The sequence below is a fragment of the Mustelus asterias genome, chromosome 1 (assembly GCF_964213995.1).
Source record: "Mustelus asterias chromosome 1, sMusAst1.hap1.1, whole genome shotgun sequence".
In the NCBI taxonomy this organism is placed as follows: domain Eukaryota; kingdom Metazoa; phylum Chordata; class Chondrichthyes; order Carcharhiniformes; family Triakidae; genus Mustelus; species Mustelus asterias.
The window spans coordinates 189,011,260-189,155,438 of record NC_135801.1 but is presented as its reverse complement, the minus strand read 5'-3'; the positions used below and the strand labels follow the sequence as shown (position 1 = coordinate 189,155,438).

Below are 144,179 nucleotides of genomic sequence, written 5' to 3'. Positions count from 1 at the left end.
AGGAAGTGGAGGGATGGGTTGGTAAGTTTGCCGATGACACGAAGGTTGGTGGGGTGGTGTATAGTCTGGAGGGATGTCAGAAGTTACAGAGGGACATAGATAGGATACATGACTGGGTGGAGAAGTGGCAGATGGACTTCAACCCAGATAAATGTGTAGTGGTCCATTTTGGCAGGTCAAATGGGATGAAGGAGTACAATATTAAGGGAAAGACTCTTAGTACTGTAGAAGATCAGAAGGACCTTGGGGTCCGGGTCCATAGGACTCTAAAACCGGCCCCGCAGGTGGAGGAGGTGGTTGAGAAGGCGTATGGTGTGCTGGCCTTTATCAATCGAGGGATTGAGTTCAGGAGTCCGGGGATAATGATGCAGCTATATAAGACCCTCGTCAGACCCCGCTTTCAGTACTGTGCTCAGTTCTGGTCGCCTCATTACAGGAAGGATGTGGAAAAGATTGAAAGGGTGCAGAGGAGATTTACAAGGATGTTGCCTGGATTGAGTGGCATGCCTTATGAGGATAGGCTGAGGGAGCTCGGTCTTTTCTCCTTGGAGAGACTTAGGATGAGAGGAGACCTAATAGAGGTATATAAGATGTTGAGAGGCATAGATCAGGTGGACTCTCAGAGGCTTTTTCCCAGGGTGGAAATGTCTGCTACAAGAGGACACAGGTTTAAGGTGCTGGGGGGTAGGTACAGGGGAGATGTTAGGGGGAAGTTTTTCACACAGAGGGTGGTGGGCGAGTGGAATCGGCTGCCATCAGTGGTGGTGGAGGCAAACTCAATAGGGTCTTTTAAGAGACGCCTGGATGAGTACATGGGACTTAATAGGATGGAGGGTTATAGGTAGTCTTAAAAGGTAGGGATATGTTCCGCACAACTTGTGGGGCTGAAGGGCCTGTTTTGTGCTGTAGTTTTTCTCTGTTTCTATGTTTACTTTAATCACAGAAGGTAGGGCAGCGTGGTGACACAGTGGTGATCACTGCTGCCTCACAACGCCAGGGACCTAGGTTCAATTTCTGGCTTGGGTCACTGTCTGGTGGAGTCTGCACATTCTCCCCGTGTCTGCGTGGGTTTCCTCTTGGTGCTGTGGCTTCCTTGCACAGTCCAAAGCCATGCTGGTTAGGTGCATTGGCCATGCTAAATTCTCCCTCAGTGTACCCGAACAGGCGCCAGAGTGTGGTGACTAGAGGATTTTCACAGTAACTTCATTGCAATGTTAAGCCTAGAAATCATAGAAATACTTGTGACAATAATCAATAAATGTAAACTTAAGTCTGTATGCAAGTGCAGCATGTAATAAAAAATGCAAATAGGATGTTGGCATTTATTGCAAAAGGACTGGAGTATAAAAGTAGAGAAATGTTGTTGCAATGGTATAGGGTGTTGGTGAGACCACATCTGGAGTATTGTGTCCAGTTTTGGTCTCCTTATTTGAGGAAGGATGTTGCGGCATTGGAGGCAGTTCAGAGGAGATTCACCAGATTGATTCCGGGGATGAAGGGGTTGACGGCTGAGGAGAGATCAAACAGTTTGGGCTTGTACTCACTGGAGTTTAGAAGAATGAGAGAGGATCTGATCGAGGTACATAAAATTTTAAAAGGGATTGATAGAGTAAATCTGGACCAAATGGTTCCTCTAATGGGGCAATCTAAAACAAGAGGTCACAGGTATAGGTTGAGCGGCGGTAGATTTAATGCAGAGATGAGGAGGAACTACTTCTCGCAGAGGGTGGTGAATTTGTGGAACTCGCTGCCCCATAGCGCGGTGGGGTCTGAATCATTGAATGCTTTCAAGAAGGAGATAGATATATTTCTGATAAAAAAAGGATAAAGGGATTGGGGAACAGGTGGGGAGGTGGATTTGAGACCAGGGAGCGATCAACCACGATCTGATTGAATGGCGGAGCAGGCTCGGAGGGCTGATTTTGCTCACTTCTGCTCCTAATTCCTGTGTTCCTATGTTCCTACTTGTGACACTAATGAATAAAATAAATTAATTAAAATTAATAACTTATGGAAGAGACTCCTTCTAATTTCTACCACCCTTTGTGTGAAGAAATATTTTCTAATTTTGGCTCATAGAGTCATAGAGGTTTACAGCATGAAAACAGTCCCTTCGTCCCCCCTTGTCCATTCCACTCTTTTTTTTAACCACTAAGCTTGTCCCAATTGTCCAGATTTGGCCCATATCCCTCTATACCATTTTACCCATTGTAACTGTCTAAATGCTTTTTAAAAGACAAAATTATCTCTACTACTGCCTTTGGCAGCTCGTTCCAGACACTCACCACCCTCTGTGTGAAAAAATTGCCCCTCTGGACCTTTTTGTATCTCTCCTCTCTCACCTTAAACCTATGCTCTCTAGTTTTAGACTCCCCTATCTTTGGGAAAAGATATTGACTATCCAGCTGATCTACACCCCTCATTATTTTATAGACCTCTATAAGATCACCCCTTCAGCCTTCTACGCTCCAGAGAAAAAAGTCCCAGCCTCTCCTTATAACCCAAACCATCAAGTCTCGGTAGCATCCTAGTAAATCTTTTCTGCACTCTTTCTAGTTTAATAATGTCCTTTCTATAATAGCCTGATCAGAACTGTACACAGTATTCCAAGTGTGGTCTTACCAATGTCTTGCACAACTTGAACAAGATGTTCCAAAAAAAAAACTGACAGTGTTGAACGAACTCAGTAGGTCTGGCAGCATTAATGAAGGGAGAAAAGATGTTTTGAGTCTAATGTGACTTTTCAGTGCTTTCTCCCCTTTGTCCTCAACTCCTGAATGAGCGGAAATGATTTCTCTCACTCGCTCCAAGTTCCCTTAACAATGTGAAAGATTTGATCAAATCATAATTTTACCATCTAAATTCTAGGAAAGGCAACCCTAGTTTTGTTTAAGTGGGTAGTTTAACTTGTGAAGCCCAGGTTCCACTCTGGAAAAACAAATCTGAAACAGTGCAGATGTGCAGGGAAAAAGACACAAAAGTCTGAGAGCACATAGCAAATGATTCAAGAACAGCTTCTTAAAAGTTAAAGTTTATTTATTAGTCACAAGTAAGCCTTACATTAACACTGCAATGAAGTTACTGTGAAATTCCACCAGTCGCCACACTCCGCACCTGTTCGGGCCAATACACCTAACCTCCCACAGTCCAAAGATGTGCGGGTTAGGTTGATTGGCCAGGTTAAAAAAATTGCCCCTTAGAGTTCTGAGATGCGTAGGTTGGAGGGATTAGCGGGTAAATATGTGGGGGTGGGGCCTGGGTGGGATTGTGGTCGGTGCAGACTCGATGGGCCGAATGGCCTCCTTCTGCACTGTAGGGTTTCTATGATTCTATGATTCTAACCAGCACGTCTTTCAGACTGTGGGAGGAAACCGGAGCACCCGGAGGAAACCCACGCAGACAAGGGGAGAACGTGCAGACTCCGCACAGACAGTGACCCAAGCCGGGAATCGAACCCGGATCCCTGGCGCTGTTAGGTAGCAGTGCGAACCACTGTGCCACCGTGCCGCCCCCTACTTCTTCCCTACTGCCATCAGACGTTTGAATGGACCTATCTTATATTAAGCTGATCTTTCTCTGCACCCTAGCTATGACTGTAACACTATATTCTGCACCCTCTCCTTTCCTTCTCTATGAACGGTGTGTTTTATCAGCATAGCGCGCAAAGAACAATACTTTTCACTCTATGTGAATACATGTGACAATAATAAATCAAATCAAATCAAATCAATGTTTGAAATCTGAAATCAAAATGGAAAGTGCAGGAATATTCAGCCAGGCAACCTCAGGTTGGTGATCCACCATCAGAACTGGGAAACATTAGAAATGTAATTTATTTATTTATAAGTATTACAAGTAGGCTTATATTAACATTGTAATGAAGTTAATGTGAAAAGCCCCTTGTCGCCACACTCTGGCGCCTGTTCGGGTACATTCAGGGGCAATTTAGCCTGGCCAATGCATCTAACCAGCACATCTTTCAGACTGTGGGAGGAAACCAGAGCACTCGGAGGAAACCAATGCAGAGACGGGAAGAATGTGCGAACTCCATACAAACAGGTGGGAACAGAACCCAGGTCCCTGATGCTGTGAGGCAGCAGCGCTAACCACTGTGTCGCCCACATGATTGTCTTAAAGCAAGTGAAAGGTGGACAAAAGTAAAGAAAAAGGTCTGTGAGAGAATGGAAGACAGGAGAGAATAAACAACAAAAGAGTTGGTGCTCCTGTCCACACTGCCATCTAGATACGCGTCATCGTCTAATTTGGATATGAGCTTTCTCAGCCATTAATAGCAGTGAATAACTGAGACCCCAACACAGATCCTGACGGGACACCACCACTCACATCTCGCCAGTTATTATCTCTTCCCTCTGCCTCCTGACACCCAACTAATTTCCTAACCAAGTCCATAGTTCACCTTTAAATCCATCAACTTTAGCTATCAGCCTCTTCTGAGGGACTTTGGCAAATGCTTTCTGGAAGTCCATATAAATAACATTCAAAGACAGCCCGGATCTGGAAAACTTCATCAACTGCACTTGCAGTTTCCATCCCTCCATCACCTTCACCTGGTCCATCTCAGACACTTCCCTTCCCTTCCTTGATCCTTCTGTCTCCATTTCCGGCAATAGACTATCTACCAATATCCATTACAAGCCCACTGACTCCCACAGCTATCTGGACTACAGCTCTTCATATCCCACATCCTGCAAAGACTCCATCTCTTTCTCTCGGCTCCTTCGCCTCCGTCGCATTTGTTCTGACGATGCCACTTTCCAAAGTGGTGCTTCTAATATGTGCTCCTTCTTTCTCAACTATGGTTTCCCACCTACAATTGTCAACAGGACCCTCAACAGCGTGCGGTCCATCTCCCGTGCCACCACCCTCACTCCCTCCCCTCCCTCCCAGAATAAGGATAGAGTCCCCCGTGTTCTCATACTTCACCCCACCAGCCTCCGTATGCAAAGCATAATCCTCCGTCATTTTTGCCAACTCCAGCGTGATGCCACCACCAAACTCATCTTCCTTTCACTCCCTCTGTCAGCATTCCACAGAGACCGTTCCCTCCGGGATAACCTAGTCCACTCCTCCACTATACCCAACACCCCTCCCGTCACTCATGGCACCTTCCCATGCAATCACAGAAGGTGTAACACCTGTCCCTTTACCTCTTCTATGTTCACCATCCAAAGTCCCAAACACTCATTCCAGGTTAAGCAGCGTTTCACTTGCACCTCTTTCAATTTGGTCTATTGCATTCGCTGCTCCCAATGTGGTCTCCTCTATATCGGAGAGACCAAGCGTAGACTGGGTGCTCGCTTTGCTGAGCACCTTCGGTCTGTGCGCAATCAGGACCCTGACCTTCCGGTTGCTTGCCATTTTAACACACGATCCTGCTCCCATGCCCACATGTCTGTCCTTGGCTTGCTGCAATGTTCCAGTGAAGCTCAACGCAAACTGGAGAAACAGCATCTCATCTTCCGGCTCGGCACTTTACAGCCTTCCGGTCTCAACATCGAATTCAACAACTTCAGATGATTTGCTCCGCCCCACCTCCACCCCCTTTGTTTTCATTTTATTTAATTTTTAACTGTTCTCTACCTTTTATTTCTTTGTTGTCTTTCTTTTTTCCTCCCCACTCTTTCCCCCATTTTGTCCCCCCTTTCCTTATCCTTTTTCCACCTTTGCTTCCCCTTTCCCCCTTTTTCTCAGTTTTACTTCCCTCTTCCCACTTCTTCATCTGTCACAGTTTACCCTCTGATTTCAGCTTCTCTGCCGTTTGTCCATTCACAGCCTTTATTCTCTCTGTGGACAGCCATTAGCAGCCTTTTCTCCTGGTTTCTGTGGCTATGGCTCATCTTTCATTCCCTCACCCTGCAGCATAAATATCTCCCACTTTCTATGCCTTTTAGCTTTGACAAAGGGTCATCTGGGCTCGAAACATCAGCTCTTTTCTCTCCTTACAGATGCTGCCAGACCGGCTGAGATTTTTCTGCATTTTCTTTTTTTCTCTTTTGGGTTCAGATTCCGGCATCTGTGGTAATTTGCTTTTATCTATAATTAAGAAAGCCCACCAATGCCAGCACTTTCTCAGAAGACTAGGGAAATTTGTCTGCGACGACTCTCATCAATTTTTACAGATGCACCATAGAAAGCATTCTTTCTGGTTGTATCACAGCTTGGTATGGCTCCTGCTCTGCCCAAGACCACAATATACTACAAAGGTTTGTGAACAAAGTCCAGTCCATCAGTCAAACCATTCTCCCATCCATTGACTCCATCTATAATTCCCGCTGCCTCAGGAAAACAGCCAGCATAATCAAGGACCCCACATGCACCCCGGACATTCTCTGTTCCAACTTCTTCCATCGGGAAAAAGGATACAAAAGTCTGAGATCATGTACCAACCGACTCAAGAACAGCTCCTTGACCAAATTTGTCTGATTTCAAGAAGAAATTAGATATTGCTCTTGGAGCTAAAGGGATCAAGAGATGTGGGGGGAAGTGGTATTAAATTCCATGATCAGCCATGATCAAAATGAATGGCGGAGCAGGCTCGAAAGGCCGAATGGCCTACTCCTACTTCTAGTTTCTATGTTTCTACATTTCTTCCATTGTGCAATCAGACTTTTGAATGGACATACCTTATATTAAGTTGATCTTTCTCTACACCCTAGCTATGACTGTAACACTATATTCTGCACCGTCTCCTTTCCTTCTCCCCTATGTACTCTATGAACGGTATGCTTTGTCTTTTTAGCACACAAGAAACAATACTTTTCACTGTATACCAATACATGTGACTGTAATAAATCAAATCAAATCAAATAATAATAAGTTTTGATTCCTGGCTTTGCCAGATTAACACATTTCCAGAGCAAATTGAAGGTTTTAGTTCTTATTGTGCTGGGAGAAGCTGGTACAAACAACTCTTTTGCAATTCTATTTGCTTGTACAAAGTGTTGCAGGGCAATATCAAGGATCATGCCTTTTATATTTTAATTCATGTGTCCGTTCATATTTTGTTTGATTTCAGTGTGACACATGCAGGGCTACATAGGGCAAGCCCAGAGAGCCAGGCCTCACCAGAAGGAAGGAAAGTGTTAACGCAGACAGCTAGAGGCCTGCTCTGCCAACAGATAACGATTAACGCAAGCTATCAACTTCTAACAATAGTAACGCGCAGGAGATCGTTCCGAGCTATCACAACAATGGGAGAACCAGCATTAAGACAGCCAGGCTCCATACAGTCTAGAGAGGGCATAGTCTTCTGGAAAACATAGCAGAGGGAGGGAGCGATTAACACATCGTTGTAGATTGGTTGGGCAAACACAACGCTTTGCCATTATAATCGGGGAAACGGGAGATGTCTGGAGAAATGATTGGCAATGATGTACTGAATAATGTATTTTGCATGATGAGATTAGAAGAACCATCTTGTATCCAAGTCGAGGAATTAATATGATCATGTAAAACTTTGCGACGAGGAAAAGTATAATAGCCTGTACGGATCTATGATGGACAGAGAGAACTGCAAGCAACCTGGGATTTCAGGCTCAAGTTCACCTCTCTCTCATGCGTGTGGAATAAAAACTTTTCTTGAAATTCGACACGGTCTCCAAACCTCGACTCATTTAATTTCCCACAAAAATATTGAAGACTCTCCACATAGGAACTCCATGATTCACTTCCTTCATTAAAAGGCCCGATGGATCCTAATTCTACACAGAAAGAAAATACTTAGTTTGCACACAGAGATTCAAATTAACACAGAACAAGTTTAATTAAAAGAGATGTTCTCTGCTCTACACAACATACAAACTGAAAGTGCCTCACTAACTTGATTGAGTTTTTTCGTGGAAGTGACGAAGATGACAGATGAGGGAAAGGCAGTGGATGTTGTCTACATGGACTTCAGTAAAGCCTTTGACAAGGTACCTCATGGTAGACTGGCATGAAAGGTGAAGTCACATGGGGGTCAGAGGATTGCTGGCAAGATGGATACAGAACTGGCTTGGCCGTAGAACTGCTCACTCACTGCCCACTCACCTGAAGAAGGGGCTTGGAGCTCCGAAAGCTTGTGTGGCTTTTGCTACCAAATAAACCTGTTGGACTTTAACCTGGTGTTGTTAAACTTCTTACTGTGTTGGCCGTAGAAGACAGAGGGTAGCAGTAGAAGGGTGCTTTTTTGAATGGTAGGCTGTGACTAGTGGTGTTCCATAGGGATCAGTTCTGGAACCTTTGTTGTTTGTGGTATATATAAATGATTCGGAGGAAAATGTAGCTGGTCTGATTAATAAATTCACAGATGACACAAAAATTGATGAAGTTGCGAATAGTGAAAAGGATTGTCAGAGGATATAGACCGGTTGGAGACTTGAGCGGAGAAATGACAGATGAAATTTAATCCGGACAAGTGTGAGAAAATGCATTTTGGAAGATCCAATGCATGTAAGAATTATACAGTAAATGGTAGTACCCTTAGGAGTATTGACAGGCAGAGAGATCTGGACGTACACGTCCACCGATCACTGAAAGTGACAACGCAGGTGGATAAGGAAAGTTTAGAGGAGATGTGCGAGGCAAGTTTTTTATACAGAGGGTGGTGAATGTCTGAAATGCGCAGCCCGGGGAGGGGATGGGGGCAGGTACGATAGCGGCATTTAAGGGGCAACTAGACGAATACATGAATAGGATGGGAATGGAAGGATACGGACTCTGTAAGTGCATACGGTTTTAGTTTAGGCAGGCAGCATGATCAGCGCAGGCTTGGAGGGCCGAAGGGCCTGTTCCTGCGCTGAACTATTCTTTGTAAAACAGCAGCCTGTGTAAACACCCTAATGACATCACCATCAAATCATGTGATCAGCTCTGAAAGCAATCTGCAACCCTTTGAAATATATCACAAATTGTTATATATTTAAAAGAGTTGCAATTGTTATGCCCGGGTGAGGAGGGATGAACCGAGTCATTTTCTTTATTCAACCCTCTCTGCTGTTTGCAACAGGATTGATCTGAAATGGCTTGCCTCCCTTCACAGATACTTTTTCCCAGTCCCAATAGTTATGTTTTTAAAAGGAACTAATTTAACCAAGCTTTTTTGAGTTAAAAATAGAGTGAGTTTATTAGCAATGAAAGACAACACAATGGTTAAATGCATGCATATACATTCATACAGATTACGAGTGAGAATTGAATCCAAATTAAGTAAGTTAAAAGGTATATGGAACGGTCCTTGGTTCATGAAGAGTAGATGATTCCGCATTGCTGCCATTGCAATTCGAGATTCCAGCAGAGTCGACCCCAACAGGCGATGAGTCAGTTTTTAAATTCTAGTGTTCTGCAGTTTGACTGAAGCTTTCCTTTTTGCCTTTCAGATGTGGCCTTTGCTGGTATGGCTTTCTTCAACAATCAGAGAGAAATATAGAAAAACCTGCGTAAGCTTTTGCAGGGGTGCTGCTGCTGGCTGGCTTCTTCCCTGGTGGCACGCACACACATTCTGACACTCCAACACTGGTTCCTGTATACACACATACACAGGGCAGCTTTTTAGCTGGCTTTTATTCCTGCCTTTGTATATTCCTGCAAAGTGGAGTCCTCAAATCCATCTGGACATTGCTCACAGGATATTTCTCGATGAAATGATACTCATCTTCAGTGATGTCCCATTGTCTCCACCAGAGGTGGCAATTAGTTTCAGGGAGCTTTAGAAGTATCTTTGTCTGGAAACAGGGTGTTTTTCCATTTTCTCTCTGAGTATCAACCATCAGCGATTCAGCCAGTGACATCACACCCTCAGCCATGTTTGGCTTGTGCATCCATTGAAGAAAAATGAATAGGTCTGATTCAAAGTTCAATATTTCCGGTTGTAATTCTATATTTTTCCTTCATGGTTCTGACAACTGAAAGACTTCACCAAGATTCCTTCAACAGCACATTCCCAACCCAACGACTGCTACCATCTAGATTGACGTGGAGAAGCCGGCGTTGGACTGGGATAAGCACAGTAAGAAGTCTTACAACACCAGGTTAAAGTCCAACAGGTTTATTTGGTAGCACAAGCCACAAGCTTTCAGAGCGCAGCTCTTTCATCAGGTGAATGGGAGTTGTGTTCATAAACGGGGCATATAAACACACAAACTCAATTTACAAGATAATGGTTGGAATGCGAGTCTTTACAGGTAATCAAGTCTTAAGGGTACAGTCTATACCCAAAGAGAACCAGTTGGGTCTCTTTGGTCAACTCTACTAGTTACATCCTCAAAGAATTCCAATAGATTCGTCAAGCATGATTTCCCTTTTGTAAATCCATGCTGACTTTGTCTGATTATACCACTGCCTTCCAAATGCTGAGTTATGAAATCCATGATAATAGACTCCAGCAACTTTCCCAGTAACGATGTGAGGTTCACTGGTCTATAATTCCCTGTTTTCTCTCTACCTCCCTTTTTGAATTGCGGGCCTACATTAGCTACCCTCCAATCTGTAGGAACTATTCCAGAGTCCAAAGAATTTTGAAAAGTAACCACCAATGGATCTAGTACTTCCAGGGCCACCTCCTTAAGTACCCTGGGATGAAGATTCTCAGGACCTGGAGATTTATCCACCTTCAATCCCATCAATTTCCCCAAAACCATTTCTCTACTAATGCTGATTTCTTTCAGCTCCTCACTAAAACATGTTTCTCTCAGAACTTCTGGCACATTATTCATGTCTTCCACCGTTCAGCTTGCAAGGCACCAGCATGGGCTTCCTGTCACTTGCCACTTTCATTTACCACTTTACTTTGACTCTGACCTTTCTATCCTCGGCTTGTTCCAGTGAAGCAATGGAAGCTTGAGGAACAACACCTCCTCTTTTAACTCCGTGCTCCACAGCCCTGTGTACTCAACATTGAGTTCAAAGCATCAGTACTTCTGCTCCATCTTGTCCTCTGGGTTTTGCTGCCATTCGGCCTTGTTTCATTTAATTTATTATCACTTCCTGTTGTATTCGGATCGCTGTTACGTAGCCATTCATGCCTCATCTGGATGCATTGTTTGTTTCTTCACTATACTCCCTTTGACCTTTGTACCATGAAACCTTTTGCTATTGAATCTCTCCTGCCTTCCACCCTATCTTTCCTTTTGTTGTTCCTGCCCTTCCCCCCCTTCAATGGGTTAATAATCAATTCAGTTTGTCTCTTTCTTCAGTTCATCCGACAAACATACTCCCTTCTCTAGACTTGGTGCAGAAAGCAAGCATGTTCTTAATACAATTAATGTTACCAGAGAGGCAGTGCTGGGTAGACTAATGGGACTGAAGGTGGACAAGTCCCCGGGTCCGGATGGAATGCATCCCAGGGTATTGAAAGAAATGTCAGAGGTAATAGTGGATGCGTTAGTGATTATTTATCAAAACTCGTTGCATTCTGGGGTAGTGCCGGTTGATTGGAAAACGGCTAATGTTACGCCGCTGTTTAAAAAAGGAAGGAGACAAAAGGCGGTTAACTATAGGCCGGTCAGCTTAACGTCTGTAGTAGGGAAAATGCTGGAATCCATTATTAAAGAGGAGATAGCAGGGCATCTGGATAGAAATGGTTCGATCAATCAGACGCAGCATGGATTCATGAGGGGAAAGTCGTGCTTGACGAACATGTTGAATTTTTATGAAGATGCGACTAGGGCGGTTGATGGAGGAGAACCGGTGGATGCGGTGTTTTTGGATTTCCAAAAGGCGTTTGATAAGGTGCCCCATAAAAGGCTGCTGAAGAAGATTAGGGCACACGGAGTTGGGGGTAGTGTGTTAAAGTGGATTGGGGACTGGCTATCCGACAGGAAGCAAAGAGTCGGAATTAATGGGTGTTTTTCCGGTTGGAGGAAGGTAACTAGTGGCGTGCCGCAGGGATCGGTACTCGGGCCGCAACTGTTTACCATTTATATAGATGATCTGGAGGAGGAGACGGAGTGTAGGGTAACGAAGTTTGCAGACGACACAAAGATAAGTGGAAAAGTGAATCGTGTGGAGGACGGAGAAGATCTGCAGAGAGATTTGGACAGGCTGAGTGAGTGGGCGAGGATATGGCAAATGGAGTATAACGTTGATAAATGCGAGGTTATACACTTTGGAGGAAATAATAACAAATGGGATTACTATCTCAATGGAAACAAATTAAAACATGCTACCGTGCAAAGGGACCTGGGGGTCCTTGTGCATGAGACGCAAAAGCCCAGTCTGCAGGTACAACAGGTGATCAAGAAGGCAAATGGGATGTTGGCCTATATCGCGAGGGGGATAGAATATAAAAGCAGGGATGTCTTGATGCACCTGTACAGGGCATTGGTGAGGCCGCAGCTGGAATACTGTGTGCAGTATTGGTCCCCTTATATGAGGAAGGATATATTGGCATTGGAGGGAGTGCAGAGAAGGTTCACCAGGTTGATACTGGAGATGAGGGGTTTGGATTATGAGGAGAGGCTGAGGAGATTGGGTTTGTACTCGTTGGAGTTTAGAAGGATGAGGGGGGATCTTATGGAGACTTATAAGATAATGCGGGGGCTGGATAGGGTGGAGGCAGAGAGATTCTTTCCACTTAGTAAGGAAGTTAAAACCAGAGGACACAGCCTCAAAATAAAGGGGGGTCGGTTTAAGACAGAGTTGAGGAGGAACTTCTTCTCCCAGAGGGTGGTGAATCTCTGGAATTCTCTGCCCACTGAGGTGGTGGAGGCTACCTCGCTGAATATGTTTAAAGCGCGGATGGATGGATTCCTGATCGGTAAGGGAATTAAGGGTTATGGGGATCAGGCGGGTAAGTGGTACTGATCCACGTCAGATCAGCCATGATCTTATTGAATGGCGGGGCAGGCTCGAGGGGCTAGATGGCCTACTCCTGCTCCTATTTCTTATGTTCTTATGTTCACATGGTGCTGGATTTTCAGTTTTTTAATGTCTGCTGTCCCTTGAATGTTGGATCAAATTTCTGAGACCTCCCAGTCCTGGAACTTTCAGCACGTCTCTGGAGAGAGAGAGAGACAGAGACACTGCCTTCTTCCACCAGTTTCTAGCAGAAACAGAAAATGAAACTAACCATGGACCTTTCTCTGAAGCATAGCTATCCCTAACCACATGACATAAACTGTGAATCAATGTCGAATCAAGCTCCACTCTGCAATTCCCAAAGGACCATAAAACCCCAGGACACTGCATTAGTCCAGATTAAAATCAGCATGGTGTCCATTATATTGATCCAGTAACAATTAGAGGACACCGGTTACGGACATTGTGGCACCAGTAAATGGCTAGGAGCTGTTTGGAAAACCAACAAAGAAATGTGATTAAATTATATTTATAAAGGCACAGTATCATCCCAGTGACCAAATTGGAATATCCTCCTCCACATTTCTGTTGGCTGACATGGAACTGCAGTGCCACTGAGCTCCTGCAGGTGGTAGCATTCAGCAAATGCCCTCAATAGCACCACCTGTGCGTCTTGACTGGCACAGCAGGAGAAAGTTGCACAAAATGAAATCGCATTGTCTGATCCTATTTATTTGGCGTTGGGCTCGAGGGAAAACTATTGTCTTCTCCATTCACAATCTTAAAGGACTCTGGAAGAAATGTCAATAGATATCAAAGGAGTGAATCACTGCAGGGCTTAACACAGCCAGTCAGTTAAGATTTTAAAAATTCATTCATGGGACATGGGTGTCGCTGGCTGGCCAGCATTTATTGCCCATCCCTAGTTGCCCGTGTAGGGCAGTTGAGAGTCAACCACATTGCTGTGGCTCTGGAGTCACATGTAGGCCAGACCAGGTAAGAACAGCAGATTTGCTTCCCTAAAGGATATTAGTGAACGAGATGGGTTTTTCCGACAATCGACAATGGTTTCATGGTCATCAGTAGATTCTTAATTCCAGATATTTTTTATTGAATTCAAATCCCACCATCTGCCCTGGTGGGATTCGAACCCGGGTCCCCAGAGCATTAGCTGAGTTTCTGGATTAATAGTCTAGCGATAATACCACTAGGCCATCACCTCCCCATAAAATGGAAAGGATAAAGGATTAAACGGCAATTTTGTTTTATTTCAAAAATATACTTTATCCATTAAAAAAACTCTCAAATAAGACATTGCAAACGACAGATCGAAAAGTTACAAACTGCAAAAAATGAATCATTTTTACCCTACAATACAGTGCTTATTTACAAAACATTACATTCATTACATTTCATTACTTAAAACTATGTACATCATCAGAGTTTATTGTGTGCTGTTATTTTTCAGGTTGGCACACAGTTACGCAGGCCGAGGGTATTCTGCAGTTACCCGGCCCTCGGTCTGCCTCGGTTGAGACGCTTTACACGGTGGCCTTTCCCCATTGTGCCTTTGCGGCGGCTGCCCCAAGCTTGAGCGCGTCCCTGAGCACGTAGTCCTGGACCTTGGAATGTGCCAGTCTGCAACACTCGGTCGAGGACAATTCTTTCAGCTGGAAGATCAGCAAGTTTTGGGCGGACCAAAGCGCGTCCTTCACCGAGTTGATGACCCTCCAGCAGCAGTTGATATTTGTCTCGGTGTGCGTCCCCAGAAACAGCCCGTAGAGCACAGAGTCCTGCGTCACCGAGCTGCTCGGGACGAACCGCGACAAATACCACTGCATCTCACTCCAGACCTTCTTTGCAAAGGCACATTCCACAAGGAGGTGTGCGACCGTCTCATCAGCCCCACAGCCGCTTCGAGGGCAGCGTGCGGTGAGGTTGAGACCTCGGGCGTGCATAAAGGATCTGACGGGGAGTGCCCTTCTCACCACCAGCCAAGCCAGGCCTTGGTGCTTGTTTGTGAGTTCTGGTGATGAGGCATTCTGCCAAATGACACTGACAGTCCGCTCAGGGAACCATCCGACAGGATCCGCCGTCTCCTTTTCTCTCAGGCCTCAAGGACATTACGTGCTGACCACTGCTTGATAGCCGTGTGGTCAAAGGTGTGTTTCCGGAAGAATTTCTCCACGAAGGACAGGTGCTGCGGTACGGTCCAACTACTTGGAGCGTTCCGCGGCAATGTGGCCAGACCCATCCTCCGCAACACTTGGGACAGGTAGAACCTCAAAACATAGTGGCACTTGTTGTTAGTGTACCGAGGATCTACACACTGCTTGATGCAGCCGCACACAAAGGTGGCCATCAGGATGAGGGCGGCGTTGGGAACGTTTTTCCCTCTGTTCTCTGGAGATTTGTGCATCGCCTCCCTCCGGACACGATCCATCTTTGATCTCCAGATAAATTTGAAGATGGCCCGGGTCACTGCTGCTGCGCAGGATTTGGGAAGAGGCCACACCTGCGCCATGTACAACAACACGGACAGGACCTCGCATCGGATCACAAGGTTTTTCCCCGTGATAGAGAGGGAGCGTTGCTCCCACAATCCCAATTTTTGTCTGGCTTTGGCGATGCGCTCCTCCCAGTTTTTGGCGCATGCCCCTGCCGCTCCGAACCATATCCCCAGCACCTTGAGGTAGTCTGCCCTGACGGTGAAGGGGACAAAGGATGTGTCAGGCCAGTTCCCAAAGAACATGGCCTCACTCTTATCCTGGTTGACTTTGGCCCCCGAGGCCAGCTCGAACTGCTCACAGACTCGAAGGAGCCTGCGAACAGACGAGGGGTCCAAGCAGAAAACAGCCACGTCATCCATGTAGAGGGAGGCTTTGACTTGCGTCCCTCCGCTGCCTGGGATTGTAACCCCTTTGATGCCTGGGTCGCTTCTGAGGGCCTCGGCAAAGGGTTCAATGCAACACACAAAAAGGACGGAGGAGAGAGGGCAGCCCTGCCTGACTCCAGACCTGATCTGAAACATATCTGATTCCCACCCATTGATTGAAACTGCGCTACTGATGTCTGTGTAGAGCAGTTGGATCCAATTGCAGATTCCCTCCCCAAAGCCCATTTTGGAGAGCACATCCATCATGTAGCTGTGCGATATTCTGTCAAACGCCTTCTCCTGGTCTAGACTGATGAGGCAGGTGTCCACCTGCCTGTCCTGCACGTAGGCGATCGTATCCCTGAGTAGCGCGAGGCTATCAGAGATCTTCCTGCCGGGTACAGCACAGGTTTGATCAGGATGGATCACTGACCCCAGAGCAGACTTGACCCGGTTGGCGATGACCTTGGCCAGAATTTTATAATCCACGTTCAATAGTGAAATGGGTCTCCAATTTCTAATTTTTTCCCTTTCCCCCTTCTGCTTGTAGATGAGGGTAATGATGCCTTTCCTCATGGATTCTGACATGCTGCCTTCCAGAAGCATACTCTCGTATACTTCCAGGAGGTCCGGGCCCGTCAAGTCCCATAACGCCGAGTAAAACTCAGCCGGTAAGCCGTCGCTACCGGGAGTTTTACCCTTCTGAAGGGACTCAACGGCCTTTGTCAGCTCATCCAGAGCTACCGGTCTGTCCAGGCTCTCCCGCTCGCCCTCGTCCAAGACTTGCGTGATAGACGACAGGAAAGACTGGGAGGCCGTGCTGTCTGTTGTCTTCAGGTCATACAGTCCGGCATAGAAGGATTTGCAAATCCTCAGAATGTCAGACTGCGATGACCTTACAGAACCATCTTCTTCCTTCAGGCTGCTGATCACAGAGGTTTCTCTGTGCACCTTCTGGAAGAAGAAGCGCGAGCACGCTTCGTCCTGCTCCACGGAGCGGACCCTGGACCGGAAGATGACCTTGGAGGCCTCCGAGGCAAAGAGCGAGGCTTGCTGGCTCTTCACCTCCCGGAGATCCTCCTTGACATCAACCCCCATCGACTGCAGTTGGAGTAGCTCCTGCATGCTTTTCTGGAGTCGGGACATTTCCCCCCGTCTCTCCCTGGCCTTCTGAACCCCTTTGCGGATAAAGAACCTCTTGATGTTGCCCTTGATGGTTTCCCACCAGAGCGACGGAGACTCAAAGAAGGGTTTCACGGTTCTCCAACCGTGGTAAACCCTTTTGAGTTCCTCTTGGTTCTCTGGGGTTAACAGTTCTACATTTAGTTTCCAGGACCCCCTGCCCACTTTCTGGTTTTCCTCCAGCTGACAGTCTGCCAGCAGGAGGCAGTGGTCAGAGAAGAACACCGGCTTGACGTCGGTGGACCTGACCGTGAGTGCGCGGGATGCAAACATGAAGTCGATCCTGGAGCGGACAGACCCGTCTGGCCGCGACCACGTGTATCTACGCTGCCCTCCGTCTGCTGGGTTGCTGAAGACGTCGAACAGCTTGGCATCTTTGACTGTTTCCAGCAGGGCTCTGGACGTAGCGTCCAGTTTGCTTTCAGCTATTACAGCCGTGAAATGGGCAGCTGGTGAGCTGGTGGTTGGGAATCAGGGGAGCACAACGCAAGGGTCTCATCCCCAAGGTGAGCCTGGCAGAGGGGGAGAAGCCTGACTGCCCGAACCAGGCCCAAGCAACTCCAATATGCAGAGTAGCGTCCTGGTCTGGTTTGGTGAGGCCGCCTCTTGTCAGCAATGGTCGCCCTGAGGTTGCTGTGATGATGATTCTGCTTGGCAATGCCGATTGAGTGGAACAATAGTATAAAGGCAGCAGAATCAGTCACCCACACGGTATTCAAACTACAACACACACAGATTCAAGATTGTGATGACAACCTTTTCCGATAGCAGTTCAGTGCGGGATTAAGGTCTTGTTCACAAATCTGCTGTTCACGCTCTTTTTATTAATATCCAACTCCTTATCATTCTGCTGTGAATAAACATTCTCACATCAGCCAAAGCCTATTGGTTCCACCCTGTTTAACTTAATCCAGCATTTCTCTTTGGTGGACCACTCCATATGCCTGCATTTTGGTGTGATTTCCCTTCCCTGATAACAGTTGACAAACCTAAGGCCATCCAAGGCCATCTAACAGTGTAGCCGGCCCTTCAGCAAAGTAAAAGTAAAAGTAAAGTTTATTCATTAGTCACAAGTAGGCTTACATTAGCACTGCAATATTACTGCAAAGTTACTGTGAAAATCCCCTAGTCGCCACGCTCCGGCGACTGTTCGGGTGCACTGAGGGAAAATTTAGCATGGCCAATGGATTGTGGGAGGAAGCCGGAGCACCCGGAGGAAACCCATGCAGACACAGGGAGAATGTGCAAAATCTGCACAGGCAGTGACCCAAGCCGGGAATCGAACCCGGGTCCCTGGTGCTGTGAGGCAACAGCGCTAACCGCTGTGCAAAAGGAAGAAAGAGTTACTGCATAAAAATAGAAGGTTGTTTGTGATGGGACAATTTTCAGCAACTGACCAAACTCTGCCTCCCAGCATTCCACTGGACATTGAGAACCTGCCATACACACACACACACTGAGGCGACCTTTCTGATATACTGGTCAAGAGACAAACAAAGCCTTCAGGCCACACAGTGGGCATGAATCTGCAAGCTGTAGTGCTGTAACAAATACTTACAGATTTTGAATTATTGTGTAAGGATGTTATGCTTCAGTTAGTAAGAGTTTTAATAACACCAGGTTAAAGTCCAACAGGTTTATTTGGTAGCAAATGCCATTAGCTTTCGGAGCGCTGTTCCTTCGTCAGATGGAGTGGATATCAGTTTCGTCAGATGGAGTGGATATCCACTCCATCTGACGAAGGAGCAGTGCTCCGAAAGCTAATGGCATTTGCTACCAAATAAACCTATTGGACTTTAACCTGGTGTTATTAAAACTCTTACTATGTTTATCTCAGTCCAACGCCGGCATCTCCACATCATGCTTCAGTTATACAGGACATTGGTGAGACCATAAAACCATAGAACCATAGAACATTACAGCACAGAAACAGGCCTTTTGGCCCTTCTTGGCTGTGCCGAACCATTTTTGTGCCTAGTCCCACTGACCTGCACCTGGACCATATCCCTCCATGCCCCTCTCATCCATGTACCTGTCCAAGTTTTTCTTAAATGTTAAAAGTGAGCCCGCATTCACCACCTCATCTGGCAGCTCATTCCAAACTCCCACCACTTTCTGTGTGAAGAAGCCCCGCTTAATATTCCCTTTAAACTTTCCCCCCCTTACCCTTAATCCATGTCCTCTAGTTATTTTCTCCCCTAGCCTCAGTGGAAAAAGCCTGCTTGCATTCACTCTATCTATACCCATCATAATTTTAAACACCTCTATCAAATCTCCCCTCATTCTTCTACGCTCCAGGGAATAAAGTCCTAACCTATTCAACCTTTCTCTGTAACTCAGTTTCTCAAGTCCCGGCAACATCCTTGTAAACCTTCTCTGCACTCTTTCAACCTTATTAATATCCTTCCTGTAATTAGGTGACCAAAACTGCACACAATACTCTAAATTCGGCCTCACCAATGTCTTATACAACCTCACCATAACATTCCAACTCCTATACTCAATACTTTGATTTATAAAGGCCAGTGTACCAAAAGCACTCTTTACGACCCTATCTACCTGTGACGCCACTTTTAGGGAATTATATATCTGTATTCCCAGATCCCTCTGTTCTACTGCACTCTTCAGCATCCTACCATTTACCTTGTATGTTCTACCTTAGTTTGTCCTTCCCAAGTGCAATACCTCACACTTGTCTGCATTAAACTGCATCTGCCATTTTTCAGTCCATTTTTCTAGCTGGTCCAAATCCCTCGGCAACCTTTGAAAACCTTCCTCACTGTCCACTACACCTCCAATCTTTGTATCATCAGCAAAGTTGCTGATCCAATTTACCTCATTATCTTCCAGATCATTGATGACAAACAGCAATGGACCCAGCACTGATCCCTGTGGCACACCACTAGTCACAGGCCTCCACTCAGAGAAGCAATCCTCCACCACCATTCTCTGGCTTCTTCCATTGATGTGGAGATGCCGGCGTTGGACTGGGGTAAATACAGTAAGAGTTTTAACAACACCAGGTTAAAGTCCAACAGGTTTATTTGGTAGCAAATGCCATTAGCTTTCGGAGCACTGCCCCTTCATCAGATGGAGTGGAAATCTGCTCTCAAACAGGGCGCAGAGACACAAAATCAAGTTACAGAATACTGATTAGAATGCGAATCTCTACAGCCAACCAGGTCTTAATGATACAGACAATGTGAGTGGAGGGAGCATTAAGCACAGGTTAAAGAGATGTGTATTGTCTCCAGACAATGTCCTGGAGACAATACACATCTCTTTAACCTGTGCTTAATGCTCCCTCCACTCACATTATCTGTATCTTTAAGATCTGGTTGGCTGTAGAGATTCGCATTCTAATCAGTATTCTGTAACTTGATTTTGTGTCTCTGTGCCCTGTTTGAGAGCAGATTTTCACTCCATCTGGTGAAGGGGCAGCGCTCCGAAAGCCAGTGGCATTTGCTACCAAATAAACCTGTTGGACTTTAACCTGGTGTTGTTAAAACTCTTATTGTGTTCTTCCATTGAGCCAATGTCTAATCCAATTTACTACCTCTCCATATATACCTCGGGACTGACTAACCTCCCATGCGGGACCTTGTCAAAGGCCTTGCTGAAGTCCATGTAGACAGCATCCACTGCCTTCCCTTCATCCACTTTCCTGGTAACCTCCTCGAAAAACTCTAATAGATTGGTTAAACATGACCTACCACGCACAAAGCCATGTTGACTCTCCCTAATAAGTCCCTCTCTATCCAAATATTTGTAGATCCTATCTCTTAATACTCCTTCCAATAATTTACCTACAACTGACGTCAAACCTACCGGCCTATAATTTCCCGCATTACTTTTTGAGCCTTTTTTAAACAACGGAACACCATGAGCTATCCTCCAATCATCCGGCACCTCACCCGTGGATACCGACATTTTAAATATATCTGCCAGGGCCCCTGCAATTTCAACACTAGTCTCCATCAAGGTCCGAGGGAATACCTGTCCGGTCCTGGGGATTTATCTACTCTGATTTGCCTCAAGACAGCAAGCACCTCCTCCCCTTTAATCTGTATAGGTTCCATGACCTCCCTACTTGTTTGCCTTATTTCATAGAAACATAGAAAAACTACAGCACAAAACAGGCCCTTCGGCCCCACAAGTTGTGCCAAACATATCCCTACCTTTTAGGCCTACCTATAACCCTCCATCCTATTAAGTCCCATATACTCATCCAGGAATCTCTTAAAAGACCCTATTGAGTTTGCCTCCACCACCACTGACGGCAGCCGATTCCACTCGCCCACCACCCTCTGTGTGAAAAACTTCCCCCTAACATTTCCCCTGTACCTACCCCCCAGCACCTTAAACCTGTGTCCTCTCGTAGCAGACATTTCCACCCTGGGAAAAAACCTCTGAGAGTCCACCCAATCTATGCCTCTTAACATCTTATATACCTCTATTAGGTCTCCTCTCATCCTACGTCTCTCCAAGGAGAAAAGACCAAGCTCCCTCAGCCTATCCTCATAAGGCATGCCACTCAATCCAGGCAACATCCTTGTAAATCGCCTCTGCACCCTTTCAATCTTTTCCACATCCTTCCTGTAATGAGGCGACCAGAACTGAGCACAGTACTCCAAGTGGGGTCTGACGAGGGTCTTATATAGCTGCATCGTTATCCCCGGACTCCTAAACTCAATCCCTCGATTGATAAAGGCCAGCACACCATACGCCTTCTTAACCACCTTCTCCACCTGCGGGGCCGATTTTAGAGTCCTATGAACCAGACCCCAAGGTCCTTCTGATCCTCTACAGTACTAAGAGTCTTTCCGTTTATATTGTACTCCTTCATCCCATTTGACCTGCCAAAATGGACCACTACGCATTTATCTGGGTTGAAGTCCATCTGCCACTTCTCTGCCCAGTCTTGCATCCTATCTATGTCCCTCTGTAACTTCTGACATCCCTCCAGACTATCCACAAACCCACCAACCTTTGTGTCGTTGGCAAACTTACCAACCCATCCCTCCACTTCCTCATCCAGGTCATTTATGAAAATGACAAACAGCAAGGGTCCCAGAACAGATCCCTGGGGCACACCACTGGTGACCGACCTCCATTTAGAAAAAGACCCATCTATACCCACTCTCTGCCTCCTTTGGGCAAGCCAGTTCTGGATCCACAGGGCAGCAGCCCCTTGGATCCCATGCCCTCTCACTGGCATATAGCACTTATATTTCCATAGACTCTATGCCAGTTTCCTTAGTAAATATGGATGCAAAAAACCCATTTAATATCTCCCCCATTTCTTTTGGTTCCATACATAGCCGACAACTCTATTCTTCAAGAGGACCAATTTTTTCCCTTACTATCCTTTTGCTCTTAATATACCTGTAGAAGCTCTTAGGATTATCCTTCACCTTGTCTGCCAAAGCAACCTCGTGTCTTCTTTTAGCCCTCCTGATTTCTTTCTTAAGTAGTTTCTTGCACTTTTTATACTCTTCAAGCATCTTATTTGCTCCCTGTTGCCTATACATGTCATACATCTCTCTCTTGTGCGCTACACAGACAAAGCATACTGTTCATAAAGACGGAAAGGAGGGGGCACAGAATGTGGTGTTCCAGTCATAGCTAGGGTGTAGAGAAAGATCAGCTTAATATATGGTAGGTCCATTCAAAAGCCTGATGGCAGCAGAGAACAAACTGTTCTTGAGTCGGTTAGTATGTGACCTCAGACTTTTGTATCTTTTTCTTGACAGAAGAAGGTGGAAGAGAGAATGTCCAGGGTGCGTGGGGTCCTTCATTATGCTGGCTGCTTTGCCGAGGCAGCGGGAAGTGTAGACAGTGTCAATGGATGGGAGGCTGGTTTGCGTGATCACTGAGCGAAATCATATCCCTTTGTAGTTCCTTGCGGTCTTGGGCAGAGCAGGAGCCATACCAAGTTGTGACACAACCAGAAAGAATGCTTTCTATGGTGCATCTGTAAACGTTGGTGAGAGCCGTAGCAGACGTGCCAAATTTCCTTAGTCTTCTGAGAAAGTTGGTGGGCTGGGATCTAAATATCCAAGGATATGTGTCCTATTGAGAGGACAGGGGCAAAGGGGACGGGGTTGCTTGTTAGTAAGGAATGAAATTAAATTGATCGCAAGAAGTGATATGGGATCAGATGGCATAGAATCTCTGTGGATCGAGTTGAGGAATCGCAAAGGTAAAAAGACCCTGATGGGAGTTGTGTACAGGTCCCCTAGCAGTAATCAGGATGTGGGGCAGAAAATAAATCACAAGATAGAAAAGGCAAATAAAAAAGGCAATATTACAATAATCATGGGGGACTTCAATATGCAGGTAGACTGGGAAAATCAGGTAGGTGGTGGATCCCAAGAAAATAAATTTATGGAATGTCTAAGAGATGGGTTTTTGGAGCAGCTTGTGACAGAGCCTATGAGGGAACAGGCAATTCTGGATTTGGCCATTTGTAATGAGGCAGACTTGATTCGGGAACTTCAGGTGAAGGAACCCTTAGGGAGCAGTGACCACAATATGACAGAATTTGCCCTGCAGTTTGAGAGGGAGAAGCTGGAATCAGATGTAACGGTATTACAATTAAATAAAGGTAACTACAAAGACATGAGGGAGGAGCTGGCCAGAGTTGATTGGAAAGGGAGCCCTAGGAGGGAAGACAGTGGAACAGCAATGGCAGGAGTTTTTGAGAGTTATTCGGGAGGCACAACAGAAATTCACCCCAAGGAGGAGGAAACAGGGGAGGACGAGGCATCCATGGCTGACGAGGGAAGTCAAGGACAGCATAAAAGCAAAAGAAAGGCATACAAAGTGGCGAGGATTAGTGGGAAGCCAGAGGATTGGGAAGCCTTTAAAAGCGAGCAGAGGACAACTAAAAAAGCAATAAGGGGGAGAAGATGAAATATGAATGTAAGCTCGCTAGTACAATAAAAGACAATAGGAAGAGTTTTTTCAATATATGAAAGGTAAGAGAAAGGCAAAAATAGCCATTGGACCACTGGAAAATGAGGCTGGAGAAGTAATAATAGGAAACAAAGCAATGGCAGGGGAACTGAATAGTTACTTTGCATCAGTCTTTATGGTGGATGACACCAGTGGGATGCCAGAGCTCCAGGAGAGTCAGGAGGCACAGGTGAGTGTAGTTGCTATCATTAAGGAGAAGGTTCTGGGGAAATTGAAAGGTCTGAAGGTGGATAAGTCACCTGGACCGGATGGAATGCACCCCAGAATTCTAAAAGAGATAGCTGAGGAAATTGTGGAGGCATTGGTGGTGATCTTTCAGGAATCACTGGAAACAGGAAGGGTCCCAGAGGATTGGAAAGTAGCTAATGTAACACCGCTGTTTAAGAAGGGAGGGAGGCAGCAGAGGGGAAATTATAGGCTGGTTAGCCTGACTTTGGTCATTGGCAAGATTTTAGAGTCCATTATTAAAGATGAGATCGCAGAGTACTTGGAAGTGCATGATAAAATAGGACTGAGTCAGCACGGCTTTGTCAAGGGGAGGTCATGTCTGACAAAACTGTTAGAGTTCTTTGAGGAGGTAACAAGGAAGTTAGATAAAGGAGAACCAGTGGACGTGATTTATTTAGATTTCCAGAAGGCCTTTGACAAGATGTCACATAGGAGACTGTAAAATAAGTTAAGTGCCCATGGTGTTAATGGTCAGATCCTGGCATGGATAGAGGATTGGCTGACTGGCAGAAGGCAGAGAGTGGGGATAAAAGGGTCTTTTTCAGGCTGGCAGCCAGTGACTAGTGGTGTGCCTCAGGGGTCGGTGCTGGGACCACAACTTTTCACAATATACATTAACGGTTTGGAGGAAGGAACTGAAGGCACTGTTGCTAAATTTGCAGATGATATAAAGTTATGTAGAGGGACAGGTAGTATTGAGGAAGCAAAGGGGCTGCAAAAGGACTTGGACAGGTTAGGAGAGTGGACAAAGAAGTGGCAGTTGGAATCCAATGTGGAAAAGTGTGAGGTTATGTACTTTGGAAGGAGGAATAGAGGCATAGACTATTTTCTAAATGGGAAAATGCTTAGGAAACCAGGAATACAAAGGGACTTGGGAGTTCTTGTTCAAGATTCTCTTAAGGTTAACGTGCAGGTTCAGTTGGCAGTTAGGAAGGCAAATGCAATGTTAGCATTCATGTTGAGAGGGCGAGAATACTTGTAGCAAGGATGTCCTTCTGAGGCTGTATAAGGCTCTGGTCAGACCCCATTTGGAATATTGTGACCAGTTTTGGGCCCCATACTCAAAGAACAAAGAACAATACAGCACAGGAACAGGCCCTTCGGCCCTCCAAGCCCGCGCCGCTCCCCGGTCCAGGATTGAATCCTGAATCCAGGATCCCCGCCCAATTTTCCAGCCTATCTACATACCAATATCCTATCCACCGAGCTGTCCCTCACAGCTACGATGCTTTGTTCATTACAACCTATTAACTCACCCCCACCCCCCCATTCCAGACCATGTGATCTCCAGGGAGAGGCGAAAACCCAGAGTGAAAAACCCCAGGGCCAATATGGGGAAAAAAAATCTGGGAAATTCCTCTCCGACCCCCTGAGGCGATCGAAACGAGTCCAGGAGATCACAATGGCCCTGATCGGAAAATGCTTCCCAACCCTAGTCATTTCCACTTCCACGAACACCATATGAATTCCCTGCCCCTGAGACAGGTTCCCAACTATCCGCAGTCTCGCTCTGTACTGGCACCAGCAAGATGATCATAGAATGAAGCCTTGAAACGAGAAACAAGGAACAATTAGCCTGCGCCGCTCCCTGGTCCAAACTAGACCACTCTTTTGTATCCCTCCATTCCCACTCCGTTCATATAGCTGTCTAGATAAGTCTTAAATGTTCCCAGTGTGTCCGCCTCCACCACCTTGCCCGGCAACACATTCCAGGCCCCCACGACCCTCTGTGTGAAATATGTCCTTCTGATATCAGTGTTAAACCTCCCCCCCTTCACCTTGAACCTATGACCCCTCGTGAACGTCACCACCGACCCGGGGAAAAGCTTCCCACCGTTCACCCTATCTATGCCTTTCATAATTTTATACACCTCTATTAAGTCTCCCCTCATCCTCCGTCTTTCCAAGGAGAACAACCCCAGTTTCCCCAATCTCTCCTCATAACCAAGCCCCTCCATACCAGGTAACATCCTGGTAAACCTCCTCTGTACTCTCTCCAAAGCCTCCACGTCCTTCTGGTAGTGTGGCGACCAGAACTGGACGCAGTATTCCAAATGCGGCCGAACCAACGTTCTATACATCTGCAACATCAGACCCCAACTTTTATACTCTATGCCCCATCCTATAAAGGCAAGCATGCCATATGCCTTCTTCACCACCTTCTCCACCTGTGACGTCACCTTCAAAGATCTGTGGACTTGCACACCCAGGTCCCTCTGCGTCTCTACACCCTTTATGGTTCTTCCATTTATCGTGTAGCTCCTCCCTACATTATTCCCACCAAAATGCATCACTTCGCATTTATCAGGATTGAACTCCATCTGCCATTTCCTTGCCCAAATTTCCAGCCTATCTATATCCTTCTGTAGCCTCTGACAATGTTCCTCACTATCTGCAAGTCCTGCCAGTTTTGTGTCGTCTGCAAACTTACTGATCACCCCAGTTACTCCTTCTTCCAGATCATTTATATAAATCACAAACAGCAGAGATCCCAATACAGAGCCCTGCGGTACACCACTAGTCACAGGCCTCCAGCCGGAAAAAGACCCTTCCACTACCACCCTCTGTCTTCTATGACCAAGCCAGTTCTCCACCCATCTAGCCACCTCCCCCTTTATCCCATGGGATCCAACCTTTTTCACTAGCCTACCATGAGGGACTTTGTCAAACGCTTTACTAAAGTCCATATAGACAACATCCACGGCCCTTCCTTCGTCAACCATTTTGGTCACTTCTTCAAAAAACACCACCAGGTTAGTGAGGCATGACCTCCCTCTCACAAAACCATGTTGACTATCGTTAATGAGTTTATTCCTTTCTAAATGCGCATACATCCTATCTTTAAGAATCTTCTCCAACAACTTCCCCACCACGGACGTCAAGCTCACCAGCCTATAATTACCCGGGTTATCCTTCCTACCCTTCTTAAATAACGGGACCACATTGGCTATCCTCCAATCCTCTGGGACCTCACCTGTGTCCAGTGACGAGACAAAGATTTGCGTCAGAGGCCCAACGATTTCACCTCTCGTCTCCCTGAGCAGCCTTGGATAGATTCCATCTGGCCCTGGAAGGGGTCCAGAGCAGGTTCACAAGAATGATCCCTAGAATGAAGAGCTTGAATATATGAGGAACGGTTGAGGACACTGGGTCTGTACTCATTGGAATTTAAAAGGATGAGGGGAGATCTTATTGAAACTTACAGGATACTGCAAGGTCTGGATAGAGTGGATGTGGAGAGGATGTTTCCACTCGTAGGAAAAACCAGAACCAGAGGGTACAACCTCAAGCTAAAGGGACAATCCTTTAAAACAGAGTTGATGAGGAATTTCTTCAGCCGGAGAGTGGTGAACCTGTGGAACTCTTTGCCGCAGAAGGCTGTGGAGGCCAGGTCATTGAGTGTCTTTACGACAGAGATAGATAGGTTCTTGATTGATAAGGGGATTAGGGGTTATGGGGAAAAGACAGGAGAATGGGGATGAGAAAAATATCAGCCATGATGAATGGTGGAGCAGACTCGATGGGCCGAGTGGCCTAATTCTGCTCCCATGTCTTATGGTCTTATGGTTTTATGATCTTCTTAACTATAGCGCCAGCGTGGAGGGACCAAGGCAGGTTGTTGATGATCTTGACACCTAGAAACCTGAAACTCTCAACCAGCATTTAAATTCCGGATCTTCTTCATCAGCCATTTTCTCGTACTGCTGCGGTGCTTTTCCATTCATGTGACTGTTTCCGCAATCGTTCCCTGGCACGTAATCTCAGTTTCTTTGTGCACCTGCATTTCTGACCCTGCTGACAATTTCAATGTTTTTACCGCTTCAGTGAATTTTTCATCATCAAATCTTCCCTTCTTCAACTTCCCTGTGATGGCTGGGAATAGTCTCTTCAGATTCCTGAAGTTGTGCTGACCGACTCAAGAACAGCTCCTTCCCTGCTGCCACCAGACCTTTGAATGGGCCTACCATATGTTAAGCTGATCTTTCTCTACTATGACTAGCTATGACTCTACTAACGCTGTATTCTGCACCCTCTCCTTTCCTTCCCCCTATGTACTCTATGAACGGTATGTTTTGGCTGTATAGCACGTAAGAAACAATACTTTACATTGTATACCAATACATCTGACAATAATGAATCAAATCAAATCAAATCAAAGTTGTACAAGTTGGACGATCAGCCATGATCATGATAAATGGCAGAGCAGGCCTGAAGGGCCAAATGGCCTCCTCCTTTTCTTATCTTCTATGTTTCTATTAAGACATTGATAAGGCCACACTTGAATACTGTGTACAGTTCTGGTCACCCTATGATAGAAAGAATATTATTAAACTAGAAAGAGTGCAGAAAAGATTTACTAGCATGCTACCCGGACTTGATGGTTTGAGTTATAAGGAGAGGTTGGATAGACTGGGACTATTTTCCCTGGAGCGTAGGAGACTTAGTAGTGATCTTATAGAGGTCTATAAAATAATGAGAGGCATAGATTAGTTAGATAGTCAACATCTTTTTCCAAAGGTAGGGGAGTCTAAAACTAGAGGGCACAGGTTTAAGGTGAGAGGGGAGAGATACAAAAGGGTCCGGAGAGGCAATTTTTTCACACAGAGGGTGGTGAGCGTCTGGAACAAGCTGCCAGAGGTAGTAGTAGAGGCGGGTACAATTTTGTCTTTTAAAAAGCATTTAGATAGTTACATGGATACAATGGGTATAGAGGGATATGGGCCAAATGTGGGCAATTGGGACTAGCTTAGTGGTTAAAGAAGGAGCAGCATGGACAAGTTGGTCCGAAGGGCCTGTTTCCATGCTGTAAACCTTTATGTCTCTATGACTCTAGAGGGTGTGGTGTGTTTTTGGGTAATGGGAGATGATTTAAGGTGTAGGCATTGGCTATGTGACCCCTGGCTGATGTTGGAAGGTATATTCGTGATCCGACAAAAACAGTGCCCATTGCTGTCTTCCAGCAGAAGCAATTGGTGGAAATGCTTTGACTTCCTTGAAAAGCCCTACAAACAGCTTGTGGTCTGTGATCACAGTAAAGTGTCTCCTGTAAATGTATTGATGCAACTTCTTGATGCCAAAGATAACAATCGGCCTTCTTTCCCTATCTGGGAGTATCCCCTTATTGTGTCTGCCGGGGTTCTTGATACGTATCCAATGGATAATCTCTGACCCGTCATTCATTGTCTGGGATAACACAGTCCCAACCCCATATGGTGATTGATGTATCACATATAAACACTATCTACAGAGGAGTCGAAATGCTCGAATAAGCATGTTCACAGAATCATAGAATCCTGACAGTACAGAAGGAGGCCAGTCAGCCCATCGAGTCTGTACCGCCCACATCCCACCCAGACCCGAATCCCGTAACCCCACATATTTATCCCGCTAATCACCCTGACACTAGGGCAAATGTAGCATGGTCAATCCACCTGACCTGCTCATCTTTGGACTGTGGGAGGAAACCAGTGCACCCGGATGAAACCCACGCAGGCACAGAGAGAACGAGCAAACTCCACACAGACAGTGACCCAGGTTGGAATTGAACCCGGTCCCTGGCGCTGTGAGGCAGCAGTGCTAACCACTGTGCCACTGTACCGCCCCAACTGAAATGCCTGCTTAATTTGGTTAAAAGCCTTTCTGTAATGTTTTCCAACACTGTCTTTGGCGCTTCCTGAGCAGCACATGCAGCGATGCTCATAATGTCGACAGATTTGGGAGGAACCGCCTGTACTATCCCAAGGAAGGATCTGAGTTCTGAGGTGCTCTGAGGGACCGTGCCTCCTTAATCGTTTTCACATTGTCCTCCATTGGGTGTAACCCCTGAGCATAAACCTAGTGACCAAGCTATGCCACTTCACCTGTCCTCAATATCAGAACTTCAAGCATAACAGTGAGGTTGTTACAGTCGTGGGCGCTTGGGCGGGTGGGAGAGATTGTGGTCTGCAGGAGGAGTTGCGCTAACAGAAAGATCACCACTAGGTGGCAATGCTTACACACTTTACAGAACAGTAATTTAAAGGTATCACTGATTTGAATCAGTTGAGTGCAGATTGAGACTGGGATAGAGTTTAACAGGAACATGTCAATTAGATAGATGGTACATTGCCCTGACAGCGACTTAGGTGATCTCTCAGTGCGTCGACATATATTCAAGCACGGTATAATCTTTTCCAATTAAAGATTAAATCTTGTGTAAGTCCATTTCCTGCTGATTTCGATTTTGATGAGTACATATGCTTTGTCTTGTGAGATGCTTCGGAGAGTTAGGGAACTCAGTTTGCTACAGTCAGCATCGAGCACTGCTAGTCAAGGCCGTTATCTGAGTTTGGCGAATTGGGGTAGCCTAGAGATCACCTAATAGCGGAAGGGGGAGTGGAGGAAGAGGAATTAGTGAAACAAAACACATGGTAGAATTTCACCCGTGGCACGCACGCTCAGTGGGCAGATCCAGAAGTGGCCTCTTTTCCAGTTCTGCTTGCGATTTATGAGGAATCGCAATATTATGCTGGCTGGCCACTTAAACAAGCAAGGGTGAGTTCAGAGTGGGCACTGTCCAGTGTGGGGGACTGAGGAAGGATAGTTACATTGAAGCATCCGGGGTTTAGGGAGTTACAGGGCACGCATCAGCCCTTGCCTCTCAAGGTTAGAGAGAAGAATGTGAACCCCTGTGCCAATAAAAAAATCAGATGTCAAAGGGGTGGGGACAGCACAGTGGTTAGCACTGCTGCCTCACAGCGCCAGGGTTCGATTCCTGCCTTGGGTGACTGTCTGTGCGGAGTCTGCACGTTCTCCTCATGTCTGCATGGGTTTCCTCCAGGTGCTCCATGGTACATTGGTGAGCGCTCACGATGATGACGCAGAGAAAAACATTGCTGACCTCATGACGCAAGCAGGAGTTGAAGGAGAAGAAAACAAGGCTCCCTAGTAACCTGAAGAGGATGGTGGGAAACTTTTTCTTGACACCTATTCAGCTGATTTACTTCATTCAAGAGTTTGTGCTGTGCTAAAATGCGTTTTTTTATATTGAAAATATAAAAGAAACTTATAGTCCAAAGATATGCAGGTTAGGTGGATTGGCCATGCTAAATTGCCTCTTAGTGTCAAGGGGATGAGCGGGGTAAATCATAGAATCCAGTGCAGAAGGAGGCCATTCAGCCCATCGAGTCTGCATCAACCACAATCCCACCCAGGCCCTATCCCCATAATCCCATGCATTTACCCTGCTAATCCCCCTGACACTAAATGTCAATTTAGCGTGGCCAATCCACCTAACCCGCACATGTTTGGACTGTGGGAGGAAACCGGAGCACCCGGAGGGAAACTCACGCAGACACGGGGAGAACATGCAAACTCCACACAAACAGTGACCCAGCGAGGAATTGAACCCAGGTCCCTGGCGCTGTGAGGCAGCAGTGCTAACTAACCACTGTGCCGCCCATGGGGTTATGGGATTGTTGTTGGCGCAGACTCAATGGAGCGAATGACCTCCTTCTGCACTGTAGGGATTCTATGATTCTAATGTTCTCCAGCCTCTTGGGGGTGACTGGAGTTGGGGGGAGGGGGGGGTGGTGGCTGCATGGCACGGCGCTGGAGGTGGAGGGTTGAGTACTCAATGGTGCTCACCACTGACCTGCAGGAAAAATGTAGCCATAACAACAGGGAGAGGTAAGTCACTGGTGGTGAGGTGCCTAACCTGCTGATCCCCATTAGCTGGCAGCCCTGGAGCCCGGCTGCAAGTATGGAGGGAGATCGTCAGGTCACGGAGAGGCTGGTATCTCAGAGAAATGTAAGGGCCCAGCAGGCTGATTCGCAACAGGGTAAGGGTGAAATGGCGAATGGGTAACTCACCCCTCAGAACAACTTCAGTTTAAAGTTTATTTATTGGTGTCACAAGTAGGCTTACATTAACATTGCAATGAAGTTACTGTGAAAATCCCCTAGTCGCCACACTCCGGCGCCAGTTCAGGTACACTGAGGGAGAATTTAGCATGGCCAATCCACCTAACCAGCTCGTCTTTCGGACTGTGGGAGGAAACCGGAGCACCCGGAGAAAACCCACGCAGACACGGGGAGGACGTGCAGACTCCGCACAGACAGTAACTCAAGCCGGGAATTGAACCCGGGTCGCTGGTGCTGTGAGGCAGCAGTGCTAACCACTGTGCCACCGTGCTGCCCCGGTGCCGTGCCAGTCATTGAGGCCAATTGCGAAGGGCAGCATGTGCTGAGAATTTAATCTGTGTGATATGAGTCATGTATCTCAGCCTTTGTATATATTGCACAGATGAGCCGTCCACCAGAGCCATCCTAGAGGCTGTGGACTCTCCCTTGACACCCGAGACAGTGAGGGATGCAAATCTCAGCGCCGAGTACAGTGCAGATACCGGCATGTAGGTGGACATTAACATGTTGGCTAGGTTGGTGGTGCACAGTGGTGGGGGCACATCGGGCTCACTGGAGCAGAGAGGGTGGAGACAGGGAGTGTCCAGGGCGCTGGCAGTCGCAGGACTGATGTAGACCAGGACCAGAGAACGACCGCTGACCAGAGAACGCCTGCCAAGGTGGTGTGCACCAACAGGGCACTACAGTCAGCAATCTGCCTCTCATGTTACTGACAGCAAAGTGGGGGGCACCTAGACACGACACCCACAAATGGAAGCTGAAGACACGGTGATCACAGCCAGGGGGAGGCACAGGGTGGTCTTGTTCTATTTTCCAATCAACCCATCTGGTTTAGTGATGTTGCCAGGACATGGCTGTCGGGTCTTCATTTCCAAAGTCTGGACTTGACTATCTTTCTCTTGCTAACTGCATTTAGTGACCGTCTTGATCTCTGAACTCCTGCTCGGGATCAAACCCATTCATTTGTCTTTTTGCCCATCCGGCTGATTCTGAGCATCCTCCACCAAACCCACATTTTGAAAGTTCTTCTCCTCCTTGCATCCTCTTTCACAGAGTCCAACTCTCTCATTCATAGAGTGGAACACTCCACACTAGTGGCTGCTCCAGGTATAATAGGTATAAGATAATAACTATAAAGGACATAGGGTTGTAGAGGTGTCATAGAGTCTGAATTGGTGGTAGAGTTGGGAACCCTCACAATATTTAAGACGCATATAGATGAATACTTGAAACGCCGTAGCATGCAAGGTATGGACAAAATGCTGGAAAATAGGATTAGAATAGATAGGTGTTTGGTGGCTGGTGCAGATTGATGGGGTCGGGTTGGACTTGTCCTGACATATCTGTGCAATTTTCTATATTGCTGGGTGGATGCCAGTGCTGTAGCTGTACTGGAACAACTTGACTGGGGGCGCGGCAAGTTCTGGGGCACAGGTCTCCTGTACCATTGCCGGAATATTGTCAGGGCCCATAGCCTTTGCAGGATAAGAACATAAGAACATAAGAAATAGGAGCAGCAGTAGGGCATCTAGCCCCTCGAGCCTGCCCTGCCATTCAACAAGATCATGGCTGATCTGAAGTGTATCAGTTCCACTTACCCGCCTGACCCCCATAACCCCTAATTCCCTTACCGATCAGAAATCTACCTACCCGTGATTTAAACATATTCAACGAGGTAGCCTCCACCACTTCAGTGGGCAGAGAATTCCAAAGATTCACTACCCTCTGAGAGAAGAAGTTCCCCCTCAACTCTGTTCTGAACCGGCCCCCACTTATTTTGAGGCTGTGCCCTCTAGTTCTGGTTTCCCTTCTAAGTGGAAAGAATCTCTCTACCTCCACCCTATCCAGCCTCTTCATTATCTTATATGTCTCTATAAGATCACCCCTCAGCCTTCTAAACGCCAACGAGTACAGACCCTATCTGTTCAATCTCTCCTCATAAGCTACACCCCTCATCTCCGGTATCAACCTGGTGAACCTTCTCTGCACTCCCTCCAAGGCCAATATATCCTTTCACAAATAAGGGGACCAAAACTGCACACAGTATTCCAGCTGCGGCCTCACCAATGCCTTGTATAGTTGCAGCAAGACCTCCCTGCTTTTATATTCTATCCCCCTCGCGATAAAGGCCAACATTCCATTCGCCTTCTTGATCACCTGCTGCACCTGCAGACTGAGTTTTTGCGATTCATGCACAAGGGCCCCCAGGTCCCTCTGCACAGTAGCATGATGTAATTTTTTTCCATTTAAATAATATTCCAATTTACTATTATTTCTTCCAAAGTGGATAACCTCACATTTGCCAATGTTATATTCCATCTGCCAGATCCTCGCCCACTCGCTCAGCCTATCCAAATCTCTCTGCAGACTTTCCGCGTCCTCCACGCAATTCGCTTTCCCACTCATCTTCGTGTCATCAGCAAACTTTGATACCCTACACTCAGTCCCCTCCTCCAGATCGTCTGTGTAAATGGTAAACAATTGAGGCCCCAGCACCGATCCCTGCGGCACGCCACTGGTCACCAACTGCCAACCAGAAAAGCACCCATTTATTCCAACTCTCTGCTTCCTGTTGGATAGCCAATCCCCAATCCACGCTAACACCCTACCCCCAACTCCGTGTGCCCCAATCTTCCTCAGCAACCTTTTGTGAGGCACCTTATCGAATGCCTTCTGGAAATCTAAAAACAGTGCCTTCGATCATTTCTTGAAGCCATGTGGAATGAATCATTGAAGATTGGCACCTGTGATGCTGAAGACTGGTGTAGAAGGGTCTGGCACACACAGGGTTGATGTGGGACTGAGTACAGTACCGCCCACACAATGATGTAAGATAGCACATGACTTGCACTCAGGGTCAATCTAATGTTGGACAGAGACGTGTGTGCCAACAAGCATGATGTGGAGTTGCCGGCGTTGGACTGGGGTAGGCACAGTAAGTAGCTTCACAACACCAGGATAAAGTCCAACAGGTTTATTTGGTAGCACGAGCTTTTGGAGCGCTACTCCTTCATCAGGTGAGTTGGGCTCACAAACAGGGCAAATATAGATACAAACTCAATTACAAGATAATGGTTGGAATGAGAGTCTTAACAGGTAATCAAGTCTTTACAGGTGCAGACAATGTGAGTGGAGAGAGGGTTAAGCACAGGTTAAAGAGGTGTGAATTGTCTCAAACTAGGACAGTTAGTGAGATTTTGCAAGCCCAGGCAAGTCTTGGGGGGTTACAGATAGTGTGACATGAACCCAAGATCCCGGTTGAGGCTGTCCTCATATGTGCAGAACTTGGCTATCAGTTTCTGCTAAGCGACTCTGCGTTGTCGTGTGTCGTGAAGGCCGCCTTGGAAAATGTTTACCCGAATATCAGAGGCCGAGTGCCCGTGACTGCTAAAGTGTTCCCCAACAGGAAGAGAACACTCCTGCCTGGTGATTGTCGAGCGGTGTTCATTCATCCGTTGTCGCAGCGTCTGCATGGTTTCCCCAATGTACCATGCTTCGGGACATCCTTTCCTGCAGCGTATCAGGTAGACAACGTTGGCCGAGTTGCAAGAGTATGTACCGTGTACCTGGTGGATGGTGTTCTCACGTGAGATGATGGCATCCGTGTCGATGATCCAGCAGGTCTTGCAGAGATTGCTGTGGCGGGATTGTGTGGTGTCGTGGTCACTGTTCTCCTGAAGGCTGGGTAGTTTGCTGCGGACAATGGTCTGTTTGAGGTTGTGCGGTTGTTTGAAGGCAAGAAGTGGGGGTGTGGGGATGGCCTTGGCGAGATGTTCGTCTTCATCAATGACATGTTGAAGGCTCCGGAGAAGATGTCGTAGCTTCTCTGCTCCGGGGAAATACTAGACGATGAAGGGTACTCTGTCCGCCGTGTCCCGTGTTTGTCTTCTGAGGAGGTCGGTGCAGTTTTTCGCTGTGGCACATCGGAACTGTCGATCGATGAGTCTAGCGCCATATCCTGTTCTTATGAGGGCATCTTTCAGCGTCTGTAGGTGTCTATTACGATCCTCCTCATCTGAGCAGATCCTCATCTGAGCAGGGCTTGTCCGTAGGGGATGGCTTCTTTAACGTGTTTAGGGTGGAAGCTGGAGAAGTGGAGCATTGTGAGGTTATCCATGGACTTGCGGTACAGTGAAGTGCTGAGGTGACCGTCCTTGATGGAGATGCGTGTGTCCAAGAATGCAATCGATTCTGGAGAGTAGTCCATGGTGAGTCTGATGGTGGGATGGAACTTGTTGATGTCCTTATATAGTTGTTTCAGTGATTGTTCACCATGAGTCCAAAGGAAGAAAATGTCATCGATGTATCGAGTGTATAGCATCGGTTGAAGGTCCTGTGCGGTGAAGAGGTCTTGTTCGAACCTGTGCATGAAGATGTTGGCATGGCTGTTCCATGTGTCTGGATGAAGAACTGGTTGTTGAAAGTGAAGACATTGTGGTCCAGGATGAAGCGAATGAGTTGTAGAATCGCGTCTGGAGATTGGCAGTTGTCGGCGTTGAGTACTGAGGCAGTTGCAGCAATGCCGTTGTTGTGGGGAATGCTGCACTTTGTAACACCCTGCAATAGGGACCTTAGGAGGAGGCTGCGATGGATCATCCACTCCAAACTTCTGGATAAAGGTGGTTGCAAATGATTTTGCCTTAGCTTAGCTGGGCTCCTCCATCACTGAGGATGGGGATATTTGTGGAGTCTCCCCCTCCAGTAAGTTGTTTAATTGTCCAAAATCATTCATAGATGGATGTGGCAGGACTGCAGAGGTTAGATCTGATCCATTGGTTGTGGGATCGCTTAGCTTTATCACTTGTTGCTTATACTGTTTGGCATGCAAGTAGTCCAGTGTTGTAACTTCAGCAGGCTGCCACCTCATTTTTAGGTATGCGTGGTATTGCTCCTGGCATGCCCTCCTGTACTCGTCATTGAACCAGGGTTGATCCCTTGGCATGGTGATAATGGTAGAGTGGGGGATATGCCCGGCCATGAGGTTACAGATTGTGCTGGAGTACAATTCTGCTGCTGCTGATGGCCCACAGAGCCTCATGACTATCCTGCTTTGAGTTGCTGGATCTGTTTAAAATCTATTCCGTTTAGCACGGTGGTAGTGCCACACAACAGTGCCTTTGGTTGTTTCTTGATGTCATGTGGAATGAATCGTTGAAGATTGGCACCTGTGATGCTGAGAACTACTGTATAAGGTGTGCAAGGGTCTGACACATACAGGGTTAATGTGGGATTTTCCGACCGCGCTCACCCAAAACTGGAAAATCCCGTCCGAGGCCAATGGACCTTTGCATGGTCCCCCCCGCGCCCCCCCCCCCCCACCTGCCCCCCCCCCCCCCCACCATCCCCCCCCTGACCCCGCTGTGTTACAGTCATAGTAAGGATGTAGAGAAAGATCAACTTAATGCAAGGTAAGTCCATTAAAAAGTCTGACAGCAGCAGGGAAGAAGCTGTTCTTGAGTCGGTTGGTACGTGACTTATGTATCTTTTTCCTGAAGGAAGAAGGTGGAAAAGAGAATGTCCAGGGTGCGTTTGGTCCTTAATTATGCTGGCTGCTTTACCAAGGCAGCGGGAAGTGGAGACACAGTCAATGGATGGGAGGCTAGTTTGCGTGATGGATTGGGCTACATTCACGACCTTTTGGAGTTCCTTGCAGTCTTGGGCAGAGCAGGAGCCATACTGAGCTGTGATACAACCAGAAAGAATGCTTTTGAGGTCATAGAATCATAGAGGTTTACAGAATGGAAACAGGCCCTTCGCCCCAACTTTTCCATGCCGCCCAGTGTTTAACCACTAAGTTAGCCCCAATTGCCCGCATTTGGCCCATATCTCTCTGTACCCATCTTACCCATGTAACTGTCTAAATGTTTTTTAAAAGACAAAATTGTCCCGCCTCTACTACTACCTCTGGCAGCTTGTTCCAGACACTCATCACCCTTTGTGTGAAATAATTGCTCCTCTGGACACTTTTGAATTTCTCCCCTCTCACCTTAAACCTATGCCCTCTAGTTTTAGACTCCCCTATCTTTGGGAAAAGATGTTGACTATCTAGCTGATTTGTGCCCCTCATTATTTTATGGACCTCTATAAGATCACCCCTCAGCCTCCTACGTTCCAGGGAAAAAAAGTCCCAGTCTATCCAGCCTCCACTTATAACTCAGACCATCAAGTCCCAGTAGCATCCTGGTAAGTTAAACAAGACCACACCTGATGTCAGATAATATCCTACTTGTGAGAGAAATTATCCACTGTACATAAGTGATGAAGTTACAAAGTGGACTATTTTCAATTGGTTAACAAATATTTCATCTCATTTGGCAGAATTTTGCAAAAAGAATTCCAAGTTTCCAGCTAGCGTGAAAATGGGGGAGTTGCAGATCTGTGAGTTTTAAGTCCCAATCTTGGGCACATAGTGCATGAAAAAAATGGGCTCGACTGTTTCTCGCTATTAGAGGCAGTAGGCGGGGCTAAACTCATCAGTCAGCAGCAGAGGGAGCTATTGCACACGTACAGACCTCTGTGTCTGCATGTGCGCAATTCCAACAGCAGAGGCCTGATTGAGAGAGAGAAAACTGTTAGGCCTCTGCTGTTGCAGCCAGCCTCAACCAATGTCCCGCCGCCACAATCGCAGAGGCCCATGGTGGAGCGTGAGACCCACATCGCCCGAAAATATCACCCCCGTTGTCCAGGGATCACACCCCCCTCCCCCCACCAATCGGAGCTTCAGAGTAACAGCGGGCCACTTTCCGTCCCTTCCATATCGGAACTGCAGCGTCACAGCGAACCCCTGCTCCCTCCCTCCCTCCCCGATCGGAGCTGCAGAGTGGCAGCAGGCCCCCCTCCATCCTTCCCTCTCCAATCGGACCGCCCGGGCCTGGCCCTGCCCTTCCTGTCATGCCCCCATAGTCCCACCCCTCCCATGCTGCCCCATGTAGGCCCTGCCCCCTTCAGGCCCCATCCCATGGCCCCTGGCCCCTTCAGGCCCCTCCCCCATGTACCCCACTACCTTCAGGTCTCACCCCATAAGCCCTGCCCTGTTCAGGCCCTGTCCCATAGGATCCACCCCCTTCAGACCTCACGCCATGGCACTGCCCAGTGGGCACTGTCAAGGCAGTGCTAAGGTGTCAGGCTGGCACTGCCCAATGAGCACCCCCCTCACCCTCAACCTCCCCAGTGAGCCTCCATGGCCTCTAGTTCTACCGACGAGGCCAACATGACTGTTCCCCATTCATGAGGTGCAGGTTTTCCTCACCGAAGGGAACCTCCCCCGGCGAGGCCATAGAGGCACGTGAGCCCGGACGATTAAGCACCGGGCTCCCTAATCCCATACAAATTTGAATTTCAATATATTTAAATAAATTATTCAGCCTCTCGCCGGAAATGGGCAAGTGACTGACCTCGCCGGATATCCAGTTCTGGTAACATCATGAGAAGCAAGAACTCGGGTGCGATCCTGATTACTCAACTCTCAATGGATTTTCCCAGCTCACTCTGCCCATTGATGTGCGGGGCAAACCAGTAAAATTCCACCCATTGTCTGTTACTGAACGTATTATTATGTTAATACAAAAGCTAAAATATGAATTAAGTTGAATGTTCGAGTTATGCTTAGGTTTAATGTTTAGACTTTTGAGACGAATCATTAAAATATGTTACGTCTCTTATTTATGAACAAGAGGAAGGATGTAGTGCGCCATGTCTTGAAAAGTGCAATGTGGAGTAAAAGAATGACTCGGGTAAGATTAGGGCCAGTCAAGGACAGGAGTAGGAAGTTGTGCGTGGAGTCTGAAGAGATAGGAGAGGCACTAAATGAATATTTTTCATCGGCATTCACACTGGAGAGGGACAGTGTTGTCGAGGGGAGAACTGAGATGCAAGCTGTTGGACTGGATGGGATTGATGTTCATAAGGAGGAGGTGTTAGCAATTCTGGAAAGGGTAAAAATAGATAAGTCCCCTGGGCCGAATGGGATTTATCCTAGGATTCTCTGGGAGGCTAGAGAGGAGATTGCAGAGCCTTTGGCTTTGATCTTTGTGTCGTCATTGTCTACAGGAATTGTGCCAGAAGACTGGAGGATAGCAAATGTTGTCCCCTTGTTCAAGAAGGGGAGTAGGGACAACACTGGTAATTATAGACCGGTGAGCCTTACTTCTGTTGTGAGCAAAGTATTGGAAAGGATAATAAGAGATAGGATTTATAATCACCTAGAAAGGAATAATTTGATTAGGGATAGTCAGCACGGTTTTGTGAAGGGTAGGTCGTGCCTCACAAACCTTATTGAGTTCTTTGAAAAGGTGACCAAAGAGGTGGATGAGGGTAAAGCGGTTGATGTGGTGTATATGGATTTCAGCAAAGTGTTTGATAAGGTTCCCCATGGTAAGCTTTTGCAGAAAATACGGATGCATGGGATTGAGGGTGATTTAGTGGTTTGGATCAGGAATTGGCTAGCTGTAAGAAAACAGAGGGTGGTGGTTGATGGGAAATATTCATCCTGGAGTTCAGTTACTAGTGGTGTACTGCAAGGATCTGTTTTGGGGCCACTGCTGTTTGTCATTTTTATTAATGACCTGGATGAGGGCGTGGAAGGATGGGTTCGTAAATTTGCGGATGACACTAAAGTCGGTGGAGTTGTAGACAATGCGAAGGGAAGTGGCAGGTTACAGAGGGACATAGATAAGCTGCAGAGCTGGGCTGAGAGGTGGCAAATGGAGTTTAATGCGGAAAAGTGTGAGGTGATTCACTTTGGAAGGAGTAACAGGAATACAGAGTACTGGGCTAATGGTAAGATACTTGGTAGTGTGGATGAACAGAGGGATCTGGGTGTCCATGTGCATAGATCCCTGAAAGTTGGCACCCAGGTTGATAGGGTTGTTAAGAAGGCGTACGGTGTGTTAGCTTTTATTGGTAGAGGGATTGAGTTTCGGAGCCAGGAGGTCATGCTGCAACTGTACAAAACTCTAGTGCAGCCGCATTTGGAGTATTGCGTACAGTTCTGGTCACCGTATTATAGGAAAGATGTGGAAGTGTTGGAAAGGGTGCAGAGGAGATTTACCAGGATGTTGCCTGGTATGGTGGGAAAATCGTATGAGGAAAGGCTGAGGGGCTTGAGGTTGTTTTCGTTAGAGAGAAGGTTAAGAGGTGACTTAATAGAGGCATACAAGATGATCAGAGGATTAGATAGGGTGGATAGTGAGAGCCTTTTTCCTCGGATGGTGATGGCTAGCACGAGGGGACATAGCTTTAAATTGAGGGGTGAGAGATACAGGACAGATGTTAGAGGTAGGTTCTTTACTCAGAGAGTAGTAAGGGCGTGGAATGCCCTGCCTGCAGCAGTAGTGGACTCGTCAACATTAAGAGCATTCAAATGGTTATTGGATAAACATGTGGATGCTATTGGAATAGTGTAGATTAGAGGGGCTTTAGATTGGTTCCACTGGTCAGCGCAACGTCGAGGGCCGAAGGGCCTGTACTGCGCTGTAATTTTCTATGTTCGATGTTCATTTAGATCACTTAAAGCTACCATACCGATTTGTACCAGCAGAGGGAGTCTGTTAGCGTCCGCAGCAGCAGTTCAGTAAAAGGAACCCAGTGTTTGCTCATGCAGTTTCAACTCTGGGTGTCTCTGGCTGTCTTACATCCCAAGAACATCATAGTGCAGCACTGAAGGGGTGCCGCCCTGTTGTAGGTACCGTCTTTCACATGTTGAACTGAGGCTCCACCTTCCCTCAAGATGGGCATAAACGATTAAAAGGCACAATTGGAGGAAGAAGAGGGGGATTTTTGCTGGTATTCTGGCCAATATTTATCCCTGCATCAAACTTTATCTCAGTGCTGTTCACTGTTCACACACATTGGCTGCTGTGTTTCCCAGATTAAAGCAGCGAATGCATCTAAAACAGGAACTTCCTTGGCTGCAAAGCAAGAGACGCTTTAAAAGATTTCATATGAATACAAATTCTTTCTTTCTTTCTATCCCACTCTCTTTTCATCTTTCTCTCCTTTCTCGCTTTCTCACATTCTCTGTCCTTTCTCTCCCTCTTTCTTTCCCACTTCCTTTCTCCTCTTTCTCTTTCTTTCTCTCTCTCTTTCCTTTCCTTTCTCTCTTTCATTCTATATTTTCTCTCTCTCTCTTTCTTTACTTCTCACTCTCTCCCTTTCTTTCCTTTCTCTCTTCCTTTCTCGCTTTCTTTTTCTCTCTTTCTTTATCTCTTTCTCTCTCTTCCTTTCTCTCTTTCTTTCTCTTTCTTCCTCTCTCTCTCTTTTTCTCTCTTTCTTCCTCTCTCTCTTTTTCTCTCTCTTCCTCTTTCTCTCTCTTTCTCTCTCTCTCTTCCTCTCTCTCTTTCTCTCTCTCTCTCTCTTTCTCTCTTCCTCGTCTTCTTCCTCTCTTTTTCTCTCTCTTCCTATCTCTCTCTTTCTCTCTCTCTCTTTCTCTCTTCCTCTTTTTCTTTCTCTCTTTTTCTCTCTCTCTTTCTCTCTCTCTTTCTTGCCCTGGCGTGTACCCATCACCTTGGTGCTGAAATGGTTATGAAGGGTTTTTTGTTCTCTCTTTCTCTCACTGTGTAATCCAATTTATGTAGGACACTGAAGAGAGCAGTGAGGAGAATGAGGTCACTCTGCACAGACCACAGGCGTGCAGCCTGTCATGTAGGCATTCGGTCAGCCTGCAGTGGTGTTGTACTGAGAGGAGCTGGTAGCCCCTCCCACCACAATCACCGGCCCTCCCCCACCCTGTCGCCACCCACCGAGATGGACAAAACAACACTCAAGTTATTACAGGGCAAATTTAGAATTTCCTTGCTCTTGGGGATTCTACTGTTAACCACAGCACCAAGTCTTCACATTTATATCATCCATTTAACACAATAATACCTCCATGTTCTACAAATAATCTTTAATTAACCCCTTGATTCATGAATGGCCCTTTTCAATCATACACATTCAAACAGACACAGCTTCTCTCTCATAAAGAATTTGCTGCTGCAAACTTGTATTTATTTGCTCATGTCCTTCTGATTATTGTAATTCTTTCATGGGATGTGGGCAAGGTCAGCAACTGTAGCCCATCCCTAAGTGTCCTTGAAGTGAGTGGTTCGCTCGGCCATCTCAAAGGACAGTTAAGAGTCAACAACGTCGCTGTGAGTCGGACCAGATTTTGTTTTCATTCTTTCGTGGGACACGGGCGTCGCTGGCTAGGCCAGCATTTATTGCTCATCCCTAGTTGTCCTTGAGAAGGTGGTGGTGAGCTGCCTTCTTGAATCTGTGTTCTGTGGGTTGATCCACAATGCTGTTAGGGAGGGAATTCCAGGATTTTTGACCCAGTGACTGCGAAGGAACGGCGATATGTTTCTAAGTCAGGATAGGGAGTGAATTGGAGGGGAACTTGCAGGTGGTGGTGTTCCCATGTATCTGCTGCCCTTGGCCTACTAGATGGAAGTGATCGTGGGTTTGGAAGATGCTGCCTAAGGATCTTTGGTGAATTGTTGCAGTGCATCTTGTAGATAGCACTCACTACTACTACTGAGTGTCGGTGGAGGAGGGAGTCGATGTTTGTAGATGTGATGCCAATCAAGCGGGGCTGCTTTGTCCTGGATGGTGTCAAGCCTCTTGAGTGTTGTTGGAGCTGCACCCATCCAGGCCATTGGGGAGTATTCCATCACACTCCTGACTTGTGCCTTGTAGATGGTGGACAGCCTTTGGGGAGTCAGGAGCTCAGTTACTCCCAACCTCTGAGCAGCTCTTGTAGCCACTGTGTTAATGTAGCGAGTCCAGTTGAGTTGGTATCCTCATTAATGAACCATTACCATTAGGGAGGCAGTGGGCCAAGTAATCTAGAAACCCAGAGTAATGTTCTGGGAACCTGGGTTCGAATCCCACCATGGCAGATGGTGACATTTGAATTCAATAAGAATCTGGAATTAAATGTCAAATGATGACCGGCACAGTGGCACAGTGGTTAGCACCGCTGCCTCACATTGCCAGGGACCCGGGTTCGATTCCCGGCTTAGGTTATTGTCTGTGCAGAGTTTGCAAATTCTCTCCGTGCCTGCGTGGGTTTTGTCTGGGTGCTCCGGTTTCCTCCCATAGTCCAAAAATGTGCGGATTAGGTTGATTGGCCATGTTAAATTGCCCCTTAGCACCAGGGGGTTACGAGGATAGGGCCTGGATGGGATTGTGGTCATTGCAGACTCGATGGGCTGAATGGCAGACTTGATGGGCCGAATGGCCTCCTCCTGAACCATAGGGATTCTATGATCTGTGAAACCATTGACGATTGTCATAAAAAGTTCACTAATGCCCCTTTTGGGAAGGAAATCTGCCATTCTTACCTGGTCTGGCCTACAGGTGGCATCAGGTCCACAGCAATCTGAGTCTGACATGGCTCACTCGGTTCAAGGGCAATTAGGGATGGCAATAAATTGCTTGTCCATCCAGTGACATCCCATGTTTGAATCAAAAATAACCTTGTCCCTCTTTGGATGAAGGAAGTGGGAATTAATGGGGGAGAGGGGGAGGGGTTTGGTTGGTGGGGAGGGCTGTTGTTGTCGGGGGGATGGGTTTGCGAGATGCACCAGATAAACTTGGCTGGGATCTGTGAATCAGGCCCCACTTTCAGTTCATTCTGGGCACAACACCAGTTTGTAGATGTGGAGGTTAGGGGGGGGATGATTGGGGTTACGGGAAATGGCGAGGGTGGGATTCTCTGTCGGAGGGTTGGTGCAGACACACTGGGCTGAATGGCCTCCTTCTGCACTGTAGGGATTCTATGACCTCCCCAGCCTGGCTCTTTTGACCCGTCTGCCAGGGGACAAAGTTCCTTCCTGTCTACAACAAAAACAGAAAATGCCGGAGAAACTCGGCAGGTCTGACCGTACCTCCAGCATTTTCTGTTTCTGTTTCAGATTCCAGCATCCGCAGCCTTGATCCTTCCTGTCTACTCTTGATCAGATAGACATTCCCTCCATTCCCAGGCACAAAGATCACCCGCTGGGACAGCGTGAAACTCTGCAGCTAAATTCATCTTCTTGGCTCGTGTTCATTATATTTGAGAGAGAGAGAGAGAGAGAGAGACATCGGGGAAGAATGGGTAACAGCAGCACTTACCTATGTGTTAGGTGATCTCACCCTCCAATCTGTAGGTTCTAAACATTACACATTCCTTATCGAGGGCTTGAGCTATTTTCAAGTTGAAGCATCCCTGACAACAGGAAAACCAGGGAAGAATTAGTTCCATGGTCCGGCATTCATTTGACACTGTCCTTCTAATCCGCCTTGGAGAGCTGTCAGCTTGGGCTGATGCTGATATAGGACATTGTCTCATTGTCTGAACTTCTGAGGTTAGGGCAGCAACAGAGAAGGGCCACCCTGCCATACAGAAGGAACATGCACTTATATAGTGTCTTACATGATCTGAGGACATCTCGAAAGTGCTTTTACAGCCAATGAAGTACTTTTGAAGTGTATAAGTCACTGTTGTATAGCAGCCAATACGCATACAGCAAGGCCCCACAAACAGTATCTATAGAATCCCCACAGTGCAGAAGGAGGACACTTTGGCCCATCAAGTCATAGAATATACAGTGCAGAAGGCGGCTATTCGGCCCATCGAGCCTGCACTGACCACAATCCCACCCAGCTCCTATCTCCGTAGCCCTTTATATTTACCCTGCTAATCCCCCTGAAACTAGGGTTAATTTAGCATGGCCAATCAACCTAACCTGCACATCTTTGGACTGTGGGAGGACACCGGAGCACCAAGAGGAAACCCACGCAGGCACGGGGAGAATGTGCAGACTCTGCACAGACAATGACCCCAATGCCATGAATGGAATCTTTGTCCCTGGCTCTGGGAGGCAGCATCACTAACCACTATGCCACCCGTGCCGCAAGTCTGCACTGACTCTCCAAACGAGCACCCCCCGATGCCCCTGGCTCCCCGTCATCCCCTATCCCTGTAACCCTGTGCATTCACCATTGCTAATCCACCTAACCTACACATCTTGGGACACTAAGGGGCAATTTAGCATGGCCAATCCCCCTAACCCATACATTTTTAGAGCGTGGGAGGAAACCGGAGCACCCGGAGGAAACCCATGCAGACATGGGGAGAATGTGCAAACTCCGCACAGACAGTGACCCGAGGCTGCGTCCCTGATGAGGAGGTTTCTCTTTTAACTCACCATTGTTCCAATCTGGAATTCACTGCCCGAAAGGCTCACAGTATAACTTAATACTTGAGAAAGCAAAGAGTTATGTGGGGGAGGAGCTGGGGAGTGGGACGAATGGATTCTTTGAAGATTTTTTTGATGGGCATGGCAGGTCTGGAAGGTTGAATGGCTTCTTTCTGTGCTGTATGAACCTATGATTTGAAGTCTTTAACTCAGAATCATAGAATCACTGCAGTTCAGAAGGAGGCCTTTTGGCCCATCGAGATTGCACCAACAACAATTCCACCCACGCCCTAACCCCATAACCCCATGTATTTAGCATGGCCAATCCACCTAACCCGCACATCTTTGGACTGTGGGAGGAAACCGGAGCATCCGGAGGAAATCCACACAGACACAGGGAGAACATGCAAACTCCACACAGACAGTGACCCGAGGTCGGAATGGAACCCGGGACCCTGGTGTTGTGAGGCAGAAGTGCTCACCACTCTGCCACTGTGCCGCCCCTGGTGAAGATTAAAATCTCATTGACATCACTCTGTAACAATGGAATAATAGAATATTCCAGCACAGACACCACAGGAAGAGGTTTGTAAAAACAAACCTGCCGGACTGACTGAGCTTCCCAGCACTTGTTGTATTTAGTACAGGAAGAGCTTAGTGGGTTCATGCCCTTGGAATGACCTCTGATGATTCTGATCACTTGGTCACATTTTCCAGCTCTTTTCCCATATCCTTGTTAATATCTTCTTTTCCCAAACATTTATCCCTTTAAAAAACAATTATGGGTCATTTTTCCATCACCGTTTCTGGTCAGGCATTCCTTGTCCAAACAACCTCCCGCATAAAATAAACCCTCTGGACCTTTAATTCTTTCGTGATGCTCTTGAAATTTATATTTAAAAATCAAAGAACAAAGAACAATGCAGCACAGGAACAGGCCCTTCGGCCCACCAGCCTGTGCCGATACATGGTTTCCATCCCTCTGTTTGCCTCCCGTTCATGTGACTATCAAAATACATCTTGAGCGCTGCGAACATGCCTGCTTCCACCACCTCCACTGGCTGTGTGTTCCAGGCACCCACCACCCTCTGTGTGAAAAACTCCCCCCCCCCCACCACACCTCTCCCCTAAACTTACCACCTCTCACTTGGTGGCACAGTGGTTAGCACTGCCGCCTCACAGAACCAAGGACCTGGGTTCAATTCCCGGTTCGGGTCACTGTGTGGAGTCTGCCCGTGTCTGCGAGGGTTTCCTCTGGATGCTCTGGTTTCCTCCCACAGTCCGAAAGTTGTGTTGGTTAGGGTGCATTGGCCGGGCGAAATTCTCCCTCAGAACAGGCGCCGGAGTGTGGTCACTAGGGAATTCTCACAGTAACTTCATTGAGTGTTAATGTAAGCCTACTTGTAACTAATAAATAAATGAATGCATCTGTGCCCTCGTGTAATTGACTCTTCCACCCTCGGAAAAAGCCTCTCCCTATGCCTCTCATAACTTTGTAGACTTCTATCAGGGTGCCCCTCAGCCTCCGTCTTTCCAGTGTAGACAATCCAGTTGATCCTACCTCTTCTCACACCTTAAACCCTTCAGACCAGGCAACATCCATTGAAACTAAAGTTGTCTTTTTTAAAAATATAATTTGCCTGATTATGCAGCTTAATAATTTTGAAAACTGATGCTGAAGGATTTAATAGGGTGGATGGAGAGAAACTGTTTTCCACAGTGGAAGAGTCTACAGTGGGAAGACAGCATATCCTTGAAATGACAGCTAGGCTGTTCAGGGGTTATGTTCGGAAACACATCACACAAAGGGTTAAGGAAATCTGGAACTCTTCCCCACAAAAAGCGGTTGAGGTTTGGGGCCAATTGAAAACTTCAAAACTCAAGAATTTTAGATTTTGACTGGGGAAGTGCATTGGGGGATAAGGATGTAGAGTTGATTTAAACAATCCCCCGTGATCTAATTAAATGGTGGAGAAGACTCGAGGGTTGAATGACCCGATCCTATAGGCCTAAGTTTAAGTTTTTCAAGTTTATTCATGAGTGTCACATTAACGCTGCAATGAAGTTACTGTGAAAATCCCCCAGTCGCCACACTCCAGCGCCTGTTCAGGTACACTGAGTGAGAATTTAGCAAGGCCAATTCACCTAACCAGCACATCTTTGGACTGTGGGAGGAAACTGGAGCACCCGGAGAAAACCAACGCAGACATGGAGAGAACGTGCAGACTCCACACAGTCACCCAAACAGGAATCGAACCTGGATCCCTGGTGCTGTGAGTGCTAACCACTGTGCTGCTGTGCTGCCCAGTGCCTAAGTTCCTTGCTGTGGTCTAATATCACAGAGTGCTAATACTTGAGTAGGCTGGGAATCGAGGGAGACAGACCACGTCGAAGCAAAAGGTCTTTAGTCTAGAAAGGCGCCATTAGTTGGCACGGGCTTGGTGGGCCGAAGGGCCTGTCCTGTGCCAACTAATGTACTAGTTTCTGTTCCTAACTAAAGACCATAAGACCATAATATATAGGAGCAGAATTAGGCCATTTGGCCCATCATGTCTGCTCCGCCATTCAATCATGGCTGATTCTCATTCCTATTCTCCTCCTTTCTACCCGTAACCCTTGATCCCCTTATTGATCAAGAACCTATCTATCTCTGTCTTAAATACATTCAATGACCTGGCCTTCACAGCCCTCTGTGGCAATGAGTTCCACAGATTCACCACCCTCTGGCTGAAGAAATTCCTCCTCATTTCAGTTTTAAAGCAAAGTCCCTTCACTCTGAGTTTTTGCTCTTGAGTTCTTGTCTCTCTCACTAGTGGAAACATTCTCTCCATGTCCACTCTATCCAGGCCTCTTAGTGTCCTGCAAGTTTCGATTAGATCCCCCTCATCCTTCTCAACTTTATCAAGTACAGATTCAAAGTCCTCAGTTGTTCCTCAAATTACAAACCCTTCATTCCTGGGATCATTCTTGTGAATCTCCTCTGGACCCTCTCCAAGGCCAGCACTTCCTTCCTGAGGTCGGGGGCCCAAAACTGCTGACAATATTTCAAATGGAGTCTGACCAGAGCCTTATACAGCCTCAGCAGTACATCCCTGCACTGACCTCTGCTTCTGTTTTAATGATGTGGAGATGCCGGCGTTGGACTGGGGTAAACACAGCAAGAAGTTTAACAACACCAGGTTAAAGTCCAACAGGTTTATTTGGTAGCAAAAGCCACTAGCTTTCGGAGCCTTAAGCCCCTTCTTCACCTGTGAGCTACCCTCACCAATTTCGCCCCTTTACTTTGTTCCTCCCTGCTGACCTCACCTGAAGAAAGGGCTTAAGGCTCCGAAAGCTTGTGGCTTTTGCTACCAAATAAACCTGTTGGACTTTAACCTGGTGTTGTTAAACTTCTTACTCTGTTTTAATGGCCATGAGGGATCACATTTACCATAGCTAATCCCCCTAAACCATACTTCCTTGGATACCAAGTGGGACACACAATTTATCATGGCCAATCCACCTAACCTGCATATCTTTGGACAGGGGGAGGAAACCGGAGCACCCGGAAGAAACTCACGCAGACACGGGGAGAATGTGCAAATTCCACACAGTCACCCAAGGCTGGAATTGAACCTGGGTCCCTGGCGCTGTGAGGCAGCAGTGCTAACCACTGTGCCACATAAATAAATAAATAAATAAATGGGGCGGCACAGTGGTTAGCACTGCTGCCTCACAGCTCCAGGGACCCGGGCTCGATTCCCGGCTCGGGTCATTGGCTGTGTGGAGTCTGCATGTCTCCCCGTGTCTGTGTGGGTTTCCTCCGGGTGCTCCGGTTTCCCCCCAAAAGATGCGCTGGTTAGGTGCATTGGCCATGTTAAATTCTCCCTCAGTGTACCCGAACAGACACCAGAGTGTGGCGACCGGAGGGTTTTCACAGTCACTTTATTGCAGTGCTGTTACTGTAAGCCTATTTGTGACACTGATAAATAAACTGAACTAAATAATTAAGAGTCAACCGAAGCAGCGAACCAGCCGAATTACCCAATCATACACTGCCTAGAACATGAAATGCTTGTAATGGGCAAACAGGCAGGAAGGGGCAGGCCATTTTAAGAAATGTTTTTGTAAAGATGGGGAGAATGGGTTGGGGGGGTGGGTACATCTTTCGTGTATTGAGCTACCCTCACCAATTCCGCCCCTTTACTTTGTTCCCCCCTGCTGACCTCCAAAACACACCCTCTTACTCCACCCTGCCCCCAACCCAACCCCACCTTACTCCTTCTCCCCACCCCCCCCCACCCTCCACTTTACCCCTTCTTTGGGATGCCCAAACTCTCCCCATCCAAGACCCCCAATTTAGCTCTATCCGGGCACCTGGGCTGCCTTCCTTGTGGGCCTGCTTGCAGTCCAGGGATGAATAGAATAGAATGGAATAGAATAGAACAGAATAGAATAGAATCCCTTTAGTGCAGAAGGTGGTCATTCACAAGTCTGTACCAACCCTCCGACAGAACATCTAACCAAGGTTCTATCCCCACAACCCCATGTAGTTACCCCACAAATCCTCCTAACCTTCACATCTTTGGACACTAAGGGGCAAATTAGCATGGTTAATCCACCAACCTTTGGCTGTGACTGCGAGAGCATCTGACCAAACAGATTGGCTGGGAGCTCTCAAGGACAGGACTTCTTCCCACTGAGGGGAGGAAGTCTCCATCCCAGATCGTTATCCTGTAGGCAGTGCCTAATGGCCTTGGGCAGAATGCGGTTCTCCTTTAGGAGACTCTTGAAACTGAGGAGGGGATGGAGGGGGTGAGCTGACCAGTCTGTACCCCACCCCCCACACAATGAAATCTAGCTCATTGAGGCCAGACCAGGTAAGGATGGCAGATTTCCTGCCTCGATGGACATTGGTACACCAGTTAGTTCTCTATCACAATCTGACAGTTCTTTGGACTCTTTTTTTCAATGTCTCATTTAATTTGTCTACCCATCTAAGGAACTTTACCAGATTTCCTTTGAGAATATGTCGAGTCGTCAGCTCATAAGACGCTCCTGCCCTGAGCGCTTTAATTTCTGTTGCGATGGCTTGTAAAGGCCTCAAAATCGATTGAGTCCAGCTGAATTCCTGAGTGACTGTATATTCTTCCACCTTATTCCGTCGGGTAAAAGACAGAAGAAACTACAAAGCCCACTCTATGTAGCCCAATCCATCACTCAAACCAGCCTCCCACCCATTGACTCCATCTACACTTCCCGCTGCCTCGGAAAAGCAGCCAGCATAATTAAGGACCCCACGCACCCCGGACATTCTCTCTTCCACCTTCCTCCGCCAGTGAAAAAGATACAAAAGTCTGAGGTCACGTACCAACCAACTCAAGAACAGTTTCTTCCCTGCTGCCATCAGACTTTTGAATGGACCTACCTCGCACTAAGTTGATCTTTCTCTACACCCTAGCGGTGACTGTAACATGACATTCTGCACTCTCTCCTTCTCCTCTGTGTACTCTATGAATGGTATGCTTTGTCTGTGTAGCGCACAGGAAACAATGGGTGGGATTTTATGGCCTTGCTCAAGCTCGATTCCATGGCGGGCAAGGTGGTAGAGTTCCGGCAAATACTTTTCACTGTATACTCATACATGTGACAATAATAAATCAAATCAACTCAAGCCATCAAACAAGGTGGAACCCATCACATGCCCGGTCCGACATCTGAGACTGGCAACTAACCTGTTGCACCATCCATCTTGTCATTTTATCACAAACTGTACGATCCAGTGATTGTCAAGCAGCAAATTACTCAGTATTTGGATGTTATGAGCAAAACTAACATGATAGACCCTCTTGGACTATACACGGCTTGCATATCGATAGCAATGTCATGTCTACATGTTTGTTAGACATTTCTATCCTATTCACTAACATGCCGCTCAAGGAATCATAGAATCATAGAATCCCTGCAGTACAGAAGGAGGCCATTCGACCCATCAAGCCTGCACAGACAACAACCTCACCCTATCCCTGTAACCCCACATATTTACCCTGCTAATCCCCCCGAAGTTAGAGTCAATTTACCACGGCCAATCAACCGAACCCGCACGCCTTTGGACTGTGGGAGGAAACCGGAGCACCCGGAGGAAACCCACGCAGACACGGGGAGAACGTGCAAACTCCACACCGACAGTGACCCAAGCCGGAAATCGAACCCGGGTCCCTGGTGCTGTGAGGCAGCAATGTTAACCACTGTGTCACTGTGCCACCCTAGAAGGCTATGAAGCCTTAGAACACATCACAAAACCATGGGCAGTCTAGATGTGCCGCCATTTTCGGAATCTGTACTAATTGAAATGAGCAACTCGTGCAGTTGAGTTCAACTTTAATGACACCATGGATGCCCAAATAGATGGCGTTGCCATGGAATGCCCTCCAGGCCCAGCTCATGTCAACATTTTCATCGGTTTCCATGAGAACATCTTTTCTATGGAATAGTCCCTGACCTCCGACCCTTTGTCTGTTTCTGAGATGTAAGTGACACTTTTGCTGTGTTTGAATCCTGCAGCTGTGTAAGAACTTCCTTACACACCCCAACCTGCTCCATCCTGTCTCAAAGTCACCTCAGAAATGGAGTCATAGAGGTTTACAGCATGGAAACAGGCCCTTCGGCCCAACTTGTCCATGCCGCCCCTTTTTTTTCACCACTAAGCTAATCCAAATTGCCCACGTTTGGCCCATATCCTTCTATAACCATCTTACCTATGTAAGTGTCTAAATGCTTTTTAAAAGACAAAATTGTACCCACCTCTACTACTACCTCTGGCAGTTTGTTCCAGACATTCACCAACCTCTGTGTGAAAAGATTGCCTCTGGACTCTTTTGTATCCCTCCCCTCTCACCTTAAACCTATGCCCTCTAGTTTTAGATTCCCCTACCTTTGTGAAAAGATATTGACTATCTACCTTATCGATGCCCCTCATTATTTTATAGACCTCTAGAAGCTCACCCCTAAGTCTCCTACGCTCCAGGGAAAAAAGTCCCAGTCTATCCAGCCTCTCCTTATAAATCAAACCATCAAATCACGGTAACGTCCTGGTAAATCTTTCCTGCACTCTTTCTAGTTTAATAATATCCTTTCTATAATAGGGTGACCAGAACTGTACACAGTTGGAGCAGACTAAGGAGTTCCCTTTCCTTGATCTGTGTTAATAAATTCTCCACTACCCTTTACCACAAGACTACCTGCACTGATCAATATATGTGTTGGGATTCCCAAAGCTCCATGATTAGCCCTGCCGGCAATCCCATAAGTAGGGCTTGAGCCATTTGCTCACGATGCAAGTTGAATGCCCGAAGAGGGTGCATCAATGCTACCTTGTGGGCTAATGGCTACCCTGGTCAGATCATTGCTCACTTATGTATCGCATGGACTCATGAATGGGTCTAAGGCACCACTTTTGGGCCTGAACAATGCCAGTCACATCAAATTACTCTAGAAGGGCAAGGCACCTCGAACATTTGAGCAAAGGTTAGCTATTTCACACTTTAGTCGTGGCATGTGTGGTATATTCCATTAACTGAATGCTGCCATCAAGCCAAAAAGATGTCCTGTCCATATACAGATCAGCATTGTGGCATATGAGTTTCAGTGCCAGTGTGATGCCAGGCCATACGTCCCAATGACTGATGGATCATATCACACAACATGTCCCTTTAGCTGTTCACAGTAGACAGACCATATTCGACCAGCCCCTGCTTGCAAAGCTCAAAACATGTCCATCGTTAGATGTGACGGTGCAATTAGACTCCACTTTCTGAACAATCCCTTTCTCCCTGGAAAGACGGAGGATGAGGGGCGACCTAATCGAGGTGTATAAAATTATGAAGGGCATAGATAGGGTGAACAGTGGGAAGCTTTTTCCCAGGTCGGAGGTGACGGACACAAGGGGTCACGGGTTCAAGGTGAGGGGGGCAAGGTTCAACACAGATGTCAGGGGGACGTATTTTACACAGAGGGTGGTGGGGGCCTGGAATGCACTGCCAAGCAAGGTGATTGAGGCGGACACGCTGGGATCGTTTAAGACTTATCTAGATAGCCACATGAACAGACTGGGAATAGAGGGATACAAAAGAATGGTCTAGCGGGCACATGAGCGGCGCAGGCTTGGAAGGCCGAAGGGCCTGTTCCTGTGCTGTATTTTTCTTTCTTCTTTGTTCTAATCCCGAATGTGCACTAACCACCAATTTCAAATTATCAGTCGGGCTCGCAATGTAGCTTATTTGCACTTGGAACAGCTGCACATGTTAATACGCAGGCTCTTACCCTCTGCAGGCAAAAGGAACATGTCCAGGCATTGTACTTTTGTTGCATTAAACAAAAGTGTTGGGGGGGTCAATTGTTTCCTGGTACATCCTCCGTGAAAACCAATCAGTGTTGACCCTTGTCCTTTCCAATGTGTAGAAGGGAGGGCCAGCTAAGCCTGCAGTTTGCAGTCAAGTCCCACAAAGTGGTGAGTACAACACTGGAGACCAATATGAACATGAAACATAGAGTGAACAAACAAAAAACACAACATTGTTTCTTCCACAATGAAGGAAAGGGCCTTAATGCCTGTGTAACCATCAATGTGTGCCTACCGTGATGTGTGCCAGTACATTTAGATCTCTGCCTCAGCTAGTCTCAACAAATGTGATGGTGCACACTTGAATCTAGTGAAACCAATGGCATGTGAAATACTTACAAGTGAAGGGTGGCACGGTGGGGGTGGCACGGTGGGGGTGGCACGGTGGGGGTGGCACGGTGGGGGTGGCACGGTGGGGGTGGCACGGTGGCACGGTGATTAGCACTGCTGCCTCACAGCGCCAGGGACCCAGGTTCGATTCCTGGATTGGGTGACAATGTGTGTGGAGTTTGCACATTCTCCCCGTGTCTGCGTGGGTTTCCTTCGGGTGCTCCGCTTTCCTCCCACAGCCCAAAGATGTGCGGGTTTAGGTGGATTGGCCATGCTAAATTGCCCTGCAGTGTCAGGTTGTTAGCAGGGTAAATAAGTGGGGTTATGGGGGTAGGGCATGGGTTGGAATTACGATCGGTGCAGACTTGATGGGCCAAATGGCCTCCTACTGCACTGTAGGGATTCTATGAAATTTAATTTGGAGAAATACCCATGCCACCGTTGTGCTCTCAGTGAGTCTTACGCTGACGGCAATGGAGCTCGGCAGGAAAGTTGTGGCCGTGCCACAGAGCCTCTTGTTTGTCCGAGAGACACTTTCACAGCCCGCCAATACCTGCTGTACTGTCAGCCCATGGCGAGTTCCATGACTGAAAGGCTTCCCCCCACTGCGTGTACAGCCAGCCGCACCTTAAATTTCAATTAGAATAGTGTGGGAAATGGAAAATGTAAAGGGAACGGAAATGGTGCACACTTACGGTTCCACCGTCAGGAATGGCGTGCCACCAACAAAAATCTGCGCACCCGTGTGGCGTTCGACCTCCCAGAGGAAGCTGGTGTCCTTGTTGCCCGAGAAATCCAGTAAAAATATCGAGAACAATGCCAGCAACTCTTTGATGCGTTCATCGACCTGAACACGGCACTTGACTCAGTAAATCATGAGCCTCCAAAAATGTTGATGTCCAAGAAACTTCATCATAATCTTGCAATTGTTCATGATTATTTCATAGATTATTCTAGTTTATTCTTTCATGGGGCGTGAGCGTCGCTGGCTGGGCCAGAATTCGTCGCCCTTCCCGAATTGCGTTTGAACTGAGTGGCTTGCTCGGCCGTTTCAGAGGTCAGTTAAGAGTCAACCACATTGAATCTGGAGCTACATGTCAGACAGGTCGAGTGAGGCTGCCAGATTTCCTTCCCTAAAGGACACAGAGTGAACCAGGTGGGTATTTAACAACCAGCGATGACAAGTTTATGGCCACTGCCACTGAGATACTTTCAATTCCGGATTCTTTAATTGAATTTAAATTCCACCAGCTGCTGTGCTGGGATTTGAACCCATGTCCCCACAGCATTAGCCTGGCCTTTGGGGTTACAAGTCCAGTGACGTTACCACTGCACCACCCAGCTCCTCCGCGGTGACTGCAAGTGAATCACAGAATCATGCAAAGTTTACAGTACAGAGAGAGGTCACTTCGTCCACTCTGATCAATAAATGGGCCACCCAAGATGAGAAGAGACTGGCAGAGATTTACAATCATTGACAAAAGAAGAAATAGGGATTTGAGAAGATAATGTTTTCACACAGCGAGCGGATAGGGTGTTTATATCATTAATAATTAAAGATAGCAAGGCAGGTTGAGAAAGCAATTAATAAAGCTTACAGTTTCCTAGGCTTTACTAATAGAGTACAAGAGCAAGGAGTAGGTTGAACTTGTGTAAGACACTCGTCTTAGGCTGGAGTACTGCCGACAGTTCCTTTTTTAAATTCATTCATGGGATGTTGGTGTCACTTGCTGGCCAGCGTTTATTGTCCATCCTGAGGTACCCAAGAGCAGTTGAGAGCCAACCACATTGTTGTAGATCTGGAGTCACATATTGGCCATACCAGGTAAGGACGGCAGATTTCCTTCCCTAAAGGACATTGGTGAACCAGGTGGGTTTTTCTGACAATGGTTTCATGGTCATCAGTAGATTCTTAATTCCTGATTTTTAAAATTGATTTCAAATTCAATATTCCACTCTGGCGGGATCCGAACCCAGGTCCCCAGAACATTAACGGAGTTTCGGAATTAATAGTCTAGTGACAATACCATTAGGCCACCGCCTCTTCTCTGGTTACTGCACTTCTGGAAGGATATGAACGCATTGGAAAGAGTTCAAAAGAGGTTCACAAGAATGATCTCAGGGATGAGAAACTTCTGTCATGAGGAGAGATTAGGGAGGTTGGGGCTGTTCTCCTTGGAGAGGAGAAGGCTGAGAGGAGATTTGATTGAGATGTTCAAAATCATGAGTGGGCTGGACAGAGTAGATAGGGAGAAACTATTCCTCCTCTTAAAAGGATCAAGAACGAGAAGGCGCAGATTGAAAATAATTGGCAAAAGAAGCAAATGTGATGTGAGAAAGAAACATTTTCACACAGTGAGTGGTTCAGGTCCGGAATGAACTGCCTGAGGGTGTGTTGGAGGCAGATTCAATTGAGGCATTCAAGAGGGCATGAGATGATTATTTGAAAAGACACAATCTGCAGGGTTACGGGGGGAAGGCAGGAGAATGGCACCAGGTTGAATGCTCATTTGTAGAGCCAGTGCAGAGGGTACAGGAAAGATTTACCAGGATGTTGCCTGGTATGGAGGGCATTAGCTATGAGGAGAGGTTGGAGAAACTTGGTTTGTTCTCACTGGAACAACGGAGATTGAGGGGCGACCCGATAGAAGTCTACAAGATTATGAGAGGCATGGACAGAGTGGATAGTCAGAAGCTTTTTCCCAGGGTGGAAGAGTCAATTACTAGGGGGCACAGGTTTAAGGTGCGAGGGGCAAGGTTTAAAGGAGATGTACGAGGCAGAGTTTTTTACACAGAGCGTGGTGGGTGCCTGGAACTCGTTGCCGGGGGAGGTAGTGGAGGCAGATACGGTAGTGAGTTTTAAGGAGCGTCTTGACAAATGCATGAATAGGATGGGAACAGTGGGATATGGTCCCCGGAAGGGTAGGGGGTTTTAGTTCAGATGGGCAGCATGGTCGGTGACGGGCAATATGGTTGGTGCAGGCTTCAAGGGCCGAAAGGCCTGTTTCTGTGCTGTAATTTTCTTTGTTCTTTGTTCTTTGTTCTGTGATGAGCCGAATGGCCTCCTGTTGCATGGTAACAATTCAACAAGATCAACTTCAATAGACTGGACACTGTCTGGATAATAGACTGGACACTGTCTGGATGAGCAAATGCGCCTCCCCTTTTAAATCCAGTTTCTTGACTCTCAAATGGCCAAAGTTCAAGCAGCGGAAAAAGAAAACTCGTCAAAAACACCCTGAGGCTCTCCTTGAAATGCGGCAGCTTTCATGAGTGGGAGGAGTTTGCTATCCATCGTTCAAAATGGTGACAACTTGTCCACCAAGCTGCATCACTACAATAACTCCAGGAGTCTGCTGTAACGGAATGGTGCTTTATTGCACAAAATAAAACCAAGCAAAACCACAGGTCTGTGGTGAACACAAACAGGTCCCAACTGGGACAATGCAATACTGGACCCATTCAGAGGCCTGCTTTATACGGGGCTCAGTATACGAGTCCTGCCTGGTGAGTTAATTACCAATCCCCAGGGAGCTCGTATTCAACGAGTCCTACAGGGAGGCCAATCAGTAATTCCCCAGGCAAGCCCTGGGGGTTATCACAATAATGCTCCCAGTCCCATTGGTGCAATAATGAGGCAGAGTGGTGGTGCAAAAGGAGAGAAAAAGAAATGAATGCTCTTCTCCAGATCCAGCATGTTCTAAAGAGCTTTATTGATTTTGCAAACAGTTTTTCCTCCTCAGCTACTCCTCTTCAATTCCATTATCGTTATTGTAATAAGTCTTCAGAGGCAGAAGTCCCTTCACCAAAAACCCATTAATTACAATTCCAACAGCAGTACACAGAGTGCTGCCTGTTGCCAGTCTACCTTTGGAGTGCCAGAGGAACTGACACGCCTGGTTAAATACAAGGAAAAGACTCCCTGATTGGCCCATCAATTGACTCCTTAATCAGAGAGTTCATATTCCAATAGGCCAATCTCAATGGCTTGATTGAAGTCATTACATAATAATCTCTCCCTCAATGTCACCAAAACGAAGGAGATTGTCATTGACTTTGGGAAGCTTAAAGGAGGACATGCCATTGTCTACATCAATGGGGATGAAGTAGAAAGGGTCGGGAGCTTCAAGTATTTAGGTGTCCAGATCACCAACAACCTGTCCTGGTCCCCCCATGCCGATACTATAGTTAAGAAAGCCCACCAACGCTTCTACTTTCTCAGAAGACTAAAGAAATTTGGCATGTCAGCTACAACACTCACCAACTTTTACAGATGCACCATAGAAAGCATTTTTTCTGGTTGTATCACAGCTTGGTATGGCTCCTGCTCTGCCCATGACCGCAAGGAACTACAAAACGTCATGAATGTAGCCCAATCCATCACGCAAAACCAGCCTCCCATCCATTGACTCTGTCTACACTTCCCGCTGCCTCGGCAAAGCAGCCAGCATAATTAAGGACCCCACGCACCCCGGACATTCTGTCTTCCACCTTCTTCCTTCTGGAAAATGATACAAAAGTCTGAGGTCACATACCAACCGACTCAAGAACAGCTTCTTCCCTGCTGCTGTCAGACTTTTGAATGGATTTACCTTGCATTAAGTTGATCTTTCTCTACACCCCAGCTATGACTGTAACACTACATCTTGCACTCTCTCCTTTCCTTCTCTATGAACGGTATGTTGTGTCTGTATAGCGTGCAAGAAACAATACTTTTCACTATATGTTAATACATGTGACAATAATAAATCAAATCAAATCAAATCAAATCAGATCAAATACAGTTATCCCCCTTTACAAAAAGAACATCCTCTTTGAGCCCTCTGACCATGCAAACTGTTGTCTCATCTCTTGCCTCTCTTCTCTCTCCAAAAGTCTTTTTTTGGCTTTTGCTGCCTCTAAATTCATGTCCATCTTTCTGACAGCTCCATGTTTAAATCTCTACCCCACCCCTGACATTGGTTTGAAATGGCTCCTATCAAAGTCACAATGGATATCTTATATGACTGTCACCATGGTTAGTTACCCTTCCTCAGCCTGTCAAGAGCCTTTGCCGTCTCCACCAGTGCTTCTCCTCTGTTACACAGCTGGGTGAGTCTACCCTTGCCTGGTTCTATTCTCATCTTCCCATCTGTAGCCGGAGAATTAAAAGTAGTGATTTTCCCACTCATGCGCCTTTACCTCTGCCAGAAAGGTGGTTGGATGTTTTAGTTGTAGAGAGGCTTGTTCTGACCCCAGACTGAATTTTTACGATGTCGGGGGCTCGACCTCTGCCATCCAGAAGCTCTAATGATCATTGTTTGGCAGCAGGCGGGACTTCCTGCCTTATTTGGAGAGGCTCTCCAGCCCATCCCTTCACAGCGCTGCAGTGGAAGAGAGGTCTGGGACTACGTGTCGGGACATGGAGGCTAAGTTGGCACGGTGGCACAGTGGGGGCGGCATGGTGGCACAGTGGTTAGCACTGCTGCCTTACAGCGCCAGGGAGCCGGGTTCGATTCCCGGTTTGAGTCACTGTCTGTGTGGAGTTTGCACGTTCTCCCCGTGTCTGCATGGGTTTTCTCCGGGTGCTCCGGTTTCCTGCCATTGTCCGAAAGACATGCTGGTCAGGTGCATTGGCCATGCTAAATTCTCCTAAGTGTACCCGAATGGGCACCGGAGTGTGGCGACTAGGGGATTTTCACAGTGACTTCATTGCAGTGTTAATGTAATGTGACTATTAAATAAATTTACTTTAAAGTGGCAAGGGACCCAGGAGTTGTGAATGCAGTTGAACAGCAAATTGTTCATAGAACCATAGAATCCCGATAGTGCAGAAGGATGGGTCATTCGGCCCATCGAGTCTGCACCAAAAACAATCCCACCCAGGTCCTATCCCCGTAACCCATATATTTACCCTGCTAGTCCCCTGACACTAAGGGGCAATTTATCATGGCCAATCCACTTAACGCACACACCTTTGGACTGTGGGAGGAAACCGGAGCATCCGGGGGAAACCCACGCAGACACGGGGAGAATGTGCAAACTCCACACAAACAGTGACCCAAGCCAGGAATCGAATCCGGGTCCCTGGTGTTGTGAGGCAGCAGTGCTAACCACTGTGCTACCGTGCCACCCTAAATTCTTGAATCATTGCAGCCAGTGTGATGTATAGTTGAAGTGTACAATAGACGATCTCTATCTGTGTGATTGTCTGTCCCCATATTAAATTATTGTATTAGACGCACACAGATTCAATTATTGCATGTCCTTTTTTTTATAAATCACAACTCACTCAGGGAAGGATAAATACTCCAAGTGCAGAATTCTTCATGAACTGTAGGGTTCACAGTGAACTGATTGGTCAGGCTGCACTGTGCAAAGGCACTCCAGCATACTCCTGAAATAATCCAATAGTGTGCACCTCAAAAACCTCCAAATCAATGAAAAAACGTTGAACTTGAATATGTACATGGGAACTTTAAGGAACTGGATTCACTTTAATCATCAACAATTCTGCTGAATCTCAAATCACAAACCTTCTCATCACATCCTTTAATCTTCATCCCCATAAGTTCATAAATTGATAAGATATTGGGGCAGAAGTAGGCCATTCGGCCCATCGAGTCGGCTCCGCCATTCGATCATGGCTGATATGCTCCTCATCCCCATTTTCCTGCCTTCTCCCCATAACCCTTCAACCCATTACCAATTAAAAATCTGTCTAACTCCTCCTTAAACTTACTCGCTGTCCCAGCATCCACCGCAGTTTGGGGTAGCGAATTCCACAGATTCACAACCTGCTGGGAGAAGTAGTTTCTCCTCAACTCTGTTTTAAATTTGGTCCCCCTTATCCTAAGACTATGGCCTCTCGTCCTAGAATGTCCCACAAGAGGAAGCATCCGCTCCACATCTATTTCATCCATACGTTTTATTATCTTGTATACCTCAATTTGATCTCCCCTCATTCTTCTAATTTCCAGAGAGTAAAGACCTAACTGTTCAATCTCTCTTCAAACATCACACCCCCCATCTCTGGAATCAATCCTTCAGAAACTCTTCGGATTATTTCTTGAACCCTGATGATATGCAGTCTGCCTGATGCCTTTCACAACTCCTTTATTCTTTGGAAGAAAATACCCCATTATACTTTTATTTTGAGCAGCACAGTGGCACAGTGCTTAGCACGGCCGCCTCATGGTGCCAGGGATCCAGGTTCAGTACCCAGCTTGGGTCACTGTGCGGAGTCTGCACATTTGCCCCGTGTCTACGTGGGTTTCCCCGGGTGCTCCGGTTTCCTCCCACAGTCCAAAGATGTACGGGTTAGATGGATTGGCCATGCTAAATTGCCGAATGACCTCCTTCGGCAATGTAGGGATTCTATGGTTCTACTTCAAGTTCTTAATTTGCAAACTTTCCCCAGTGCGTGGGCTTCAGTTTGATGATTGAAACAAGCTTCTAAAGTCTGTTTTGCATCTGCAATTAATTATAATGTCTGGAGAGCGTCCTCTGTAGGATTTTTACATACTATTTTTAACAGTTCCTTGGTTCCTTCTCTGGGTTTGGACATGGCTGGCATCTATTGTCACCCCTAATTGCCCTGAGAAGTTGGTGGTGAGACATCTTCCTGAATTGGTCTAGATTCTATGTAGGGTTTGGTGCAACTGAGTATTTTGCCAGACCATTTCAGAGATCAGTTAAGAGTCAGTCACATTGGGAGTGAGACTGGAGTCTCCTTTAGCCCCAGACTGGATAAGATCGATAGGTTTCCTTCCCTGAAGCCAGGGACCCAGACTCAATTCTGGCATCGGGCCACTGTCTGTGCAGAGTCTGCACATTCTCCCCATGTCTGCGAGAGTCTCCTCCGGGTGCTCCGGTTTCTTCCCATAGTCCAAAGATTTGCGGGTTAGGTTGATTGGCCGTGCTAAATTGTCCCTTTTAGGGGGATTAACCATGGATTCATGGCAGGAAAGTTGTGTTTGACAAACTTACTGGATTTTTATGAAGATGTGACTAGTGCGGTTGACGGAGGGGAACTGGTGGATGCGGTGTTCTTGGATTTCCAAAAGGCGTTCGATAAGGTGCCTCACAAAAGGTTGCTGCGGAAGATTGGGGCACACAGAGTTGGGGGTAGGGTGTTAGCGTGGATTGGGGATTGGCTATCCACCAGGAAGCAGAGAGTTGGAATAAATGGGTGCTTTTCTGGTTGGCGGGTGGTGACTAGTGGCGTGCCGCAGGGATTGGTACTGGGGCCTCAACTGTTTACTATTTACATAGATGATCTGGAGGAGGGGACTGAGTGTAGGGTAACAAAGTTTGCTAACGACACAAAGATAAGTGGGAAAGTGAATTGCGTGGAGGAAGCGGAAGGTCTGCAGAGAGATTTGGATAGGCTGAGTGAGTGGGCGAGGATATGGCAGATGGAGTATAACATTGGCAAATGTGAGGTTACTCACTTTGGAAGAAATAATAGCAAATTGGATTATTATTTAAATGGAAAAAAATTACAACATGCTGCTGTGCAAAGGGACCTGGGAGTCCTTGTGCAGGAGTCGCAAAAACTCAGTCTGCAGGTACAACAGGTGATCAAGAAGGCAAATGGGATGTTGGCATTTATCGCGAGGGGGATAGAATATAAAAGCAGAGAAGTCTTGCTGCATCTGTACAGGGCATTGGTGAGGCCGCAGCTGGAATACTGTGTGCAATTTTGGTCCCCTTATTTGCGAAAGGGTATATTGGCCTTGGAGGGAGTGCAGAGAAGGTTCACCAGGCTGATAACGGAGATGAGGGGTGTTGATTATGAGGAGAGATTGAGCAGATTAGGTTTGTACTCGTTGGAGTTTAGAAGGCTGAGGGGGATCTTATAGAGGCATATAAGATAATGAAGGGGCTGGATAGGGTAGAAGTGGAGAGATTCTTTCCACTTAGAAAGGAAACTAGAACTAGAGGGCACAACCTCAAAGTAAAGGGGGGTCACTTTAGGACAGAGTTGAGGAGGAACTTCTTCTCTCAGAGGGTGGTAAATCTCTGGAATTCTCTGCCCACTGAAGTGGTGGAGGCTACCTCGTTGAATATGTTTAAGTCACGGATAGATGGATTTCTGATCGGTAGGAGAATTAAGGGTTATGGGGAGCAGGCGGGTAAGTGGAACTAATTCACTTCAGATCAACCATGATCTTATTGAATGACGGGGCAGGCTCGAGGGGCTAGATGGCCTACTCCTGCTCCTATTTCTTATGTTCTTATGTTAACAGGGTAAATGCGGGGTTACTGGAAAAAGGCCTGAGTGGGATTATTGTCAGTGCAGCCTCGATGGGCCAAATGGCCTCTTTCTACACCGTAGAGATTCTATGATTCCATGATATGAGTGAGCCACTGGATTTTATAAAAGCAAAATACTGCGGCTGCAACAAAAGCAGAAAATGCTGGATAAACTCAGCAGGTCTGGCAGCATCTGTGAAGAGAAACAGAGTTAACACTTCGAGTCCAAATGATCCTTCTACACCATATTATGTTAATCTGATAGCTTCAAAATCACTCTACTGTGACCAGCTTTACATTTCAAGATTTCTAAAACTCTAGCTGAATTTAAACTGATTCTCTGGAATCCTAGTCCATATTGTGAGGAAACGCCTATGATACTAAACCACTTGTGAGATTTTTTATTGTGCCCACCCCAGTCCAACGCCGGCAGGTCCACAGCATCACAATACCACTTGTGTGTGATATTTAGGATGTGAACATGATATGTTTAGTATTTAAATAGGTTTTGTAAACAGCAATGTTTACTGGCATATATATGGTGCTTTGAAAGCAGTAAAACATGGAATACTGTGGACAGTTCTGGTCACCCTATGATAGAAAGGATATTATTAAACTAGAAAGAGTGCAAAAACGATTTACTAGGATACTACTGGGACTTGATGGTTTGAGTTATAAGGAGAGGCTGGATAGACTGTGACTTTTTTTCCCTTGAATGTAGGAGGCTTAGGGGTGATCTTATAGAGGTCTATAAAATAATGAGAGGCATAGATAAGGTAGATAGTCAACATCTTTTCCCAAAGGTTGGGGAGTCTAAAACTAGAGGGTATAGGTTTAAGGTGAGGAGGGAGAGATACAAAAGGGTCCAGAGGGACAATTATTTCACACAGAGGGCGGTGGGTGTTAGGAACGAGCTGCCAGAGGTAGTAGTAGAGACGGGTACAATTTTGTCTTTTAAAAAGCATTTAGACAGTTACATGGGTAAGATGGGTATAGAGGGATATGGGCCAAACGCAAACAATTAGGACTAGCTTGGTGGTTTAAAAAAAAGGGGTGGCATGGACGAGTTGGGCCGAAGGGCCTGTTTCCAAGCCGCAAACCTCAATGACTTGAAAACATCTCAAGGTACTTCACAGGAAAATGATCAGATGAACTTGATGGCAAATTACAGACAAAGAATGAGGTTTTAAGCAGCATCTTCAAGGAAGATAGAAAGGCCGAGAGATATAGAGAACGATTTCCAGAGCTTGCAAGATAGACAGCTGAAGGTATGGCCACCAATGGTAGGAGAAAGTAAATCAAGGATGACAAGAGGTCGGAATTAGAGGAACACAGATCTCGGAAGGGGTTGTAGGATTACAGTGAAAGAGAGATGCAAGACTGAGGTGAAGAGGGATGAGAATTTCAAATTTGAGGCATCATCTGATCAGCTAAAATAGGTTAGCAGGAGATGATGGCGCAGTGGTATTGTCACTAGAACATAGAACATAGAACATTACAGCGCAGAACAGGCCCTTCGGCCCACGATGTTGCACCGACCAGTTAAAAAAAAAAACTGTGACCCTCCAACCTAAACCAATTTCTTTTCGTCCATGAACCTATCTACGGATCTCTTAAACGCCCCCAAACTAGGCGCATTTACTACTGATGCTGGCAGGGCATTCCAATCCCTCACCACCCTCTGGGTAAAGAACCTACCCCTGACATCGGTTCTATAACTACCCCCCCTCAATTTAAAGCCATGCCCCCTCGTGCTGGATTTCTCCATCAGAGGAAAAAGGCTATCACTATCCACCCTATCTAAACCTCTAATCATCTTATATGTTTCAATAAGATCCCCTCTTAGCCGCCGCCTTTCCAGCGAAAACAATCCCAAATCCCTCAGCCTCTCCTCATAGGATCTCCCCTCCATACCAGGCAACATCCTGGTAAACCTCCTCTGCACCCTCTCCAAAGCCTCCACATCCTTCCTGTAATGTGGGGACCAGAACTGCACACAGTACTCCAAGTGCGGCCGCACCAGAGTTGTGTACAGTTGCAACATAACGCTACGACTCCTAAATTCAATCCCCCTACCAATAAACGCCAAGACACCATATGCCTTCTTAACAACCTTATCTACTTGATTCCCAACTTTCAGGGATCTATGCACACATACACCTAGATCCCTCTGCTCCTCCACACTATTCAAAGTCCTCCCGTTAGCCCTATACTCAACACATCTGTTATTCCTACCAAAGTGAATTACCTCACACTTCTCCGCATTAAACTCCATCCGCCACCTCTCGGCCCAACTTTGCAACCTGTCTAAGTCTTCCTGCAAACTACGACACCCTTCCTCACTGTCTACCACACCACCGACTTTGGTGTCATCAGCAAATTTGCTAATCCACCCAACTATACCCTCATCCAGATCATTAATAAATATTACAAACAGCAGTGGCCCCAAAACAGATCCCTGAGGTACACCACTTGTAACCGCACTCCATGATGAATATTTACTATCAACCACCACCCTCTGTTTCCTATCCGCTAGCCAATTCCTGATCCAATTTCCTAGATCACCCCCAATCCCATACATCTGCATTTTCTGCAGAAGCCTACCATGGTGAACCTTATCAAACGCCTTACTAAAATCCATATATACCACGTCCACTGCCTTGCCCCCATCCACCTCCTTGGTCACTTTCTCAAAAAACTCAATAAGGTTCGTAAGGCACGACCTACCTGCCACAAAACCATGCTGACTATCACCTATCAATTCATTACTCTCCAAATAACTATAAATCCTATCCCTTATAATTTTTTCCAACATCTTGCCGACAACAGAAGTGAGACTCACCGGTCTATAATTCCCGGGGAAGTCTCTGTTCCCCTTCTTAAACAATGGGACAACATTCGCTAACCTCCAATCTTCTGGTACTATACCAGAGGCCAACGACGACCTGAAGATCAGAGCCAGAGGCTCTGCAATCACTTCTCTTGCCTCCCAGAGAATCCTTGGATAAATCCCATCCGGACCAGGGGATTTATCTATTTTCAGACCCTCCAGAATATCCTGCACATCCTCCTTATCAACTGTAATACTGTCTATTCTACTCCCTTGCAACCCAGTGTCCTCCTCAGCTATATTCATGTCCCCTTGCGTGAACACCGAAGAGAAATATTGGTTCAATGCTTCACCAATCTCCTCCGGTTCCACACATAACTTCCCTCTGCCATCTATAACTGGCCCTAAACTTGCCCTAACCAACCTTCTGTTCTTGACATACCTATAGAACGCCTTAGGATTCTCTTTAACCCTATCCGCCAAAGTCTTCTCATGTCCCCTTTTAGCCCTTCTAAGCTCGCTCTTCAACTCCCTCTTAGCCAATCTAAAGCTTTCTAGTGCACTACCCGAGTGCTCACGTCTCATCCGAACATAAGCCTCCTTTTTCTTTTTAACCAACAAAGAAACTTTTTTGGTGCACCACGGTTCCCTAGCCCTACCAATTCCTCCTTGCCTGACAGGGACATACCTATCACAGACTCGCAGTAGCTGCTCCTTGAAAAAACTCCACATGTCGGACGTTCCCAGTCCCTGTAATCTCCTAGTCCAACCTATGTTTCCTAATTCTCTCCTAATAGCCTCATAATTACCCTTCCCCCAGCTAAAACCACTGGCCCGAGGTTCATGCCTATCCCTTTCCATCACTAAGGTGAACGTAACCGAATTGTGGTCACTATCACCAAAATGCACACCAACTTCCAAGTCTAGCACCTGGTCTGGCTCATTTCCCAGCACCAGATCCAATATAGCCTCACCTCTAGTTGGCCTGTCTACATACTGAGTCAAAAAACCTTCCTGCACGCTTTGAACAAAAACTGACCCCTCTAACGAGCTAGAGCTATAACAATTCCAGTCAATATTAGTCAAGTTAAAATCCCCCATAACAATTGCCCTATTACTTTCACTCCTAAGCAGGATTGACTCCGCAATCCTTTCCTCAACCTCTCTAGAACTTTTAGGAGGTCTATAAAAGACTCCCAACAGGGTGACCTCTCCTCTCCTATTTCTAATCTCCGCCCATACTACCTCAACAGATAAGTCCTCATCAAACCTCCTCTCTGACACTGTGATACAATCTCTGACCAATAATGCTACCCCTCCCCCTCTTCTACCTCCTTCCCTACTTCGACTAAAACATTTGAACCCCGGGACCTGCAGCATCCATTCCTGCCCCTGCTCTATCCATGTCTCTGAAATAGCCACAACATCGAAGTCCCAGGTACTGATCCACGCTGCAAGTTCACCCACTTTATTGCGAATACTCCTGGCATTGAAGTATACACATTTCAAACCCTGCTCCACCCCACCTCTGCAATGCCGTGCATTGCAGTCCCCATCCATGCATCCCTCACTTTCAGCCCCACTACTCAGGATCCCTCCCCCCCCCCGAATCAGTTTAAACCTCCCTGCATGGCCTTAGCAAATTTACCCCCCAGGATATTGGTCCCCTTCTGATTAAGGTGTAGACCATCCTTCTCATAGAGGTCACACCTTCCCCAGTACGAGCCCCAATTGCTTAAGTACCTGAACCCCTCCCTCCTGCACCATCCCCTCAGCCATGAATTCAAACCTTCCCTCTGACTCATAATCCAGAGACCCAGCGTAATGCTCTGGGGACCCAGGTTCGAATCGCACCGTGGCACATGGTGGAATTTAAATTCAATGAAACATCTGAAATTAAAAGTCTACCTGTGACTCCTGATCCACGGCAATGAGAGAATCTCATTGAAACTTGCAGAATACGGAAAGGCCTGGATAGAGTGGACGTGGGGAAGACATTTCCATTAGTAGGTGAGACTAGAATCCGAGGGTACAGCCTCAGATTAAAGGGACAACCCTTTAGAACTGGGATGAGGAGGAATTTCTTCAGCCAGAGGGTGATGAATCTATGGAATTCATTGCCACAGAAGGCTGTGGAGGCCCAGGTCATTGAGTGTATTTAAGACAGAAATAGGTAGGTTCTTGATTGGTGAGGGGATCAAAGGTTACGGGGAAAAGGTCGGAGAATGGGGTTGAGAAACTTATCAGCCATGATCGAATGGCGGAGCAGACTCGATGGACCAAATGGCCTAATTCTGCTCCCATATCTTATGGTCTTGACTCTGAACTGCCCACTCAAAGGCAATTAGGGATGGGCAATCGGTGCAGAAGTGATGGACAAATAGAATTTGTTATGAGTTTAAATTTTGTGGAGCAACTAACCAAAGAGATAAGTGCTTGCAACTGAACTTCCACGACAAGGCTTATTGGGCAGAATAGTTTGGCATGAGCTGAAGTTTACAGAGGGTGGGGGATGTGAGATTGACCCAGAGAGCATTGGGGACAGTCGAGCGACATGTATATAAAAGATAACAATAACTCTATGTTATCATGTGTGTTAATCTTAGTTGATGCCTCTGGCCATTCACTTCAGAAAAAAGATGTTCCACGTTGTTGCACTGAAACTTCGAAGGGATGATCGCTAAATTGTGTGGGGGGCATGTTCATGCTCGAGCGTAGATGTCACTTTAAATTGATGATCCGAGCTTCTTGCCTAATGCAGAACTTAGTCATGCAAATCATTTTAAATACTTGTTCCATGCTGAGTTAGCTGATCACAGTTAGAGGCCAGTTGACTTTCAGTTCTCTTAGGCTGGGAGGGAGTGTGTTGGTAACATTTATCACAGTTCCTATTCTCGCCAGAGTGTTTGGGTGCCATTTAAGAGCCACATCAGTTCCCGCTGTGATGGACTTCATTGTTGAGTGCCCATCCACTCTCTGTATAGAATCACAAAATCTCTACAATGCAGGAGGAGGCCATTCAGCCCATCGAGTCTACACGGACAGCAATCCCACCCAGGCCCTATCCCAGCAACGTCAGGCATTTACCCTGACACTCAGGGGCAATTTAGCATGGCCCATTCACCTGACCGCACATCTTTGGACTGTGGGAGGAAACTGGAGCACCCGGAGGAAACCCACGCAGACACGAGGAGAATGTGCAGACAGCGCCCAGACAGTCACCCGAGGCCAGAATCGAACCTGGGTTCCTGGCACTGTGAGGCAGCTGTGCTCACGACTGTGCCACTGTGCCACTGTGCCACCGTGCCGCACCAGGATAGGAAAGGTCTACAATGGGATGTCTAGTTCAGCCGTCCATTCAATGATGCCCAGAGTGGGGAAGTGAAATGGCAGCTTTGCATCTTACTGGGTAGGTTAATGTTATCTGTTCCATAGTCTGCGACTTACAACCTTCTCTCTTTGCTCTTTGGCTTGGCCCACTTATGGGCCAAGTGGACAGATTGCCCATGCTTCGTGCAGATCCGGGTAAGTGTTGCCCACTGTCTTGGAGGCACCTCTGCTCTTGGTTCATATGCTGTGTGGGAGTTGATCTGACGATCTACACATGGCTTCCACTGGGCAGCATGGTGCCACAGTGGTTCGCACTGCTGCCTCACAGCATCAGTTCCATTCCTGTCTGCGTGTAGTCTGCACATTCTCCCTGTATCTGTGTGGGTTTCCTCCGGGTGCTCCGGTTTCCTCCCACAGTCCAAAGATGTGTGGGTTAGGTTGGTTGGCCATGCTAAATTACCCCTTAGTGTCAGGGGGATTAGCAGGGTAAATATGAGGGGCTACGGGGACAGGACCTGGGTGGGACTGTGGTCGGTGGAGACACAATGGGCTGAATGGCCTCCTTCTGTACTCTAAGGATTCTATGATTCTATGTAGGTTAGGTGGATTGGCCATGCTAAATTGCTCTTTAATGTACAAAGATGTGTAGGTGAGGTGGATTAGGCGTATTAAATGCACAGAGTCGGGGGAGGAGGGCTGGGGTAACATGCTCTTTCAGAGAGGTGGTGCAAACTCAATGGGCCAAATGGCTTCCATCTGCACTGTGGGGATTCTATGGTCTCACTGTGTGCTAGCTCTTCATGCAATAAGAGCAGGAGAATTAGGAGGAGGGCTTGTCTATTAAGTCTTAGAGACCACTCTGTCTTTCAACATGATCCCAGTTGGTTTTCTAACTCAACCCCAACCTCTCATACTATCCCTATGTCTCTTAAGCCCTTTAGCATCTGGAGACGGTAGCAGAGTGGTAATGTCTTTGGACTCGTAATCTAGAGGCCCAGGTTAATGCTCTGGAGACATGGGTTCAAATCCCACCATGGCATCTGGTGGAATTTAAGTTTAAGCAATTAATAATTCTGAAATTGAAAGCATCCAGGAATGGTTATGATGAAATTGTTGGGAAAACAATTGGGGCGGCACGGTAGCACAGTGGTTAGCACTGCTGCTTCACAGCTCCAGGGTCCCGGGTTCGATTCCCGGCTCGGGTCACTGTCTGTGTGGAGTTTGCACATTCTCCTCGTGTCTGCGTGGGTTTCCTCCGGGTGCTCCGGTTTCCTCCCACAGTCCAAAGATGTGCGGGTTAGGTTGATTGGCCAGGTTAAAAAAATTGCCCCTTAGAGTCCTGGGATGCGTAGGTTAGAGGAATTAGCGGGTAAAATATGTGGGGGTAGGGCCTGGGTGGGATTGTGGTCGGTGCAGACTCAATGGGCCGAATGGCCTCCTTCTGCACTGTAGGGTTTCTATGATTCTATGAAAACCTATCTGGTTCACTTTAGGGAAGGAAATCTGCCATCCTTAACAGTTCTGACCTGCATGTGACTCCAGACCCATATCAATGTGGTTGATTCTCAACTGCCCTCTGCAAGCCCTCAGTTTGAGGGCAATTAGGGATGGGCAAGATATGCTGGCCTTGCCCTTACCCCATGAAGGGATTCTATTAAATTCTGCCCTGAAAATGCTCAAAGCTAATCGTGCACTGCCCTTTGGGTTAAGGAGTTCCAAGGATTTGGAACCCTTTGAGTCATAGAGTCATAGAGGTTTACAGCATGGAAACAGGCCCTTCGGCCCAACTTGTCCATGCCCCCCTTTTTTTTTAAAACCCCTAAGCTAATCCCAATTGCCCGCATTTGGTCCATATCCCTCTATACCCATCGTGCCCATGTAACTGTCTCAATGCTTTTTAAAAGTCAAAATTGTACCTGCCTCTACTACTACCTCTGGTAGCTTGTTCCAGACACTCACCACTCTCTGTGTGAAAAAATTGCTCCTCTGGACACTTTTGTATCTCTCCCCTCTCACCTTTAACCTATGCCCTCTCATTTTAGTCTCCCCTTTGAGTGAAGAAGTTTCTCCTCACCTCAGTCCGACAAGGCCGAACTCTTAACCTGAGGTTGTGGCCGCATGGGCAGCATTTTTCCAGGCTGGTGGGGGTGGGGACGGAGGCAGGCATGCACTTTCCTGGCACCATCCTGCCAACCAATTTTGAAGAATGCTGGATTGGGTGGAATGGCTACCTCCCTGCAAAGGTGGGCAGCTCCAAGCTGATGAAAAAGCCAAGTGTGGCCATTGATGAGAGGGCACTGGAATTCTCCAGTCGGCCTGCGGATCCCACGGCATTCTGAACATGGCAGTTTGGGGGTCACTGTCAGTGTGCCAGGAGGAATTTAAGCTTCCCCCCCATTCCCTCTCTGCCCCTCACATAATTGACCACAGCTGAGGCAGCAGGGATTACCCTCCCCAATGTTCGTCTGGCAGATGCACCCAACGTTTTCCAATATAAAAATGGGGGTAAATTCTTAAGCGTGTGTTGGAGCAAAGGGACCTGCAGTCAGAAAGAATGCTTTCTATATCTGTAAGAGTTGGTGAGAGTTGTAGCAGACATGCTCAGGAAATTCAGCATGGCAGGTTGGCACAGTGGTTAGCACTGCTGCCTCACAGTGCCAGGGACCGGGGTTCGATTCCCGGCTTGGGTCATTGTCTGTGTGGAGTCTGCATGTTCTCCCTGTGTCTGCGTGCGTTTCCTCCGGGTGCTCCAGTTTCCTCCCACAGTCCAAAGAAGTGCGACTCAGGTTGATAGCCCACACTAAATTGACCCTAGTGTCAGAGGGACTAGCAGGGTAAATACACAGGGTTATGTGGGTGGGGTCTGGGTGGGACTGTGGTCTGTGCAGACCCAATGGGCCAAATGGCCTCCTTCTGCACTGTATGATTCTATGTCTGCGACTTCTCTCACCATTTGTTACAGATGCACCACAGAAAGCATTCTTTCTGGTTGTATCACAGCTTGGTATGGCTCCTGCTCTGCCCAAGACCACAAGAAACTACAAAGCGTCGTGAATGAAGCCAGTCCATCACACAATCCAGCCTCCCACCCGTTGACTCTGTCTACACTTCCCGCAGCCTCGGCAAAGCAGCCAGCATAATCAAGGACCCCACGCACCCCAGACATTCTCTCTTCCACCTTCTTCAATCAGGAAAAAGATACAAAAGTCTGAGGTCACGTACCAACTGACTCAAGAACAGCTTCTTCCCTGCTGCCGTCAGACTTATGAATGGACCTATCTTGCATTAAGTTGATCTTTCTCTGCACCTTAGCTATGACTGTAACACTACATTCTGCACTCTGTCCTTTCCTTCTCTATGTACGATATGCTTTGTCTGCATAGCGTTCAAGAAACAATACCTTTCATAGCATACTAATACCATGTGACAAATATAAATCAAATCAAATCAAATATGTGCATAGATTATTGAAGGTAGCAGGACAGGTGCAAAGAGCAGTTAATAAATCATATAGTATCCTGGGCTTTATTAGTAGGGACACAGAGTACAAGAGCAAGGAGGTTATGCTGAACTCAGCTAGGATATTGTGTACAGTTCTGGATACCACAATATAGGAAGGAAGTGAAGAATTTAGAGAGAGTGCAGAAGAGGTTTACAAGAATGGTTCCAGGGATGAGAACCTTCAGTTGTGAGGATAGACTGGAGAGGTTGGGACTGTTCTCCTTGGAGAAAAGAAGATTAAAAAGAGAGTTGATACAGATGTTCAAAATCATGAGGGGGCGGGACAGTGTAGATAGGGAGAAACTGTTCCTGCTCGTAACAGGATCAAGAACTAGAAGGCACAGATTTAATATGATTGGCAAAAGAAGCAAATGTGATGTGAGAAAAAAACATTTTCCCACAGCAAATGGTTCAGGTCTGGAATCATAGAATCCCTACAGTGCAGAAGCGGGCCATTTAGCCCATCGAGTCTGCACCATCCACAATCCCACACAGGCCATATCCCTATAGTGTCAGGGGGATTAGCAGGGTAAATGTGTGGAGTTGCGGGAAAAGGGCCTGAGTGGGATGTGGTCGGCATGAATATGATAGGCCGAATGGCCTCCTTCTGTACTGTAGGAATTCTATGATTCTACGATGACTTCATGCAGTTATCCTATCTAGTCGTAGGTATCCTAGCTAATGCGTAGGTTAGAGGGATTAGTGGTAAATATGTAGGGATATGGGGGTAGGGCCTGGGTGGGATTGTGGTCGGTACAGACTCAATGGGCCGAATGGCCCCTTTCTGTACTGTAGGGATTCTAATTCTAATTCTAGTCCTGCTGACACTAAGGGGCAAATTAGCATGGCCAATCAACCTGACCTGCACATCTTTGGAGTGTGGGAGGAAACCCACGCAGATACGGGGAGAACGTACAAACTCCACACAGTGACCCGAGGCCGGAATTGAACCCAGGACCCTGGCGCTGTGAGGCAGCAATGCTAGCCACTGTGCCACCGTGCCGCCCTGCCTGGAAGTGTGGTGGAGGCAGGTTCAATCGAGGCAGTAGATGATTATTTGAGTTGAAACAATGTGCAGGGGTTTGGGGAAATGGCAGGGGAATGGTACTAAGTCGTGATGCTCATTTGGAGAGCCGGTGCAGACATAATTGGCCTCCTTCTGCACCATTGCAATTTTGTGATTGTGTGAAATGCTGACAGGTTGTCTCCCCTTCCCCTCACCGACAGCAGGCTGCACACTCCTCCTAGTTTCGAGACCTTACCCTAAAACGTCAGGTATGTCCCCTCACCCATTCGGGACTCTCAATTTACCCTGACGATGAGGTCTCCACCCCAAAGCAGGCAACCCTGCCCAGGTACCCCACAGCCACGGGGAAATATATTAAAGTTTATTTATTAGTGTCACAAGTAGGCTTACATGAACACTGCAATGAAGTTACTGTGAAAATCCCCTCGTCGCCACACTCCCGCGCATTAAATTGCATCAGTTATGCTTCAGATTTCTACCAATTTCTTATCCTTTATCTGGTCCAACTTGTCTGCATGGGTTTCCTCCGTGTGCTCCGGTTTCCTCCCACACTCCGAAGATGTGAAGGGGCGGCACGGTGGCACAGTGGTTAGCACTGCTGCTTCACAGCTCCAGGGACCTGGGTTCGATTCCCGGCTTGGGTCACTGTCTGTGTGGAGTTTGCACATTCTCCTCGTGTCTGCGTGGGTTTCCTCCGAGTGCTCCGGTTTCCTCCCACAGTCCAAAGATGTGCGGGTTAGGTTGATTGGCTATGCTAAAATTGCCCCTTAGTGTCCTGGGATGCGTGGATTAGCGGGTAAAATATGTAGGGATATGGGGGTGGGGTCTGGGTGGGATTGTGGTCGGTGCAGACTCGATGGGCCGAATGGCCTCTTTCTGTACTGTAGGGTTTCTATGATGTGCAGGTGAGGTGGATTGGCCATGCTAAATTGCCCCTTAGTGTCAGCGGGACTAGCTAGGGTAAATGCATGGGGTTATCAGCATTCAGGTACACTGAGAGAGAATTTAGCATGAATTTAGCATGTATTTAGCATGAATTTAGCACATATTTTGGACAGTGGGAGAAAATTGGAACACCCGGAGGAAACCCACGCAGACACGGGGAGAACGTGCAGACTCCGCACAGACAGTGACCTAAGCCGGGAATCGAACCCGGGTCCCTGGCGCTGTGAGGAAGCAGTGCTAACCACTGTGCCACCATTAGCTCGGCATGCACCTCCCCAGTTGAGAATTTAAAGACGCTTCAATTTAAGACCACCTCTCAGATTTTCTAAATTCCTTTCATTGCTTGGGCTCAGTCTGGCTGTAAAAAGAGAGAGAGAGAAAATAATTTCCTGCGCTCTTCTTTGGACCAGTGACTGATGTTATTTCTATGCTAAAAGCTGTCGTGGGGACGGGAGGCTTGTTTTTTGTTTGAGACGCTGAGCTTTTGGGCGACGTTCCCTTATCCCTTTGTTTACAAGTTGATGATTCCCAAGGCTCACATGATCAGCGGAGCTGGGCAGTGCAGGGACTGACGTGCATTTTTGCACGTTCTGTTTTTTTTTTCTCTCTGTAAATGCTTTAGCAAAGCACAGGCAGAAAAGCAGAGAGGGAAGGAGAGAGAGAGAGAGACAGAGACGGAGGGAGAGAGAGAGAGAGAGCTAGAAGCAGCAACTGGGGAAGAGGAGAATCTGAAGCCAAAGAGAAAAAGAGGACTTTTGTTGTTAGATAACAGCGCCAGTTTCCATTTCTGATCTATCCATTCCTCAGGAAGATACGCTGCATCAGAAAAAAAAATAGGAGACAAAATCTGTGTATTTTTTTGGCAAAAACTTAAAATGTCAGTTTCCAATTTAGCAGAAGAAAGTTTGCATGGTGAGTATTCCAAAGAAGCTCTCTTGTTGCCTGTAATAATGTGCTTAATATTGTCAATGTTATTTCTGACAACTGCTTCTAATAATTCTCTGGAGCATCCGTGTGAAAGCAGACTTTTATTTCTTGCTGTGGGGTCCCGAAGCAGGATTTATTGGAGCTGTTTTGCACCTCATTTGAAATAATATCCCCACATTCTTTTGCAGATTTGAGCTGTCAAAATACACAGCTGTAAATGGAGATTTGCATGTATATTGATTTGAATTATTATTTTTTTGGGTGATACTTCTGCGTTTAAAATATAATCAATTGATTCAGGTGCACTTTGATTTATTCATGGGCTTTTTTCTTCTTGGCTAATTGATTCTGACAGGGGTGGAATCACTGGCTCTCTGTTCTGCTTTGCGACTGTTGTCTTTATTCAAGTTTACCACTTGTCTTTATGAATGGGAGGAAAGCTGACACGCACAGAGCAGGTGGGGGAGGGGCCAGGGTAATTTAAAGCAACACTGTTGCTTTGAGGGAAAGAGCTAATATTTTTATAGGTCACCTCTTTCTCTCTCTCCCACCCCCCCACCACCTCGGGATATAGCTTCATAGTAAATAAAGTGCTTTGGCGGTGCAGTCAGGGTAGGAAATGTTGACTGTGGCACAGAGCAGGGTTCAACAAACAAGCAGTACGAGTGCTTGTTAATGTGATGCATGGTGGCACGGTGGTTAGCACTGCTGCCTCACAGCTCCAGGGACCCCGGTTCGATTCCTGGCTTGGGACACTGTGCGGGAGTCCGCACGTTCCCCCCGTATCTGCTGTGGGTTTACTCCGGGCGCTCTGGTTTCCTCCCACAGTCCGAAAGGCGGGCTGGTAAAACGCATTGACCATGCTAAATTCACTGAGGGAGAACAGGCACCGGAGTGTGGCAACTGGGGGATTTTCACAGTAACTTCATTTCAGTGTTAATGTAAGCCTATTTGTGACACTGATGAATAAACTTAAAAATGATGTTGGCAGAGTCCAGGATGCGAGTTGGACACTTAGTCCTTTTGAAATAGAGTGGTGGGATCTGTTGTGTATATCAGGGATTGCATTCGAAGCCATGTGTTGCATATGGATGATGATGTGTCTGACAGTGTAGAGCTCCCTCGGTACTGCATTGTAAGTGCCTGGATAGACCTTGTGCCCAAGTCTTGTAAGTGGGTCTCAAATCCATAACTTTTTGGCAAAGGTGCACTGTAACTTGGGTGAGCAAGTTAAAGCTAGGTGTTTTGAAATAGAGAGGGACAGTACTGCACATGCGATAATAAACTGTGTATGTGCATGTTCCCAGGGCAGGTGTCCTATTAGCTCAGATATGGGTGTCTAATGAGGAAAGGTTGTGCTGTGGCGTAGTGGTATTGTCACTGGACCAGTAATCCAGAGACCCAGGGCAAAATCAAGGGACCCGCGTTCAAATCCCACCATGGCAAACAGTAAAATTTGAGCTCAATAAAAATCTGGAATTACACGACTGTCCATGCGTAGGTTAGGTGGATTACCCATGGTAAATCATAGATTTCCTACAGTCTAGAAGGAAGCCATTCGGCCCATCGAGTCCGCACCGACCACAATCCCACCCAGGCCCTATTCCTGTAACCCCACGTATTTACCCTGCTAATCTCCTGACACTAGGGTCAATTTAGCATGACCAATCAACCTAAACTGCACACCTTTGGAGTCTAGGAGGAAATCGGAACACCTGGAGGAAACCCACGCAGACATGGGGAGAACGTGCAAACTCCACACAGACAGTGACCCAGGTCCCTGGCGCTGTGAGGCAGCAGTGCTAACCACTGTGCCACCGTGCCGCCCCAATGCGTAGAGTTAGGGAGATAGGGTGGAGGGGATGTGGGTTGCTCTTCCGGAGAGTTGGTGCAGACTCGATGGGCCAAATGGCCTCTTTCTATGATTCTATGGATTTAACGCCACCCCCCGCCCCCCCCGCCCGCCCCAATGTGCTGTAACAATTCTGTGATTCTGTGTGTGGATGCTGAGAGCATGTTTCCTCTTGTGGGGGTAATACGGAACTTGAGGGCACAGTTTAAAAATAGAGGCCTCACTATAAAGACAAAGGAATTTCTTCTCAGAGGGTCGTGCGTCTTTGCAATTCTCTTGTCCAGGGAGCAGAGTTGGACAGATTTGTGATCGACAAGGGAGTCAAGAGTTGGTGGCGTGAGTGCGGGTAGGCAGGGAAAGGCCACAGTCTGATCAAGAGGCCGTGACCTTTATCAAATAGCAGAGCAGGCTCGATGGGCTGAATGGCCAACTTAAGCTCCTATTTCGTACAATCTTATTTGTGATGTGGTGATATCAAGTTTATATTAGTGGCAAAACCTTGGCAGCTGAGGTGTTGTGGCCGCACAGTATTGCACGATGTTCTGTACATATTAGCAGATATCCTGTTGATCTGTTCACAATTGGCCAGAAAACTGGACACATTATACTATGCAAGGCATAATATGTTGATCTGCTGGCAATATGGAGTTATGTCCCTTTAGAGTGACACAGTTCAACAGTTGTTAAGTAAACCATGAGTGATTATCAGAGTTTGATTGTTCTTTATGTTGCGGGTCAGAGCCTTGGGCTTGATAAGGTTAGTCTGCAATCACAAATCCTTTGCTTCCTGTGCCAATTATGGTGCTTCACTTTGCTGGGGTATCCTCACTCTGTGAATTGCAAATGAATTTTTAAAATATTCTTTCGTTGGATGTGGGCGTCACTGGCCAGCATTTATCATAGAATCCCTATAGTGCAGAAGGAGGCCATTCGGCCCATTGGGTCTGCACCAATCACAACCCCACCCAGGCCCTATTCCTGGAACCCCACATATTATCCCTGCGAATCCCCTGATGCTAAGGGTAATTTAGCATGGCGAATCAACCTAACCCACACATCTTTGGACTGTGGGAGGAAACTGGAGCATCCGGAGGAAACCCACGCGGGCACGGGGAGAATGTGCAAACTCCTCACAGACAGTGATCCGAGGCCAGAATTGAACCCAGGTTCTTGGCGCTGTGAGGCAGCAGTGCTAACCATCGTGCTGCCCATTTGTAACCTCCATTTATTCCCCATTCTTAATTGCTCTTGCGGCAATTTAAGGGTCAACCACATTTCTTTGCGTTTGGAGTCACGAGTACGCCAGACCTTGTAAAGACAGCAGATTTCCTTCCCTAAAGGACATTAGTGAACCAGATGGATTTTTACGACAATGGTTTCATGGTCGTCATTAGGCTTGTAATTCCAAATTTTGTTTTTATTCAATTCAAATTTCACCACCTGGCATGGTGGTTTCGAACCTAGCTCCCCAGAGCATTACCCCGGGTCTTTGGATCACTAGTCCAGTGATTATGCCACTACGCCACTGCCTCTGTGGCTGTTCGAGTGTGATGGGAGGATGTGACAAGGAATGTGCTGTATTAATATAGATATCACTTTCCAAAGAGAGAATTGTACATTTACTCGTGGAAGGAAAAATTGCAGGGCTATGGGGAAAGAGAAAATGGAACAGGTCACACATAGGAACATACAATTTAGGTGAAGGAGTAGGCCATTCGGCCCCTCGAGTCTTCTCCACCATTCAACAATACCATGGCTGAACCGATTGTGGCCTCGACTCCATGTCTCCACCAACCCCTGATAACTTTTAACTCCCTTGTTAGGCAAGAATCTTAAAAATGTTCATTTGCCTTGCCTTCACTGCTCTCAGAGGAAGAAAGTTCCGAAGACTCGTGACCCTCTGAGAGAAAAAAAAATCTCCTCATCTCCACCTTAAATGGGAGACCTCTTATTTCTAGGCTGTGTCTCCTGGTTCTAGTTTCTCCTACAAGGGGGAACATCTTCCTGGTATCCAACCTATGAAGTCCCCTCAGAATTTCATATGTTTCAATAAGATCACCTCTCACTCTCCTAAACACCAATGGATATAGGCCTAACCTACTCAACTTATTTTGAAGGGGTAACCAAGAAGGTAAATGAGGGCAGTATAGTCGACATTGTCTCCATGGACTTTAGCAAGGCTTTTGACAAGGTACCGCATGGTGGATTGTTGCATAAGGTTAAATCTCAAGGGTCCAGAGCGACATTTTCTCACACAGAGGGTGGTGAGTGCCTGGAACGAGCTGCCAGAGGCAGTAGTAGAGGCGGGCACAATTTTGTCTTTTACAAAGCATTTAGACAGTTACATGGGTAAAATGGGTATAGAGGGAGATGGGCCAAACGCAGTTTAGCGGTTTAAAAAAAAGGCTACATGGACAAGTTGGGCCGAAGGGCCTGTTTCCATGGTGTAAACCTCTATGAATCTATGACTCTTAAGTGCATGGGTGGGAAAGGATGAGAAGGATATGGGGCAGATGTGGGCAATTGGGACTTCATGGTCGGCATGGACTGGTTGGGCCAAAGGGCCTATTTCCCTGTTGTATTGCTTTCCTCAAAAGATAATGGCCACCCCATCCAGACATCTGTCAAGTGAACCATCTGTGCAGCTGCTAATTTGGACTAATCGATTAGTCCTGTGTAAAGAGCCGGTACAGATGTAATGGGTTGAATGTCCTCCTTCTGTGCCATCCCTGTTAAGATTTTCCAGTCAACATCTTCTATAAATACTCCTGTGCTCAATTACCCTTTATTCCCTTTGGAGTAATAACATGAGGTTGCCTCATCGGGAATATTAAACTGTATTTACCTGTGGTGAGATCCTCCTTTAACTATCTTATCTGTCGATTGTAAAGTTGAAGCTCCACTGATATTTTCTCAGTGATTGTTCATGGCTCTTGCTCATGTTGTTCAAACATCTCCAGTGTTATGACTTTGTTGCTATCGCTTTTTATAACCCACCTGTATCACTCACCCATGTACAGTCTGTTGTTTGGTGTTGATCTGCTCCTGAGAGATCAACAAGCTGTTATCTGAAGTGAACAACGCTTCAGTATTCAATCTGGGTGCAAAAGTTCTACCTGAACTGAGGAGGGGTTTGTACCTGTCAGGGATGGTTGAGTGCACTTTGCTCTTGAAAAGAGGAGGGTGGAGGGAGGCTTTATATATAGATCTTTGTGATTGTGCAGGTGTTTGATATTGATGAGAGAACATGTTGTCTATTGATGGGAGGGACCAAAACTAGGGCTCATAAAGATAAGATAGTCACTAATAAATCCAGATGGGAATTCAGGGGGATTTTCTTTATCAAGAGAGTGGTTAGAATTTGAACCTCACTACCAGGAAGAGTTAGAACATAGAACAATATAGCACAGGAGCTTCGGCTCACAAAAAAAATGGTGGAACAGTGGCACAGTGGTTAGCATTGCAGCGGACCTGGGTTTGATTCCCAGCTTGGATCACTGTCTGTATGGAGTCTACACATTCTCCCCGTGCCTGCGTGGGTTTCCTCCGAGTGCTCCAGTTTCCTCCCACAGTCCAAAAATGTGCGGGTTAGGTTGATTGGCCATGCTAAATTGCCCCTTCACGTCCCGAGTTGTGCAGGTTAGAGGGATTAGCGGGGTAAATATGTGGGGCTGTGGGGATAAGGCCTAGGCGGGATTGTTGTAGGTGCAGACTCGATGGGCCAAATGGCCTCCTTCTGCACTGTCGGGTTTCTATGAAAATAGTTGAGGGACATAGAAATCATAGAATCATAGAAACCCTACAGTGCAGAAGGAGGCCATTCGGCCCATCGAGTCTGCACCGACCACAATCCCACCCAGGCCCTGCCCCCACATATTTTACCCGCTAATCCCTCTAACCTACGCATCCCAGGACTCTAAGGGGCAATTTTTAACCTGGCCAATCAACCTAACCCGCACATCTTTGGACTGTGGGAGGAAACCGGAGCACCCGGAGGAAACCCACACAGACACGAGGAGAATGTGCAAACTCCACACAGACAGTGACCCGAGCCAGGAATCGAACCCGGGACCCTGGAGCTGTGAAGCAGCAGTGCTAACCACTGTGCTACCGTGCCGCCCTAGGATGGAGATGTTTCAGGTGAAGTACATGAGGGAGAAAGCAATGGAAGACTTTCTGATCAGGTGGGAGGAGGATTGATGTGTAGGTTAGATGGATCGGCCATGGGAAATGTGTGGGGTTACAGGGATAAGGCAGGGAAGAGGGCCTGGGTAAGATGCTCTGTCAGAGAGTTGGTGCAAACTCGATGGGCCAAATGGCCTCTTGTGCACTGTAGGGATCCTATGATCCTCTGTGTAAATCCTCTGCCATTCTGTGAAGAAATTCAGTGCTAGGGACGCAGGCATGTTCGAAGTCACCAGTTAATTTGTGATCTCAGCCACTTTCAGGTTGGGCTGGTGCTACGCTAGCCTGTGGTTGGGGATAAGGGTTAATAAGGAGATTTTTAGGCCACAGTGATGCCTGGGTGATGGCTGGCTCAGCATATGTTGCCCATCCTTAATTTCCCTTTAATTGACTAGCTTGCTAGGCCATTTCAGAGGGTAGTTGAGAGTCAACCACATGGCTGTGGCTCTGGAGTCACATGTAGGCCAGACCAGGTAAGGACAGCAGATTTCCTCCCCTAAAGGACATCAGTGAACCATATGGCTTTTTACAGCAATCGCCAATGGTTTCACGGACATTATTAAAGTTTTAATTCCAAAGTTTTATTGAATTCAAATTTCTGCCATGGTGGGATTTGAACAGGCTGCGTTTCCTGCCAACTTGTTCCGAGCATGCACAATTTGAGTGGGTTGCTCCGTGACAACAGTCAGAGTGCCCGGGTAGGCAGCAATATCTCAGCTGGGCGGTGATGCTCTTTTAACAGGCACTCGGAAGGAAATATGGCACTGTACTAATCTGTACTCATCCATCGTGGATTATATCAATTCATGGAGAAAAGACACAGCCTGAAGGCAAGACATTGCACTCTCTCCATCACGGATACCAGCACGCTGGATTGAATCACAGCTGCTTATAACCACAATTCATACAACCAGTTAGCTTGAAAAGTGCACTTTTGCAAGAAATAATTATAGGGTTGCGCATGGAACAAAGGGTGGTAGGAAATCATTGGGTTTTAACAGTTGAACATGTCTGCCGTCCATTCCGTCTGCAGAAAGCCCATGGCAGCATGTCCTTGGTCAGAATAGCAACTGCATAAGCATTGATGGTATTCGCCTGTGCTTGCCCAAAGGGAGGAGGCGGGATGGGGGAGAGGAGGCAGGGGATGGGGGAGAGGAGGCAGGGGATGGAGGTGGGGAGAAGTGGATGGTGACCCAACGATCCCGATGGGATCATCGGGAAGACTCATTGGGAACCGCCAAATTTTGAAATTCATGCATGGCACGATCATTCTGACGTCACTGCACCGAGCATAGAATCATAGAGTGCGGAAGAGGCCCTTCAGCCCATCGGGTCCGCACCGACACATTAGAAACACCTGAACTCCCACCTAATCCCGTCTGCTAGCACTTGGCCCATAGCCCTGAATGTTATGATGTGCCAAGAGCTTATCCAGATGCTTTTGAAAGGATGTGAGGCAATCCACCTCCACCATTCTCCCAGGCAGCGCATTCCAGACCTCTGGGTAAGAAATAATTTTCCTCACATCCCCCCCTAAAATTCCTGCCCATCACCTTGAACCTATGTCCCCTCGTGACTGATCCTTCAACTAAGGGGAAAAGCTGCTCCTTATCCACTCTGTCCATGTCTCTCAAAATTTTGTATACCTCAATCAGGTCATCTCTCAGTCTTCTCTGCTCCATCGAAAACAACCCAAGCCTATCCAACCTTACTTCATAACTTAAATGTTCCGCCCCAGGCAGCATCCTGGTGAATCTCCTCTGCACCCCCTCCAGTGCAATCACATCCTTCCTATATTGTGGCGTCCAGAACTGCAGACAGGACTCCAGCTGTGGCCTCACCAAAGAACTATACAATTCCAACATGACTTCCCTGCTTGTGTAATCTATGCCTCAACTGATGAAGGCAAGTGTCCCATATGCCTTTTTTACTAACATGCCCTTCTGCTTTCAGAGACCTGTGGACAAACGCACCAAGGATGGCACGGTGGCACAGTGGTTAGCACTGCTGCCTCACAGCGCCGGGTATCCAGGTTTGATTCCCAGCTTGGGTCACTGTCTGTGTGGAGTCTGTACGTTCTCCCCATGTCTGCGTGGGTTTCCTCCGGGTGCTCTGGTTTCCTCCCACAGTCCAAAGATGTGCGGATTGGCCATGCTGGATTGCCCCTTGGTATCAGTGGGACTAGCTATGGTAAATGCATGGGGATGTGGCCTGGATGGGATTGTGATCGATGCAGACTCGATGGGCCGAGTGGCCTTCTTCTGCACTGTAGGATTCTATGATTCTATAAGGCTCCTTTGTTCCGCAGAAATTCCTAGTGTCCCACCATTCATTGAGTACTTTCTTGTCAAATTAGTCCTCCCAAAGTGTATCACCCCACACTTTTCAAGGTTAAATGTCACCTGCCACTTTTCTGCCCATTTGATCATTTTGTCCATATCTTCTTGTAGCGCAAGACACTCCGCCTCACTGTTAACCACCCAGCCAACCTTTGTGTCATCGCCAGACTTACTAATCCTACCCCCCACACAGTCATCTATGTCATTTATATGAATGACGAATAATAGGGGGCGCAACCCTGCACTTTCTATACCTCACTAATGCCTCCAGTGATTTTCTCCCCTTGTACTTTCTAAAGGCTTTTCTTTCCCTTCTCATTGTATCCTAAATATCTCTGCTCATCCACGGTTCTCTGGGATTGTTATTCTGACCTATCACCCTGGAGGGAACATGCTGGGCTTGCACCCTTCCAATTTCCTTTTTGAATGCCCCCCACTGCCCTTCTGTAGATTTTCCCGTTAGTAGCTGTTCCCAGTCTAACTCGGCCAGATCCTGTCTTATTTTACTAAAATCTGCTCTCCACCAATCCAAACCTTTTTTTTGCAGCTTGTCTATTTTGTTGCCCATAACAAACTTAAGCAGCCCTTAATTGTGCACGTGAGGAGGTCAGCGCACGTGAGGAGGTCAGCGCACGTGAGGAGGTCAGCGCACGTGAGGAGGTCAGCGCACGTGAGGAGGTCAGCGCACGTGTGGGGGCCTGCGCACGTGTGGAGGTCTGCGCACGTGTGGAGGCCTGCGCACGTGTAGACAGATACTGCCAATCTGGGCTTAGCAGAATAATGTCAGTAGATTTCCACACATGTGTGCGCAATGTTCATGTGCAAAGTGCCATGTTGTATTGGCCGGAGACACAGTGATTGTGATATCCTTTCAGACTGAGCGTCAGGGTTTTAGGTTCTAGCTGGTTGAAGGATGGCCCTTCAACAGGAGGCGGGGAAGATAAAGCAGAGAACTCACTGTCTGAGTAATTCATAAATAATTAGAGCTCTGGAAGTTCAGACAAGGATCATTTGGTCAATGGTTAAGTCGGATATCTAACTTGTGTTAGAGACTCTCTCTCTCCTTTTTGACCCCTCTCCCCCATCTCGTCCTTTCTCTCTCTCTCTCTCTCCTCCTCCTCTCCTGCTACACTCTCCCTCTTCCTCTCAAATCCTCTTCCATCTCTCCCACACACATTCTTCTCTCCCACCTCTCTTTTTCTCACTCTCTCTTTCCTTTCACCTCACTTACTCTCTCTTCCCTTCTATCTCTCTCTCTTCCTTTACATCTCTCTCTTCCCTTCCATTTCTCTCTCTCTCTTCCCTTCCATCTCTCTCTCTCTTCCTTTCCATCTCTCTCTGTCTTCCTTTCCATCTCTCTCTCTTCCTTTCCATCCCTCTCTCTCTCTACCTTTTCATCTCTCTCTCTTTCTTCCTTTCCATCTTTCCCTCTCTCTCTATTTTCCCTTCCCTCTCTCTCCCCTTCTTCCCTTTCACCTCTCTCTCTCACGGTATGCATGCAAGAAACAATACTTTTCACTGTATCCCAGTACATGTGACAATAATAAGTTAAATCAAATCAAATTAAATCTCCATGGCGTTCACTGAGAAGAAATAAAATAAATAGACTTGCACCAAATCATATCTGGCATTCAGGTCTCAGGTTGCTTTTTGAGCAGTGAGTTACTCTGAGGGCAATGGCTATTGTTCTGTAGACTGCAAGATTCCAGCGATGTCACTGGGCACCAGTTGGTCTGTGTAAAAAGAGAATATTACCTTGCTGTTGAGTGAAAGAAGTTTATTCAGGGCTTGCCACCTTCTGTGGCAGTGAGTGAAGATTCAGACATTGGTTGTTTCTCTTTGCAAACATCAGGAAGTGGGATGTTTACTAGCTCGAACTTGTTATCGCATGTGTTTACTTGTTTAGAGAGGTTTCACTTCCCGTTTGAAGGACTTTAATCAAATACTTGTTTTAATATAGCAGGCTTTATGAGCACACAGCGTCCCAATTTGTCCACAGCAAGCTCCCACAAATAGCAACGTGATAATGACTGGATAATCTGCTTTGGTGATATCCCACCAGCAATCATAGAATCCCTGCAGTGCAGAAGAGGCCATTCCGTCTCTCGGGCTGGCACTGACTTTCTGACGGAATATCTTATCCAGGCCCTCTCTCCCGCCCTATCCCCGTACCCCCACAAATTCCCCTTGGCGAATGCACCTGATCTTTCTCTACACCTTATCAAGGACTGTAACACTACATTCTTCAACCTCTCCTTTCCTTCTCCCCTATGTGCTCTATGAATGGTATGCTTTGTATGTCTAGCGCACAAGAAACAATACTTTTCACTACCTCAATACATGTGATAATAATCAATCGAATCTGTGACAAAGAACAAAGAAAATTACAGCACCGGAACAGGCCCTTCGGCCCTCCAAGCCTGCACCGACCATACTGCCCGACTGAAATAAAACCCCCTATCCTTCCGGGGACCCTCTATTCCCATCCTATTCAGACGCCCCTTAAAAGTCACTATCATATCTACTTCCACTACCTCCCCCGGCAGCAAGTTCCAGGCACCCACCACCCTCTGTGTAAAAAAACTTGCCTTGTACATCTCTTTTAAACCTTGCCCCTCGCACCTTAAACCTATGCCCCCTAGTAATTGATTCTTCCACTCTGGGAAAAAGCTTCTGACTATCCATGACGTTAGTGTACCTTTAAGAATTTTTTAAAAAAGAAAACACGATTTCTCCAGCTCACAGCTTCAGTGTTGCCGGCTTAACTGGAAATGTCATTTTATTGCTACTTAAGTGGCTTAAATGGCATTGTTTGTGTTTACTCTGGGGCTAGTTTTACGATCCTGCATTGTGAAGAGGATGGTCATGTGTTTTTGGACAGGTTTCTGTATCATTTTTGGTTTGGAGCTGCAGGTTTGAGTTTCAGTTTTAGAAGGGACAGCAAGGAAAAAAGAAGTGTTTTCCCTCTCTCCCTGTTGTTTTGAAAATTCTGTTCGTTAGCTGAAATCAAGATCTTGTTTTCCTGAAGGGTGAAAATTTGCTGTTGTTGGTGGTGGTGGGGGGGGGGGGGGGGGGGGGGGGTGGGGGGGGGGGGGGGGGGGAGGCTGGACCAGAGTCTCTCTGGTGTTTTGGGAAGCTGTCTTGTCTTCAAACTGTTCGGAGTGAATCCAGAGAACTGCAGACTTCAACCAAAGGACTCAAATTCCCTTATCACGTGAGCAGTAGTCTTTGCTGTATTGACCCTGTTTAAAGGGTTTTGTCTATGGCAAGAGTTTTGGTTTGATCGGAACACATTAGATATCTTTGTTAAGGGTTATACATTATAGTGGTTGTTTTGAATCTTGTTTGTAATTGATAAAAGTTCTTGCCAATTTTCGTACTATACATGTTGACTATATTCTTAAATAAACTTTGTTTGATAAAAGCTCCCTGGTGGGTCATTTGAATCATACCTAAAGTGAACCATATCATGCTTACCCTAGCCAAATTCAAGATGCAGGCTCCATAAAACACTTTGGAGTTTCTGACCTGAACCATAACAAATCAAATCAAATCAAATTCATTTAGTTCGGGCGGAGAATACCAAGACATGCTTAATGATGTGATGTGCACCCGAATGGGTTTACAACAGGCAACCTAGGAAGTACAACCCAAAGCTGGTTAAACTGGATGACAGACTCCGTGCTAAGTGTTATCTCTAAATTGCTTCCTAATGCTTGGTGACAGCAGCAGGTCTGCATTAATTTAAAACTGTCTTTCTACAGATAGCTAAACAACTCCCTTCCATATTCAATTAGTGTGAACGAGTGTTTTGTAGTTTCCCCCTTTTAATGTGTGGAAGGAAAATAGATTTAAGTACAAAAACAAAACATTTTGTGCACACTGGAAGATTGGAAAAGAAATGGAAAATGCTCGAAACACTCCAACAAAAGATCATCCAGACTCGAAATGTTGGCTCTATTCCCTCTCCACAGATGCTGTCAGACCTGTTGGGTTTCTCCAGCATTTTCCGTTCTTGTTTCCGATTCCAGCATCCGCAGTATTTTGCCTTTATCTCAGCAGGACAGACAGTGTTGGGTGATCAGCCATGATCGCGATGGTTGGCAGAGCAGGCCTGAAGGACCGAATGGCCTCCTCCTGCTCCTATCTTCTATATTTCTATGTAGTGGACAGAGAAAATTGGTGAGAACTGGAACAATGTGAGAGATTGACTGTGCCCATTGACTGTCCCTCTATTCTAACATAGAGTTGTCACCAGATTCCTCTACCATCGGGAAACTTGGACTGTGTATTGAGTACTAGAGAAATTCTGTCAGCAGTGTTGCTACCGCGTCCTCCGGATTCAATAGGAGGACTGTTCAACTAACACCACTGTCCTTCTTGAAGCCACCTCTACAAACATTTAGGCAAAACTCCTGCAAGATCAACTTCGATGGTCTGGACATTGTGTCCAGATGGCCAAAAAGCATCTTCCCTCACCAAATCCTGTTTTCCCAACTTGCAAATATTCAACGTTCCAGGGGAGGACAAGGAAAACACTTCAAAGGTGCTCTGACACTCCCCTTACAGCATTACAGCATTGACATTAATTAGTGGGAGGTGGTTGCTACCAATCGTTCAAAATGGCGACAACTTTCCGTTAAGGTGCACCACGCTCCGAGTCCCAATGTCTTAATGATGAGGCAGAGCGGCAACAGAGAAGGAAAGAAAAGGAAGCAAATCCTGTTCTCCGGATCCCACTACCTCATGGGATATCCTGCCCCATATGCCCAAAGGTTAGGGAGTCAAGAACCGGCCTATTCAGTCACATGTAGACCCATGGCTGTGTGGCTGAATGGTCTGCTTAATTTTAACTTTTAATACGCTGAAAGATCTTCAATCAAGCAAACCCGATTTTTGGTTAAAAGTTGTTTTTTCATCATGCTGGGATTTGTCAAAGGACAGAAGGTGTCAGATTTTAACAGCTTGTCTTTGGTAGAGAGGAGCCCTTTGCAGACTTTTGGAGCCAGTGTTCCTTATCTGAGCATTGGAATGTAAACAATATGCACTGAAGGGGCCTAGAGATGATGTGATCTGGAGTGACCATGTCACTATCTGGCCTGTATTTGATTGGCCTAATCGAATGATGCAATTGGGGTTTTTGATCAATTCATTGGCTGGATGATGGAGAATCTTCTGGAAGTGAATAAAGTGGATGAAGAGAGCCTTTAAAGTGAGCCTTTGTTTGCCAGCGATAACTCGAAGATCATCGCAGGAAGACCTGTACCCTGAAGGATGCTTCAGAGAAGAAGAAGATAGATTCTATATCGAAGATATTTCTTGACCAAGGTTTGCCTAAACTCAGTAGTATCTATTTTCAGTTAAATAATTAAAGCTGATATTCAGTTAGTGTGGTTAAGTGTTAAAGTTCAGGTGAAAGTTGATGTTCACTTAAAGCTCTGTAAAGAAATGAGTTGCAACTGTCAGCATATATGGGTGTACAAGTGTGTATATGGAATTATAGAATGAAACAGCACAGAAAGAAGCCATTTGTTTAAAGCTTTAAAATTTTAAGTTGATTTATTAGTGTCACAAATAGGCTTCCATTAACACTGCAATGAAGTTACTGTGAAAATCCCCTAGTTGCCAGACTTTGACGCCTATTCGGGTACACCGAGGGAGAATTTAGCATGGCCAATGCACCTAACTAGCACATCTTTTGCTCTGTGGGAGGAAACCGGAGCACCCGGAGGAAACCCAGGCCATCGTGCCTGTGCTGACCTGTTGTGAAAGCTGTTTGGTGTAATCCCACTCCCCAGCTTTGTCCCTGTAAATATATCATTTCAGGTGCTCATCCAAATGCCTTTTCAAATGTCCTACGGAATCTGACCCCGTCGCTGTTTCAGACATTGGATTCCAGATCCTACCAGCCCTCTATGTGAAAATATTGCTTTTCAATTCCCCTTTCGGAGGGAACACGCAAACCACCCAACAGCCCTTCTGCCTGACCCTTTAAGAGTCTGCAGATCACACATCGTGCTTGTCACCAACCTCGGAACCCATCGGAATGGAGTGGAAGGAAATCGGCCTCAGTTCTGAGAGACTGCCAAAGAAGAAGGGAAGTCTGTGGATGTATGAGTGTGGAGTGATTCTTACTTTTAAGCACTGTGTTTGCTTGAGGCACGAGCAGGAAAGGGCTGCTTTTATGCCGGTCCCTTTTCTCCAGCAGAACTTTGCACAGGGCCTCTTCTGCACTGCAGTACTCCACCTAATTAGCTGCTCTTTGCTATGAATAGAGACCTCCTAAATCTGTGTGAAAGGTTCTTGGAGTGTGAACAGTGAAAGATTCTTTCCCCTGGTTGGCGAATTGGTGACAGGAGGCATTCGGTCAGGATCAACATTTGAAGAATGAATGGAGAGGTTAGACAGCAGATCACTAAAACATTGGGATGCTTTGCCACAAGCGGCAATTGAACGGTTTACAATGGCAATTGGATAAGTATTCGAAGAAGAAGAATTAAATTAGAGTCATAGAATCCTACAGTGCAGAAGGAAGCCATTCGGCCCATCGAGTCTGCACCAGTCACAATCCCACCCAGGCCCTATCCCCACTAACCCCATGCATCTACTCAAACTAGTCCCCCTGACACTAAGGGGCAATTTAGCATGGCCAATCCACCTAACCCGCACATCTTTCGGAGTGTGGGAGGAAACTGGAGCACCCGAAGGAAACCCACGCAGACACGGGAAGAATGTGCAAGCTCCACACAGACAGTGACCCAAGCCGGGAATCGAACCCGGGACCCTGGTGCTGGGAGGGCCAAATGGCCTTATTCCTTGCTGTAACAATTCTGAGGACTGGTGATCAGTTGGAGACCAACAGACCCTCATTCTAGAGGGATAAAATTGAAAAGTAGGGAATTTATATCAAACCTGTATTGCCTTTTCATGTCCCAAAATAGCGAGATTAGCAGGGTAAATACGTGGGGTCACGGGGATAGGGCAGAGGTGGGCTGGGGTAAGACGCTCTGTTGGAGAATCGGTGCAGACTCGATGGCCAGATTTTACCTTCCCACCGCCACGGAAATCGGAGTGGGTGAGGGGCAGACCAAGGAAGGGTCCATTGACATCGGGTGGGATTTTATAGTTTTGGGACGAGTAAGGCTGTAAAATCCTGCTGGATGGGCTGAATGGCCGCCTTCTGTACTGGAGGGATTCAATGATTCTTCTATGACTTTATGAAATTCAGAAGTTAACACATGAAGAATTACTGAGTGACAGCGTGAGGGAGCTGGATTAACATCAGTAGAGATACAGTCAGTAACGCAGGGTGCTGGGGGAGAGGGGTTACTGAGTGACAGTGTGAGGGAGCTGGATTAACATCAGTAACGATACAGTCAGTAACTCAGGGTGCTGGGGGAGAAGGGTTACTGAGTGACAGTGTGAGGAAACTGGACTAATATGGCTTCCCGATTAACCCAACACCCTGTGTTTTCTGTACCTCTTCATAGTCCAGGCCCCTCACACTGTCACAATAATTTTACCATTATTGATCTTGCAGCATCCTGTAGCACTATACTGCCAATGAAGTGCTTTTGCAATCACCATGGAAATGTACAAACCAGTGCATGAACCTGAACCCCCTGCAAGCCTGTTACCATTCCAAGACAGCCCGCTCACGCACGTTGTATGGATGGCAACAATTTCTATCAGTTTCTTCATTAACTGACCAGGTTGGATTTGTCCTGCTTTTTATGGGAAGGACATATCTAGCTAATTTTGCAAATTGTTATGCAGAGCGGCAGGGTGGCCCAGTGGTTAGCACTGCTGCCTCACAGCACGAGGGACCTAAGTTTAATTCTGGCCATAGGTCACCGTCTGAGCGGTGTCTGCACGTTCGCCCTGTGTCTGGGTCTGCAGACTCGATGCACGAAGTGGACAATGATTCTTAAAAATACATTAATACATTCAAAATATCAGCATATGTGTTTTTAAATCATAATCGCTTGTTTAAATCCCTTACTGCATTTCATACGTGTGTAAAGTGCTTTCTTGTTCGCGTATAAGTCTGTTTTAAAATCATTTAAGTCAATGCTGGTCATTCTGTCAGGGTCTTAATGTCCAATGGTAGACTGCGCTGGAGGGATTCTATGTTTTCCATTGGTGGAACTGGTCCCTGGGATTCATTGACAATTTTGTTCCAAGGTAACTCCTTTTCATGACGTGCCCTTCTCTTTCTCTCAGGTTCATGGGTGGAGCTGGACTACAGTCAACACAGCAGCCCACAGGTCCTGGAGCATGTGCCCTCCTCGAACTCCATCCATAACGAAGACATGGAGAAAATCCTCCTGGATGCGCAGCATGAATCAGAAAAGAACAGTTCACGAGGCAGCTCCCACTGCGACAGGTGATCTGAGCCATGCTTTCCATTATGTCCGCTAACCCACAGGGAATGAGTCTGTGATAATTGCACTATCATGCTTCTCTCAAAGCCCCACAGTTATCAGGTCCAACGCTCCAGAGATGAGGGGGTTTGTCGTATGAAGAGAGATTGAACAGTTTAGGCCTATACTCTCTGGAATTTAGAAGAATGAGGGGAGATCAAATTGAGGTATACAAGATGATAAAAGGTATGGATAAAGTAGACGTGGAGCGGATGCTTCCTCTTGTGGGGCATTCTAGGACGAGAGGACTAGTCTTAGGATAAGGGGCAGCAAATTTAAAAAAGAATTGAGGAGAAACTACTTCTCCTAAAGGGTTGTGAATCTGTGGAATTCGCTACCCCAAAGTACGGTGGATGCTGGGACAGTGAGTAAATTTAAGGATGAGTTAGACAGATTTTTAATTGGTTGTGGTGAGAAGGCAGGAAAATGGGGATGAGAATCATATCAGCCATGATCAAATGGCGAAGCAGACTCGATGGGCCGAATGGCCTAATTCTGCTTCTATATCTTATGAACTTATGAAAATAGTTAATATAAAATGTTCTGGTGGAACAGGAGGAGGCCAGATATTCTCAAACCCTCAAGTCAGTTTCACCCTTCAGTGTGATCATGGCTGACCTGTGACCGAACTTCATGGGTGGGATTTTCCGGCCACACTTGCTCTGAAACTGGAAAATCCCACCCGAGGTCAATGGACCTTTCCATCGTCTGCCCCTCGCCCGCTCCGATTCACGTGGCGGACAGGACGGTAAATTTAACCCCTATATATTCACTAATCTTCCACGTTCCTTCGTATGAATATATTTAAAATTCTATCAATTTCAAAAAAGACTAAAAAACATTTTGGATAGAGTAGTGAGTGAAAATGAGAAGAAAGGGCTGAGCTAAATTGTGGGACAAAATAAATGTTTGGTAGTGTCCGAAAAGGAGTCAGACCAAAATGTAAGATCACAGTGGAAAGACAATGGGGCTGCATAGTGGCAGGGGCACAGGTGGCACAGTGGTTAGTACTGCTGCCTCACAGCCTAGGGACCTGGGTTCAATTCCAGCCTGGGGGTCACTGTCTGTGTGGAGTTTGCATGTCCTCCCCATGTCTATGTGGATTTCCTCTGGGTGCTCTGGTTTCCTTCCACAGTCATGATGTGGAGATGCCGGCGTTGGACTGGGGTAAACACAGTAAGAAGTTTAACAACACCAGGTTAAAGTCCAACAGGTTTATTTGGTAGCAAAAGCCACACAAGCTTTCGGAGCTGCAAGCCCCTTCTTCAGGTGAGTGGGAATTCTGTTCACAAACAGAGCTTATAAAGACACAGACTCAATTTACATGAATAATGGTTGGAATGCAAATACTTACAACTAATCAAGTCTTTAAGAGACGAAACAATGTGAGTCTTGTCTTGATGCTCTCTCCACTCACATTGTTTCGTCTCTTAAAGACTTGATTAGTTGTAAGTATTTGCATTCCAACCATTGTTCCTTCCACAGTCCAAAGATGTGCTGGTTAGATGGATTGGCCAGGCTAAACTGTCCCTTAGTGTCCCAAGATGGGTATAGGTCAGGGGGATTGGCGAGGTAAATACATGGGATCACTGGAAAGGGCCTGAATGGGTTGCCCTGCTCCAGAGTTGGTGCCAACTCGATGGGCCGAATGGCCTCCTTCTGCACTGTAGGATTCTTTGATTTATGAATGACAAGGTCAAACAGGTAGACAAATTTGGTTACCTCGGAGCTAGATCAGTATTGGACAGAAAGCACACTCAAGAAATAAGATGAAAGATTGGAATGGCCAAGGATGCATTTTTTTAAAATTAAAATTAAAAAAATATGAAAAATGAAAATGTGCAATTGTACAGGACATTGGTGAGGCCGCATCTGGAGTATTGTATTCAGTTTTGGTTGCCTTGCTATAGGAAAGATGTTATGAAACTGGAGAGAGTGCAGAAGAGATTTACAAAGGATGTTGCCGGGACTCAAGGGACTGAGTTATAGGGAGAGATTGGACAGGCTGGGACTTTTTTCTTTGGAGCGTAAGTGACTGAGGGGTGATCTTATAGAGGTGTATATGATCATGAGGGGCATGGATAGGGCAAATGCACCCAGTCTTTTTCCCAGGGTTGGGGAATTGAGAACGAGAGGGCATAGGTTTAAGTTAAGAGGGGAAAGAATTAATGTGAACCTGAAGAGCAACTTATTTACACAGAGGGTGGTTCGTATATGGAATGAGCTGCCGGAGGAAGCGGTTGAGGCAGAGACATTGACAATATTTAAAAGGCATTTGGACAGATACATGGATAGGAAACGTTCAGAGGGATATGGGCATGCAAATGGGGTTAGCTTAGATGGGTGTTTTGGTTGGCATGGACCAGTTTGGGCCGAAGGGCCAGTCTCCGTGCCGTAGATTCTATGATTCAAAAGATTCTGATGGACTCAAAATAAGTCATGAAAACAGCGGTGAGAATCCTGGATTAGTATATCACATTGATTTCAACATAGGGGAGCGAGCATTGGGTGATCCGTGAAGCAATGCAGAAAAGAACTGAGGCTGCAGAGTTCCGGTTGTTTAGGTGAATAATAATGATACCTTGAGAGTACTAATGTGGAGGCACTAGAAAGATCTGAGACAAAGAGAACTCTGCTCACCAAGACCAGGAGGGGACAGTTGGACTTTTTTGGGCATAGAATCATAGAATCCCCACTGTGCAGAAGGAGTCCATTCAGCCCATTAAGCCTGCACTAACAACAATCCCACCCAGGCCCTATCCCCGTAACCCCACACATTTACCCTGCTAGTCCCCCAAAACTAAATGGCCATGCTAAATTGCCCATGTACCTAACCTGCATATCTTTGGAGTGTGGGAGGAAGCCGAAGCACCCGGAGGAAACACACGCAGACATGGGGAGAACGTACAGACTCCACACAGACAGTGACCCTAGGCCGGAATTGAACCTGGGTCCCTGGAGCTGTGAGGTAGCAGTGCTAACCACTGTGCCACCATGCCATCGTGTGAAAAGAAATCTTGATTTACTCAGTCTGATGTCGATAGAAAAGATTGATGGTAAAAGAAATCGAGGCAGACAATGGACAACCTTTTTAACGAGCCTCACAAACTGGATAACGTGCCACCAATAACGATGAGGAAAGGTTGAGGGAGTTAGGGCTGTTCTCTCTGGAGTGGAGGAGGCTGTGCAGAGACTTAATAGAGGTTTATAAAATGATGAAGGGGATAGATAGAGTGAACGTTCAAAGACTATTTCCTCGGGTGGATGAAGCTATTACAAGGGGGCATAACTATAGGGTTCGTGGTGGGAGATATAGGAAGAATATCAGAGGTAGGTTCTTTACGCAGAGAGTGTGGAATGGACTGCCTGCAGTGATAGTGGAGTCAGACACTTTAGGAACATTTAAGCGGTTATTGGATAGGCACATGGAGCACACCAGGATGATAGGGAGTGGGATAGCTTGATCTTGGTTTCAGATAAAGCTCGGCACAACATCGTGGGCCGAAGGGCCTGTTCTGTGCTGTACTGTTCTATGTTCTATGTTCTATGGTCCACAGCTCCAGACCAAGTTTAATATGGAGGTTTTGTAGTCTAAATGCCCTCTTGGGGCATGGGACCTGAAGAGAGACAGAGAGAGATAAATCAATCTCAAATTCCACATGAATAATTGATCTAATCTCAATTGCAGTCCTCAGAAATATGTTCCATAATTCCACCACCCTTTTTGTGTGGGAGTGTTTTCTAATTTAATTTGATTATCATTAAATTGGAAGCTGATGGCTCTCGCAGTAGCTCAGTCAGTTAAGGTAGCTGTGTCATTATGGGCCAGCCAGGTCCCAGTTTCATCTCTCAGTCTGTACTGATGGAACCAATCTCTCATCAGGGAGCTTAGGAATAGGAGGAGGCCATTCAGCCCCTCGGGCCTTATCCCAGTCACTGGGATCATGCCTGACCAGTATCTCATGCACTTGGCTCATATCTCTTTATTCCTACACTACCAAAAATGTGGATAAAAGCAAAATACTGCGGATGCTGGAATCTGAAACCAAAAGAGAAAATGCTGGAAAATCTCAGCAGGTCTGGCAGCATCTGTAACGAGAGAAAATAACTGATGTATCAAGTCCAGTTGACCCTTTGTCAAAGTTAAAAGGCATAGAAAGTGGAAGATATTTATACTGCAGGGTGAGGGAATGAAAGATGAATCATAGCCACAGAAACCAGGGGAAAAGACTGCTAACGGCAGTCAAAGAGAGAATAAAGGGTGTTGATGGCCAAACGGCAGAGAAGCTGTAAGCTGTGACAGGTGAAGATGTTGGGGGAGTGGGGTGTGCGGAGGTGGGGGGGGGGGGGGGGGGAGATGGGGCAGAAGTAGAATGTAGAAAAGGGGAAGCGGGGGAAGAAAAGGTAAGAGAAGGGGGATGAAGTAGGGGGGGGAGGAAAGAGTGGGGGGGGGAGGAAGAAAGACAATAAAGAAATAAAAGGTAGAGATCAGTTAAAAATAAAATTAAATAAAATGAAAACAAAGGGGTGGAGGTGGGGCAGAGCAAATCATCTGAAGTTGTTGAATTCGATGTTGAGACCGGAAGGTTGTAAAGTGCCGAGCCGGAAGATGAGATGCTGTTCCTCCAGTTTGCGTTGAGCTTCACTGGAACATTGCAGCAGGCCAAGGACAGACATGTGGGCATGGGAGCAGGATCGTGTGTTAAAATGGCAGCAACCGGAAGGTCAGGGTCCTGATTGCGCACAGACCGAAGGTGCTCAGCAAAGCGATCACCCAGTCTACGCTTGGTCTCTCCGATGTAGAGGAGACCACATTGGGAGCAGTGAATGCAATAGACCAAATTGAAAAAGGTGCAAGTGAAACACTGCTTAACCTGGAATGAGTGTTTTGGACGTTGGATGGTGAGCATAGAAGAGGTAAAGGGACAGGTGTTACACCTTCTGCGATTGCATGGGAAGGTGCCATGAGTGACAGGAGAGATAGAAACATAGAAAAACTATGGCACAAACAGGCCCTTCGGCCCACAAGTTGTGCCGAACACATCCCTACCTTCTAGACCTACCTATAACCCTCCATCCTATTAAGCTCCATGTACTCATCCAGGAGTCTCTTAAAAGACCCTATTGAGTTCGCCTCCACCACCACTGACGGCAGCCGATTCCACTCGCCCACCACCCTCTGTGTGGAAAACTTACCCCTAACATCTCCCCTGTACCTACCCCCCAGCACCTTAAACCTGTGTCCTCTCGTAGCAACCATTTCCACCCTGGGAAAAAGCCTCTGAGAGTCCACCCGATCTATGCCTCTCAACATCTTACACACCTCTATTAGGTCTCCTCTCATCCTTCGTCTCTCCAAGGAGAAAAGACCGAGCTCCCTCAGCCTATCCTCATAAGGCATGCCACTCAATCCAGGCAACATCCTTGTAAATCTCCTCTGCACCCTTTCAATCTTTTCCACATCCTTCCTATATTGAGGCGACCAGAACTGAGCACAGTACACCAAGTGGGGTCTGACGAGGGTCTTATATAGCTGCATTATTATCCCTGGACTCCTAAACTCAATCCATCGATTGATAAAGGCCAGCACACCATACGCCTTCTTAACCACCTCCTCCACCTGCGGGGCCGATTTTAGAGTCCTATGGACCCGGACCCCAAGGTCCTTCTGATCCTCTACAGTACTAAGAGTCTTTCCCTTTATATTGTACTCCTTCATCCCATTCGACCTGCCAAAATGGACCACGACGCATTTATCTGGGTTGAAGTCCATCTGCCACTTGTCCACCCAGTCCTGCATCCTATCTATGTCCCTCTGTAACTTCTGACATCCCTCCAGACTATCCACAACCCCACCAACCTTCGTGTCGTCGGCAAACTTACCAACCCATCCTTCTACTTCCTCATCCAGGTCATTTATAAAAATGACAAACAGCAAGGGTCCCAGAACAGATCCGTGGGGCACACCACTGGTGACCGACCTACATTTAGAAAAAGACCCATCCATACCCACTCTGCCTCCTTTGGGCAAGCCAGTTCTGGATCCACCGGGCAGCAGCCCCTTGGACCCCATGCCCTCTCACTTTTTCGAGAAGCCTTGCATGGGGGACCTTATTGAACGCCTTGCTAAAATCCATATAAACCACATCTACCGCCTTCCCTTCGTCAATGTGTTTAGTCACATTTTCGAAGGACTCCACCAGGCTCGTAAGGCACAATCTGCCCTTGACAAAGATGTTGGGTATAGTGGAGGAGTGGACTAGGTTATCCCGGAGGAACGGTCTCTGCGGAATTCTGACAGAGGGAGTGAAGGGAAGATGTGTTTGGTGATGGCATCACGCTGGAGTTGGCGAAAATGGCGGAGGATTATGCTTTGCATGCAGAGGATGGCGGCGTGAAATGTGGGAACAAGTGGGACTCTATCCTTGTTCTCGGAGGGAGGGGAGGGAATGAGTGTGGTGGTGCGGGAGATGGACTGCACGCAGTTGAGGGCCCTGTCGACAACTGTAGATGGGAATCCACAGTTGAGGAAAAAGGAGTACATATTAGAAGCACCACTTTGCAAAGTGGCATCATCGGAACAAATGCGACGGAGGCAAAGGAGCTGAGAGAAAGGGATGGAGTCCTTACAGGATGTAGGGTGTGAAGAGCTGTAGTCCAGATAGCTGTGGGAGTCAGTGGACTTGTAATGGATATTGGTAGATAGTCTATTGCCAGAAACTGAGATTTTCCAGCATTTTCTGTTTTTGGCGGCCTAGCTCAAACTCTAAGTCTTTATTTTGGACTCCCTCCAACAGAGTAAGCAGTTTCTCGTTACCCACTCGTTGAAATCTTTGTATCATTTAAAATACCTTGATTGGATCAACCTTTAATCTTCTAAACTCAGGAGAATAGTAGGCACGGCTATGTTACATAAACGCTCTTGATTTGACTCTTCAAGCCCCGGTGAATCCTTCCCGAGGTGCAGTTAGTGGAAGAGAGATATCTGACGGTGTTGAGGGGGGTGGCTGGTGTGAGTGGAAACTGGAAACAACCTGCGTCGGCACTTGTCTAATGTCGGAACTGATCCTCAATGGGTGAATGAAGCAGAAAATGCGGGGGATTCATGGCTCACTAAACGCTGGCAACGTCTCAATAAAAGCAACCAAGTGATTGCTACTGGATTTGACAAGTGTACTCCCTTTTCAATCCAAGCCCCGGCTTGTCCCGTAGCTTACTTCTCCTCCCTTTGTCTGAAGGGGAATTAGTGGTCAGGGCATTCCACTTTGCCACCGTGCCAGAAATTCACAATTGCTGACTTCATCAAATATGCGAGTGATTAAATTCCACATGGCTGCTGCAGAGATGACTTTCAGGCCTATTAAAGGGGCACTATCACTGAGTTGAGAGATATTAAAGGGACAGTCTCACCTTGTTGGGATTGGGGAGTCGGTGGCCCCGTGTTATTATCGCTAGACTATTAATCCAGAAACTCAGCTAATGTTATGGGGACCCGGGTTAGAAGGGGAAAATGGGATCAAAGATTTTTGGGAGAAAGCAGGATTAGGCTATTGAGTTCGACAATCAGCCATGATCGTGATGAATGGCGGAGTAGGCTTGAAGGGCTGAATGGCCTCCTCCTGCTCCTATCTTCTATGTTTCTATGTTTACTGCCATGGCAGATGGTGGAATTTGAATTCAATAAAAAATACCTGGAATTAAGAATCTACTGGTGGCCATGAAGCCATTGTCATAGAATCACAGAATCCCAACAGTGCAGAAGGAGGCCATTCACTCCATCAAGACTGCAAATGACGGCCCCATCCAGGCCCTAACCCTCATGTACAAAGGGTCATCTGACTCAAAACGTCAGCTCTTTTCTCTCCTTACAGATGCTGCGCGAGACCTGCTGAGATTTTCCAGCATTTTCTCTTTTTGTTTCAGATTCCAGCATCCGCAGTAATTTGCTTTTACCCACATCAATTTAACCCTGTTAATCTCCGACACTAGGGTGCAATTTCACATGGCCAATCGCCCTCACCTGCACATCTTTGGACTGTGGGAAGAAACTGGAGCACCCGGAGGAAACCCACACAGACGCGGGGAGAACGTGCAAACTCCACACAGCCAGAGGCCAGAATTGAACGCGGGTCCCTGTTGCTGGGAGGTAGCAATGCTAACCACTTTGCCACCATGCTGCCCTGGCTGTCGATTGTTGGAAAAACCCATTTGGTTCACTGATATCCTTTAGGGAAGGAAATCTGCTGGCTTTGCTTGGTCTGGCCTAGATGTGATTCCAGACTCTCAACTGCCCTCTGAAATGGCCTAACAAGCCATTCAGTTGTTTCAACCGCTACAGCCATTTCAAGAAAGTAGCTCACCACCACCTTCTCAAGGGCAACTAGCGGTGGGCAATAAGTTATGGCCAGCTAGTGGCACCCATGTCCCATGAATGAATTTTTAAAAAATTGTCCAGAGATGGTTGCAGTCCTGATCTTGGCGTTTTCTACTGATTTCCACCACCCAGCCCATCTGGGCGGCATGGAAGCACAGTGGTTAGCAGTGCTGTCTCACAGTACCAGAGATCCAAGTTCAATTCCGGCCTCGGGTGACTGTGGAGTTTGCGCAATCTCCCTGTGTCTGCCTGGGTTTCATCTGGGCGCTCCAGTTTCCTCCCACACCCAAAGATGTGCAGGTTAGGTTGATTGGCCATGCTAAATTTCCCCTTAGTGTCCCAAGATGTATATGTTGGGGGAGATTAACAGGGTAAATACATGGGGTTCCGGGGATAGGGTGTGGGTGGGATGCTCTATCAGAGAGTCGGTGCAGACTCGATGGGCCAAATGACCTGCTTTTGCACTGTAGGGTTTCTATGATTCTCCCGCACCCACTGACCACCATCCGACCCTTAACAGTTTTGCAAATGAGAAACTTTCAGGGTTTTGGGGAAAGAGTGGGAGAAAAGTGGGACTAACTCGATTGCTTTTTCAAAGAGCACGGCAGACACAGTCGCCTCGCTCTGTGCTGTATGCAAGACAGCTTTTGTTGGGTATGAAGCTCTTAATAAGGTCCACCCTTGAAGGAGAAACTAGTTTTACTAAGAATTAACATCAAGCAACCCCTGCTTCTTGCAAACTGCACGGCTTCAGATAAGGTGAATTGCCTTATTAACACGTTACATAGAATTTATATTTCAGAATCAGATTATTCAGCACAAATGGCCCGTGTTCATGTTTTGTTTTCTAAATGATCCCCTACTTCCAACTCTATCAGTACCTCTGGGCAACACGGTGGCATAGTGATTAGTACTGCTGCCTCATAGCGCCAGGGACCCGGGTTCAATTCCCGGCTTGGGTCACTGTCAGTGCGGAGTCTGCACGTTCTCCCTGTGTCTGCGTGGGTTTTCTCCGGGTGCTCCGGTTTCCTTCCACAGTCTGAAAGACGTGCTGGTTAGATGCACTGGCCATGCTAAATTCTCCCTCAGTGTACCCGAACAGGTGCCAGACTAGGGGATTTTCACAGTAACTTCATTGCAGTGTTAATGTAAGCCTACTTGTGACACTAATAAATAATTTTTGTTTTAAATGTTACAAAGTGGGGGTTTTAATTTCCTCAGTTTAGTCATCGCATGACGAGTAAGTTGTAAGCTGTTACTGTCCTTCAACTGTGCAGTCACTGCAGCATAGGAACAGGAGTAGGCCATTCGGCCCTTGGTCACTCAGTTAGATTATGGCTGATCTGCACTGTTGCCCCATTAACTCACCTGGGTCCCATAGCCCTTATAACCCTTTTGTAACAAATCTATTCATCACAGCTTCGAAAGCTTCAATTATCCCAAAACCTTTATGGGGAAATTCCTAGATTCCACTCCTCTTTTGTGTGAAGAATTGCTTCCTGACATTACATCTCCATTACAAGAGAGGAAGTGTTAGGTTTTTTAGGGAACATTAAAATTGACAAAGCCCCAGGGCCTGATGGCATCTATCCTCGACTGCTCAGGGAGACGAGAGATGAAATTGCTGGGCCTCTGACGGAAATCTTTGTCGCTTCTTTGGACACGGGTGAGGTCCCTGAGGATTGGAGAATAGCGAATGTGGTCCCGTTGTTTAAGAAGGGTAGCAGGGATAACCCAGGAAATTATAGGCCGGTGAGCTTGACGTCCGTGGTAGGGAAGTTGTTGGAGAGGATTCTTAGAGACAGGATGTGTGTGCATTTAGAACGGAACAATCTCATTAGTGACAGACAGCATGGTTTTGTAAGAGGGAGGTCGTGCCTTACAAATTTGGTAGAGTTTTTTGAGGAAGTGACAAAAACGGTTGATGAAGGAAGGGCCGTGGATGTCGTCTATATGGATTTCAGTAAGGCATTTGACAAAGTCCCACATGGCAGGTTGGTTAAGAAGGTTAAGGCTCATGGGATACAAGGAGAAGTGGCTAGATGGGTGGAGAACTGGCTTGGCCATAGGAGACAGAGGGTAGTGGTCGAAGGGTCTTTTTCCGGCTGGAGGTCTGTGACCAGTGGTGTTCCGCAGGGCTCTGTACTGGGACCTCTGCTATTTGTGATATATATAAATGATTTGGAAGAAGGTGTAACTGGTGTAATCAGCAAGTTTGCGGATGACACGAAGATGGCTGGACTTGCGGATAGCGAAGAGCATTGTCGGGCAATACAGCAGGATATAGATAGGCTGGAAAATTGGGCGGAGAGGTGGCAGATGGAGTTTAATCCAGATAAATGCGAAGTGATGCATTTTGGAAGAAATAATGTAGGGAGGAGTTATACAATAAATGGCAGAGTCATCAGGAGTAAAGAAACACAGAGGGACCTAGGTGTGCAAGTCCACAAATCCTTGAAGGTGGCAACACAGGTGGAGAAGGTGGCATATCATAGAAATCATAGAAACCCTACAGTGCAGAAGGAGGCCATTTGGCCCATCGAGTCTGCACCGACCACAATCCCACCCAGGCCCTATCCCCACATATTTTACCCACTAATCCCTCTAACCTACGCATCCCAGGACTCTAAGGGGCAATTTTTAACCTGGCCAATCAACCTAACCCGCACATCTTTGGACTGTGGGAGGAAACCGGAGCACCCGGAGGAAACCCACGCAGACACGAGGAGAATCCTGTCTCTAAGAACCCACACAGACAGTGACCCGGGCCGGGAATCGAACCTGGGACCCTGGAGCTGTGAAGCAGCAGTGCTAACCACTGTGCTACCGTATGGTATGCTTGCCTTTATAGGACGGGGTATAGAGTATAAAAGCTGGAGTCTGATGATGCAGCTGTATAGAACGCTGGTTAGGCCACATTTGGAGTACTGCGTCCAGTTCTGGTCGCCGCACTACCAGAAGGACGTGGAGGCGTTAGAGAGAGTGCAGAGAAGGTTTACCAGGATGTTGCCTGGTATGGAGGGTCTTAGCTATGAGGAGAGATTGGGTAAACTGGGGTTGTTCTCCCTGGAAAGACGGAGAATGAGGGGAGATCTCATAGAGGTGTACAAGATTATGAAGGGGATCGATAGGGTGAACGGTGGGAAGCTTTTTCCCAGATCAGAAGTGACGTTCACGAGGGGTCACGGGCTCAAGGTGAGAGGGGCGAAGTATAACTCAGATATTAGAGGGATGTTTTTTACACAGAGTGTGGTGGGGGCCTGGAATGCGCTGCCAAGTAGGGTGGTGGAGGCAGGCACGCTGACATCGTTTAAGACTTACCTGGATAGTCACATGAGCAGCCTGGGAATGGAGGGATACAAACGATTGGTCTAGTTGGACCAAGGAGCGGCACAGGCTTGGAGGGCCGAAGGGCCTGTTTCCTGTGCTGTACTGTTCTTTGTTCTTTGTTCTTTGACGTCACCACTGAACGGCCTAGCTCGAATTTAAAGACACGCCCCCTCACTCCCCCACCCCAAAGAAACAATAGCTTCTCTCTGTCTACTCCTTCAATAATCTTTAAAACATCACAATTAGATCACCCATATAGTCTTCCACATTGATGGTGGTTGAGTGGTAATCTCGCTGGACTATTAATCCAGAGGCTTGAGCTAATACTCTGGGGGCACAGATTCAAATCCCACCACAACAGCTGGTGGAATTTAAGTTCAATTAATTAATAAAAATGTGGAATTGAAAGCTCGTCTCGGCAATGCTGAACATGAAGCTATCAAAGTAAAGTTTTAAGTTTATTTATCAGGCACAAGTAAGACTTACATTAACATTGCAATTAAGTTACTGTGAAAATTCCCTGGTCACCATACTCCGGTGCCTGTTCAGGTCAATGCACCTAACCAGCACGTCTTTCAGACTGTGGGAGGAAACCGGAACACCCGGAGGTAAACCACACAGACACGGGAAGGTCCCTTTGTCTGGCTATGAAGGGTTAAGGATGAGTGGAAGGTTGTGAGTAATACATCTCAACATAAGGAACACTTATTTCTGTAATCCGTGTTCCAAACATGTTCGCATAGCTTAACCTCCTGGGGGGCCCGGTAAGAATGAAGGTGTTGACCATGACAATGGCCTGTGTTATTCTGAGACTATCTGGCAGGACAGGTATGAACCCCACTTTTGAGGAACCCTGAATCAGTCCCTTGTTACAGGCAGTTGTTCATCCTGTTTTACAGCCCTCCCTTACTGATGAGCCCCCAGATGCCTCATGTTCCTGTCGAGTTTGAAACTGGAAGCATCGCCGATAGCAACAGTAGTCAGGTAAGTAAGCACTTGACGCGGGGAGGGATGTTAGACTTTTTGTGATTACATTAGAGGGGTCTATTTATCTCTGTTGGCTTGCCGACTGGTTTGTGATGCCAACGGCGTGGGTTCAGCGTGTCGTAGAAATGGTCGAGAGCTTCAGGTTTTTAGGTGTTCAGATCACCAAAACCTGTCCTGGTCTCCCCATGCTGACACTATAGTTAAGAAATCTCACCAATGCCTCTACTTTCTCAGAAGACTAAGGAAATTTGGCATGTCAGCTACAACTCTAACCAACTTGGTATGGCTCCTGCTCTGTCCAAGACCGCAAGAAACTTCAGATGGTCGTGAATGTAGTCCAATCCATCACGCAAACAAGCCTCCCATCCATTGACTTTGTCTACACTTCCCGCTGCCTCGGAAAAGCAGCCAGCATAATCAAGGACCCCCCCCACCCCATCCCACCCCCCGCCCGGACATACTCTCTTCCACCTTCTTCCGTCGGGAAAAGATACAAAAATCTGAGGTCACGTACCAACCGACTCAAGAACAGCTTCTTCCCTGCTGCTGTCAGACTTTTGAATGGACTTACCTCGCATTAAGTTGATCTTTCTCTACACCCTAGCTATGACTGTAACACTACATTCTGCACCCTCTCCTTTCCTTCTCTATGAACGGTATGCTATGTCTGTATAGCGTGCAAGAAACAATACTTTTCACTGTATACCAATACATGTGACAATAATAAATGAAATCGAATCAATTCCCATATCGGCTGAGGTTCTTCATGAAGGCCCCCCTTTCTCAACCTTGCCCCTTGCCTGAGGTGTGGTGACCCTCAGGTCACCGTCACTAATCAGCTCTCTTTCTCGAAGGGAAGAGTGGTCTATGGTCATCTGGCTCCATGGCAACTTTATCTTTGTTTACATTACATTACCACTGATCTAGTGATGTTTCTACAGCGTGCTGGTACTCCCACTTCTGACCTTGGTTGCTCCTGGAGGAAGGTCTGAACTGGCCCAACCTGGAAATGATGATTACATTTTAGTACAATGCAGATGGCGACGGTGACCCCCCCCCCCCCCCCCCCCCGCCACCCCACCACCCCACCACCCCAAGGCTTGATGCTTGCTGACCTGTGTCTAGTTTGTTAAATGAATTCTGATTTTATGAGCCAAACAGAAACTCTAATCAGAGAACCCCTACAGTGCAGAAGGAGGCCATTTGGCCAGTACCTATCCCCGTAACCCCACGTATTTACCCTGCTAATCCCCCCCTGACACTCAGAGACAATTTAGCATGGCCACACCACCTAACCCGCACATCTTTGGACTGTGGGAGGAAACCCACGCAGACACGGGGAGACCGTGCAAACTCCACAGTGACAGTCACCCAAGGCCCGGGTCGCTGGCACTATGAGGCAGTAGTGCTAATCACTGTGCCACCGTGCCACCCTAGTGTGGGGGTTTTCCAGAACTTGGTTAGGAAATTGTGAAAGGTTAGATTTGAGTTGCATTAGATAGTCAGACCGAAGTAGCAATCTAATCGCCTTGTTCTAAAACGTTATCAGTAATGTTGTGGTCTAATCGGATGTGTTTTCTTGTTTTGTTTATTTTAGTTTCTACCCTCACAGGTTTTGCCTCTGATTATTCTTTAACTCTTCACCTCTTTGCTTTTCTCCCATACTTTTTCCATGACCTTCCTCTGATTGCTGGACAAAATGGCTGCCAGAATCATCTAGATGTGTTGGATCTGCTGTTTCTTCCCCCAATTATTCCAGAGCAGCTGTTAATGTCTTTTTTTTTCTTGCATTTTCTGTGGGAACTGAATGATTTCCATTTGGGAGATCTCTAGGATTGTCATTCCCATGCAGGTATTTTCACCGGGAATGCATCGGATCGGGGTTGGCCACTTTGGGGATCAAGTGGAAATGGTCAAGAACTTCAAGCTTCTAGGTGTCCAGGTCACCAACAACCTGCCCCTGGGTCCCTCCACGCCAATGCTATAGTTATGAAAGTCTATCAACGCCTCTACTTTCTCAGGAGGCTAAGGAAATTTGGCATGTCTGCTACAACTCTCACCAATGCGCCTTGGAAACAATCCTTACTGGTTATATCACAGCTTGGTATGGCTCCTGCTTTGTTCAAGACCGCAAGAAACTACAAACGGTCGTGAACGTAGCCCAGTCCATCATGCAAAACAGCTTCTTATCCATTGACTCCGTCTACACTTCCCGTTGCCTCGGAAAAGCAGCCAGCATAATCAAGGCCCCCACGCACCCTGGACATACTCTCTTCCACCTTCTTCCCTAAGGAAAAAGATACAAAATCTGAGATCATGTACCTGCTGCCACCGGACCCTTGAATGGACCTACCTTGCATTAAGTTGATCTTTCCCCACATACTAGCTATACTGTAACACTATATTCCACACTCTATCCTTTCCTTCTCCCCTATGTACTCCATGAACTGTATGCTTTGTCTGTATAGCGCACAAGCAACAATACTTTCATCGTATCCCAATACATCTGACAATAATAAATCAAATCAAATCAAGTCCTGGGGTAACTAATCCTTTTATTGTGTTTTCACAGTCTGATGAAGAGAACCAGGAGAGGAGTGGAGAGATTGAGAAATTACTAAGGAATAATGCGGAGTGGATCTGGTACTGGTCCAGTCGACCAGAAAACGTGCCCCCAAAGTGAGTTGCAATCCTGTACTCCTACTGCTGTTCATTAAATGTGGCAACTTTGTGGTTGTGGTACATCCCCGTAACGCCATGTACTTGCCCTGCTAATCCCCTTGACACTTAGGGCAATTTACCATGGCCAATCCACCTAACCCACACATCGTTGGAATGTGGGAGGAAATTCAAGCACCCGGAGGAAACCCACGCAGACGCGGGTAGAACGTGCAAACTCCACACAGACAGTGACTCGAGGCCAGAATTGAACCCGCGTCCCTGGCGCTGTGAGGCAGCAGTGCTAACCACTATGCCACCGTGCCTCCCCCACTGTGCCACCATGCCGTGATGATATGTGGGATTGACAAAGTAGACGTGGAGAGGTTGTTTCCTCTTGTAGAGCAATCGAGGTCAAGAGGTCATGGTTTTAGGATAAGGGGGTAGCAGTTTAAAACAGATGAGGAGAAGCTACTCCTATCAAAGGGTTGTGAGTCTGTGGAATTCACGACCCCAGAGTTTGGTGGATGCCGGGATGCTGAGTAAATTTAAGGAAGAGGTGGACGGATTTTTAATTAGTTAGGGTTTGAAGGGCTATGGGAAATGGGCAGCAAAGTGAAGTTGAGGCTGGGTTGAGATCAGCCATGATGGTATTAAATGGCGGAGCAGGCTCGAGGGGCTGAATTGCCTTCTCCTGCTCCTAGTTCTTCCAATTCTTGTGAATCTGGTGACCTGTTGACCAGTTTCAGAAGAGAATGAGAGTGAATTTGGTTGATGAGCCAACTGGTTAAAAAATGCCAGGGAAGGTTGGGAAAACCAATTTCCTTGGCCTGGTTGATTTGCGACTCCGGTTTCACACTGGGTGGATAACAACATAAGAAATCGATGCTGGAGTAAACCATTTGACCCTTTGAACTTACTCCACCTGGCCAACCAGATAGAATCATACAGCGCAGAAGAGGACCTTCGGCTGACATGCAAGAAACACCTGACTGACCATCTAGTCCCATCTGCCAGCACTAGGTCCATAGCCTTATGATGTGCCAAGTGCTCATCAAGATACTTTTTAAAGGATGTGAGGCAACCCGTCTCTACCACCCTCCCAGGCAGCGCATTCCAGACCGTCACCGCCCTCTGGGTAAAAGAGATTTTCTTCACATCCCCCCTAAACCTCCTGCCTCTCACCTTGAACCCATGTCCCCTTCTGACTGCTCCTTATCCACTCTGACCATGCCCCTCATCATCTTGTACACCTCGATCAGGTCGCCCCCTCGGCCTTCTCTGCTCCAACAAAAGCAACTCAAGCCTATCCAACCTTTCTTCACAACTTAAATGCTCCATCCCAGGCAGCATCCTGGTGAATCTCCTCTGCACCCCCTCCAGTGCAATCACATCCTTCTTATAATGTGGCGATCAGACCTGCACACAGCACTCCAGCTGTGGCCTCATCAAAGTTCGATACAACTCCAACATGATTTCCCTGCTTTTGTAATCTTGATAAAGGCAGGTGTCCCATATGACTTTTTCACCACCCTGCTAACATCGTGCCCTTCCACTTTCAGAGATCTGTGGACAAACACACCAAGATCCCTTTGTTCCACAGAACTTCCTAGTGTCCTACCATCAGTTGAGCACTTCCTTGTCAAATTACTCCTTCCAAAGTGTACCACCTCATACTTATCTGCCCATTTGACCATTCTCACTGTAAAATTGAGTTTAAAGCTAATTTATTAGTGTCACAAGTAGGCTTACATTAACACTGCGATGAAGTTATTGTGAAAATACCCTCGTCGCCACACTCCAGAGCCTGTTTGCTACACTGAGGGAGAATTTAGCATGGCCAATGCACCTAGTCAACACAAACTGTGGGAGGAAACTGGAGCACCCGGAGGAAACCTATGCAGACACAGGGAGAATGTGTAAACTTCGCACAGACAGTGACCCAAGCTGGGAATCAAGCCCGGGTCCCTGGCGCTGTGAGGCAGCAGTGCTAATTACTGTGCCACCGCGTCGCCCTTATCTTCTTGTAACCCAAGGCACTCCACCTCACTGTTAACCACCCTGCCAATCTTTATGTCCATCCACAAATTTACTAATCCTACCCCCCACATAGTCATCTATGTCATTTATATAAATAATAGGGGGGCCCAGCACGGATCCCGGTGGTACGCCACTGGTCACTGGCTTCCAGTCGCTAAAGCAGCCTTCTGTCATCACCCTCTGTCTGCTACAACTGAACCAATTTTGAATCCACTTTATCAAATTACCCTGTATCCCATGTGGATTTACCTTCTTTACAAGTCTCTCATGTGGGACCTTGTCAAAGACTTTGCTGAAGTCCATATAAACTACATCGACTGCACTACCCTCATCTACACACCTCGCTACCTCCTCAAAAATGTCAACCAAATTTGTTAGCATGACCTCCCTCTGACGAAGCCATGCTGACTATCCCTGACCAAGCTTTGCCTCTCCAAGTGGAGATAGATGCTCTCCTTCAGAAGTTTCTTCAATAGTTTCCCTACCTCTGAAGCAAGACTCACTGGTATTTAGTTCCCTGGTTCATCTCTACAACCCTTCTTAAATCGCGGAACCACATTAGCTGTTCTCGTCTGGCACCTCCCCCGTGGCCAGAGAGGAATTGAAAATTTGGGTCAGAGCCCCTGCAATCTCCTCCCTTGCCTCCCACAACAGCCCAGGGCACAATTCACCCAGACCTGGAGATTTATCCACTTTTAAGGCTGCCAACGCCTTCAATACCTTGTCCTTCCTTATGTCAATTTGCTCAAGAACCTCACTGTCTCTCTCCCTGAATTCCATACGATCGTCCTCATTCTCCTGGGTGAAGATGGATGTGAAATCTTCATTCAACACTCCTCCAATGTCCTCTGGCCCACAGTTCTCCCCCTTGGTCCCTAATGGGCCCTACAACTAGAGAGGGGGCTATACTGGACCTGGTGCTGGGGAATGAACCCGGTCAGGTCTTCAAAGTTTTGGTCGGGGAACATGTGGCAAATAGTGACCACAATTCTGTTAGCTTTAGGATAGTGATGGAAAAGGATGAGTGGTGTCCCAAGGGTAAGGTGTTGGATTGGGGGAAGGCTAACTTTATTGGGATCAGGCAGAAATTGGCAGCTCTTGATTGGGAGAGGCTGTTTGAGGGTAAATCCACATCTGGTATGTGGCAGTCTTTTAAGGAATGGTTGTTAGGGCTACAGGACAAGCATGTGCCTGTAAAAAAGAAGGATAGGAAGGGTAGGATTAGAGAACCGTGGATAACCAGGGAAATTGAGGGACTGGTCAAAAGGAAAAGAGAGGCGTATGTTAGGTCCAAGCAGCTAAAAACGGAGGGAGCTCTGGAAGAGTATAATGAAAGTAGGAAAATACTCAAACGGGGAATTAGAAGAGCAAAAAGGGGTCACGAAATGTTCTTGGCAGACAGGATTAAGGAGAATCCCAAGGCATTTTATTCATACGTTAGGAACAAAAGGGTTGTAAGGGAAAAAATCGGACCTCTCAGGGACAAAAGTGGGGACTTATGCTTGGAGCCCAAAGAGGTAGGGGAGATCCTAAATGAATACTTTGCGTCGGTATTCACTAAGGAGAGGGATGTGTTGACTGGGAGTGTCTCGGAGGGGAGTGTTGAACCGTTGGAGAAAATCTCCATTACAAAGGAGGAAGTGTTAGGTTTGTTAGAGAATATAAAGACTGACAAATCCCCAGGGCCTGATGGAATCTATCCAAGGCTGCTCAGGGAGACGAGAGGTGAAATAGTTGGGCCTCTGACGCAAATCTTTGTCTCGTCACTGGACACAGGTGAGGTCCCAGAGGATTGGAGGATAGCCAATGTGGTCCCGTTATTTAAGAAGGGTAGGAAGGATAATCCGGGTAATTATAGGCCGGTGAGCTTGACGTCCGTGGTGGGGAAGTTGTTGGAGAAGATTCTTAAAGATAGGATGTATGCGCATTTAGAAAGGAATAAACTCATTAACGATAGTCAACATGGTTTTGTGAGAGGGAGGTCATGCCTCACGAACCTGGTGGTGTTTTTTGAAGAAGTGACCAAAATGGTTGACGAAGGAAGGGCCGTGGATGTTGTCTATATGGACTTTAGTAAAGCGTTTGACAAAGTCCCTCATGGTAGGCTAGTGAAAAAGGTTGGATCCCATGGGATAAAGGGGGAGGTGGCTAGATGGGTGGAGAACTGGCTTGGTCATAGAAGACAGAGGGTGGTAGTGGAAGGGTCTTTTTCCGGCTGGAGGCCTGTGACTAGTGGTGTACCGCAGGGCTCTGTATTGGGACCTCTGCTGTTTGTGATTTATATAAATGATCTGGAAGAAGGAGTAACTGGGGTGATCAGTAAGTTTGCGGACGACACAAAACTGGCAGGACTTGCAGATAGTGAGGAACATTGTCAGAGGCTACAGAAGGATATAGATAGGCTGGAAATTTGGGCAAGGAAATGGCAGATGGAGTTCAATCCTGATAAATGCGAAGTGATGCATTTTGGTGGGAATAATGTAGGGAGGAGCTACACGATAAATGGAAGAACCATAAAGGGTGTAGAGACGCAGAGGGACCTGGGTGTGCAAGTCCACAGATCTTTGAAGGTGACGTCACAAGTGGAGAAGGTGGTGAAGAAGGCATATGGCATGCTTGCCTTTATAGGACGGGGCATAGAGTATAAAAGTTGGGGTCTGATGTTGCAGATGTATAGAACGTTGGTTCGGCCGCATTTGGAATACTGCGTCCAGTTCTGGTCGCCACACTACCAGAAGGACGTGGAGGCTTTGGAGAGAGTACAGAGGAGGTTTACCAGGATGTTGCCTGGTATGGAGGGGCTTGGTTATGAGGAGAGATTGGGGAAACTGGGGTTGTTCTCCTTGGAAAGACGGAGGATGAGGGGAGACTTAATAGAGGTGTATAAAATTATGAAAGGCATAGATAGGGTGAACGGTGGGAATCTTTTCCCCGGGTCGGTGGTGACGTTCACGAGGGGTCATAGGTTCAAGGTGAAGGGGGGGAGGTTTAACACAGATATCAGAAGGACATATTTCACACAGAGGGTCGTGGGGGCCTGGAATGTGTTGCCGGGCAAGGTGGTGGAGGCGGACACACTGGGAACGTTTAAGACTTATCTAGACAGCTATATGAACGGAGTGGGAATGGAGGGATACAAAAGAGTGATCTAGTTTGGACCAGGGAGCGGCGCGGGCTAATTGTTCCTGGTTTCTCGTTTCAAGGCTTCATTCTACGATCATCTTGCTGGTGCCAGTACAGAGTGAGACTGCGGATAGTTGGGAACCTGTCTCGGGGGCAGGGGATTCATATGGTGTTCGTGGGAGTGGAAATGACTAGGGTTGGGAAGCATTTTCCGATTGGGGCCATTGTGATCTCCTGGACTCGTTTCGATCGCCTCAGGGGGTCGGAGAGGAATTTCCCAGATTTTTTTTTCCCCATATTGGCCCTGGGGTTTTTCACTCTGGGTTTTCGCCTCTCCCTGGAGATCACATGGTCTGGAATGGGGGGGTGGGGGTAAGTTAATAGGTTGTAATGAACAAAGCATCGTAGCTGTGAGGGACAGCTCGGTGGATAGGATATTGGTATGTAGATAGGCTGGAAAATTGGGTGGGGATCCTGGATTCAGGATTCAATCCTGGACCGGGGAGCGGCGCGGGCTTGGAGGGCCGAAGGGCCTGTTCCTGTGCTGTATTGTTCTTTGTTCTTTGTTGTTCTTTGTACTCTTTCCCTGGTTATCCTCTTCCCATTGATATACTTATCGAATATCTTGGGATTTCCCCTACTTTTATCAGCCAGAACTTTCTCATATCCCTACTTTACATTCCTAATTGCTTTCTTAAGCTCCACCCTGCACTTTCTCTACCTCACTAATGCCTCCACTGATTTGCTCCCCTTGTACTTTTTAAAAGCCTTTCTTTTCCTTCTCATTGTATCCTGAATATCTTCGGTCATCCATGGTTCTCTGGGCTTGTTATTCCTACCCCTTACCCTGGAGGGAACATGCTTGGCTTACATGATCTTCGAGCTTAACTTAGAAACATAGAAACATAGAAAACCATAGCACAAAACAGGCCCTTCGGCCCCACAAGTTGTGCCGAACATATCCCTACCTTTTAGGCCTACCTATAACCCTCCATCCTATTAAGTCCCATGTACTCATCCAGGAGTCTTTTAAAAGACCCTATTGAGTTTGCCTCCACCACCACTGACAGCAGCCGATTCCACTCGCCCACCACCCTCTGTGCGTAAAACTTCCCCCTAACATTTCCCCTGTACCTACCCCCCAGCACCTTAAACCTGTGTCCTCTCATAGCAGCCATTTCCACCTTGGGAAAAAGCCTCTGAGAGTCCACCTGATCTACGCCTCTCAACATCTTATATACCTCTATTAGGTCTCCTCTCATCCTACGTCTCTCCAAGGAGAAAAGACCGAGCTCCCTCAGCCTATCCTCATAAGGCATGCCACTCAATCCAGGCAACATCCTTGTAAATCTCCTCTGCACTCTTTCAATCTTTTCCACATCCTTCCTGTAATGAGGCGACCAGAACTGAGCACAGTACTCCAAATGGGGTCTGACGAGGGTCTTATATAGCTGCATCATTATCCCTGGACTCCTAAACTCAATCCCTCGATTGATAAAGGCCAGCACACCATACGCCTTCTTAACCACCTCCTCCACCTGCAGGGCCGATTTTAGAGTCCTATGGACCCGGACCCCAAGGTCCTTCTGATCCTCTACCGTACTAAGAGTCTTTCCCTTTATATTGTACTCCTTCATTCCATTTGACCTGCCAAAATGGACCACGGCGCATTTATCTGGGTTGAACTTCACCTCCTTGTGTTATCGCTTTATCCCTTAATAACCTTGGCATCCTCAAAGCTATCACTCTCTGCTTGAATCTACTCAACAACTGAGCATCCACTGTTCTTAAGGGTAAAGTCCAAGATTCACAATCTTTTGAGTGAAGAAATTTCACCTCAGCTCAGTCCTAAATACCCCTTACTCTGAGATTGTTCAAGATTCACCAGTCAGTGGAAACCGTCCTCTGCACCCGTAAGACCATAAGTTTTAGGAGCAGAATTAGACCATTCGGCCCATCAGGTTTGCTCTGCCATTCAATCATGGCTGATATGTTTCTCAACCCCATTCTCCTGCCTTTTCCCCGTAACCTTTGATCCCCTTACCAATCAAGAACCTACTTATCTCTGTCTTAAATACACTCAATGACTTGGCCTCGACAGCCTTGTGTGGCAATGAATTTCATAGATTCACCACCCTCTGGCTGAAGAAATTCCTCCTCATCTCAGTTCTCAAGGGCCAGCCCTTTACTCTGAGGCCGTTCCCTTGGATGCTAGTGTCTCTCGCGCCCTATCACTAAAACGTAGGAAGAGAAGTCGGCCATTCAGACACTAAAAGTCTCGTTCCCATTTGGGTCTAGACTCGAAGGACAACACAGCCAGGACCCATCAGTGTCCTCAATGGACATCCACTTATGTGTAGTCAAGTAAGACTCGCAGTACTGAGAGCCCTGAACAATGCACGTTCCTTTCTCTAGCATGGAGACACTGAAAGCAACCCTCACTGCTACTCCAGCTGAGATCACCTTACGTGGGATGAATCTATTGAGGACATTATCCAAAACCCCAACACATGTAATTTCCAGGTCATGTTTAACTGGATGGAAGTGACAAATAACTTTATTTCTTTTTTTTTTGCTGCTCTTAGGGAATTTGTATTCAAACATCCAAAATATTGTTCGAGTCTGAGTGTACGGAAGACGGGTGTGATGAAGAAAGGAGGAATCTTCAGTTCCGAGTTTGTAGTGTTCCTCATTCCCTCGCTCCTGATAACTCACCTGTTCATGCTGGGAGTCGGGTAGGTCCGTGATTAATGTAGAGTTTGCCTTGCACACCTGTTGTCGTGGTAACTTAGCTGTTCACGTTGGGTGTTGGGTATGTCCATGACGAATGCCTTGCACGCTGGTTGTACTTGCACAAAGCTTCGCAGATTCCTTCCCTGTGATCATTCAATTCCATGACCGCCAAAAACAGAACCCACAATTATTAGTCCAAACTACCTGTCACACAGAGTTACATCGAGCCCACAGCACTGAAATAGGCCATTCAGTTGAAGTTATCTCCGCGAGTATTTCTGCTAACTCTCTCCGCCTATCCATCAATTCTTTCCTTCCTAGAATTCCAGACATACTACATCTACAGGAGTTCCAATATTCTCTTTGCTTGTTACATCTTCGAAGAACTCTGAAGTTTTTAAGTTTATTGATTCATGTCACAAGTAGGCTTATATTGACACTGCAATGATGTTGCTGCGAAAATCCCCTAGTCGCCAGGTTGAGGGACAATTTAGCATGGCCATTGGACCTAACCAGCATGTCTTTCGGACTGTGTGAGGAAACTGGAGCACCCGGAGGAAACCCCACGCAGACACGGGGAGAATGTGTAGACTCCGCACAGTGACCCAAGCCGGAGGCAGAGGGGCGATCAGATAGGAGCTTACAAAATTATGAGAGGAATGGGTAGAATGGATAGTCGGAGTCTTTTTCCCAGGGTAGAAATGTCAATTACCAGGGGACGTAGGTTTAAGGTAAAAGGTGGAAAGTTTAAAGGAGATGTGAGAGGCAAGTTTTTTACACAGAGGTTGGTAAGTGCCTGGAATGCGCTGCCAGAGGAGGTAGAAGCAGATACAATAGCAACATTTAAGAGGCATCTTGACAAATACATGAATCGGCAGAGAATAGAGGGATATGGACCGTGTAGAGGCAAAAGGTCGTTAATTAAGAAATGTGTCGGCACAGGCTTGGTGGGCCAAAGGGCCTGTTCCTGGGCTGTACCGCTCTTTGTTTTTTGTTCCAGGACTAAACTGTCCAACCTTTCCTCATAACACAAAAACCTTGATTCCAGGAATCAACTTAATGATTAGAACATTGTAGCTTTCACTCACCGTAGCACTTCTCATTGGCACACACTAAGGGAATTCAACCCTTAATCTGGCCTGGCACTTTGACGCAGAGCTGTCTACCTGCTGCGCTGCCGGGTGAGATGTTAAACCGAGACCCATCCAGCCTCTCAGGAGAATAAAGTGCCACGACACCATTTTGAAGGAGAGGAGGGAACGCCTCGTTGCTATGCTGGCCAATATTTATGCCTCGACCACCTGGTCATGCTCACATTGATTTCCTTTGTCATGATTGGTCACTATACTTCCAGAAGCACCTGATTGGCTGCAAAAAATTAATTAAGATAAAGGCAAACTACTGCAGATGCTGGAATCTGAAACAAAAAGTGCTGGAAAATCTCAGCAGGTCTGACAGCATCTGTGGAGAGAGAATGGAGCCAACGCGAGAGGTCATTCTGATTTGAAACATTGGCTCTATTCTCTCCCCACAGATGCTGTCAGACCTGCTGAGATTTTCCAGCATTTTCTGTCTTTTTTTTGGCTGTAAAACATCTTGGGGCGCCCTGAGCTTGTGAAAGGTGTTTTAGAAAGTGCACGTTTTTTCTGTACTTGCTGAGATTAGCCAATTCAGCAGCAAAATCACTCTGTGGTCAACTGAGACTTGTAGTTGTTTGCTTGTCATATGTTATGAGGGCAAAATTTTCCCACCCTGCCCACCACGGGAATCGTAGTAGGCGGTGGGGGCGGACCATACAAAGGTCCATTGACCTCGGGTGGGGACCTTGGGACTAGCACGGCCGGAAAATCCCCTCCCCCACCGCGTCTCTAATCCTCCATCCCTTACCTCCCACCCTCCCCCAGGCCTACATCATCTTGCACTATTTGAATCTGATCTGTATTTCTGCATTTCTTACCTTAGAATATACATTGGGAAAAAGTTGGCCGCCTCACCTGCAAGTACCTTGTAAATATCCTACTGGACAAAGAAAACTGCTGAAACCCGATGAGCTGCAGAGATTGATGCCGATTTTCTTCATCCGTCACTCGTGTAGATGGACATCTGAAGCCCGATAAAGAGACTTCAAGTGTTTTTACGGTTACCTTACTCCCTGTTCCCATGTCTCCCTGTTTGAACATTTGCTTCGCTCTTCCATCTGTAATTATCCTTGCTGTATACGAGTTATCTTCGGCAGCATGGGTCGTTGGCTTTTTACACTCCAGTGCTGTTCCCATGCTGTTTCAGCACCTCTTAGTCAAAGCTCATCACGTCAGCACATGACATGGACTCGGAAATTCCAGTGGCCTAGCGACCACAGGCTCCTTAGTGTATGTGCACACGCATGTGTCCCTTCCTCGTACAGGTCTCGGGAAACATGTTTTCCTAAACCTGGGCTAATATTAACCAGGGATTGAAAATATCAGTTGGCGTCTCCAGTTTGAACACCGGTACGTCACGACAATGGCCTTCCTTGCCTTGTCTTGCCAGGCCCCCAACTTCACTTTCACTGTAGTTCATCATTCCAAAATGTTCAGAAAATAAAGTGCTGTTATGGTAATGGCTAGGAAACTGGTTAACAGTTATGTATTATTTTTTTAAATTTCAAGGAAGCCAGGGAAAGTCATCATAGAACTTACGCTGAGCCAGATAAAAATGAAACTTGAGAAATCATCTTCATATAAAGGGTTGCAAGAATGGTGGGGGTTTTTTTTTTAAGTTTAAAAAAAAGAACTTCTTTTAAAATTTATTTATTAGTGTCACAAGTAGGCTTACATTAACACCACAATGAAGTGACTATGAAAATCCCCCCAGCCGCCACACTCCGGTGCCTGTTCGGGTGCACTGAGGGAGAATTTAGCATGGCCAATCCACCTATCCAGCACGTCTTTCGGACTGTGAGAGGAAACTGGAGCACCTGGTGGAAACCCGGGGGTGTGCAGGGGGAGGGGGAGAACAATGCTCCAGGAGACCATTGTCCGAGGGGTTAGATTTTTTAGCGCACCTCACTGCCCAAAACTAACCTTGAGGATTGGCTGCAAGTCAAATGGTTGGTCGAACCGAAAGCCAACCTTCAACAATGTTTTTACACCAGGGTAGCAAATTAAAAATTGATCCCCGGCCGCAGTCTGTCAAGTTACTCGGAACGGAGAGATGTACACATTCTTTTTAAGACTTTCGTGGATGAACTCGTAAGGGAGGATGTTCCCGATGGTGGGGGAGTCCAGAGCCAGGGGTCACGGTCTGAGGATTCAGGGTAGACCATTTAGGACGGAGGTGAGGAGACATTTCTTCACCCAAAGAGTAGTGAGCCTGTGGAATTCATTGCCACAGGAAGTAGTTGATGCCAAAACATTGAATGTATTCAAGAGGCGGCTGGATATAGCACTTGGGGCGAATGGGATCAAAGGTTATGGGGAGAAAGCAGGATTAGATTATTGAGTTGGACAATCAGCCATGATCGTGATGAATGGCGGAGCAGGCTCGAAGGGCCGAATGGCCTTCTCCTGCTCCTATCTTCTATGTTTCTATGTAAGTCCAAACCCTGACCGTGATTTTTACCTTCCGACCCACACGAGTCTCCATGGTACAATCCTGTACACCCCATGAAGACAAATCCTGTACACCCCTGATGTTGAGTTAGATAGCTGCCGAATCAGTGACCAAGTGTCATTCCACCTAAAGCTGGATAGGGTCATTTTGTTTCCTCTCCTTGTTCTGCTCCAGGTCACGCTGGGGTGCAATAACACAGGCGGCTGCATAAAGGTTAGGGTTATTTTTAAGTTTATTTATTCATGTCACAAGTAGGCTTGCAATGAAGTTACTGTGAAAATCCCCTAGTCGCCACACTCTGGCGCCTGTTCAGGTACGCTGAGGGATAATTTAGCATGGCCAATGCACCCTAACCAGCACGTCTTTCAGACTGTGGGAGGAAACCGGAGCACCCGGAGGAAACCCTCGCAGACACGGGGAGCATGTGCACACTCTGCCCAGACAGTGACCCAAGCTGGGAATCGAACCCAAGTCCCTGGCGCTGTGAGGCAGCAGTGCTAACCACTGTGCCACCGATAATATTACCCCCAGTGTGTTAGACTCGGAGCTCTCTGGCCTTCACCGAAGGCAGTCCCTTCTGAATGTGAGCAGTTGGAAGTCGCACCAATGTAGACTTTGTGACTATCTGATCTGCTCAGGGACCTTTATCTCCTCTAGCTCTTCACAGTAAAGGATCTAAAGTCCTGGCCACTGCTTTAGTGGCAATGCTTGTGTGATGACCTGAAAAAAATATTTATTTAGCATCCTGCATGACCTTAGGACAGTTCAAAGCACTTTTACAGCTACTTTTGAAGTGTAATTACTGTTGTGATGTAAGGAAGTCAATTTGCACACAGCAAGATCCCACAGACAATACGAGGTCATCGCCAGAATAGAAGCAAAGTACTGCAGGTGCTGGAGATCTGAAATAAAAACTGAAAGTGCTGGAAAAAACTCAGCAGGTCAGGTAGCATCGGTGGGAGAGGAAGAGAGTTAACGTTTCAAGTCCAAGATGGCTTTGTGTCCGCTGGTTAGATCAGAGGATTAGAGCGTGGTGCCAATAATGCTCAGTTCTGGGTTCAATCCCTGCACTGGCCAGTGCGTTTTCCCAGTGTCAAGGCACTTGTGTATCTTTTTCTGTAGAGTCACATTCAACTCGAAACATTAACTCTGTTTCTCTCTCTACAGATGCTGCCAGACTTGCTGTGTTTTTCCAGCACTTTTTGTTCTTCTTTCAGATAATGACCAGAATTTGGTTTTAGTGAATTTTAGTTCAGGGATGACTATTAACCAGAAACCAATCTCCTTGCTCTTTGAACCAATGCCATAAAATCTTTTATTTTCACCTAAGAGATCAGTATAATCCTTGGTTTAATGTCCCATTGGAAATGCAGGACACCTCTGACAGTGCAGCACTTCCTCAGCAGTGCAGGCCTGGATTTCATGCTCAAATCTCTGGAGTGGGACTTGAACTTAGCACCTTCTGAGTCAGAAACAAGAGTGTGCTCTCTTTTAATTTACAGCTGGAGAGTCATTTAACCCCAGTTGGAGCAGATTTCACTCAATTAATAGCTGATAGCTGTGTAGCATTTCCTGTCTGGCAGCAGATTTCAAAGGGACCTTTGGCAAATTAATCATAGAATCCCTACAATGCAGAAGGAGACCATTCAGCCCATCAAGTGTACACTGACTCTCCTACAGAGCATCTTACTCAGGTCCCATCCCTGGTATTTACCCCGCTAATCCCCCTAACCTACACATCTTGGGACACTAAGGGGTAATTTAGCATGGCCAATCCACCTAACCTGCACATCTTTGGACTGTGGGAGGAAACCAGAGCACCCAGAGGAAACCCACGCAGAAACGGGGAGAACGTGCAAACTCCACACAGTGACCCGAGGCTGGAATCGAACGCGGGTCTCTGGCACTGTGAGGCAGCTGTGCTAACCACTGTACCACCGTGCCACCCTTATGTCCTGACGATGTCCTGACAAAGATCATCAAACCCAGAATGGAACAGTCAGCAAACTTTCACGTTTGTCTGACTCCATGTCCTACAACCAGACCGAATAATAATAGTAATTGACTGGAAGACTAGCTCAAACCAAAATTGTTTTTGCATCAACTAATAAAGTATAATTATATCATTATTATAATAACAGAATAAATGAATTTGGCGTCTGACTGGCCATGAAGCCACTGATATCCATCCCTTGGAAGATTGCTAGGTAATTATAGATGAGGAAGTTGTTTAGCTCATTTTAAGTTCAGCTATTCAGGATACCTCTAAGATGATCTTGTTAAAATGGCACAACGATTTTCACCTCTGTTGCACCATCCAGGCATCTGGTCCATGTGTCATTCACTCTTATTTTTGAGGCATTTTCTTAAATCAGTTTTGAGTTTACTTTTTACTGGTTTGACCTTGAGTCACCTTGTCCTAGATGCCCACTTTTTGCAATTTCTGCCTTCTGCAATGCCGCTTATTCCCTTGTCTATGGCTGTGTCGCTGCCACCCATCTCTCCAGCTTTGAAAGCTGCAGGGTCCAAATGTCTCCAGTCGTTCTTTGCCAAATAGCACAGCTCTCCGTCGGCCAGAGTTGAGTCTTATTCCCAGCCTCTGTGAAGTGTGAAGGTTTCCCTCATCCTGAATCTTATGGATAAGGAGCAAAGTTGGAATCGGGGAGTATCAGATCAGTCATGATCTCATTGAATGGTGGAGCAGACTCGATGGGCCGAATAGCCTACTTCTGCTCCTATGTCTTATCTCTCTCTACAAAAAAAAACCTGAAGCCACCTGATTTATCCACATGCACAATAGAGACTGGATTGGGTAAAATCCAAGAACTGTTCAGGGGAGTTTGAACAAAACAGTGGGATCTTCATCACCAACACTCCAATAGGTTACCAATCTGAACACCTACCAGAAACCTCACTGGCTGAGGTCCTTCTCATTGTGTTAACAGAAGGGCAATTGTTAATGACTGGAATTAAGTTTTACAATGAAAAGATCTGTAAATATGCTTTAGTTTCTTACCCAACCCACACCTCCATGTAAAAAAAAAGTAATTAAAACTGAGCAATGAAGTTCTTCTGTTGATTATTTCATTTTGTTCTTGAATTACTTCTCTAAGTTGTTTGTGGTTTCTCTGGTTGGAGCACTCCATGCTCACCCATTCACTCCAGAATTCTCTACAGAATGTTCTATTTGCATTTTCCCCAGCTGCCAACACAAGGTGTGCACGGTTGATTCAGTCGCTCCGTTACATCATGGAGAGCCACGGTGTCGGCAGTGCCAGGACCAAAAATGGCGCTGCTCAAATAATCTTCTATTCCTGCAAGGCCAAGACCAAAAATAGCACTGCTCAAATAATCTATTCTTTTCCCACATCTAATGATGCATTAAGGCAGACTTTAGTCTCTTTCCAGAGCCAGTAATTCCTGGAATAGCTCACTAGTCTTTCTCTAGGGGCTTTCGCTATGTGTGTGTGTGTATATATATATATATATATGCTCGGGGCTCATAGCTTGAGGGGTGTCACTTCACATCAAAAATGGCTGACAAGATATCTCTTCCGCTCTTAGCATGGGCCATTGGTATGTTTGGAAGAATTTGCACGTTGACGCACTCAAACCTTTTGCCCGGGCTTTGAATACACCTTCCTTTGCCATCAAGTCCTGGGGTGGGACTTGAATCCAGAGCTTCTGGCTCAGAGGAAGGGACACTACCCGCTGCACCACAAGACCTCCGAATGGTCAAATAATCATGGCTGCATTTTCTCCCCTGTTTAGGCCATAGTTAAAGCCATTTCCTTCTTTTAAACGAGGCACTTAATTTTGTGGAGGTGTCAGTTAAGCACAAAATTTAATAGCATACTTGAGCAGGGCAGGCGATGGCCTGGTGGTATTATCCCTAGACGATTAATCAGCTAATGTTCTGCGGACCTGGGTTCAAATCCCGCCACGGCAGCTGGTGGAATTTGAATTCAATAAAAAATATCTGGAATGAAGAACCTACTGATGACCAGGAAACGATTGCCGATTGTCGGAAAAACCCATCTGGTTCACTAATGTCCTTTAGGGAAGGAAATCTGCCATCCTTACCAGGTCTCGCCAACATGTGAATCCAAAGCCACAGCAATGTGGTTGACTCTCAACTGCTTTCCAAGGGTAACTAGGGATGGGCAATAAATGCTGGCCAGCCAGTGACGCCCATGCCCCACGAATGAACAATAATAAAAAAGTCCATTCATGAAATAAGGGGTGTTTCACACACAGTGGGTGGGATTCTCCAGCCGCGCTCGCCTGAAAACCGGAGATTCCCAGGACCTTCAATGGACATTTACGTGGTCCGCCCCCACCTGCTAGAATTTCAATGGCGGACGGGATGGGAAAATACTGGCCAGTATTTTAATGGTTCTTGATCGGCTAAACAATCTTCAAACTCATCTGTCTTTATTGCTTGATTTGGGTTGTTGCAATATTTGTCTAACTTGTGAGCAGGCAGGGTCTCCACAGGGGTGAGTTTTAACCAGAGGAGATTGCTTATCGTCTCTGGCAGACTTAACAATTTGACAACAGGAGCCAGAGATGCGCATGGGTATGGGCAAGTTATTGGAAGGTGTGATAAGGGATAGGATCTACAAATATTTGGATAGACAGGGACTTGTTAGGGAGAGTCAACATGGCTTTGTGCGTGGTCGGTCATGTTTGACCAATCTATTAGAGTTTTTCGAGGAGGTTACCAGGAAATACTGGATAGGTGCAGGAAATATAGGGTTGTTGTAGTGGGAGACTTCAATTTCCCTGGTATAGACTGGAAATCGCTGAGGGCAGGGACTCTGGATGGGGAGGAATTTGTAAAATGTGTACAGGAGGGTTCGTTGGAACAATATGTGGACAGCCCAACTAGAGAGGGGGCTATACTGGACCTGGTACTGGGGAATGAGCCCGGTCAGGTCTTCAAAGTTTTGGTTGGGGAACATGTGGCAAATAGTGACCACAATTCTGTTAGCTTTAGGATAGTGATGGAAAAGGATGAGTGGTGCCCCAAGGGTAAGGTGTTGGATTGGGGGAAGGCTAACTTTATTGGGATCAGGCAGAAATTGGCAGCTCTTGATTGGGAGAGGTTGTTTGAGGGTAAATCCACATCTGGTATGTGGCAGTCTTTTAAGGAACGGTTGTTAGGGCTACAGGACAAGCATGTGCCTGTAAAAAAGAAGGATAGGAAGGGTAGGATTAGAGAACCATGGATAACCAGGGAAATTGAGGGACTGGTCAAAAGGAAAAGAGAGGCGTATGTTAGGTCCAAGCAGCTAAAAACGGAGGGAGCTCTGGAGGAGTACAATGAAAGTAGGAAAATACTCAAACGGGGAATTAGAAGAGCAAAAAGGGGTCACGAAATGTTCTTGGCAGACAGGATTAAGGAGAATCCCAAGGCATTTTATTCATACGTTAGGAACAAAAGGGTTGTTAGGGAAAAAATTGGACCTCTCAGGGACAAAAGTGGGGACTTATGCTTGGAGCCCAAAGAAGTAGGGGAGATCCTAAATGAATACTTTGCGTCGGTATTCACAAAGGAGAGGGATGTGTTGACTGGGAGTGTCTCGGAGGGGAGTGTTGAACCGTTGGAGAAAATCTCCATTACAAAGGAGGAAGTGTTAGGTTTGTTAGAGAATATAAAGACTGACAAATCCCCAGGGCCTGATGGAATCTATCCAAGGCTGCTCAGGGAGACGAGAGGTGAAATCGTTGGGCCTCTGACGCAAATCTTTGTCTCGTCACTGGACACAGGTGAGGTCCCAGAGGATTGGAGGATAGCCAATGTGGTCCCGTTATTTAAGAAGGGTAGGAAGGATAACCCGGGTAATTATAGGCCGGTGAGCTTGACGTCCGTGGTGGGGAAGTTGTTGGAGAAGATTCTTAGAGATAGGATGTATGCGCATTTAGAAAGGAATAAACTCATTAACGATAGTCAGCATGGTTTTGTGAGAGGGAGGTCATGCCTCACTAACCTGGTGGTGTTTTTTGAAGAAGTGACCAAAATGGTTGACGAAGGAAGGGCCGTGGATGTTGTCTATATGGACTTTAGTAAAGCGTTTGACAAAGTCCCTCATGGTAGGCTAGTGAAAAAGGTTGGATCCCATGGGATAAAGGGGGAGGTGGCTAGATGGGTGGAGAACTGGCTTGGTCATAGAAGACAGAGGGTGGTAGTGGAAGGGTCTTTTTCCGGCTGGAGGCCTGTGACTAGTGGTGTACCGCAGGGCTCTGTATTGGGACCTCTGCTGTTTGTGATTTATATAAATGATCTGGAAGAAGGAGTAACTGGGGTGAACAGTAAGTTTGCGGACGACACAAAACTGGCAGGACTTGCAGATAGTGAGGAACATTGTCAGAGGCTACAGAAGGATATAGATAGGCTGGAAATTTGGGCAAGGAAATGGCAGATGGAGTTCAATCCTGATAAATGCGAAGTGATGCATTTTGGTGGGAATAATGTAGGGAGGAGCTACACGATAAATGGAAGAACCATAAAGGGTGTAGAGACGCAGAGGGACCTGGGTGTGCAAGTCCACAGATCTTTGAAGGTGACGTCACAGGTGGAGAAGGTGGTGAAGAAGGCATATGGCATGCTTGCCTTTATAGGACGGTCATGATGTGGGGAAACCCTGAAGAAGGGGCTTAGAGCCTCGAAAGCTTGTGTGGCTTTTGCTACCAAATAAACCTGTTGGACTTTAACCTGGTGTTGTTAAACTTCTTACTGTTTATAGGACGGGGCATAGAGTATAAGAGTTGGGGTCTGATGTTGCAGATGTATAGAACGTTGGTTCGGCCGCATTTGGAATACTGCGTCCAGTTCTGGTCGCCACACTACCAGAAAGACGTGGAGGCTTTGGAGAGAGTACAGAGGAGGTTTACCAGGATGTTGCCTGGTATGGAGGGGCTTGGTTATGAGGAGAGATTGGGGAAACTGGGGTTGTTCTCCTTGGAAAGACGGAGGATGAGGGGAGACTTAATAGAGGTGTATAAAATTATGAAAGGCATAGATAGGGTGAACGGTGGGAAGCTTTTCCCCGGGTCGGTGGTGACGTTCACGAGGGGTCATAGGTTCAAGGTGAAGGGGGGGAGGTTTAACACAGATATCAGAAGGACATATTTCACACAGAGGGTCGTGGGGGCCTGGAATGTGTTGCCGGGCAAGGTGGTGGAGGCGGACACACTGGGAACGTTTAAGACTTATCTAGACAGCTATATGAACGGAGTGGGAATGGAGGGATACAAAAGAGTGGTCTAGTCTGGACCAGGGAGCGGCGCGGGCTACTTGTTCCTTGTTTCTCGTTTCAAGGCTTCATTCTATGATCATCTTGCTGGTGCCAGGACAGAGCGAGACTGCGGATAGTTGGGAACCTGTCTCGGGGGCAGGGAATTCATATGGTGTTCGTGGAAGTGGAAATGACTGGGGTTGGGAAGCATTTCCCGATCGGGGCCATTGTGATCTCCTGGACTCGTTTCGATCACCTCAGGGGGTCGGAGAGGAATTTCCCAGATTTTTTTCCCCATATTGGCCCTGGGGTTTTTCACTCTGGGTTTTCGCCTCTCCCTGGAGATCACATGGTCTGGAATGGGGGGGTGGGGGTGAGTTAATAGGTTGTAATGAACAAAGCATCGTAGCTGTGAGGGACAGCTCGGTGGATAGGATTTTGGTATGTAGATAGGCTGGAAAATTGGGCGGGGATCCTGGATTGAAGATTCAATCCTGGACCGGGGAGCGGCGCGGGCTTGGAGGGCCGAAGGGCCTGTTCCTGTGCTGTATTGTTCTTTGTTCTTTGTTCTCTTTGAAAGTGGATGAAGGGAAGGCGGTGGATGTTGTCTACCTGGATTTCAGCAAGGCCTTTGACAAGGTCCCTCATGGGAGGTTAGTTAGGAAGGCTCAGTCGCTGGGTATACATGGGGAGGTAGTAAATTGGATTAGACACTGGCTCAATGGAAGAAGCCAGAGAGTGGTTGTGGAGGATTGCTTCTCTGAATGGAGGCCTGTGACTAGTGGTGTGCCGTGGGGATCGGTGTTGGGTCCATTGTTGTTTGTCATCTATACCAATTATCTGGATGATAATGTGGTAAATTGGATCAGCAAATTTGCTGCTGATACAAAGATTGGAGGTGTAGTGGACAGTGAGGAAGGTTTTCAAAGCTTGCAGAGGGATTTGGACCAACTAGAAAAATGGGCTGAAAAATGGCAAATGGAATTTAACGCAGACAAGTGTGAGATATTGCACTTTGGAAGTACAAACCAAAGTAGAACGTACAGGGTAAATGGTAGGACTCTGAAGAGTGCAGTTGAACAGAGGGATCTGGGAATACAGGTACAAAATTCCCTAAAAGTGACGTCACAGGTGGATAGGGTCGTAAAGAGTGCCTTTGGTACATAAGAACATAAGAGAACATAAGAAATAGGAGCAGGAGTAGGCCATCTGGCCCTTCGAGCCTGCCCCGCCATTCAACAAGATCATGGCTGATCTGAAGCGAATCAGTTCCACTTACCCGCCTGCTCCCCATATCCCCTAATTCCCTTATCGATCAGAAAAGTATCTACCCGTGATTTAAACATATTCAACGAGGAAGCCTCCACCACTTCAATGGGCAGAGAATTCCAGAGATTCACTACCCTCTGAGAGAAGATGTTCCCCCTCAACTCTGTTCTGAACCGGCCCCCCCTTATTTTGAGGCTGTGCCCTCTAGTTCTGGTTTCCCTTCTAAGTGGAAAGAATCTCTCCACCTCTACCCTATCCAGCCCCTTCATTATCTTATATGTCTCTATAAGATCACCCCTCATCCTTCTAAACTCCAACGAGTACAGACCCAATCTGTTTAATCTCTCCTCATAAGCCACACCCCTCATCTCCGGTATCAACCTGGTGAACCTTCTCTGCACTCCCTCCAAGGCCAATATATCCTTTCGCAAATAAGGGGACCAAAATTGCACACAGTACTCCAGTTGCGGCCTCACCAGTGCCTTGTACAGTTGCAGCAAGACCTCCCTGCTTTTATATTCTATCCCCCTCGCGATAAAGGCCAACATTCCATTCGCCTTCTTGATCACCTGCTGCACCTGCAGACTGAGTTTTTGCGATTCGTGCACAAGGACCCCCAGGTCCCTCTGCACAGTCGCACGATGTAATTTTTCTCCATTTAAATAATATTCCAATTTACTATTATTTCTTCCAAAGTGGATAACCTCACATTTGCTAACGTTATATTCCATCTGCCAGATCCTCGCCCACTCGCTCAGCCTATCCAAATCTCTCTGCAGACTTTCCGCGTCCTCCACGCAATTCGCTTTCCCACTCACTTTCGTGTCATCAGCAAACTTGAATACCCTAGATTCAGTCCCCTCCTCCAGATCATCTATGTAAATGGTAAACAATTGAGGCCCCAGCACCGATCCCTGCGGCACGCCACTGGTCACCAACTGCCAACCAGAAAAGCACCCATTTATCCCAACTCTCTGCTTCCTGTTAGATAGCCAATCCCCAATCCACGCCAACACCTTACCCCTAACTCCGTGTACCCCAATCTTCTGCAGCAACCTTTTGTGAGGCACCTTATCGAACGCCTTCTGGAAATCTAAAAACACCACATCCACCGGTTCCCCTCTGTCAACCGCACTAGTGACATCTTCATAAAAGTCCAGTAGATTCGTCAAACACGACTTTCCCTTCATTTGCCTTTATAAACCGAAGTATCGAGTATAAAAGTTGGAGTGTTATGGTAAGGTTATATAAGGCATTGGTGAGGCTGAATTTAGAGTATTGTGTACAGTTTTGGTCACCTAGTTACCAGAGAAGGCTCACAAGGATGTTGCCGGGACTTGAGAAGCTGAGTTGCAGAGAGAGATTGAATAGATTGGGACTTTATTCCCTGGAGCGTAGAAGAATGAGGGGAAATTTGATAGAGGTGTATAAGATTTTGATGGGTATAGATAGAGTGAATGCAAGCAGGCTTTTTCCACTGAGGCGAGGGGAGAAAAAAACCAGAGGGCATGGGTTAAGGGTGAAAGGAGAAAAGTTTAAAGGGAATATTAGGGGGGGCTTCTTCACGCAGAGAGTGGTGGGAGTGTGGAATGAGCTGCCGGATAAAGTGGTAAATGCGGGGTCACTTTTAACATTTAAGAAAAACTTGGACGGGTTCATAGATGAGAGGGGTGTGGAGGGATATGGTCCAAGTGCAGGTCAGTGGGACTAGGCAAAAAATGGTTCGGCACAGACAAGAAGGGCCAAAAGGCCTGTTTCTGAGCTGTAATTTTCTATGGTTCTATGGTTCTATGCCTAGGTGCTCTATTGTTCATAGAATGCCTACAGTGCAGAAGGAGGTCATTCGGCCCACCGAGTCCACACCGACAACAATCCCACCCAGACCCCATCCTTGTAACCCCACGTAATCCCCCTGACACTAAGGAGCAATCTCACTCAGACCTGTTCCCTGTAATCCCAAGTATTTACCCCGCTAATCCCCCTAACCTACACATCTTGGGACACTAAAGGGCAATTTAGCATCAATCCACCTAACCTGCACATTGGAGTGTGGGAAGTCTATCCCACCTCGTAACACCTCAATCAAATCTCCCCTCAGCCCCCTCTGTTCCATGGAGGACAAACCTCAGTCTATCCAATCTTTCCTCATAGCTGCAATTTTCCAGTCCTGGCGACATCCTCGGAAATCTCCTCTGCACCCTCTGTAATGGAATTACATCCTTTCTGTAATGAGGTGACCTGAACTGCACACAGTAATCAAGTTGTGGTCTCACTAACATTTTATATAGTTCCAGCATAGCCTCCCTGTTCTTATATTCTGTACCTTGGCTAATAAACAGAATTATCGGTCAGAACATTGAATCCAGGAGTTGGGACATCTTGTTAAAGTTGTACAAGACATTAGTAAGGCCACACTTGGAATACTGTGTACCATTCTGGTCACCCTATTATAGAAAGGATATTATTAAACCAGAAAGAGTGCAGAAAACACTTACTAGGATGCCACCGAGACTTGATAGTTTGAGTTATAAAGAGAGGCTGGATAGACTGGGACTTTTTTCTCTGGAGCGTAGAAGGCTGAGGGGTGATCTTTTAGAGATCTATAAGATAATGAGGGGCATAGATCAGCTAGATAGTCAATATCTTTTCCCAAAGGTAGGGGAGTCTAAAACTAGAGGGCATAGCTTTAAGGTGAGAGGGGAGCGATACAAAAGTGTCCAGAGGGGCAATTTTTTCACACAGAGGATGGTGAGTGTCTGGAACGAGCTGCCAGAGATAGTAGTAGAGGCGGGTACAATTTTGTCTTTTAAAAAGCATTTAGACAGTTACATGGGTAAGATGGGTATAGAGGGATATGGGCCAAATGCGGGCAATTGGGACTAGCTTAGGGGTTTAAATAAAGAAGGGCGGCATGGACAAGTTGGGTTGAAGGGCCTGTTTCCATGCTGTAAACCTCTATGACTCTATGATTCTATAAAGGAAATTATTCCATATGCTTTCTTAACCATGTTATCAACCTGTGGGATCTATGGACAAGCACTCCAAGATCTCTCACTTTCCCTACGCATCTCAGTATCCTCCTGTTTATTGTGTATTCCTTTGGACTTGTTTGGAATTGACAATGGTTTCATGGTTATCATTAGATTCCTAAATCCAAATGTTTTTTGTTGAATTCAAATTGAACCATCTCTCTCCCACGACAATACTGCCTGAAATTCTCCTAGGACTGAAAGACGATATCGAAACTCCGAAACAAAGCTTCCAGAGTGTTTTTTTAATTCACTTAAAGGATGTGAGCTGGTCAGCATTTATTGCCCTTTCCTTGTTCAGGGGATAACCCCACATTGCTGTGACTCTAGACTCACATGTAGGCCAGGCCAGGTGAGGACGGCAGATTTCCTTCCCTAAAGGACATTAGTGAACCAGATGGGTTTTTCCAACAATCGTTTCATTATATTCTTAATTGCAGGTTTTTATTGAATTCAAATGTCACTATCTGCCATGGTGGGATTTGAACGTGGATCCCCGGATCTTGCCCGGGGTCTCTGGATTACTAATCCAGTGACAATACTACTCCGCCACCGCCTCCCCTTGTAGCACTTCCATGAGAGTTCAACCCCAGACTCAAACTCTTCACAGATGATTCACTTTGGTAAGTGAGTGTCAGGTATTCTGGCTACATGACAAGTCTAATTCAGTTGTGACTGCCTCAGGCTTTTTCCCAGAGTGGAAGTGTCAATTACAAGGGGGCACAGATTCAAGGTGAGAGGGGGAAAGTTGAAGGGAGATGTGCGGGGGAAGTTTTCCACACAGACAATGGTGGGTGCCTGGAACGTGTTGTCAGAGGAGGTGGTGGAAGCAGGCACATTGGCAACATTTATGAGGCTTCTGGATGGGTACATGAATAGGGAGGAAATAGAGGGATAAAGTAAGGGAGAAGGTTTTTGTTTAGTTTCGTTAGGGCATTATGATCGGCACCGACTTGGAAGGCCGAAGGACCTGTTCCTGTGCTGTACTTTTCTTTGTTCTTTGTAGAAGAGTGTGGATGCTTGGCAATGCCAGCTCAGGTGGGCACCTCAGAATCATTGAAGGTTTATGGCACAGAAGGATAAACTTGGCCCATCATGCCTGCACTGGTCGAAAAATGAGCCAGCTCGCCTAATTTCATTTTCTGTCATTTGGCCATAGACAGAGGGCGGCAGTGGCGTAGTGATACTTTCACTGGGCTAGTAATCCAGAGACCCAGGGAAGTGCTTTGGGGACTCGAATGCGAATCCCACCATGGCAGATGGTGAAATTTGAATTCAGTAAAAATCTGGAATTAAATGTCGAATGAAACCATTGCCAATCGTCAGAAAAACCCTCTGGTTCACTAATGTCCTTTTGGGAAGGAAATCAGCCATCCTTACCCGGTCTGGCCTACACGTGACTCCAGAGCCTCAGCAATGTGCTTGATTCTTCACTGCCCTCTGCCGATCATAATGCCCTAATTGAGCAAGTTACTCAGTTCAAGGGCAATTAAGGATGGGCAATAAATGCTGGCCAGCCAGCGACACCCACATCCGATAAATGAATAAAAAAAGACAGAGATTTCTGTAGATTTTGTCCTGCCATCTGATCTTCCAAAGGTAGCTCAAGTATAGGTGGTTGAGGTTCTTGGCAGGACACTGGGGGTAGCAATGGCCTAGTGTTATTTTCGCTATATTATTAATCCAGAAACTCAGCTCATGTTCTCGGGACCCGGGTTCGAATCCCACCAGGGCGGATGGTGGAATTTGAATTTAACAAAAAGAAAATCTGGAATTAAGAATCTATTGATGACCGTGAAATCATTGCTGATTGTTGGAAAAATCCATTTGGTTCACTGATGTCCTTTCGGGTAGGAAATCTGCCGTCCTTACCTGGTCTGGTCTACTTGTGACTCCGGAGCCACAGCAATGTGGTTGACTCTCGACTGCCCTTGGACAACTAGGGATGGGCAATAAATGCTGACCCAGCCAGTGACACCCATGTCCCACGAATGAATAAAAAACAATAGTCCAAGTTTCACATGTGTAAAGCAGAGTGGGCAGGCCTTCCTGCTTGATAGGTGGACTGACTCCTCTTCATTCTCCGACTGAACCCAAAATGGGAAGCGAGACCGAAGGATCATCCAGATTCGAAACGTTGGCTCTGTTTTCTCTCCACAGATGCTGCCAGACCTGCTGAGATTTTCCAGCATTTTCTGTTTCTGTTTCAGATTCCAGCATCCGCAGTATTTTGCCTTTATTTCATTGGCTGTAGAGGGTTTTGAGATATCCTGAAACCGGGAAAGGTGCTATCCAAATGCAAGTCTTCTTTTCCTTTGAATGTATGGGAATTGAAAAATAATCCAGAGTCCAGAGCCGCTGGAGGTTGAAAGGACTGTTTAATTCGCTTCGAGGGTCTTGCTGGGGGAGGCACGGTGGCACAATGGTTAGCACTGCTGCCTTACAGTGCCAGGGACCCGGGGTTCAATTCCTGGCTTGTGTCATTGTCTGTGCGGAGTCTGCACATTCTCCCCATGTCCGGGTTTCCTCCGGGCACCTTGGTTTCCTCCCACAGTCTGAAAGACGTGCTGGTTAAGTACATTGGCTAAATTCTCCCTCAGTGTACCCAGACAGATGCAAGAGTGTGGCGACTAGGGGATTTTCACAGTGACTTCACTGCAGTGTTAATGTAAGCCTTACTTGGGACACTAATAAATAAGAACATAAGAACATAAGAAATAGGAGCAGGAGTCGGCCATCTAGCCCCTCGAGCCTGCCCCGCCATTCAATAAGATCATGGCTGATCTGACGTGGATCAGTACCACGTACCCACCTGATCCCCATAACCCTTAATCCCCTTACCGATCAGGAATCCGTCCATCCGCGCTTTAAACATATTCAGCGAGGTAGCCTCCACCACCTCAGTGGGCAGAGAATTCCAGAGATTCACCACCCTCTGGGAGAAGAAGTTCCTCCTCAACTCTGTCTTAAACCGACCCCCCTTTATTTTGAGGCTGTGTCCTCTAGTTTTAACTTCCTTACTAAGTGGAAAGAATCTCTCCGCCTCCACCCTATCCAGCCCCCGCATTATCTTATAAGTCTCCATAAGATCCCCCCTCATCCTTCTAAACTCCAACGAGTACAAACCCAATCTCCTCAGCCTCTCCTCATAATCCAAACCCCTCATCTCCGGTATCAACCTGGTGAACCTTCTCTGCACTCCCTCCAATGCCAATATATCCTTCCTCATATAAGGGGACCAATACTGCACACAGTATTCCAGCTGTGGCCTCACCAATGCCCTGTACAGGTGCATCAAGACATCCCTGCTTTTATATTCTATCCCCCTCGCGATATAGGCCAACATCCCATTTGCCTTCTTGATCACCTGTTGTACCTGCAGACTGGGCTTTTGCGTCTCATGCACAAGGACCCCCAGGTCCCTTTGCACGGTAGCATGTTTTAATTTGTTTCCATTGAGATAGTAATCCCATTTGTTATTATTTCCTCCCAAGTGTATAACCTCGCATTTATCAACGTTATACTCCATTTGCCATATCCTCGCCCACTCACTCAGCCTGTCCAAATCTCTCTGCAGATCTTCTCCGTCCTCCACACGATTCACTTTTCCACTTATCTTTGTGTCGTCTGCAAACTTCGTTACCCTACACTCCGTCCCCTCCTCCAGATCATCTATATAAATGGTAAATAGTTGCGGCCCGAGTACCGATCCCTGCGGCACGCCACTAGTTACCTTCCTCCAACCGGAAAAACACCCATTTATTCCGGCTCTTTGCTTCCTGTCGGATAGCCAGTCCCCAATCCACTTTAACACACTACCCCCAACTCCGTGTGCCCTAATCTTCTTCAGTAGCCTTTTATGGGGCACCTTATCAAACGCCTTTTGGAAATCCAAAAACACCGCATCCACCGGTTCTCCTCCATCAACCGCCCTAGTCACATCTTCATAAAAATCCAACATGTTCGTCAAGCACGACTTTCCCCTCATGAATCCATGCTGCGTCTGATTGATCGAACCATTTCTATCCAGATGCCCTGCTATCTCCTCTTTAATAATGGATTCCAGCATTTTCCCTACTACAGACGTTAAGCTGACCGGCCTATAGTTACCCGCCTTTTGTCTCCTTCCTTTTTTAAACAGCGGCGTAACATTAGCCGTTTTCCAATCAACCGGCACTACCCCAGAATGCAACGAGTTTTGATAAATAATCACTAACGCATCCACTATTACCTCTGACATTTCTTTCAATACCCTGGGATGCATTCCATCCGGACCCGGGGACTTGTCCACCTTCAGTCCCATTAGTCTACCCAGCACTGCCTCTCTGGTAACATTAATTGTATTAAGTATTTCTCCTGCTGCCAACCCTCTATCGTTAATATTTGGCAAACTATTTGTGTCCTCCACCGTGAAGACCGACACAAAAAACTTCTTTAAAGACTCAGCCATATCCTCATTTCCCACTATTAACTCCCCCCTCTTGTCCTCCAAGGGTCCAACATTCACTCTAGCCACTCTATTCCTTTTTATATATTTATAAAAACTTTTACTATCATTTTTTATATTAATTGCTAGCCTAGCTTCATAGTCTATCCTTCCTTTCTTTATCGCTTTCTTAGTCTCTCTATAAACTTTAAAACTTTTCTGGGATTGGAGTGGCTGCACTTTTCTAAGGATGCATCAAATCCCCTGAGTTCAGAAAGCCGCACTAAGCAGCATCACAACTGCAACACATCTGTTTCACTGATCCAGGGAAAGTGCACAGAAGCTGCAGGAACCAAGCCAAACTGGGCAAGGGCCAGCTCTTATACACCAAGGAACCACTGCTCCACAAGGCTTTGATGTCTTGTAAGCTGTGTCTGCTAGGCCCTTGTTATTATTTTATCGTACATGTTTCTTCATCGTTGAGTAAGGAGAGGAAACTTCATATTATGCTCTTCACCAGAGGTAGATAACTGGAACATAAACAACTGCTCGCATTTGCATTAGCCCTTTAATGTGGGAACCACCCCTTTGGCGCTTCACAGAGGCAGCAGGGGGAATCGCGGCTGAGCCCATGAGGCGGAAATTAAAAGGCTTGATCAAAGGCTTTTTTATGGGAGCTATTACAGGAGGAGGGGGAAGCAAAAGTGTGGAGGCTCTGAGAAGGCTCTGAAGGAATCATATTGGACTCACAATGTTAACTCTGTGTGTGCCTCTCTCTCTCCACAGATGCTGCCAGAACTGCTGAGATTTTCCAGCATTTTCTCTTTTTATTTCAGCATCTGCAGTATTTTGCTTTCATATAAAGGTTGGAGGGACTTTGGGAGGGACAGTGTGGTCAACAGTAGTGGGGTGAAAGGGTGGGGAGAGGGGTGGGGGCATTTGTAGGGGTGGCAGTGGTGTAGTGGTCATGTCACTAGACTGGTGATTCAGCAGCCCAGGGCTTGGGTTCAAATCCCACCCAATGAGTTGCTAAGTTTATAAAGTTTATTTTTTAAAAATAAGTTTAAGTTTATTTATTAGTGTCACAAGCAGGCTTACATTAACACTGCAATGAAGTTACTGTGAAAATCCGCTAATCGCCACATTCCGACGTCTGTTCGGGTACACTGAGGGAGAATTTAGCACCTAACCAGCACATCTTTCGGACTTTGGGAAGAAACCGGAGCACCCAGAGGAAACCCACGCAGACATGGGGAGAACGTACAGACTCCACACAGACAGTGATCCAAGCCGGGAATCGGATACAAGGCCCCTGGCGCTGAGAGGTAGCAGTGCTAACCACTGTGCCACCGTGCCGCCCAAAATATTTGGCATATAAAATTTGTCCTCGTAATGTTGACCATGAGAACTAGCATCAATTGTTGTAAAAACCCATCAAGTTCATTCATATCCTTCATGGAAGGAAATCTGCTGTCCTTACCCGGTCTGGCCTACATGTGACTCCAGAGCCACAGCAATGTGATTATCTCTCAACTGCTCTTAGAAATGGCCCAGCGAGCCACTCAGTCCAAGGGAAATGAAAGATTTCTAAAAACCTTTTACCAGGATGTGGACTTTGGAGGCTAAGCCAGCATTTATTATCTATTCCTAATTTCCTCTTGAGAAAGGAAGACAATGGTGTAGTAGTATTAGCGTTAGACTATTAATCCAGAATCTCAGCAAATATTCTGGGTCCCAGGTTGGAATCCCACCACGGCAGATGGTAGAATTTGAATTTGAATTCAATAAAAAAAAATCTGGAATTAAGAACCTACAAATGACCATGAAACCATTGTCGATTGTTAGAAAAACCCATCTGGTTCACGAATGTCCTTTAGGGAAAGAAATCTGCCGTTGTTACCTGGTCTGGCCCACATGTAACTCCAGAGTCAAGCAATGTGGTTGACTCTCAACTGCCCTCCAAGAGCAACTAGTGATGGACAATAAATGCTGGCCAGCCAGCGACGCCCATGTCCCACAAATGAATTTTTAAAAAAAGGTGGTGGTGAGCTGCCTTCTTGAACCGCTGCAGTTCCTGAGGTGCAGGTTACACCCAGAGTGGGCAGCAAACGCCGTCCTTAGCAACACCCAAAAACCGTGAGAGAATAAATGAAGAGGCCTGGTCCGGTGAAGCTGAGAGGTTGTAGAGGTGGGAGATTGTAGATCAGGGCACCTATCTGCAATCTGGCCAATCATGATTCTGGAGTTGAAAGGATAAAGAGGCATTGTGGGCCATCTGGCTGGTCATGTGAGGTCATTAGCACGCAGAAGCTGAGCTCAGTGAATTCCAATTGACTACGCAATTGGAAAGATTTACAAAGTAGCTATTTACATTCCCAGTTTATGGCAAGACTGAAGCAGCCACAGACAGCTCTTGGCAGACAACTGAGGTGTTTATTGTGTTCATCTGTGGTGAGATGTTGATGCAGAGAACAGGGATAAGAAAAGATACATGCAGTGCCGACATGAAGGAGTTCTTTAGTTTGTCAGTGCTTCTGTGATTGAGAGGCACAACTGGAACATAGAAACATAGAAACTAGAAGCAGGAGTAGGCCATTTGGCCCTTCGAGCCTGCTTCACCATTCATCTTAATCATGGCTGATCATTGAATTCAATATCCTGATCCTCCCTTCCCCCCATATCCCCTGACCCCTTTAGCCCCAGGAGCTATATCTAATTTCTTCTTGAAACCACACAACATTTTGGCCTCAACTATTTTCTGTGGTAGTGAATTCCACACATTCACCACCCTTTAGGTGAAGAAATTTCTCCTCACCTCAGTTCTAAAGGTTTACCCCTTATCCTCAAACTATGACCCCTAGTTTTGGACTCTCCCACTACCGGGAACATTCTTTCTGAATCTACCCTGTCGAACCCTGTTAGAAATTTATAAGTTTCTACCGAGATTCCCCCTCACCGGCTTGTTTCTGAGTCCTTCAGTCGAGTCAATTCTCTCTGTCCACGGTTACTTACCTTCATTAAGAGTGAAAACCCTTTGAGGCGCCAACTCTGGTCGCACGGATTCCTGACTGTTTTATCACATGACCTCTCATCCTGAACCACCCACCCCCAGCGCTCCCAACATTGCTCACCCAACATGTCCATCCTTGTGTGATGCAACGCTGTCCCCAAAGATATCTTGCTTGGTGGTAGTCACTGTGGTATCTTGAGCCAGTAAAATGTTGTTGAATGAGGAAATGTGAAGAGAACAATTCGAAGCTGAGAGTAGTACAGGAATATAGAAGCAGAGAAAAGCTTTGCCACCCGTGTGAGCAGTTCCAAACGATGCAATATCATATCTCACAATATCCATCAAATCTTTCTGCAGGTATTTATTAAGCAAGCTCTTGATTCAGCTCCCAATGCCTCCCTCAAATAGTCCAGTCTCAGAAAGAGGAATGAACACCTTTGGCCACAATCCATCAATCTTCTTTCATATGGAGTTGGTGCCAGAGGGCTGGAGGCCGACAATGTTATATTTATGGCTATTGTCACGAAAAACAAGAGGGGAGAGGAAAGGAATAAGTGAATTATGATCTGGAATGCACTGTCTAAAAGGGCGGTGGAAGCTGATTCATTGGCAACTTTCAAGACGGCATTAGGAATGTTTTTTGATTCGATGGTGGGATGTGGGTGTAACTGGCTAGGCCAGCATTTGTTGCTCATCCCTAATTGTCCTTGCCTCGCTAGGCCATTTCAGAGGGCACTGACGTCAACCTCACATGTAGACATAGACCAGGTAAACATAGAAACATAGGCCGCGATTCTCCCATTGCAACTCGCAACTTTTCTGTTGGGTCAGGGTGGGAGATGCGCGCCGCCGGCCTTGAACCCGGATTTGCGTATGCGCCGGGAACGCATGCGCATCTCCCAGAGCCGGTGAACGGTCGCCGGTCAGATCGCGCTGGAAACCGGCGGGAAGGCAAGCAAATCATTTAAATCTTTTAAAAATGTATTTTAAATGTTTTCAATCTAATTATTGGGAACTTTCGGGTCCCAATTGAATCTTCCACCCTGCCAGGAGTACTTCATTCGGATGGGGTTCAGACTAGCTCCCCACGTTCGGGGAACTAGCGAGAAACCTCGCCAGAATGAAGGGGGGGTCGGGCGGTGGGGGTGGTGGTACCCCCTGGGCATGGGCACCCTGGCAGTTCCAGCCTGTGCCCCCTGCACTGCCCAAGAAGCAAAGTGCCGATGCCCAGGGGGCACTTTGGCATTGCCCATTGGGGATCAGGCCGTGCCAAGGGGGCAGGGCCCACTGTGGGCGGGGTCTAGAGGCAATTGATGGGGTTGGGGGATCCCGCTGCCACTTTGCAGACAGGATCGGTCTGGAAAAGGTAGTCAAGAAGGCATACGGCATGCTTGCCTTCATCGGCCGGGGCATTGAGTTGAAAAATTGGCAAGTCATGTTGCTGCTTTATAGAACCTTAGTTAGGCCGCACTTGGAATATAGTGTTCAATTCTGGTCGCCACACTACCAGAAAGATGTGGAGGCTTTGGGGAGGGTACAGAAAAGATTTACCAGGATGTTGCCTGGTATGGAGGGCATTAGTTATGAGGAGAGGTTGGAGAAACTTGGTTTGTTCTCACTGAAATGACGGAGGTTGAGGGGCGACCTGATAGAACATAGAACATAGAACAGTACAGCACAGAACAGGCCCTTCGGCCCACGATGTTGTGCCGAGCTTTATCTGAAACCAAGATCAAGCTATCCCACTCCCTATCATCCTGGTGTGCTCCATGTGCCTATCCAATAACCGCTTAAATGTTTCTAAAGTGTCTGACTCCACTATCACTGCAGGCAGTCCATTCCACACCCCAACCACTCTCTGCGTAAAGAACCTACCTCTGATATCCGTCCTGTATCTCCCACCACGAACCCTATAGTTATGCCCCCTTGTAATAGCTCCATCCACCCGAGGAAATAGTCTTTGAACGTTCACTCTATCTATCCCCTTCATCATTTTATACACCTCTATTAAGTCTCCCCTCAGCCTCCTCCGCTCCAGAGAGAATAGCCCTAGCTCCCTCAACCTTTCCTCATATGACCTACCCTCCAAACCAGGCAGCATCCTGGTAAATCTCCTCTGCACTCCTTCCAGCGCTTCCACATCCTTCCTATAGTGAGGTGACCAGAACTGCACACAATATTCCAAATGTGGTCTCACCAAGGTCCTGTACAGTTGCAGCATAACCCCACGGCTCTTAAACTCCAACCCCCTGTTAATAAAAGCTAACACACTACAGGCCTTCTTCACAGCTCTATCCACTTGAGTGGCAACCTTTAGAGATCTGTGGATATGGACCCCAAGATCTCTCTGTTCCTCCACAGTCTTCAGAACCCTACCTTTGACCCTGTAATCCACATTTAAATTTGTCCTACCAAAATGAATCACCTCACATTTATCGACAAGATTATGAGGGGCATGGAGAGAGTGGATATTCAGAACCTTTTTCCCAGGGTGGAACAGTAAATTACTAGGAGGCATAGGTTTAAGGTGCAAGGGGCAAGGTTTAAAGGAGATGGACGAGGCAAGGCTTTTTACACAGACGGTGGTGGGTGCCTGGAACTCGTTGCTGGGGGAGGTAGTGGAAGCAGGTACGAGAGTGAGTTTTAAGGGGCGTCTGGATGCATTTTGGAAGGTCTAATACAGATAGGAAATATACAGTAAATGGCAGAACCCTTAAGAGTATTGATAGGCAAAGGGATCTGGGTGTACCGGGACACAGGTCACTGAAATTGGCAACGCAGGTGGAGAAGGTAGTCAAGAAGGCATACGGCATGCTTGCCTTCATCGGCCGGGGTATTGAGTTTAAAAATTGGCTAGTCATGTTGCAGCTATATAGAAACTTAGTTAGGCCGCACTTGGAATACAATATTCAATTCTGGTCGCCACACTACCAGAAAGATGTGGAGGCTTTGGAGAGGGTACAGAAAAGATTTACCAGGATGTTGCCTGGTATGGAGCGCATTAGCTATGAAGAGAGGTTGGAGAAACTTAGTTTGTTCTCACTGGAACGACGGAGCTTGAGGGGCGACCTGATAGAAGTCTACAAGATTACGAGGGGCATGGACAGATTGGATAGTCGGAAGCTTTTTCCCAGGGTGGAAGAGTCAATTGCTAGGGGGCATAGGTTTAAGGTGCGAGGGGCAAGGTTTAAAGGAGTTGTACAAGGCAGATCTTTTACACAGAGGGTGGTGGGTGCCTGGAACCTGCTGCTGGGGGAGGTAGTGGAAGCAGATACGGTAGTGGCTTTTAAGGGACATCTTGACAAATACATGAATTGGATGGGAATAAAGGGATATGGTCCCCGGAAGGGTAGCGGGTTTTAGTTAAGTCGGGCAGCATGGCCGGTGCAAGCTTCGAGGGTCGAAGGGCCTGTTCCTGTGCTATAGTTTTCTTTGTTCTTTGGACAAATACATGAATAGGATGGGAATAGAGGGACATGGTCCCCAGAAGGGTCGGCGGTTTTAGTTCAATCGGGCAGCATGGTCGGTGTAAGCTTGGTGGGCCAAAGAGCCTGTTCCTGTACTGTAATTTTCTTTGTTCTTTGTTCTACATGCTCAATGGGCCAAATAGCCTGATTCTATCCTGTAAAGTATGATGCCAAACTTTGTTGCCTTACTGGATTATGACTGTCTGTTAAGTTTAAGTTCAGTTTAAGTTGATTTATTAGTGTCATAAGTAGGCGTACATTGACATTGCAATGACGTTACTCTGAAAATCACCTCATCGCCACACTCCAGCGCCTGTTCGGGTACACTGAATTTAGCATGACCAATGCACCTAACCAGCACATCTTTTGGACTGTGGGAGGAAACTGGAGCACCCAGAGGAAACCCACACAGGCACAGGGAGAACGTGCAGACCTAAGGCAGGAATTGAACCCAGGTCCATGGCGCTGTGAGGCAGCAGTGCTAACCACTGTAAACAGCCATTTTGTTTGTCTTCACCCCCAATATATTTATTAATTAAAGTGTTGGGAGAAATTGAAGAGAAAGACAGAATTTTATTTAATGCCGTTACTTTTTTTGCTTTGCAGCAATGTCCAGTAGATTAATCTTTAATTTCTGGAATCTTTTTTTCATTCAGTTATGGGATGTGGGTGTCGCTGGCGAGGCCAACATTTATTGCCCATCTCTCACTGCCCTTGAGAAGGTGATGGTGAACTTCTTGAACCATTGCAGTCCGTGTGGTGTAGTGATAACTAAAACCCCCTACCCTTCCGGGGACCATATCCCTCTATTCCCATCCTATTCATGTATTTGTCCAAAGAACAAAGAACAAAGAAAATTACAGCACAGGAACAGGCCCTTCGACCCTCAAAGCCTGCACCGACCATGCTGCCTGACACCACATGGACTGCAAGGTTTCAAGAAGCTCACCCACGGGATCAATCATCGATGATTAAAAACTCTAAATACCCGGCTGACTCAAAACTGTGTGGGCGCAAAGATCACAAAGGATAAGGATGAGCAATGGCCATTCTGCGCATTAATCCCTTCGCAGCATCCAGCTCCAGCAGTGAATCTGGTTCCGTCACCCTGTGGGACGGATATTTTCAGACCCGTGATTCACTCGAGGTCACAAACTTCTTCAGTTTGTTCTACGGGATCTGCAATATCCATCTGACAAGATCTCAGTTTAACCCTTCAACGAAAAGGCATCTCCGACAAAGTAGCACTCCCTCAGTACTGCACTGGAATATCATCCCTGAGGAAGTAACTTCTTGTCTTGACTACCTGAGCAATAACTCAATGGAGCAGATCATAGAATTATAGAATTCCTCCAGTGCAGATGGAGGCTATTCAGCCCATCAAGCCTGCACCAAAGAACAAAGAACAAAGAACAGTACAGCACAGGAAACAGGCCCTTCGGCCCTCTAAGCCTGTGCCGCTCCTTGGTC

The 144,179-nt window shown here is 46.8% G+C and overlaps 1 protein-coding gene across 1 annotated transcript; it reads left to right on the top strand.

Annotated features, from left to right (window-relative positions):
- The first annotated feature begins 76,310 nt into the window (after positions 1-76,310).
- Positions 76,311-119,282, top strand: LOC144500799 (BCL2/adenovirus E1B 19 kDa protein-interacting protein 3-like). Its single transcript, XM_078224267.1, has 6 exons — positions 76,311-76,617; positions 93,232-93,394; positions 106,035-106,119; positions 108,695-108,801; positions 116,529-116,678; positions 118,639-119,282. Exons 1-6 carry the CDS (start codon positions 76,581-76,583, stop codon positions 118,685-118,687), a joined length of 591 nt encoding a protein of 196 aa, XP_078080393.1. The 5' UTR covers positions 76,311-76,580; the 3' UTR covers positions 118,688-119,282.
- Positions 119,283-144,179: the final 24,897 nt, after the last annotated feature.

Bases quoted from the DNA above. Each gene is read 5' to 3' on its own strand.
- LOC144500799 (XM_078224267.1), top strand. From the start codon at position 76,581: ATGTCAGTTTCCAATTTAGCAGAAGAAAGTTTGCATG. The intron at 108,802-116,528 runs GTGAGTTGCAAT...TGCTGCTCTTAG, and splicing joins CCAGAAAACGTGCCCCCAAA to GGAATTTGTATTCAAACATC. The intron at 116,679-118,638 runs GTAGGTCCGTGA...TTCTTACCTTAG, and splicing joins CTGTTCATGCTGGGAGTCGG to AATATACATTGGGAAAAAGT.